The sequence below is a fragment of the Hylobates moloch genome, unplaced genomic scaffold (genome assembly GCF_009828535.3).
Source record: "Hylobates moloch isolate HMO894 unplaced genomic scaffold, HMol_V3 SCAFFOLD_15, whole genome shotgun sequence".
Classification (NCBI taxonomy): domain Eukaryota; kingdom Metazoa; phylum Chordata; class Mammalia; order Primates; family Hylobatidae; genus Hylobates; species Hylobates moloch.
This window is the reverse complement of record NW_026652290.1, coordinates 91380874-91511634: the sequence shown is the minus strand read 5'-3', so window position 1 is coordinate 91511634 and position 130761 is coordinate 91380874. Positions and strand designations below refer to the sequence as shown.

The 130761-nt window shown below is 44.2% G+C and overlaps 5 protein-coding genes across 11 annotated transcripts in view; 4 read left to right on the top strand and 1 right to left on the bottom strand.

The window, feature by feature from the left end:
- Nucleotides 1-25558: 25558 nt before the first annotated feature.
- LOC116484275 (carcinoembryonic antigen-related cell adhesion molecule 5-like) lies at nt 25559-33254 on the top strand. The gene is made up of 5 exons (XM_032179144.1): nt 25559-25793; nt 27220-27474; nt 30155-30433; nt 31068-31322; nt 32875-33254. Exons 1-5 carry the CDS (start codon nt 25559-25561, stop codon nt 33252-33254), a joined length of 1404 nt encoding a protein of 467 aa, XP_032035035.1.
- Nucleotides 33255-39208: 5954 nt separating this feature from the next.
- CEACAM20 (CEA cell adhesion molecule 20) lies at nt 39209-62431 on the top strand. Of its 4 annotated transcripts, XM_032177167.1 has the most exons (12): nt 39209-39424; nt 43593-43736; nt 44578-44853; nt 45652-45930; nt 47806-48084; nt 51288-51566; nt 55227-55344; nt 55561-55646; nt 56440-56501; nt 56845-56880; nt 57362-57487; nt 62378-62431. In XM_032177167.1, the coding sequence occupies exons 1-12, from the start codon at nt 39373-39375 to the stop codon at nt 62429-62431; spliced, it is 1791 nt and encodes a 596-aa protein (XP_032033058.1). In that variant the 5' UTR covers nt 39209-39372. The 4 variants fall into 4 exon arrangements, with proteins under 4 accessions (XP_032033058.1, XP_032033061.1, XP_032033060.1 ...); XM_032177170.1 differs by lacking the exon at nt 51288-51566; XM_032177169.1 differs by lacking the exon at nt 56845-56880.
- A 6176-nt stretch (nt 62432-68607) lies between these two features.
- On the top strand, nt 68608-95051 carry ZNF180 (zinc finger protein 180). Of its 3 annotated transcripts, none has more exons than XM_032177163.2 (5): nt 68608-68854; nt 71720-71813; nt 85127-85201; nt 90078-90204; nt 91345-95051. In XM_032177163.2, the coding sequence occupies exons 1-5, from the start codon at nt 68694-68696 to the stop codon at nt 93087-93089; spliced, it is 2202 nt and encodes a 733-aa protein (XP_032033054.1). In that variant the 5' UTR covers nt 68608-68693; the 3' UTR covers nt 93090-95051. The 3 variants fall into 3 exon arrangements, with proteins under 3 accessions (XP_032033054.1, XP_032033056.1, XP_058284875.1); XM_032177165.2 differs by having other exon boundaries at nt 68608-68931; XM_058428892.1 differs by lacking the exon at nt 85127-85201 and having other exon boundaries at nt 68611-68854.
- A 1205-nt stretch (nt 95052-96256) lies between these two features.
- ZNF285 (zinc finger protein 285) lies at nt 96257-110444 on the bottom strand. Its single transcript, XM_058428122.1, is given in 7 exon segments — nt 96257-96605; nt 96607-96753; nt 96755-97412; nt 97415-97699; nt 97702-97889; nt 102643-102836; nt 110298-110444. Coding segments are annotated over 7 exon segments (1968 nt in total).
- Nucleotides 110445-120193: 9749 nt separating this feature from the next.
- Nucleotides 120194-130761, top strand: part of ZNF229 (zinc finger protein 229) — a 21403-nt gene continuing 10835 nt past the window's right edge. Inside the window, exons 1-4 of one of the 2 annotated variants that reach the window (XM_032177568.2) lie at nt 120194-120356; nt 121062-121149; nt 125708-125918; nt 126111-126169. In XM_032177568.2, coding sequence (XP_032033459.1) covers nt 120343-120356; nt 121062-121149; nt 125708-125918; nt 126111-126169 — 372 coding nt within the window. In that variant the 5' untranslated portion in view covers nt 120194-120342. Of the gene's footprint in view, nt 120357-121061; nt 121150-125707; nt 125919-126110; nt 126170-130761 lie in introns of those variants that run through there. The other variant, XM_058428933.1, reaches the window with a different exon arrangement.

Sequence of the window (130761 nt, the reverse complement as noted above, 5' to 3'; positions counted from 1 at the left end):
TTCTCCTGCCTCAGCCTCTCAGAGTAGCTGGGTGGGACTACAGGCGCCCGCCACCACGCCCGGCTAATTTTTTGTATTTTTAGTAGAGACGGGGTTTCACTGTGGTCTCGATCTCCTGACCTCGTGATCCGCCCGCCTCGGCCTCCCAAAGTGCTGGAATTACAAGCGTGAGCCACCGCGCCCGGCCTTCGTTTTCTAACTCTTATAACAACACTTTGTCATTGGATTTAGTGCATATCTGGACAATCCAGGATGACTTCATCTCAAGATCTTTAACTTAATTACATCACAAGGATCCGTTTCCAAATAAGGCCATATTCTCAGGTCCTGCATGGACATTTATTTTTAGGGGACCACCATTCAACCCCCTAAACCATCATGATCATCTTTTTTTTTTTTTTTGAGACGGAATCTCGCTCTGTCACCCAGGCTGGAGTGCAGTGGCACGATCTCGGCTCACCGCAACCTACACCTCCCGGATTCAAGTGATTCTCCTGCCTCAGCCTCCTGAGTAGCTAGGATTACAGGCATGCACCACCACGCCTGGCTAATTTTTGTATTTTTAGTAGAGATGGGGTTTCACCATGTTGGTCAGATTGGTCTCGAACTCCTGACCTTGTGATCTGCCCACCTCAGCCTCCCAAAGTGCTGCGATTACAGGCATGAGCCACCATGCCTGGCCGGAAATTCTTTTTTTTTTTTTTTCGAGACAGAGTCTTGCTCTGTTGCCCAGGCTAGAGTGCAGTGGCACAACCTTGGTTTCACTGCAACCTCCACCTACTGGGTTCAAACAATTCTCCTGCCTCAGCCTCCTGAGTAGCTGGGACTACAGATGCGTGCCGTGCCACCACACCCGGCTAATTTTTGTATTTTTAGTATAGACAGGGTTTCGCCACGTTAGCCAGGACGGTCTCAACCTCCTGACCTCATGATCCGCCCGCCTCCACCTCCGCCTCCCAAAGTGCTGGGATTACAGGCATGAGCCACCACACCTGGCCACGAAATTCTTAACACTTGGGACCCTGCCTTCATCCTTAACACCTGCATCATTAGATCCACCACCCATCACATATTTAATAAATGCAGGCTGAACCAGATCCTGCTCCAGGAGTTACAGTGTGATTATGTAGCAGCACAATCTGGTTCAACTTTTATGTAACAAAGTCGTAAGCTGTTTTTAGGTTGCCATGGGCCCTCAGGTCACATAAACTGAGCATGCCCAGATGAACCAAGTATACAACCACAGGGGAACCTAAGCGTTTGGACCAAGGAGCAAGGACAGAATTAAGAAGTAGACATAACATGGCAGGATCCAGGAGCCAATCAGATCAAGCCCTGGCATCACCCCATCATGGCAGGATCCAGTCAGATCATGCCTCCTGGCATCACCTCATTGCAAGATCCAATCAGATCATGCCTCCTTACCCTATGCTTATAAAAATCCTGACCCAGCCCCCAGTGTTGGGAGCTGAAAAGGCCAAAGGGATCGTGACCAACTCAGCATTCCACTGGAGGCTATATGATCAAATAGCAAACTGTTTATCACGAATGCAGGATGTGGGCAGACTCACACTGCCCTGCCACCAAAAGGTTTGCTGAGGGACATCACTGCCTGGCGCCGGGCTCCTTGAAGGTATCTACTGAGAATATTACTGCCTATTGCTCAAAGGATGCAGTCTCGAAAGCCTGCTGTGAACCAAACGCCCGACTGACAATTACGTGACGATCACCCCCACTTTCTTGCTGTCTCTTTTTCCTAATAAATACGGAGGGCTGTGTAAAGCTCAGGGCCCTTGTCCACTAGAGGCAAGGTGCCCCCTGATCCCTTCTTCCAAATATACTCCTTTGTCTCTTGTCTTTTATTCCCATGTTTGCCCCCCTTTGTTCAGTCCAATAGGTCCGCGGCACCCCAGCTCAGAGAGGTTACTGCTTTGGGAACTATCCCTAGTGTGCTCTTTACTTGTTGCAAGTAATAAAATCCCCATGCTAAATCCTCTTTGGTTGCGGTCATGGGGTTGATACCTGCCAAGTGACTGAACCCACCTGATGCGTGGGTAACAACTGTTGTCAAATGTGTGAGTCTCTTGGGAAGAGCAGGGAACACTGAGCTGGTGGGCAGTGGTTGCCTGACTTTATCTTCTCACCCCTGAAATCCACCCCGTCACTTATTTCAGTGATTTGAAGTGTCATGAGCCTCCCACCACTGGGCCTTTGCTTACACCCTTCTCTCCATCTGCAACACTCTTTATGTCAGGTGGGGATTTGGTTCAGCTGCATAAAATAGAAACTCAGATAACAGTGGTTTAGTTAATAAAGGAGTGTAGTTCTCTCTCATGTAAAATAAGTTGTGGTTGGTTGATCACAGACATGGCTCCGATTCTCTGCTCTCTGTATCCAAGCGCCTTGTAATGTGACTTTACAGCTTCTCCCACAAACAGGTGGAGCCTGTTTTCCTGTACCCTTGAATCTTGGTTAACCTCATGACTTGCTTTGACCAAAACAATGAGGTAGAAATGATAAAGTGGTAGTCCTGAGCCCAGGCCCCAACAAGTCTTGTGCATTTTTGTCTGTCTCTCGAAGTTCCTAGGTTTTAGAGAGGTTTGTTACATGGTGATAGGTAACTGATACAGACATCTCAGTGTGGTCTGGTGTGGTCACCGGGTACCCATGCTGTGGGATAATTAAGGAATCAGACTAAGGGGTTGAGGGGGAGTTATTTATTTATGTGCACCAACCCAGTCGGATTAACATCCAAAGGAGTGAGCCCTGAACAAAGAGTCAAGCTACCTTTTAAGCATTTCGTGAGGTGGGGGGAGTTCCGTGCAGGGGGAAGCATATTACAGAAGTGAGAAACAAAGACAGTTATTCAATTAAGACATGCATTACATTATTTCTTACTTTTCAAGGAACAACATGTTTTACGACTTGAGATTATCTGTCTAATGACCTTGCAGCTGCACAGCTAGAGAAACAAGAGTCTTCACAATGCCTGGGAAAGGGAGAGATAAGGCTCACTAGCCACAGACAGAAAAACAGGCAGTTAATTTTAAAGGACTCCAGCTGTTTCTCTTCCTCAAGGGGAATCAGGTTTTCTTACATACAACTGAGTTTTTGCTTACACAGTCTTTAATTTCTTTTTATTCCTGTTCCACCTAAGCTCCTTCTATGTTTCTGTTCCATTGTACCACACCTAGCTTCCTTCCTTAAGTCAGTTCGTCCTTCAGAATGGCTGCTGGAGCTCCAGTCATTACACTCTTCCTCACTCTGTCTACTCAATTCTGACCCATCCTTTAGGTCACAGATGAAACATCAGATCTTTGGAAGAACATCTCTAATTCTCATAGCATGATGTATTTTTCCTACATACCACTTATCCTTGAAACCAGGGTAACTTGCAGGGTGACTGGCTCTGTCATTTACTAACTGTATGACTTGAACAAATGACTCTCCTTCTCTGAGGGTCAGTGTTTCTATCTATAAAATGGGGATAGCAAGAGATCCTGCATCATGGAGTGAGAATTAACTGAGATAATTCAGTATATGCGCGGCAACAGTAAGTGCTAAACAACTGGCAGGTAGAATAATGTTTCCAAATTTGAGAGGTAAAACAGTGGAATGGGGAGGAGCATGAACAGTGGATCCAGCCTGCAAAGGTTCAAATCCTGATTCTGCGTCTGTACCAGCCATGTGGCTCTAGGCCAGTGATTCTGTGTCTCAACTTCTCCATATGATAAATGGAGATGATGATAGTTGTATCTAACTTCTAGGACCGTGGGAAAGATAAAATGCATTCACCATGTAACAGAGCAACACCTGGTCATTGGTGAGCAGTTCTGTTGTTGTATTATATATATATATACCCCCCGCCCCACACACACACGTATATACACACACACAGAGAGAATAGATGCTTCTGTTTCTCTGTAGAACAGAATATATGTTGTTTCCACTTTATTTCCTGCTATAAACAATGCTGTCATGATTATCCCAGAAGTAAATGTGTTCACATATCTATAATGATTGTCTTAAGATAAATGTAAGAGGAACGGTGGGGTCAAAGAGAGTGTACATGTGTATGTTTTTTGATGCATCTTGCAAAACTGTTCTCCAGAAATCGCTAGCACTGGGCGTCGTCATTTAAAAATTCTAGGTCGGTGGTTTTCAAACTTCTGTTTTCTTTGTTTCTTCCATATTCATCGAGCAGTACATATTTGTCAACTCTCTCTGCCCCGTACCTTGCTTTCCAAGCGGACTGCAGACTTTGAAAACCAAGGATCAAGGTGATTACCAAGTGTCCCTTCAGGAGGTTGCTTTCCTTGTTCATTTTGGGCCTTTGGACCCTGCTGGTGGAAATTGCTGCCATGCAGAATCTGAGGCAAAGAGGCTACTTTGATCTTTTATCTTGCTGTCACTTGTTCTGATAAGCTCATGTCCACGTCCTTCAAGGCTGTGCAATATCAACCCCTCCACACTGGGCTGCAGGCCCTTAACAAAAATTAACCTGGAGACCAGGCTGGTGTCAATACCTCTGTAACCCCACCTAGGACCAGCACTGCATGCCTGGCGCCTCAGGTGGCAGAGGGAACCTCTGGAACCAGCGGAGGCTGCCTCACCCACCTCTGGGATAAACACAGGCCACGCTCCTTGTCAGCAAATGCATTGCCAAGCATTCTTTCTGGCCAAAGCGGCACTGGGGCTGGACCTCCTGTGATGGCAGAGCTGGAGGAATCTGTAGGATTGGTTAAGATCCAAACTGGTGCCAGTGGACCCTGCCCCAAACTCTCAGTGTGGAATCAGGGGTGAATGGGAGTGGGATCCAGGGAGCAGTACTGATGGGCTGTCTTCAGGGAGGAGGTAGAACCAAAGACCCTACAGAGGGCGGGGCTTCTCAGACACTGTTGAACTTCCCCTAGGCCTGGCCTCCAGCTGGGAGGAGGCAGAAGGACAGCTAGACTGGTGAGGCATCAAAGAACCATGGCTGGCCCCTTGGAAGGTCCCTGCAGAGGTGGTGGGCTTTGGACATGGCTTTGTCTTGCAGGTAACAATTACAGATCATAATTTCTGATTTTCTTCCCCACTGATATCTCTCACCTGGATTGTTGCAGTCACCTCCTAAATGGTGTCTCCTGCTTCTGCCTTGCCTGGGGTCACCACGTATAGCTGCAATGTGAATGGCCGCTCACTTCGTGGAGCCGAGCAATGTTCCAACTCTACGCTTGAGCTCCAAAATCAATGAAATCTGCCGCCAGAATGATCAGAATATGAGGTACATCGTGTTAATCTTTAACTCGAAACTCTCCAGTGGTTCTCTGGCTCCCTCAGAATACAATGAAAAGTCCCTTACAGGCCGGTGCGGTGGCTCATGCCTATAATCCCAGCACTTTGGGAAGCTGAGGCAGAAGGATCACTTGAGCCCAAGAGTTCAAGACCAGCCTGGTCAACATGGCGAAACCCTGCCTCTACAAAAAAATATAAACATTAGCTGGGCATGGTGGCGCATGCCTGTGGTCCCAGCTACTCGGGAGGCTGAGGCACTACAATCACTTGAACCCGGGAAGCGGAGGTTGCAGTGAACCATGATCGTGCTGGCACACTCCAGCCTGAGTGACAGAGTGAGACTACGTGGCAAAAAAAAAAAAAAAAAAAAAGCTCGCGTAATCATTTACAAGAGCCTGCATGACGTTCCAAACCAGAGCTAATACTGCCCCCTAGCGGGTATTTGGCAATGTGTGGGAATGTTCTCTGGTTGTCTCAACGCCTGGAGGGAGCTGCTGCTGTTGTAGTAGGGAGAGCAAGTGGTGTTAAACTCCTTGCAATGCACAGGACGGATCCACAAGATGAATAATTGTCTTGCCAAAAATGTCAGTGCCAGTTGTAAGTGTGATCTGTCTCTCTTACCTCTCTGACTTTATCTCTTACCTCTTTCATTTTCACTGACTCAACTCCAACCACACTGGCTTCCCTGCTTTCCCCTCAAAAACAATGATCTTCCTCCTGCCTCGGGGCCTTTGCACATGCTCTTCCCACTCCCACGGTTTAACTCCGATGAGTGAGACTCTAGCAGTGGCTGAGTCTACTGTTGAATGCTGCTAAGTGGCCTCTGTGATAGTGCTCTTTGCTTCCTCCCTTAGCCTTCTTCCTGAGCCTCTGCAAGAAGCAGGTGTCTGCTCAGCTGATGATCACATCCATCCCTCCCTGGGCCATCGAGGGGGGCAATGCCACCCTGTCTGTCCAGGGGATCTCTCAGAATTTCATCTCCTATTGGCTCCGAGGAGCAACCACCAATCAGGTTACCCGGATCCTCAATTTTAACTTCTTCAGCCGTGGCTACACCCCAGGACCAGCCCGCACTGGCAGGGAAACAGGCAGTGCTGATGGTTCCCTGACCATTATTGATGTGCGTGCATCTGACAGTGGCATCTACACCCTGCATCTCATCTCTTCTGGTGAAAACAGTTGCCAGCATGCTATGCTACTTGTCTCTGGTAAGGGTCACCCTTGGGAGGCAGTGGGGAGGCTCTCTGGTAGCAAAATTAATAATAGCATTTAGAAAGTGCTTTCTGTGTACCAAGTATTGTATATCCTTTGCAGATAGAATGTCATGGGCTCTTCACTACAACTTTTAGATAAGATTTATGAGTAGGGGAGCTGAGGCTCAGAGAGCGTAACAACATGGCCAGTGGCACCTATGGAGCTGGGATTTGAACCCAGTCTCTGCTTAACCCTAAAGCCCATGTTCTTGAGTACTACATTAGAGTGTTACTACATTTAAGTATTTAAATATTACCACCTCCACTTCATTATTAAAGTGACAATGCTCAAAGCATCCTTCTTCTGAGTAATTATTCTGTTTCCTTCCCTGTACTAATCCTTTTATTTAATTATCATGTGAAATCCTTGTATAATATATACAATATATAAAGAGTTTTTACAAATCAATAAGAAAAAATACTTCAGTAGAAAAAAACAGGAGAAAGATTTGGAAATCAGTTTGCAGAGGAAGAAATATAAATGGTCAATAATGATATGAAAAGAAGTTCAATCTCACTAGTAATAAAGGCAATCCCTTACTCATAAGCCTGTTAAAACTTTTCAAGTGTGATTCTAATCAGTGTTGCCAAGGGTGTGGGAAGTGAGCACTCCCAAGTGGTTGATGGGAGTGTAGGGGAAAAACATTTTCTGAGGGCTACTTTGTCTTTTCTGTAATAACATTTTGAAACAGTTTATTTGGAAATAATTTCAAATTTTAAAAAAGTTGCAAAAATAAAGAGTACAAAGAACACCCATATGCCCTTTATTCAGATTCATCTAGTGTTAATATTTGTTCTCATTTACTTTATCATTTGTGCTCTCTCTCCCCCTTCTGTCTCCCCCTCCCTCTCTCCTTCCTTCCCTCCATTTGATAGTACATTACAAACTTCATGGCTCTTTACCCCTAAATACATCAGTGTGTATTTCCTAAGAACAGAGATATTCTCTTACATACCCACAGTTATCACCTTCATAAATGTCCAGGGATAAAATACTTTTATGTACTCTATCATCCATATTCCAACTTTGTCAATTGGCACAATAAAATCCTTCATAGCCTATTCCCCCATCCAGTACAGGATCCAGTCTCTAGTCAGATACTGGATTTTGTGTCCTCTTTACCCTCTTTTCATCTGAAACTTTCCCACAGTTTTTCTTGTTTAAAATTAATCTTTTTAATTTTTTGTTTTGTTTAGAGATAGGGTCTTGTTCTGTCAGCTGGGCTGGAGTGCAGTGGTACGATCACAGCACATTACGGCCTCCAACTTCTGAGCTCAAGAGATCCTCCTGCCTCAGCCTCCTGAGTAGCTGGGACCACAGGCATGCACCACCACACTCATCTAATTTTTAAAAGTTTTCTTTTTTCAAATAATTTTTATGTTTGAGACGGAGTCTTGCTCTGTCACCCAGGCTGGAGTGTAGTGGTGCTATCTTGGCTCACTGCAACCTCCACCTCCTGGGTTCAAGAGATTCTCCTGCCTAAGCCTCCTGAGTAGCTGGGATTGCAGGTGCCCACCACCACATCCAGCTAATTTTTGTATTTTTAGTAGAGACGGGGTTTTGCCACGTTGGCCAGGCTGGTCTTGAACTCCCGACCTCAGGTGATCCACCTGCCTCAGCCTCCTAAAGTGTTGAGATTACAGGCATGAGCCACCGTGCCCAGCCAAAATTTTATTTTTCATTGACATGTGGTCTCGCTATATTTCCCAGGTTGGTTTCAATCTACTGGTCTCAAGTGATCCTCCTGCCTCAGCCTCCCAAAGTGCTGGGATTACAGGCGTGAGCCACCATGCCTTTACGGCCTCTATGGCCTTTCTTTATCTTTAATGGTGTTGCCATTTTTAAAGAATATAACTCCCCATTTAGAAATTAAAACTATCTATCATCATCTACCTATTATCTATCTATCATCTACCTATTAATTTATCTATTATCAGTAAGGACTCATTACTTTCTATTTTCTAATGGTTTATAACTTGTTACTGTACTTAATATTTGGGTGCTTAAATTATTCTGAAGTTGACTAGTGGGAGCCCTTTTCATCTCCCTTAGGACATTCTCATTTTTTAAAAGCACTCCGTGCCTGGCATAATAAGATATTCAGGGCTCATGTTGTACATATTCTGCTCCTCTCCTGGAATTAGTCATTTCTCTGGAGAGCACTGCTTCCTTTTAGCATGAAATGGTATTACAGACCAAACATCTAGGAGCTAGGTGCTACTTGCATGTCTTTGCTTTTAGGCTCTTTCAGTGGATAGAACTAGAAAAATGTGTGCATGTGTACACACAGACATACACATATGCACATAGTTATGCATATTTTAGAAATCATGCATTTACACCACCACTCCTAATTCCAGGTTCTTTTTTGCTTTTCCCATTTGCATGTCCCTTCTTCCACAGTGAGAATCCTGGCTCCCAACATTAACACATTTACTCATTTGCTTAATATAATAATTTGATATATCTATATACATTATAACAATATAATACATTTAACATAGTCTTACAATTGCATCACCCATACCGCTACAAAAAACAGTTCTACTAAAATGAATTCAGGATTTGTTTGCAGTTCCCATCCTCCAACCCTGTTAAAGACTGTGGGTATATAGTAAAATATACACAAATTACTAGAGTTAGTCCTTTTATTACCCTCTCCTTCCGTTTCCCTCCCTCTCACATTTCCTTCCTTCCTTCCTTCCTCCCTCCCTCCCTCCCTTCCTTCCTTCCTTCCCCTTCAGTATAATTATAATATTCATTTGAAATACAATTAGGTTAATTTGCTTTAGTTTGTTTTTCTGTTTAATTTTATTTTTTGAACATTTAGAATATTAACGTGCTTTCAAAAGTCAAACCTCGTTATAAAGACATTTCAGAGAAGGGTCACTCCCTCCCATATTCCTTCCACCTTATTTTCCTCTCACCTCTTACGGGTAACCAACTTCATTTCTTCCTGGTTTATCCTTCGTGTGTCTGTGTAAAGATAAATAGATATGTGTATGTTTCATTGTTCCTTCTTACACAACAGATAGCATACTGTATATGCTCTTTTGCAATTTGCTTTTTTCACTTGACAGAATGTCCTGCAAAGCACTTCTTATCAGGCCATGGAGATCTTCCTCATTCTTTTGTTACAGCAGCATTCCATTGTGTAGAGGTACCATAATTCATTCAGCTACTCTCCTATGCTGGGCATGTAGGTGGCTTCCAATATTCTGCAGTGACAAACAGTGTTGTAATGAATAACTTCGTGGACATGTGTTTTCATATTGCCAGAGGTGTTTCTTCAGGTGAACTTCCTAGAAATAGGGTAACTGGTTTGAAAAGCAGATCTATACATAAATTGTTAGATAGTCCCCATCCCCGCTGCATTGTGATGATACCATTTTGCATTCCTACCAGCATTGTGAATAAGTGTCTGTTTCTCATGTTTTTTTTTTTTTTATTGTTGTTGTTGCAAATGGTTGATGCTTGCTGCATGACTCAGAAGTCCCTAGCTAGGAGATACTCTGCTCTCCCCACTTCCTTCACCTGTGAGGCCATCCTTCTAGGGCTGTCTTAGGAGAGGCCATCCCCTGTGCCATCACTGGAGGGGAACATGTAAGCAGCTGAGTAGACCTCTCATGACCATGGTTTGAGGAAGATTTTTTTTTTTAATTACTGTGATAAAAACAAAGTAACATATATGTTCATTGTAGAAAATACTTGCATGCAAAACAGAAAAATCTCATGTACTTCCACCTCCCAAAGAGGCAATTATTAACACTTAGTTTATTTCCTTTCAGATTTAATTTGTAAAATCTTTAATTTTGCTTTTCTTTTTAAAATTTGAAATAATTATAGATTCACAGGAAGTTGCAAAGAAATTGTATCATGGAGAGATCCCATGTGCCCTTCATCCAGTTTCCCCCAATGAATACATCTTTTATAACTATAGTTCAACATCACAGTCAGGAATGATACTGGTACAATGTGTGTGTGTGTAGTTCCAATTGATCACATGATCATGTAAACGCCACTGCAGTCAAGTTACAAAACTATTTTATTGCCACAAAATTCTCCCTGGTGCCACCTTTTCATAGTCACACCCACTTCCCTCTTTTCCCCCATCCTTAACCCCTGTCAGCCACCAATTTGTTTTCCATCTCTATAATTTTGTCATTTCAAGGATGTTATATAGATGGAATTGTACAGTGTGTGACCTTTTGAGAGCGACTTTAATATTTTTCTCATGCATAATGCCCTTGAAATCCATTCAAATACAGTTGATGCTTGCACAATGTGGGGATTAGTAGTGCTGAACTCTGCCCAGTTGAAATTAATTTTTGAGCCCCCCAAAATTTAATTACTAATAGCTTATTGTTGAATGGAAGCCATATTTTGCATGTTCTATGTATTATATACTGTATTCTTACAATAAAGTAAGCTGAAAAATGTATTAAAATCATAAAAAAGAGAAAATATGTTTACTATTCATTAGGTGGAAGTGGATCATTATGAAGGTCTTCATCCCCGTTGTTTTCATGCAGAGGAGAAGGAGGAAGAGGAGGGGTTAGTTTGGTTGTCTCAAGGGTGGTAGAGACAGAAGAAAATCTGCTTATAAGTGGACCTGCACAGTTAAAGCCCATGTTGTTCAAGGGTCAAATGTAGTTACATATCAGTAGTTTGCTCCTTTTTATTATTGAGCACTTTTCCATGTACTATAGATTGTTTAATCATTCAGTTATTGAAAGACAACTTGGTTGCTTTTGTTTTTTAGGTATTACAAATAAAGCTACTATAAACATTCACCTATAGGATTTTGTGTGGACCTGGTTTTTTTTTTTTTTTTGTTTGAGACAGAGTCTCACTCAGTCACCCAAGCTGGAGTGCAGTGGTGCGATCTCTACTCACTGCAACCTCCGCCTGCCGAGTTCAAGCGATTCTCCTGCCTCAGTCTCCTGAGTAGCTGAGATTACAGGCACCTGCCACTATGCCTGGCTAATTTTTTGTATTTTCAGTAGAGATAGGGTTTTGTCATATTGGCCAGGCTGGTCTTGAACTCCTGAGCTCAGGTGATCCACTGCCTTGGCCTCCCAAAGTGCTGGGATTTCAGGCGTGAGCCATCGTGCCTGGCTTGAGTTTCTATTTCTTTGAGATAATGCTCCGGGGTGCAATGGTGCAATATGCTAAGTGCCTGTTTAGTGTTTTAAAGAAATTGCCAAACTGTTTTCCCTAGTGGCTGCACCATTTTACATCTCCATCAGCAAGGTGTGGGAGATGAGGTGTCCCTGCATCCTCGGCAGTGTTTCGTATTGTCGCTGTGATTGTTTTCAAGTTTAGTCATTCTAATAGGTATGTAGCTAGTATTTTATCGTGATCTTACTTTGCTTTTCCCTAATGGCTAATGATGTCGATTAAATATCTCTTCCTGTGCCTATTTGCCATTTGTGTATCTTTTTCAGTGAAATCTCTCTTTGATGAAGAGAGATTGTGTGCAAAGGAAAAGAACTGAGTAACTAAAACAATTTTGAAAAAAAAGAATAAAGTAGAAGGTAGCACTCTCCCTGATTTCAAAATTTATTATATAGCTACAGTAATCATGACTGTGTGGTACCGTGAAGAGAGATTTCACTGAAAAATATGGATTGTTGTTGTCGTTTGGTTTTGTTTTTGCTGTTGAGTTTTGAGAGTTATTTGCATATTCTAGATAGGTGTCCTTTATCAGATTTATGATTTGCAAATATTTTCTCCTAGTCTGTAGCTTATATTTTCACATTTAATTTTTTTCTTTTCTTAATTTTTTTGTTTCCATAGGTTTTTGGGGAACAGGTAGTATAAGTTCTTTAGTGGTGATTTGTGAGATTTTGGTGGACTCATTACCGGAGCAGTATATACTGAACCCACTTTGTAGTATTTTATCCTTCATCCCCTTCCCACCTTTCCCCCATCCGAGTCCCCAAAGTCCATTGTATCATTCTTATGCCTTTGCATCCTCATAGCTTAGCCCCCATATATCAGTGAGAACATACGATGTTTGGTTTTCCATTCCTGAGTTATTTCACTTAGAATAATAGTCTTCAATCCCATCCAGGTTGCTGCAAATGCATTAATTCATTTTTTGTGGCTCAGTAGTATTCCGTCACATATATATATATATATCACAGTTTCCTTATCTACTCGTTGATTGATGAGTATTTGGGTTGGTTCCACATTTGTGCAGTTGGGAATTGTGCTGCTATAAACATGTGTGTGCAAGTGTCTTCTTTGTATAATGACTTCTTTTCCTCTTGGTAGATACCCAGTAGTGGGATTGCTGGATCAAGTGGTAGTTCTCATATGAAACTATTGAGGCCTGGAGATTTCCTTTTCAGGAATTTTAAAATTTAAAAACCAGTTTCCTTAATAGTTGTAGAGTTATTCAAATTCTCTATTTCATATTGGGTTAGTGGTGGTAGTTTTTGCTTTTTTGAGGAATTAGTTCTTTTTACGTAAATTATCAAATTTATGTTTGTAGAGCTGTTTGTCGCAATCCCTTATTATCATTTTGTTGTCAGCAAGGCTTGTAATGATATCCACTGTTTCTTTCCTGACATTGGCGGTTGATTAATTTTCTGATAAATTGGTGATAAGTAATTTCATTATTTTCTTTCTCAATAATGCTAGAGGTTCATCAATTTTGATTGTTTGTAAGAACCTTCTTTTTTAGGGGGAGGGGATCTTACTCTGTTACCCAGGCTGGAGTTCAGTGGTGCAATCACTGCTCACTGCAGCCTCAGCTTCCCAGGCTCAAGTGATCCTCCCACCTCGGCCTCCCGACTAGCTGGGACTACAGGTGTGAGCCACCGTGACTGGCCAGAACCAACTTTTTGTTTCATTGGTTTTCTCTATTCAAATTTATTGATTTTTGCCATTTATGATTTTATTTCTTTTGTTTGATTTGGGTTTCTTTTGCTTTTTTTCTAATATCTTGAGTTGGGAGCTTAGATGATCAATTTGATACTTTCCCTCTTGTCTACCGTAAGCATTTTTGTGCTGTAAACTTCTCTCTAAGCACTGCTTTAGTTCCATCCTACAAAATTTGATGTGTTGTCTTTTCTTTTTCATTCAGTTCAATGTATTTTTGTTTTCCCCCAAGACTTTTTCTTTGACCTGTGGCTTAGTTAAAAGTGTGGTGTTCAGCTTCCAAGTATCTGGAGATTTTGTTCTTATCTTCCTGTTAGTTATTTCTAGTTGGATTCCACTGTGGTCAGAGAACACACTGTATGGTTTCAATTCCTTTAAGTTTGTTGAGGTTTTCTAGCCCAGGACATGGCTTATTTAGTCTATGTTCTGTGAATGTTTGGAAAGAATGTGTATTTCGCTGTTGTTGGGTGAAATGTCCTGTCAATGTAAATTAGATCTTGATTGCTGGTGGTGCTGAGTTCTTCTATCCTTGCTGATTTGTTTTTTGTCTAGTTGTTCTATCAACAGTTGAGAGTAGTGCTGATGTCCCAAACCGTAATTGTCAATTTATGCATTTCTCACTTCAGTTCTGTCCATTTTTCCTTCCCATATTCTGTAGTTCCGTTGTTTGGTGTGTACACATTTGGGATTGCCACGTCTTCTTGGTGGAGCGATTCTTCTACCATTATGTTCCTTTCCGTCCCTGCTAATTATCTTTGCTCTGTTCTTTATCTGATGCTAATATAACCATTCTTGCTTTCCTTTTATTAATATTGACATAGCATATCTTTTTTTATCCTTTTCAACCTATGTGTATGATTATATTTGAAGTAATTTTGTTGCAGCTATCATTTAACCGGCTCATTTAAAAAATACAGTCTGTAAATATAAATCCTTTAATTGGTATATTTAGGCTATTAAATTTAATGTAATTATTGTTATGTTAGGACTTAGGTCTGCCAATTCATTTTTTTTTGTCTTCTATTTGTTTTTTGGTTTTTTGCTTTTCTGTTTCCTTTTTCCTGCCTACTTATGGGTCACATCAACATTTTTTTGGAATCTCATTTTATTTATCTGTAATGTTTTTGAGTGTGTCTCTTTGTATAGACTTTTTAGCAATGGCTGTAGGTATTACGTATAGAGTTTATCACAGCCTATTGGTTTTGACATTTTACCAGTTCAAACAAAGTATAGAAGCCTTACCTCATGGCCGGGCCCAGCACAGTGGCTCACACGTGTAATCCCAGCACGTTGGGAGATCGAGGCAGGCGGACCACTTGAGGCCAGGAGTTCCAGACCAGCCTGGCCAACATGGTGAAACCCCGTCTCTACTAAAAATACAAAAATTAGCCAGACATAGTGGCGCGTGCCTGTAGTCCCAGCTACTCAGGAGGCTGAGGCACGAGAATCTCTTGAACCCGGGAAGCAGAGGTTGTAGTGAGCCGAGATCGTGCCACTGCACTCCAGCCTGGGCAACAGAACAAGACTCAGTTAAAAAAAATAAATAAATAAACCTTACCTCCCTTTAATACCATTATCTTCTCCCACTTATAATCATTTATAATATTATTGTCTTAATATTTTCTTTACATACATTGAGAATTACATCAGACAGTGTTACAATTTTTCCTTTAACTATTAAATGTAATTTAGAAAATTCAGTTAGAGGCGTGAAGATCCCCTGGAAAAAAAGGGAAAGAAAACTGAAGAAGTAAAAGAAAACCCCTTCCTCTCTCCTCTCCTCTTTTTCTGTCCTCTCCTCCCTCCCCCTCTTTCTCCTTTTCTTCTTTTCTTCCTTCTCTTTCTTTTCTCCTAATGTTCCAGATTCCTTCTTTTACCATTCTTTTCTGTTTTAATAACTCCCTTTCTCTATTCTTTTAGGGTAGGTCTGCTGGCAACAAATTCTCTTAGTTTTCCTTCATCTGAGAATGTGTTAGTTTCTCCTGAATTATTTTATTTTATTTTTAAAAATTTGTTTATTTTAATTTTTATGGGTACATAGTAGGTGTATATATTTATGGGGTGCATGAGATGTTTTGATACAGGCGTGCAATGTGGAATAATCACATCATGGAGAATGGGGTGCTCATTCCCTAGAGCATTTAGCATTTGTATAACAAACAATCCAGTTACTCTTGGATCCAATTTACAATTAGATCCAATTTCCAATCCAAATGCAATTACAATTCAATAACTCTTTTAGTTATTTTATTTTATTTTATTTATTTTTCGAGATGGAGTCTTGCTCTGTTACCCAGGCTGGAGTGCAGTGGCTCGATCTTGGCTCACTGCACCTCCGCCTCCCAGGTTCAGGCAATTCTCCTGCCTCAGCCTCCATGCCTGCCTAATTTTTGTATTTTTAGTAGAGACAGGGTTTTGCCATTTTGGCCAGGCCAGTCTCGAACTCCTGACTGCAAGTGATCTGCCCGCCTCAGCCTCTCAAAGTGCTAGGATTATAGGAGTGAGTCACCTGACCCAGCCACTTTTAATTATTTTAAAATGTACATCTCTCTCATTCTTGAATGGTTATATACATAATATACACATATAATTGTGTATACATTTATATACATATATACATATTTTATATGTATACATATAAATGTACATCTTTTTCATTCGCTGGTTATAGAATCCTGGGTTGACAGTTCTTTAGCACTCATAAAATGTTGTGCTTCTTTCTTCTGGCTTTCATAGTTTCTGATGAGAAATCTACTTTCATTAAAATTGTTTTCTTCCTGTGGGTAAGGTATCATGCGTCTTTCACTGCTTTCAAGATTTTAAATTCATCTTTAGCTTTCAACAGTTTGATTATGATATGTCCTGGAATAGATTCATTTGGGTTTATTCTGTTTGGGTGTATTAGTTTTTTTTTTTTTATTTATTGCTGCCTAACAAAATTATCACAAATTTGGAGGCTTAAAATAACATTTATTTTACTATTATTTATTAATATATCAACTATTTTCAATCATAAAGGTATATCACAAAATCAGTTATTACATCAAACATGTATTTTCCATCTATACTCTGTCCTGTAGATGAGGGCCCAAATGAGATTTTCACTGAGACATTTATTTTTTGTTTTTTTTTTTGTTATTTTTTCTTGTCGGTCTTTAATGAAGGCTAGGCATAAACTGAATTGACTTTCATGCAGTTGATTTTCATTTTTCATTTATCATTTTTTTTTTGAGACGGAGTCTCAATCTATTGCCCAGGCTGGAGTGCAGTGGCACGATCTCGGCTCACTGCAGCCTCTGCCTCCTGGGTTCAGGTGACTCTCCTGCCTCAGCCTCCCCTGTAGCTGGGATTACAGGCATGCACCACTGTGCCTGGCTAATTTTTGTGCTTTTTAGTAGAGATGGGATTTCGCCATGTTGGCCAGCTTGGTCTCGAACTCCTGACCTCAGATGATCCGCCCACCTCTGCCTCTCAATGTGCTGGGATTACAGGCATGAACCATTGCGCCTTGCCATGATTTTTATTTTTCGTTAGTGCTCATGGTATATGCTGCCCACTGAGTTGTACCAACTGCATTATTGTAACATCTGAATCAACTGTGGGCTACATTGTTTGATCAAGATTGATAGATTGCTTTATTTATTTATTCTTCTTTTACAACTACAGCCTACAGATAAACAACCATTATTATAGAGATTAAACTTGATTATGCTACATGTCAGATTACATGAATCACTCTGTGTCTACAAAGGCAAACTGATTGGATAAAATTCATTAAGGTGTAATGCCAAATAATTGCTTTATTATGATACAATACAATACTCATGTCTCACTTCCTTTTTTTTTTTTTTTTTGAGATAGAGTCTTGCTCTGTCACTCAGGCTGGAGTGCAGTGGCAGGATCTCGGCTCACCACAAGGTCCGCCTCCTGGGTTCAAGCAATTTTCCTGCCTCAGCCTACTGAGTAGCTGGGATTACAGGCACACGCCACCACGCTTGACTGATTTTTGTATTTTTAGTAGAGACGGGGTTTCACCATATTGACCAGGCTGGTCTCGAACTCCTGACCTTGTGATCCACCCACCTTGACCTCCCAAAGTGCTGGGATTACAGGTGTGAGCCACCGTGCCTGGCGTTTTTTTTGAGACAGAGTCTCCCTTTGTCCCCTAGGCTGGAGCGCAGTGGTGCAATCTCAGCTCACTGCAACCTCTGCCTCCAGGCTCAAATAATTTTCATGCTTCAGCCTTCTGAGGAGCTGAAATTACAGGCATGCACCACCCCACCCAGCTAATTTTTGTATTTTTAGTAGAGACGGGGTTTGGCCATGTCAGCCAGGCTGGTCTCAAACTCCTAGCCTCAAGCAATCCACCTGTCTCACCCTCCCAAAGTGATGGGATTACAGGTGTAAGCCACCGTGCCTCGCCAGGTCTTACTTCTAAATTGGTTAAAATAATTCATTTATAGTATGTAATATACTATAAATGGGAAAATCATGCTTCTGCATTTTTGGGTTTTATTGAACACTAAATTAGCTGCTTAGGAGTTGATCTTTGACAACTCAATTATCATATTTTGTCCTGTCCTTTTTTTTTTTCCTATAATTTTTCTACTAAAATTATACCAGACTAATCATTCAATTATAATTTGGTGAGGGTTTACCTTGAGAAAATATATTTCTTGAGATTCTATTTTTTCTTTGATCTTACTTTGATATGCTCTGACTGCTACAAAACAAGTAAGTGCTGTTGCTATACCGATAACAGAGATTTATTTGGTCCCTCAAGCTGATCAACTGAGGGATTTAGGTCTGTAACCGTGTCTAGAAAAAATGCAAATGTGGGTATTTGACAATTTTTTCTTATTGTCAGTATGCATTTGGAAAGCATTCAGCATTACTTCTTTGAGTTAATTGTTGTATAGAACTAATTATTAAGGTTTTAAGACCTCTTTGCGTAGACGTTGTTTTATTTTTTAGAATAAATTTATTCCTACACCTATTTTCCAGAAAGACACTGGTAGAATCATTCTAATAATAAGATGGAGTGGAATGAAGGGGACAGTAATAGAAAATGAAAGGCCATGAAATGGAAATGTACGCCTTCCTTTCAGTGGGTGTAATTTAATATTGACACACAGGACTTTTAGGATGACTGAATGAGGAAAGAAGATAAATTCTCAAAATGACTGAAAGAGAGCGGTGAGTACTTCCCCAACCCCTTCCGTGAGTGTCTGTGCTTCTCTGATTTCTCTGAGTACAAGAGGATGCAAGCCCCAACTGAGGGCAGGCCGAAAATGTCAGAGAAATTAACATCCTGGGAGTGACCATTAACTAACACCAAGAAGGAATTGGTAGATATATTCCCCTGAACTTAGGGAGAACAACTCAGAGGTGGTTTTTTGTTGTTGTTGTTTTGTTTCGAGATGGAGTTTCACTCTTGTTGCCCAAGTTGGAATGCAATGGCACGATCTTGGCTCACTGCAACCTCCGCCTCCCAGGTTCAAGTGATTCTCCTGCCTCAGCCTCCTGATTAGCTGGGATTACAGGCATCTGCCACCACGCCGGGCTAGTTTTGTATTTTTAGTAGAGAGAGGGTTTCTCCATGTTGGTCAGGCTGGTCTCAAACTCCCGACCTCAGGTGATCTGCCTGCCTCGGCCTCCTAAAGTGCTGAGATTACAGGCGTGAGCCACTGCGCCCGGCCCTCAGAGGTGTGTTTTATACCAGTTTTCAGAGGTGAGCTCCAGTTTTCTATAGAGCTAATTTTTCTATATGGCTTCCTTCTTTTCCCTTACTTACTTTCCCACACCTCTGCCAATGCTTTCTCCAAAATAAACTAATTGCACTCAGGCACGGTGGCTCACGCCTGTAATCCCAGCACTTTGGGAGGTCAAGGTGGGTGGATCACGAGGTCACTAGATCAAGACCATCCTGGCTAACACGGTAAACCCCGTCTCTACTAAAAATACAAAAAATTAGCCAGGCGTGGTGGTGGGCGCCTGTAGTCCCAGCTACTCGGGAGGCTGAGGCAGGAGAATGGCGTGAACCCAGGAGGTCGGGGTTACAGTGAGCGGAGATCACACCACTGCACTCCAGCCTGGGCGACAGAGCGAGACTCTGTCTCCAAAAAAGTAAATAAATAAATACATAAATAATAAACGAATTGCACTTACATTCTAGTGCAGAGTCTGGGTGAACTAAGACAGTGAATAACATTTACTATTTCAGTTTCTGTACCTCAGATGTCCAAGTGTCCTCAACTGGGTTCTCTCACCAGGCCAAAATCAAGGTGTGATGTGAGTTGGCTGGGGTTTACCTGTAGGCTTCGGGAAAGAACCCATGTCCAAGCTCATTCAGATGGTGGCAGAATCCTGGTTCTTTTTTTTTTGAGACAGAGTCTCGCTCTGTCACCCAGGCTGGAGTGCAGTGGGGCGATCTCAGCTCACTGCAAGCTCCGGCACCCGCCAGCATGCCTGGCTAATTTTTTGTATTTTTAGTAGAGACGGGGTTTCACCATGTTAGCCAGAATGATCTCAATCTTCTGACCTCATGATCCACTGCCTCAGCCTCCCAAAGTGCTGGAATTACAGGCGTGAGCCACCATGCCTGGCCAGAATCCAGGTTCTTACAGTTGTAGGACTGAGGTCCGTTTCCTTGCTGGCTGTCATCTGCGGGTGCTCTAAGCTCTTGCAGGCCACTCTACCCCGCTCACACATTGACCCTCTGCATCTTCAAAGACAGCAAGGAGGCATTGAATCCTCCTTGTGTTTTGATTCTCTGATTTTCTCATCTGCTCTGCTTTTAAAAGACTCACCTGATCAGGTCAGGCCCACCCAGATGATCTGTATTTTAAGATCAGCTGACTTTGGGCTTTAATTACAAAATCCCTTCAAAGCAATACCTAGATTAGCATTTGATTGAACAATCAGGAACAGAAATCTGGAAGGACTATATTTAGAATCCCGATTACCACATTGGCATTGGGGTTTACTCAGTTTCTTGATTCCATAGATGTATGTCTTTTACCAGATTTGGGAAATCAACCATTATACCCGCTTCCTCCATTCCTTCTGGGTCTCCGATGACATGAATGTTGGCTCTTTTGTTAAAGTCCCACAGGTCCCAAAGTTCTGTTCTTCATTTCTTATCAGTCTATTTTCTTTCTGTTGTTCAGATTTGGTAACTTTTATCTGCACCCATTTTTCTCTCTGTCATCTCCATTCTGCAGCTGGGCTCAAACATTAAATTTTTTAAAAATTTCTGTTATTGTGCTTTTCCATTCTAAAATTTCCGTCTGGTTCTTTTTCATATCTTCTATTTCTTTGCTGAGACTTTCTGGTTTTACACTTATTTCAAGTGTTTGTAATTGTTCATTGAAGCATTTTTATGTTGGCTGCTCTAAGATTCTTTTAAGACAATTCTAACATCAGTGTAGTGAATTCTTATAATTTTATAGAAAATCAGTATCCATTTTTGAAATTTTATTGTTTTGAGACAGGGTCACACTCTGTCACTGAGGCTGGAGCGCAGTGGTGCAATCACGGCTCACTGCAGCCTCGAACTCCTGGGCTCAGGTGAACCTCTCATCTCAGTCCCCCGAGTAGCTGGGACTATAGGCACGTGGAACCACACCCAGCTAATTTTTTGAAATTTTATTTGTAGAGACGGAGGTCTCACTATGTTGCCCAGGCTGATCTCAAACTCCTGAGCCCAAGCAATCCTCTTGTCTCAGCCTCCCAAAGTATTGGGATTACAGGTGTGAGCCACTGTGCCTGGCTCAGTATCTATTTTGAATATAAGCTGGAAAAGCTTAGTCACCCTTGACACAGTTTCCAGGTCTCCACCTCCCCCCAGATCCTTAATGTGGCAGATCCAGATATCTGCCTTACACTACCACTTCCTGTTAACCACCTCCTTATGCAACAGCTAGATACAACTCACCTGACTGTCCCCCGACCCCCAGACCCTGCATAGGCTGTGCGGATATGCCACAGTGATCACCTCCCAGTCAGTGTGACTCCATGCAACTTGTGCCTGCTGGCTCTAAACCCAGTTAGAATTCTCTGTGGAAAACTGCCTGAGCAGTTTCCTTAGACCCCAATAAAAGCATCAGCCCACAGGTCTCTCACTTTCTATTTGTTGCTCCCTACCCGTTGGTTGAGTGTGGGTGTCCCAGACAACTCCCTTCTTCCTGTTGGCTCTGTGAGATGTGCTGCTCTGTCTTCTCTGGAATCTGTGAGTAATAAACTGCCCCTGTTATTTCATGTGTTTTGTTGTGCTGCCTCCTGTGTGTCTCCCCTGACTGACACATCCAAACCTAACGTCTTTCCTGGTCAGGGCTGTCCTAAAGCATGGCTCTCTTTGTAGAAATAAACTGGTCACAGGTCAGACAAAAGCCTTAAGAATGTCTGCCATTATAAACAAGTGTACTGTGGGCCAGGCGTGATGGCTTATGCCTGTAATCCCAGCACTATGGGAGGTTGGGGTGGGAGGATCCCATGAGGCTAGGAGTTCAAGATCAGCCTGGCCAACATGGTGAAACCCCATCCGTACTAAAAAAAAAAAAAAAATTAGTTGGGTGTAGTGGCACACGTCTGTAATCCCAGCTACTCAGGAGGCTGAGGCATGAGAATTGCTTGAACCTGGGAGGTGGAGGTTGCAGTGAGCCAAGACCATACCACTGCACTCCAACCTGGGTGACAGAGTGAGACTCTGTCTCAAAAACAAACAAACACACAAAAAATAAACAAGTGTACTGTGAGAGGGACACCTGGTCACAGGTCAGACATGTAGGCATTAGGCCGACTACCAAGATAAAGAAGTAACCAGTGAAAATTACACTTTAAACATCTACAACTAAATCCCCCAGAAAACTCAAGACCAAGTTAGAAAACATCAACAACAGTCCGTGTCATCTCTATTAATTGTCTTTCCTCATTTAATTTCAGGAATGTCTTTCTCATTCAGTCAATTTTTTTTTTTTTTTTTTTTTTGTAGAGATGGAGTCTCACTATGTTGCCCAGGCTGGTCTCGAACTTCTGAGCTCAAGCAATCCTCCCGCCTCGGCCTCCCAAAGTATTGGGATTACGTGTAGGTGTATGACAAGTGATTTTCAACGACACCCTGGACATTTTGGATATTATGAGACACTGGATCTCATTTAAATCGTCTGTTATAGCAGGTCTCTTCTGACATCTTGCTGCAAAAGGGGTACCACCTTGTTACAGCCAGTGGGGGTGGAGGTCCAGGTTCCCCATTTGGCCTCTGTTGACATTCCAGGTGGGGTGGGGCAACTGTTACTCTGCGCAGTTAGGAGAGTTCAGGCTTCCCACTGAGACATCCTCTCGTACCATCTTGCCCAGAGGGGGCAGAGACGCCTCGTTACTGCTCCCTAGTGGCCTCAATGGACACTGCAGGGTCGGTGCTCATTAATGCTGGGCAAGGATGACAGTTCCAGCTGCTTATTCAGCCTGGTGGAGGGGGTAGGTGTCTCCGTACAGCTGGCAAGGGTAAATGTCCAGGCTTTTCTGTGGGGTATTACAGCAGCAAAGTGATTATCTTCTAAAGATTTGCTGTCTTTAGCAAATCTTGTCAGGCTGCCTCTTCCTGTCCTTTGGCTAGAGCAGGCTTTGCTTGAGCCTTTTTTGGATCTACACTCATTGGCATTTCTAGATTGCCAGGTTCTCCAGCTCCCAGTCTGGCATCTGTGAGGCGCAAAGAAAGTCTAGAAAACTCACCACCATGTCCTTTCTCCGGTCTTGAGATCCGCAGCCAGTCTGCCGTATTCTCTCCTCCTTTCCGAGTCATCTATTTGTTTGTATTTATGTATTTATTTATGTATTTATGTATTTATTTATTCTTTATCTACACCTGTGATAGACTGCTTGATATTAATCCCATAGAACAATGATGTTCTGTGCATATTTTTGAGACTTTTTCTCTATTGCTTTATTTTATTTTATTTATTTTTCCATAGGTTATTGGGGTACAGGTCGTGTTTGGTTACATAAGTTCTTTGGGGGTGATTTGTGAGATTTTGGTGCACCCATCACCTGAGCGGTATACACTGCACCCTATTTGTAGTATTTCATCCCTCGCTCCCCTCCCACTCTTCACCCCAAGCCCCCAAAGTCCATTGTATCGTTCTTATGCCTTTGTGTCCTCACAGTTTAGCTCCCACATATCAGTGAGAACATACGATGTTTGGTTTTCCATTCCTGAGTTACTTCACTTAGAATAATAGTCCCCAGTCTCATCCAGGTCATTGCAAATGTTATTAATTCATTCCTTTTTATGACTGAGTAGTATTCCATCATTCATATATATATATATATATATATATATATATACATACATATATATCACAGTTTCGTTATCCACTCATTGATTGATGGGCATTTGGGTTGGTGCCACGATTTTGCAATTGTGAATTGTGCTGCTATAAACATGCGTGTGCAAGTATCTTTTTTGTATAATGACTTCTTTTTCTCTGGGTAGATACCCAGTAGTGAGATTGCTGGATCAAATGGTAAAGAACTTCTAGTTCTTTAAGGAGTCTCCACACTGTTTTCCATAACGGCTGTACTAGTTTACATTCCCACCAGCAGTGTAGAAGTGACAATATCCAAGGTTTTTAACTCTGCTCAGGGAATGGAATAGGGAAAACTGTGCCTGCTTCGTTTCCTGAGATTTTCTAAAAATAGATTTTTCTACATAATATTTATTTCACAGTGGTTATGAAGTTTGGAGTCATATAGCCCTGAGTTTAAAAATGATTCACCCACTTACAACTTGGTTTTTCACAACTCACTTACCCAACATAAACCTCAGTTTACCTATTGTAAATGGGATATTAATAGTCTTTACAGCACAGGGTGGTATCAGTAGTACATGAGATAAAGCTTGCAGTGCAAGCAATGCAAGCAGGCATCCAGCAGTTTTTTTTCCTTTCTTCCTTTTTTTTTTTTGAGATGGAGTCTCACTCTGTTGTCCATGCAGGAGTGTAGTGGTATGATCTCGGCCCACTGCAACCCCCACCACCCAGGTTCGAGAGATCCTCCCACCTCAGCCTCCCAAGTAGCTGGAATTACAAGCGTGTTCCACCACCCCTGGCTAATTTTTGTATTTTTTAGTAAAGACGGGGTTTCACCATGTTGGCCAGGCTGGTCTCAAACTCCTGACCTCAGGTGATCCACCTTCCTCAGCCTCCCAAAGAGCTGGGATTACAGGCATGAGCCACCACACCCAGCCTGTGATGGATATATTAATTACCTTGATTGTAGAGATCAACTATCAAAACATCAAGTTGTACACTTTGAACATATGACATTTTTATTTGCTTATTATACCTCAATAAAACTTTTAAAAAGTGTACCGTTGGGTCAAAAGTTATATAAACATGTGTAACTTTCAACCTGTATTTCTAAGTTGACTTCAAGAAAGATATTTACTGCCTGTCATCCCAGCACTTTGGGAGGTCAAGACAGGAGGATCACTTGAGCCCAGGAGTTTGAGACCAGCCTGGGCAGCACAGCAAGACCCCACTCTACAAAAGTTTTTCAAAAGTAGCTGAGCATGGTGACATGCATCGATCTCAGCTACTCAGGAAGCTGAGGCGGGAGGATCGCTTGAGCCTGGGAGGTCGAGACTACAGTGAGCCGTGTTAGTGCCACTGCACTGAAGCCTGGGCAACAACAGAGCAAGACCCTGTCTCAAAAAAGAAAGATATTTACTAATTTGTAATCTAGGTAAAAGATTCCTCACTTGAAATCTAAAGTTAGTCTTTAGAGTGACCCATAACCCCTTGAAATTATATACCAATGTGTAGGTGTTTGTGTGGTGTGTGTGTTATTGGGTGTGTTTCTGGGGAGAGGATCTGGGATCTCTAGACACTTAAGAACTTCTGGAAGTAGAGCTGTTGGCTATGTGTGCGTGTGTGTGTGTGTGTGTGTGTGTGCGCGCTCTAATTGGTCATCTTGGAAACAGCAAAGCCAACAATGGTGTTTCCAAGGTCCCCAGCCTATTCCTGCTGCTGATGACTCCTAGGGTTCCAGATGTTGCCCTGTCCTATAACCCATTCTTTCTCTTTCCTTCTCACCAGAGAAGCTGCACCAGCCCCCGGTGGAAGCCTAGAACTTGGCCCCTATGGAGCATACGGACTCCTTGAATTTGACATGCATTTCTCCAAACAATGACGGGACATTCCAGTGGTTTCTGAACCTTGATGTGATTCAGGAAGGGGATGGACCAGTAATCTCCAGAGATGGCAGGGTCCTCACCATCCCCATAGTCACATGCAATGACTCCGGCACTTACCACTGTGAGATCAGGAACCACCTGGGATCCAGGCTCAGTGAAGCCCTCGTGGTTGGCATGGCTTGTAAGTCTGGGTTTCTCTGCTCCGACTCACCTCTGATCCACACAGAACCTCCAGTCCAACCATCTACTGGTTCATCCATGATTTATAGCTTAGCGTTTAAATCAGGGACTCTGCAGACTGCCTTGGTTCAAATCCTAGTGCTGCTATTTCTTTTATTTATTTATTTATTGAGTCATGGTCTCACTCTGTTGTCCAGGCTGGAGTGCAGTGGCTGGATCATAGCTCATTGCAGCCTTGCCCCTCTGGGCTCAAGCAATCCTCCTGCCTCAGCCACCCGAGTAGCTGGGATCGCAGGCACATGCCTCTATGCCTGGCTAATTTTTAAAAGTTTTGGTAGAGACAAAGTCTCACTGTGTTGCTCAGCCTAGTCTCGAACTCCTGAGCTCAAGCAATCCTCCTGCCTCAGCCTTCCAAAGTGCCAGAATTATAGGCGTGAGCCACTGCACCCAGCCGTCCCTGCTGTTTCTTAGCTAGGTGTCCTTGGGCAAGTCACTTCACTTTTCTACGTCCTCAGTTTTCTCATCTGCAAAGTGAGAATCATAATATTATCTATCTCATTGGGCGATTATGAGGATTAAGTGAGTTAGTTCATTTAAGGAACTTAGAATAGTGCCTGGAACATAGCAAGGACTTCTTTTTTTTCTCTTTTTTCTTTATTCTTTTCCACTACTCTGCACACTAAGTGCTTAATAGACGTGTACAATGACTATTCTCTCAAAAGTTCATCATCATTTATTTATTTAAGGGGCGTTTATTGAGTTTCTACTATGTACCCAATTAAGGACTTTCAGACCCATTCAATCTCAGGTACAAAGGTAGATGGAGATTGTAGGAAGCCAAGATCCCAGAAATTCCAGACTGGACAACATAAATATTTGCAGGACTGGAAGGACTTTCAGAGACACCACATTTTACAAACAAGAAAACTGAGATTAAGAAAGGGGAAGGGCTCACCCAAGATCTCACCGTGGTCGAGAAGAAAGATAAGAACTTGAACCCACGTGTTTTTCTCTCTCTGCCCCTCTGTCTCTCTACTTTTGGGAAAGCATCTACTGAGCATCCACTGTGTGCTGTGCGTGTTGGGTGTTATTTCTAGTCAAAGCAGTTAACATAACTGACAAGCATATCCCTGTCCTCATGGAGCTGACAGTCTTCAAAGATCAAGGAGGGTAGTAGACACAAGAGGGAGGCTACCGCCAGCCATGGTTCATTCCTTCCTTCCTTCCCTCCCTCCCCTCTCCCTCCCTCCTCCCTCCTCCCTTCCTCCCCTCCCTGCCTTTCTTCCTTCCACAAACTTTTACATTGTGGTGCTGTGTGCTTCCCTCAACGTGTCAGGCTTCCAACACTGAGCTGAAATGCACAATCTAGGGCGGTGGTCCTTACTTCTCATGCTCTTCCTAATTAGGAAGTCTTTCTCCTTGTCCAGACGGCCCAGATACCCCCATTGTGACCGCACTGGACCCAGACTTTGTGATTGGTTCCAACCTCACTCTGGTCGGCTTAGCCTACTCCCACCCCCTTGCCCAGTACACATGGAGCTTCAGTGGGGTCGCCATGTGGGAGGGCCAGACCCTCTTCATGCCCAGTCTCTCCAGGGCACACTCAGGGGTCTACACCTGCAAGGCCTCCAACTCCATTTCCGGCTTGCACAGCAGTGTGGACACCATCATCACTGTCTCAGGTATGAAGCCAGGGTTGAGGGTTATTGGTTAATGGTAAAATCCTCAAAATCAAAAAAAAAAGAAAAAAAAAAAGAAAGAAAAAGAAAAAAATAAGAGAAAAATTCTTCTCTGCCCCAGGACTTCATTGGTGAATTTGGGTTTGGTTTTGTTTTTTAGAATTCTTTTCTTTGCTCTTTCACTTCTTTATATATTCAGCAAGATTTTTCTAACCTGTGTTATGCAGAATAAATTTTTACATTCTTTAACCAACAAAATGACTTTTCATTGATAGGATTGCTTTAAAAATATTATATGCCACCTTTTTCGTATTTTAAATAAATTTCACAATAATTGTAGAAAAAGTAAATCATATAGATGGGCAAGAAGGCAAAAAATGTTGTCCACAGTGAGCCTCCCAGAAAAAGTTACAGGGCTTCTATAATTCCTCTGTTTTTGTATATACATTCAAATATATGTGTGTGGTCTTTTTTTTTTTTTTTTTCTGAGACAGGCTCTCACTCTGTCTTCCAGGCTGGAGTGCAGTGGTTTGATCTTTGCTCACTGCAGCCTCAACCTCCTGGGATCAATTGATCCTCCCACCTCAGCCTCCCAAGTAGCTGGCACTACAGGCACATGCCACCACGCTGGGCTAATTTTTGTCCTTTTTGTAGAGCCAGGGTCTTGCTGTGCTGCCCAGTCTGGTCTCAAACTCCTGGGCTTAAGTGAGCCGTCCACCTCGGCCTCCAAAAGTGCTAGGATTACAGGTGTCAGCCGTTGTGGCCGGCCAAATATTTGTATTTTTAAACAACAAATAGTATTAGACTATACTTATTATTGTTTAAACTGTTTAAATTTCATCTTTTAATCTTTAATATCTTTCTGTTAATTAATATAGAGCCATATTACATCCTACATTCTGATTATTTCTTTATTGAACACATACTGTATATCCAGTGTAAGAGAAATTACCAATACAAATATTTTTAAAAAGGAAAAGGGTAAAAACTCTACATTCAAATGACCACTGCTAATATTTTATCATACCCTCTTACAGGTTCATTTCTAGTACCTATTTCTTTTTTTTTTTTCTTCTCCTCTCTTTTTTTTTTTTTTTTTTAAGACAAAGTCTCACTCTGCCACCCAGGCTGGAGTGCAATGGCACGATCTTGGCTCACCGCAACCTCCGCCTCCTGGGTTCAAGTGATTCTTCTGCCTCAGCCGCCTGGGATAACAGGCATGCACCAGCACATCTGGCTAATTTTTGTGTTTTTAGTAGAGACAGGGTTTTGCCATGTTGGCCAGGCTGGTCTCGAACTCCTGACCTCAGGTAATCCACCCGCCTTGGCTTCCCAAAGTGCTGGGATTACAGGCACGAGCCACTGTGCCTGGCCCCCAGTATCTATTTCTTATAAATTACTGCATACGTATTTTCCTTTATAAGGAAGAGTTGTGCTATCTTGCTCCAAATTTTTTTTTTTTTTGAGACAGTGTCTCGCTCTGTCGCCCAGGCTGGAGTGCAGTGGCGCAATCTCGGCTCACTGCAAGCTCCGTCTCCCGGGTTCACGCCATTCTCCTGCCTCAGCCTCTCCGAGTAGTATCTTGCTCCAAATTTTTAAAAATATTGGTATAAAAGTTATTTAGGGATGAAAATTTTTGCTTTCAATGGTTACCCTTCTGAGATCCTTTTCTTATTTGTGTGGTGTGATTATGACTTAGGAGAATAAAAGGATGTTATAGCACAGTGCATCTCAACACCAAGGTGATTCATAGGAGCTACAGAGGGTACAACTCAGCTGTGCGGGAGATCACCCTGGGTGTAATGCAGGTCAGGGAGAAAGGAAAGAGGCAGGCACATGGGCAGCGTGAATCCCATTTGCCCCCATTGATCAATGTCCTCATCTTGGGTTAGTCATGGATCGTCCCTGAGCCTCAGGTTATTCATTTTCCAAATGGGGATTTACAGGGTTGTTGTGAAATCTAATGAATCACACACATAAAACATCTACTACAAAGTAAGTGCTCAATTGATGAAGGTTCTTCTTATTGTTTGCTCAGTTTTATCACCTGTGAAACGGGTTAAAATCCACTCTTCTCTTGAAATATAAGCATGAGAATATAAGATTGTGTCTGTAAAGCATTTAGCACAAAGCCTGGAGCATATTTGGTGCTCCAGAAGTGTTAATTTATTAAGTAAACAAACAGAAGGGAAGATCAATGGATGGATTGGTGGATGAATGAATAGGCGATTGGGTAAATGAAGGGATAGATGGATGAGTGAATTTAGGTGGGTGGTAAGTGATTGGAAAAGATGATTGGGTGGATGAATGAGTGAAAAAAATGCGAATGATTGAGAAGATGGGTGCATGTATGCACCCTGGGCGGGTAGGTAGATGGGAAGGTAGATTTATGGATAGGATGGATGGATGGATGGATGATGGATGGATAGATGGGTGGATTGAGGGACAAATGCGTGGTTGGATCAATAGAAGGGTGACTGGAAGAGTGAACAATTGGGTGAATGAATGTAGGAAAGGCTGAGTTGGTGGAGAGTAGATGGACTTATGGACAGGTGCATGGATGGGTGATTAGCAAGTGTGCTGAATTCCTTAAGCCCTAAGGGTGTTCCCTAAGGGTGTTCTTCTCCAAGCCCATGATCTGGGCAGGACTCAGCATTTCTACCTCTTTCTAACTTTCCTGCAGAGACACTTCCTCAGCCTAATGTCACAGCCAGTAACTTAGCCCCAGTGGAGCATGTGGCTTCCATCAGTCTGCATTGCCTCTCTCTAAGGAGCACTGTGACCATCCACCGGTACATCAATGGCCAGAAGCTCTTCGTTGGTGGCCACAGGGAGGTGTCCCTGGACTGCAGAACACTGACTCTGTGGAACATCACCAGGAATGACACGGGGGTCTATCAATGTGAGAGCTGGAACTCAGCCACCAGCAGCATCAGCAACCCCACTCTCGTCAAAGTTATATGTGAGTCCAGGGCCTGATAAAGGATGGGTGGAGATGTGCACAGGAATGTGGTTGAGGGGTGAAGCAGGGGCTGAAGTTTAGCTGGTTCTGTTGGCAAAGCTGGAAGTGTCTGCCCTGGACAAAGTGAGAGAGGGCACCAAGGGGAGATTTTGTGGAAGGGAGACTGCAAATGCCAAGCCTGGGGTGGGAGTGTGCTTTTCAGAGAGGAGGTCATAGTGGCTGAAGTAAAGGGAAGGAGAGTGAGGAAGAAGAGGACTGTCTTGCCCCAAGAGAGGTAATGGGACAGGTTGTGCAGGGCCTGTGGGCCACGGTGAGGGCTTTGGCTTTTACTCTGCTGAGACAGCAGCCAAAAAAGGGTTTGTGTAGAGAAGGGACATGATGTGATGCAGGTTTGAATGAGCTTTGAAAAGGATACCTCTAGCTGCACAGTAGAAGTAGAGAATATGGTATGGGGAGGTGGTGGTGGTGGTAGAGGACAAGAAAGCAACTAGAAGGGAGATGGCCAACAGCGTCGAATGCAGTTATGCACTGGAGGGGGATGGAAGAGTGTCATCCGAGACAATGGCCAATGCGTTGTGATATGGACAAAGGCCTTTCCTCTTGCCTCTGGCCTGACCTTCTCAATTCTCTGCAGATGGCTCAGACCCTCACATGGTCAACCCTCCAGACCCAGAGGTCACAGCTGGGGCAGCCCTCACCCTGTCCTGCTTTGCTGACTCAAACCGCCCTGCCCAGTACCACTGGGAGATGGACAGAAGGCCAGGCCCTGCCACCCAGCACCTGGTCATTTCTGAGGTCACTCTGGACCAGGAGGGCAGGTACACGTGTGAGGCCTCCAACAGCCTCACTCACCTCCGCGGCTCAGTCAATGGGAAGATCTGGATCTCAGGTGGGTGTCGAGATGCCATGGTGACAATGGCTCAGAGTCTCTTGCCTGATATAAGTGGGTTCTGGGGCTTGGGTCAATCATATAATACCTCAACAAAGTCGAATAAAATGACCCCCCCAGACCAAGTGGCTGAAGACAATAAGAATTTGTTACAGCTTGTAAGTCTGCAGGTCAGTTGGGTGGTCCTTCTGAACTTGGCTGTATGTTTTTTATTAGAGACGGGGGTTTTGCCATGTTGGCCATCTGGTCTTGAACTCCTGACCTCAGGTGATCCACTGGCCTTGGCCTCCCAAAATGCTGGGATTACAGGTGTGAGCCACCATGCCAGGCCCTAATTATTATATTGAATATTCATCATCAATCTCTCCATCTAGGGGGCCAGATCTATGAGGGTTGAGACCTTGTCTGTTTTGTTGACTGCTGTGTCATCAGTGCTTAGAACAGTTTGCTGAGTGAATAAATGAATGAATGAATGCTGGCCACTTTGCTCAGGAGACTCACCCCTCTACTAGCTGATCCTGGACTTGTCTTCTGGATCTCAGTCTGGTCTTCCTGTGAGATCCTCGAATAGCATCTTATTCTACTCCTTTATAATGCTTGTCATCACTTTATATATTTGCTCCATTGCGTGTGTGTGTGTGTGTGTGTGTGTGTGTGTGTGTGTGTTTTGACAGAGTCTCGCTCTGTTGCCCATGCTGGAGTGCAGTGGTGCGATCTTGGCCCACTGCAACCTCTGCTTCCTGGGTTCAAACGATTTTATTGCCTCAGTCTCCCAAGCAGCTGGGACAACAGGCGCGTGCCATCACGCCTGACTAATTTTTTGTATTTTTAGTAAAGACAGGGTTTCACTGTGTTAGCCAGGATGGTCTCGATCTCCTGACCTCGTGATCTGCCTGCCTCGGCCTCCCAAAGTGCTGGGATTACAGGCATGCGCCACCACACCTGGCCCTTGTGTGTTTTATGTCTCAGTTCCCTCCTAAAGTGTAAGCTCTAGGACATCAGGAATTTTGTCTGTTCTGTTTTCTGCAATATCCCTCGAGTGCCTAAAAAGGTGTCTGGCACACACAGTATGTGCTAAATAAATGTTTGTTGAATGAGGAATGGATGAATATGATCCTCAGAGGCCACATTGTGCGGAGGTTCAGAGTGTAAGCTCTGGCATCAACATGTTTCAAATTCTAACTCTACCCCATGTGTGATGGTGGATGGGTAGTTTAACCTCTCAGTGCCTGTTTCTTTAATGGGGATATTAACAATGCCTACCTCATAGGGTTGTCTTGAGGAATAAATGAGATAATATAGTTTACCAGACATTATTCCTGTCATCTGTGAGTGTTATATTTATTATCTGGTCCAGACTCTTCCTTTCCCTGGGCCTCAGTTTCCCAATCTGTAAAATGGGGGGAGAGGAGGGTTCGAATTGAGCACATGGAGGGAACAGCTCTGAGGGCCTGAAACCCAGAGCCCCAGCACTGACACCTCTCTCTTCCTCTCCCTCCCTCTGTCTCTCTTTCTAGCTCTCTCTTTCTCCCTCTCTCTCTCTTTCCTGCAGAGGTTCCTGGGGATGACCTGCAGCCGGCCTTACTCAGGACCACCGTTCCTGCTGGAGGCATCGCAGGGATTGCTTTGGGCGTCCTGATCAGCGTGGTGCTCACAGGGACTGCCGGCTACTTTGTTGGGGTCATAAGGTCCCAGGTACCAGCTCTGGGCCCCTCAGAGGTCATGGAGCCAGGACTGAGTGTCTGGGGATCCCAGAGGGAGCCACTTATCTGGGAGCTGCAAGCTTCACTGGCAGGGACCAGGGGCACTGAGGACCAGTGGGTGGGTCTGCAGGGGAAGAACCTGCTCAGGAACTGGTGGTCAGCACTGGCTCTGGGGCACCACCCATTTGTCCTGAGTTCGATCCTGGGCTCTCGAGTCAGATGGAAGTGAGTTCAAACCCCTCTGTCACCAGCTCCTCGCAGTGGCAACCTTGGAAGGGTGTGACTTGCTCCTCCTTGCCTTCTGCCATGATTGTGAGGCCTCCCCCGTCACGTGGAACTGTAAGTCCATTAAATCTCTTCCTTTTGTAAGCTGCCCAGTTTATCAGCAGTGTGAAAACGGACTAATACAGTTACAAACTTCAAAATAAGGAGATTATCCTGGATTATCCAGGTGGGTCCAGCCTAGTCACTCAAGCCCTTCAAAGCAGATAACTTTCCCCAGCTGGAAGCAGAAGAGAGACGCCGCAGACAGAGGGCCTGGTGCAGTGGCTCATGCCTGTAATCCCAGTGCTTTGGGAGGCCAAGGCAGGAGGATTTCTTCAGCCCAGGAGTTCAAGGCTGCAGTGAGCTATGATTGCACCACTGCCTGGGCGACAGAGGGAGACCCTGTCTCTAAAAAGAAAAAAAAAATTGTGAAGAGATGTAGCAGACAGGGAGTCCAGAGAGATTCCAAGCCCGAGAAGGATTTGTTGTGGCGTTGCTGGCTCTGACATGTACAGGCTCAAAGGCAAGGACAGGAGAGAGGCCTCCGGAGCTAAGGGCAGCTGGCAACCATTGCGGAAACAGGTTTCCAGCCTCATAATACCGAGGACTTGGATTCTGCCAACCACAGCCTGAATGACAGCTTGGAGCAGATTCTTCCCAAAGCCCCCCCATTAAGAGCTCAGCTGCCAACACCTTGATTTTAGCTTCATAAAGCCCAGAGCAGAGAAGTCATTTAGCCATCCTGGACTTCTATCTACAGAACTGCAAGAGGATAAACTTATGTTGTTTTAAGCTGCCAAGTCTGGAGGAATTTATTGTGGCAGCAAATAGGAAACTCAGTTATTTAAATGCAGGAAGCAGGGAATGGCTCCTTGGGACGCTGCGTGCATTTTTTTTTTTTCAGAAGTGAATTAATTTTTAGAAACCTCCAAATGTATGTATATTTTGCCTTCTCACCTCCTTCAAGTCATTGCTTAAAACTCCATGGGGCTACCCAGACTGCCTGCTTTAGCATTGAATCCTGTGTGCCCCTGACGCTGCCTGCCCTCATCCCCCATGGCACCCATCACTTTCCAACATCATAGATAGTTTAGTAATTTGCCACTTGTTTATTCATTTATTTATATTAGAGACAAAGTCCCAGCTACTCTGTCACCCAGGCTGGAGTGCAGTGGCATGATCATAGCTCACCGCAGCCTCAAACTCCTGGGCTCAAGTGATCCTCCTGCCTCATCCTCCCTAGTAGCTGGGAGTACAGGCACACATCACCATACCCAGCTAACTTTTTGATCTTGTGTTGAAATGGGATCTCCCTATGTTGCCCAGGCTGGTCTTGAACTCCTGGGTTCAAGCAATTCTCCCGCCTCAACCTCCCAAAGTGCTGGAATTACAGTCATGAGCCACTGTGCCTGGCCACATTTCCTAATTATTATTATTATTATTTTTAATGTTTTTGTATTCTTAAATTTTTTAAAAGCATTTATTTATTTACTTTGAGGTGGGATCCTGCTATGTTGCCCAGGCTGGTCTTAAACTCCAGGCAGTGATCCTCCTGCCTCAGCCTCCTGAGTAGCTGGGAGTACAGGCACCACCATACCCAGCTAACTTTTTGATCTTATGTAGAGATGGGGGTCTCCCTATGTTGTCCAGGCTGGTCTTGAGCTCCTGGGCTCAAGTGATTCTTCCACCTCAGCCTCCCAAAGTGCTGGGATTACAGGCATGAGCCACTGTGGCTGCCTACGTTTTCTAATTTTTTTTAAATTATTTTTAATATTTTCGCATTTTAAAATGTTTCAAAAAGCACATTTATTTATTTACTTTGAGATGGGATCTTGCTATGTTGCCCAGGCTGGTCTTAAACTCCTGGGTTCAAGTGATCTTCCTGCCTCAGCCTCCCAAAATGTGAGATTACAGGCTTGAGCCACTGAGCCCAGCCAGTTATTTTCCACATATGTCAATTATTATCTGTCTCCCTCTTCCCCTCCCAGCACTCATAACATGTCCTTCCTATAAAGGCAGAGATCTCTATTTGTTTCATTTGCTGGCATGCCCTGATACCTGAAACAGTGCCTGGCACATAGTAGGGCCATACAAATCTTTGCTGAGTGAATGGACTCAGTGAGGGCACAGTCACAGGGTAGCAGCCTGGGCTGGGAGGTCAGTCCCACCTGAGAAGACACCATTTTGAGCCAGCCTGCATGGCTGAGACCTGGTAGGTGAGGGTGGGAAGTGGAGAGGAACTGGTTTATTTTCACCTGTTGGAAATAATTGGAAGTTGTGCTACAGGGAGGGGCCCAGAAAGTCCCTTTCTTTCCTTGGGGCAGCAAAAGACAGAATCTGCCCTGGTGGCTGAGTGGGTGAGTTGGTGGGAATTTCAGGGAGGAAACCCTGCCTTTGCATGAAGGGGCAGATTTGGGAAGTCCATTCCAGCAGCAGCTCTATTGTCTTGGGTGGGGAGGAGGGGAAGAGGGGAGAGTGCCTCAGGGTGGAGGTGGTGGGGAGGGAAGCTGGCTTAGGAGAAGGTGGGTGGTCAGAAGGTTCAGACATTCTGGGAAGAACGAGGTGGGTGGCAGAGGCCTTGAATGCTGGGTTGGTCTGGGTCAGGCGCCTTCAGTACAGGGACCTATAGAGTCTGAAGGCGTGGCGGGGTGATGTGGCCACATTGGTGTTCACTGATCTGGGTGTACAGAAAGGTGGGGCTGGGGGCAGTGAAGGGTCCTTGGAAAAAGGCACACGCACATGGAGGTTGAGGGCCAGGGCCTGAGATGCCCTGTGATTTTATCCAAGTCATCTCACCTCTGTGAGCTTCCGTGCTTTTAACTATGGGATGGAATAATCATATTCCTTACCCCACTCTTTTTTTTTTTTTTTCCTTCCTTCCTTCCTTCCTTCCTTCCTTCCTTCCTTCCTTCCTTCCTTCCTTCCTTCCTTCCTTCCCGTCCTCCCTCCCTCCTTTCTCTCTCTTCTTTCTTTCTTTCTTTCTTTCTTTCTTTCTTTCTTTCTTTCTTTCTTTCTTTCTTTCTTTCTCTCCCTCTCTCTTTCTTTCCTTTCTTTCCCTCTCTTTCTTTCTCTCTCTTTCTTTCTTTCTTTTCTTTCTTCTTTCTTTCTCTCTCTCTCTTTCTCTCTTTCTTTTTTTTTTTTCAGAGTCTTGCTCCATCACCCAGGCTGGACTGCAGTGGTGCGATCAGGGCTCACTGTAGCCTTGAACTCCCAGACCCAAGCAATCCTCCCTCTTCAGCCTTCTGAGTAGCTGCAACTACAGATACGTACCACTATGCCTGCTATTTTTTTATTTTAATTTTTTTGTAGAGATGGGGGCCCAGGCTGGTCTCAAACTCCTGGGCTCAAGCAATCATCCCACCTTGGCCTCCCAAAGTGTTGGATTTACGGGCGTGAGCCACTGCACCCAGCCTCATCTGATGGTCTTGTTACCTGCTATGTCCCCAGCACCTAGAACAGGCACAGTAGGCACTCAGGAAATATATGTTGAGTGGCTCTCAGTCAGTTCGGGCTGCTAGAACAGACCACAGAGTCGGTGATTTGTAAAGAACAGAAAGCTAGTTCATGCAGTTCTGGAGGCTGGAAGGCCTATATGAGGGTGCTAGCTTTGTCAGGTTCTGGTGGGGGCTCTCTTCTCGGGTGATAGACTGCCGTCTTCTTGTTGCATTCCCCACATGGTGGAAAGTGAACAAGAGATCTCTCTGAGGTCCCTTTTATAAGGGCACTAATCCCGTTGGGAGGGACCTGATTACCTCCCAAAGTTTCTGCTTCCTAAAACCATCACAGGAAGGGTCAGGATTTCTTCAACGTCTGAATGGCAGAGGGACAAACATTCAGTCCACAGCAGTGACAGAGTGAGTGGATGCGTACCCCCTCACAGGGCTGCAGTGAGATTACGATGCAGGGCAGTCATGATATCCAGTGGGAATTCGCATTTGTTGATGGCTTATGCTGTGCCAGGCATTGCTCTGAGCACTTTCCTGACACTGACTCATTCGATCCTCACAACCGTCTTGTGCAGGGAGACTGTGATTTCTCCCAGTCTGCAGATGGAGCACACGGAAGCATGCAAGGGTGACAAATTTTTCCCAATGAACCACGGCTGGGATGTAAAGGACTGTCCTGCCAGCACAGGCAGTCAGCCTTGTGTTTGTAACTGGTGCTACAAGCCAGGATGACAGATGCCCTGGCACACTGAAGTCAGGTGCTCATAACCACAGAGCTTCCTAGGAGGCAAAAGCATCATCATCTACTTTGCTGTATTATTTTATTTTAATTGAGATGGAGTCTCACTGTGTTGCCCAGGCTGGTCTTGAACTCCTGGGCTCAAGTGATCCTCCCACCTTAGCCTTCCAAAGTGCTGGGATTACAGGTGTGAGCCACTGTGCCTGGGCATCATCTCCATTTTAGAGCTCAGGAAAGTGGTCCCTAGAGAGGCGAGCTGACCTGCTGACCAGTTAGCAAGATGGGGAGTCAGGATTTGAACCCATGCACTCTGGCTCCAGAGCCAGCTGGCTCAGCCTTATGCTTTATCAGGGCAGATACTCTGTGACTGCCCGTAGCAGGAGTAAGACGCAAGCAGGGCAGCAAAACGAGGCAGCTGAGTGAGTCACGATCTCTTTCTTGCAATGTCAAGCTGCCCCTCATACCCTAAGTAACAGTTCCAGAGTTTTCTAAGCCTCCTGTTGAATCACCCATCCTCTCTCACTTCCTCTATTCTAGACCCATCTGACCTTCCTTCTGTGCCCCAATTTCAAAAACTTTTCACATGCTGCTCCCCCTGGCTCACCCCTATGCCGTTCAGGTCTCAGCTACCATGTCCCCTCCTGCAGGAAGCTCTCCCTGATCCTGAAGCTGAGCCAGGTGAACCCTTTGAATTCCTCCATCCCAGCCCTGCCCACTCTGGGTTGTCACTGTCTGGGGACAGGTCTGTCTCCCCCACTGGACTGTGAGCCTCTGTGAGAACAGGGTTGGGGCTGTCTTAGTCAGTGCGGTATCCCCAGTACCACCAGGAGCAGGGGTCAGCACACAAGAGAATTCAGGACTGGGCGTGATGGCTCACGCCTATAATCCCAGCACTTTGGGAGGCTGAGGCGGGCAGATCGCTTGAGCTCATGAGTTCAAGACTAGCCTGGGCTACATGGTGAAATTCTGTCTCTACTAAAAATACAAAAATTAGCTGGGTGTGGAGGCGCACGCCTGTAGTCACAGCTACTAGGCAGGCTGAGGCAGGAGAATTACTTGAGCCTGGGAGGTGGAGGTTGCAGGGGGTGGGAAATCATGCCACTGCACTCCAGCCTGGGCAACAGAGCAAGACTCCATCTCAAAAAAAAAAAAAAAAAAAAGGAAGAGAATTCAGGAAGTATTTGTTAAATAAATTAATGGATGGATACATGGATTAGTTTCTGTAAAATCTTCTAGGTCTGGGTCTATATACTCTCAAAGACCAATAGCTTGTCTTGCTCATAGAGATTTTTTTAAAAGTAACTTTTATATATGGAACCTTCTCCAAGTTTCAGCTCAGATGTCCACTCCTCCAGGAAGCCCTCCCTGCCCCTTCTTCCAAGGCCACCCTCAGGCTTCTCCTGGAGTTCTCCCAGTCCTGCTCAGTCTGTGATTCCTGCCGGTCTGACTCCAGAGCTTTTGTTTATGACCAGGATCTATATCACAAGCATGATTCCAGCTCATTTAATATTTATTGGCTGCTTATAATGAACTTGGCACTGGGCCTGGTTATTAAGCTCTTGGGGCCAAGGAACTGTTGTTTTTTATTATCATTGCTATTGACCATCGTAATCTCAGTTCCCGGTCTCCAGGGTTCCTGGACTTCCCGCTCTCTGTGCTGGGCAGGGAAGGAAAGTGAGCCCTGGGGGTGGAGGGCAGAGGTGGGGTCAAAGTTACTTCCCTGCCACCACCGCTGTCTGTCCTGGAAGCCGCAGTTACTGCAGTGTGTGTGAGTTTGTAGCAGGGTGGGAGAGGAGAGAAGGGAGGTGGAGGGGCTGCAGCTGGAGTGAGGACTGTATCTGTGTGTGCAAGCCGGGGTGACAGACGGCCTGGCACACTGAAGTCAGGTGCCAGGACCCATGGGGCCTGCTGACTTATGGGGACACCACTGGATGGGAATCCTGCTCTCAGGTGAGTGCCCTGCTTCCTTCAGATGGGGGAGGAGGGAGGTTGTATGCATCTATTTGTCAGTGGTGTGTGTGTGTGTGTGTGTGTGTGTGTTTGTGCACTCGAGGAAAGAGATGGAGGCAGAGAAAAAAAATAGAGACACAGAGACAGAGACAGAAATAAAGACAGATACAGATATAAAGATAGGGCCGGGTGTGGTGGCTCACATCTGTAATCCCAGCACTTTGGGAGGCCGAGGTGGGCGGATCACTTGGGGCCAGGAGTTCGAGACCAGCCTGGCCAGCATGGCAAACCCCGTCTCTACTAAAAATACAAAAATTAGCTGGGTGTGGTGGCACACTCCTATAGTCCCAACTATTTGGGAGGCTGAGGTAGGAGAATAACTTGAACCTTGAACTCGGAGGTGGAGGCTGCAGTGAGCTGAGATCACACCATAGCACTCTAGTTTGAGTGACACAGCAAGACCCTGTCTCAAAAAAAAAAAAAAAGAAAGAAAGAAAAAGAAATAAAGAGAAATACAGAAATAAAGATACAAAAGAGATTGACAGAAGGAGACATAAACAGAGACCAGAGACAAAGAGAGACAAAGATGTATGTATATTTGTCAGTGGTGTGTGTGTGTGTGTGTGTGTGTGTGTGTACACTTGAGGAAAGAGAGACAGAGGCAGAGAGAGAAACAGACACAGAGAGACAGAGACAGAAAAAAATACAAATGCAAGAGACTGACAGAAGGAGACATAAACAGAGACCACAGACAAGAGAAAAAGACAAAGACGTGTGTTTATGTGTCTGTGTACACAGAGAAAGAGAGAGAGAGAGAAAGATGGAGTCACAGCCACAGAACCAGAGACCCAGGGAGAAAGAGAGAGAGAGAAATACAGGGAGAAGAGATACACAGAGAGGCAGAGACAAAAGGTGAAAAAATAACCTTAGAAATGATACCAGTGGGGGCCAGGCACAGTGGCTCACGCCTGTAATCCCAGCACTTTGGGGGACCGAGGCGGGTAGATCACACAGTCAGGAGTTCAAGACCAGCCTGGCCAAGATGGTGAAACCCCATCTCTTCTAAAAATACAAAAATTAGCTGGGTATGGTGGGTGGGTACCTGTAATCCCAGCTACTCGGGAGGCTGAGGCAGATAATTGCTTGAACCTGAGAGGCAGAAGTTGCAGTGAGCCGAGATTGTGCCATTACACTCCAGCCTGGGTGACAGAGTAAGACTCTGTCAAAAAAAAAAGAAAAAAAAAGAAAAAAGAAAGAAATAAGAAAGAAAGAAGAAAGAAAGAAAAAAGAAAGAAAGGATACCAGTGGGAAAAACAGGGAGGGGCAGAAAGAGAGGGAGACAGAGGACAAAGAGACAGGGAGAGAACTGTGTAAAGACACATCCAGAAATAGATTCAGAGACACGGGGAGAGAGTTGGAGATTCAGACAAGCAGATGAGAGACAGGTGGAGGGAGGCTGTGCCAGCCCTGAGCAGCCAGGTCCACGGATCAGGATGGGGATGGATGTGAAATTTCTGCCTAAAAGGCATCTGAGACAAAAGGCAGAAACTAGAATATTTTCGTGAAAAAAGTATTTTGGAAGTGAGGACATGATTTTGCAACAGGTCATGTGCAGAGGTGAGGGCTCAGCCCAGCCTTGCTGTGTGTCTCTGAGACCAGCTTCTCATTCTCTGGGATGGAGCTTCCTGGCTAACCCTGGAAGGGTGCAGGGGCTCTGTAGTCCTGGGAGGCTGAGAGTTATCAGCCGCATCCACAGTGAGTCTATAAGCGTTGCCTCTTCCTGGTGGGACAAAGGCAGGACCCTGTGAGAAGAAAGCCAGAGGGAAGGGGCCGCTGCAGGCTTTCCACAGAGGTTTCCTGTCTCGGGTGGGTATGATGAGGCCCCCATCAATGCTTTTGCTCACATCATTTCATTTATCCTTATGACAGTTAAGTGAGGCTGGAACTGTTACTACTGCCATTTTTCAAATGGGGAAACTGAGGCTCAGATAGGGAACATCACTTGCCCAAATAAATGGCAAAGATGAGATTCAAACCCAGGTGGTCAGGCTCTGAGGCTGTGAGCCTAACCTCTAACAGCATTTGAGGCAGAGAAACCACAGACACAAGAACTCGTCATCAAGACCACCATCATCATCATCATCGTTGCCATCATGGTGGCTGAATATTTGCTCTGAACTGTGTTAAGCATGTCACATTTGATATCTCACTCAGACTTCACAACCACCAGATGAGCTGAGTTCTACTATTATCTCCATTTTTCAGTTGAAGAAACTGAGGCTCACAAAGAGAAAGTCCCTTACCCATGATAGTAGGGCTAGTAAATGACAGAGTTCATATTTGTTCCTAAGAGCTCGTGCCCTTATTCACTCACTGGGCAGGGAATTGGGCAGTGTTTGGGCCACATTGGGGCCCTTTTGAGAGGTGCAGAGGGACTGTGTTAATTGAGCTCATGGGAGAGATGAGGTCAGTTGCGTGTGAGCACAGCTGCTGGCGTTGGGCCCCAGCAAAGTCTTGTTTTTTTTTTTTTTTTTGAGACAAGGTCTAGCTCTGTCACCCAGGCTGGAGTGCAGTGGCACAATCTCGGCTCACGACAACCTCTGCCTCCTGGGTTCAAGAGATTCTTGTGCCTCAGCCTCCCAAGTAGCTGAGGTTACAGGTGCACGTCACCACACCCGGCTAATTTTTGTATTTTTTTTGTAGAGACGGGGTTTCACCATGTTGACTAGGCTGGTCTCGAACTCTCGGCCTCAAGTGATCCACCCACCTCGGCCTTCCAAAGTGGTGGGATTACAAGCATGAGCCACCGCGTCAGGTCCCGTAGTCTCCTGCAGCCCCCGTAGTGGTGTGCAGAATGATCAAATGGAAAACTGGGAACTCATTTTTTTGTGTGTTTGTATTTTTTTTAAAAGACAGGATCTTGCTCTGTCACCCAGGCTGGAGTGCAATAGTGCAATCATAGCTCACCGCAGCCTCAAACTCCCAGGCTCAAGTGATCCTCCCATTTCAGACTGTAGCTGGGACTACAGATGTGGGCCAACACCCCCAGCTAATTTTAAAAATTTTTAGTAGAGACAGAGCTTCACTATGTTGCCCAGGCTGGTCTCAAATTCCTTAGCTCAAGTGATCCTCCCACTTCAGCCTCCCAAAGTCCTGAGATTACAGGCATGAGCCTCCACACCCCGCTGAAAACTGGAAACTTCTGCTATCTTGTTCTCCTTTCCTCCCCATGCAAGTGAAATCTTGCCTAAGGGCACATCAGAGGAAGTACCAAAAGTCAATATTTTTCACCAAGATCACAGTAGAAGTACCTGTTAATCAAGGGTTGGCTCTGTGGCCATCTCTGGTCTGACAGGAGGAATTACAGTGTTGAGAGCACAGTCTTCAGGGCCTGGCAGGCCAGGTTCAAGTTCAGCTTCTGCCATTGCTAATACCATCTTGGTGAGTGACATCACCTCTCTGAGCATCGGTTTTTCCTCTATGTGGAATACAGGGACCATCATGTGTCTCCAGTAGAGGGCGCATCACTGGAGAGAACACAGTGACTATCAGAGGGCCCAGTCAAAGTTTGCCAATATTCATTAGCACCCCCACAACAACCCTAGGAAGCAGGTGATAGTATGCCCATTTTACAGTTGAGGAGATTGAGGCTCAGAGAGGACAAAAACACGCTGCAGCTGGGCACAGTGGCTCACGCCTGTAATTCCAGCACTTTGGGAGGCCGAGGAGGGCCAATCACTTGAGGTCAGGAGTTTGAGACCAGCCTGGCCAACACGGCGAAATCTGGCCTCTACTAAAAATACAAAAATTAGCCAGGCATGGTGGCCTGTGCCTGTAATCCCAGCTACTTGGGAGGCTGAGGTTGGAGAATCTCTTGAACCTGGGAAGCAGTGATTGCAGTGAGCTGAGATTGTGCCACTGCATGCCACCCTGGGTGACAGAGCCAGACTCTGCCTCAAAAAAACAAAAGCACATACACAAACAAAAACCAAACAAACAAGAAAACATGCTGCAGGTCACATAGCTGTAAGTAACGAGTAGGACTCGGGTCTCTATGGGTGGAATGCCAGCCCTATGGCCTCAGAGCTCCCTGTGCTTCTGAAGACCCTAGCCAGGCACCCCCCAACACACCTCTCCCTCCATGAATGCCTCCTCTCTCCCCTTCTAGCCTCGCTTTGGACCATATGGAGTCCTCCAGCTGCAGCCCAGCTCACCCTCAATGCCAACCCACTTGACGCCACCCAAAGTGAGGATGTTGTTCTGCCTGTGTTTGGGACCCCCAGGACACCCCAGATTCATGGCATATCCAGAGGTGGGGGCCAGAAAACAAGACGGTCATTCTGATCTCTGCCTCCATGGAGATCCTCTATCCGAGCCTCACGCCCAAAGTCCCCAGAGGACGAATCTGATTGGCTCAGCCAGGGTCCGGCAACAACTGGTCCAGTCAGCTGTGCCAGGGGTCAGGGGTAAAGAGGGAGGGCTGTGGCTGTCATGGCTGGGGTGGGCAAAGTTGGCTAAAAGGTGGGTAGGGGGGCTGGGTGCAGTTCCTTACACCTGTCATTCGAGCACTTTGGGAGGTTGAGGTGGGTGGATTACTTGAGCCCAGGAGTTTGAGACCCACCTGGGCAACATAGGGGGACCCCATGTCTACAAAAAAAAAAAAAAAATTCTCCCAGGTATGGTGGTGCACACTTGTAGTCCCAGCTATTTGGGAGGCTGAGGTGGGAGGATCACTTGAGCCCATGAGGTCAAGGTTGCAGTGAGCCGTGATTGCACCACTGCACTCCAGCCTGGGTGACAGAATGAAACCCTGTTTCAATAAAGAAAAAGAGTGGGTAGGGGGCCCTTGCTGGCACTCATGTCATAAGCTTGATTGTCATTGCAGCTGACATTGATTGACTCCTTGTCAGGTCGCAGACCCTCTGCTTCACTTGCGCAATCACTTTCAATGGGGCTTGGAGAGGGGAAGTAACTTGCCCAAGATGACACCTAGAGTGAGCAGTAGATCCAGCATCCAAGCCCCAGTATCCAACTCCAGAGTGTCTTCTGGCAATTCCAATCCAGTCCTGTTTCTCTGGGTCCCTCTGTGACTATGTCTTGTTTGTTCTTCCTCTCCCTGTGTCTCTGCCTCTGTCTCCCTTGCTTGCTTTCAGAGCTGGCCAAGCCCTCCATTGCAGTCAGCCCAGGCACTGCCATAGAGCAGAAGGACATGGTGACTTTCTACTGCAACACCAAGGACGTCAACATTACCATCCACTGGGTTTCCAACAACCTCTCCGTCGTGTTCCATGAGCGCATGCAGCTGTCCAAGGATGGCAAGATCCTCACCATCCTCATTGTCCAGCGGGAGGACTCGGGGACTTACCAATGTGAAGCCCAAGATGCCCTTCTGAGCCAGAGCAGCGACCCCATCTTCCTGGACGTGAACTGTGAGTCCCTTTCCATTCTCTCCAACCCCTCACCGACACTCACTTCCTTAGTGCCTCGTTCAGTCTCACAGCTTGAAATACCATCCAGATGTGGACTTGTCTACCTTTGAACTTCAGACATATAACTGTTTGACATCTCTACTTGGATTCTACTGGAAACCTCCAACTTAATGTGTCTAAAATTGAGCTCCCAAACCTCAGACATTTGATCCAAAACCTTGCCTGGATAGGGGTGAGCAAAGAGCATTAGCTGGCTCACTTTATTCATTCATTCATTCATTCATTAATTCATTCATTCATTTGAGACAAGATTTCACTCTACTGTCCAGGCTGGAGTGCAGTGGTGCAATCATAGCTCAATGCAGCCTCGACTTCCTGGGCTCAAGCTATCCTCCTGCCTCAGCCTCCCGAGTAGCTGGGACTACAGGCATGAGCCATTGCACCTGGCTAATTTTTAAATTTTTTGTGGAGATGGGATCTTGGTGTGTTGCCCTGACTGGTTTTAAACTCCTTGCTCCAAGCAATCCTCTTGCCTCCGCCTCCCAAAGTGCTGGGATTACAGGTGTGAGCTACAATAACCATTCAGCTGGCATACTTTAGACGTGTCTTTCAATCTTGCTTTACCCAGGGATGAGGCTGAAGTTTCATCTCCATCTGACTACTGTACCTCGTTTGCAATTGATCTAGCCTTTGAGTGGGGAGGAGGGAAATAAAGTATTTATTGATCTGTTAAAGACCTCCGTAAGAGACCTGTTGCTGATGCTATTGTTACTGCTGTAATTGTTCCTGTCCTCTCAGATGGTCCTGATCCTGTTGAAATCAAACTGGAGTCTGGTGTTGCCAGTGGGGAGGTGGTTGAGGTGATGGAGGGCTCCAACGTGACGTTCTTGGCGGAAACAAAATCTCACCCACCCTCTGCCTATACCTGGTTTCTCCTTGACTCCATTCTGTCTCACACCACGAGGACATTCACCATCCATGCTGTGTCCAGAGAACATGAGGGCCTGTACAGGTGCTTGGTGTCCAACAGTGCCACCCACCTGTCCCGCCTGGGTACTCTGAAGGTCCAAGTCCTTGGTGAGTCTCCTTTCCCGGTTCCTCTCCTTCGTTCTTCTGAGAGTCAGATGCTGGCCATGTCAGAAGGAACCAGGAGTTCTTAATCCGGGGCCTTTGGATACTGTGTGAGGGAGAAATCCCTGCATGACATTGAGTTGCATGCAAAATGTTTGTGCTGTGTTCTGGAGGAAGGGTCTAGGGTTATCATCAGAGTTTTGAAGGGATCTTGGAAAAAAACCTTAAGAGGCCAGGCGCGGTGGCTCACGCCTGTAATCCCAGCACTTTGGGAGGCCGAGGTGCGCAGATCACAAGGTCAGGAGATTGAGACCACCCTGGCTAACACGGAGAAACCCCGTCTCTACTAAAAATACAAAAAATTAGCCAGGCGTGGTGGTGGGCGCCTGTAGTCCTAGCTACTCAGGAGGCTGAGGCAGGAGAATGGGGTGAACCCCGGAGGCGGAGCTTGCAGTGAGCCGAGATCAAGCCACTGCACTCCAGCCTGGGCAACAGAGCAAGACTCCATCTGAAAAAAAAAAAAATCATAAGAGCCAGTGAGCTACACCAATACCCCAGAGTTTGAGGAGGACCCAGGGGGATTTCCAATGCAGCAGGGCTCCGACTGCAGGGAAGGCTGGGCACACTGGCTCCTTTGCCCGGCTTGGCACATCCTGCATGAGACCCTGGTGGCTCTCTAGGGGTTGCCCATGATTTGATTATCTGGAGGTGGGGGGTTTAACTGTCTACATTTAAAAACACTAACACAACATTCACACACTCCATACACACACAGATAATATCCCCACATGCACAGCACACTCACGCACATGTACAATACACACAGTAAACACAACTCATATATAACATGTACACAACTGTGCAACACCACAGACATACAACACACACTCACACAAAACATACACACATATAGCATGCACACAACAGAGGTGTACAACTCACTCATCACAAAGTACACAACACATCAGACATACAAGACATACACACAAACCCACAACACATACAAACCCATAGCACATACATACAAACCCACAGCACATACACACATACACACAGCATATACATACAAACCCACAACACATGTACACAAACTCACAACACACACACAAAATACTCACACATACAACACGTATACAACACACATGACATACAAAACACAGACATACATATCTCACATACATCTACACAACAAACAAGATCACATATACATGACACACTCACATAAAATAGATATACACCTAATATGCACTAATAGACACACACAACACATATCATTGACATTCAGCACCCACTAAACATTACAACCATTCAACATCACAGACACTCAAGATGGACAACATGGAAAACACACCACATACCATACAGTCAACACCCTCAACACATATATACAACAGACACACAATGCACACACAAAATGCATACACATACCACATGCAGCACATACTCAGAGCATATGCACACATCACACAACACAAACACATAACACAATACCACAGACACAGAACACACACTCATACACAACAAATATATACACATAGCATATACTCACATACAAAGTGCATATGAGTACCACACACATACTTCATATTCAACACATACACCCAACACACACAAGAGATGCAAAACACACACACATCACACACTCTCCATACACACAAAACTCATTGCATATTCACATAATAATCACACAACACACATTCATCCACAAAAGACATACACGTACCCCACACACCAGCATTATGCAAATCATATACACATATACACCACCCACAACACACACACACACACACACACACTGCTGGAAAAACTTGTGGGCCCCACAAGGGCAGGAGATGGGGGAAATCTCCCTGAACCTGACTGTGTATCTCTACGTGTTTCCAGAAACACTGACCACGCCTCAAGTCGTGCCTTCAAGCCTGAACCTTGTGGAGAATGCTAGGTCCGTGGACCTGACCTGCCAAACCATCAATCAGAGTGTGAATGTCCAGTGGTTCCTGAGTGGCCAGCCCCTCCTGCCCAGTGAGCACCTGCAGCTGTCAGCTGACAACAGGACCCTAATCATCCACGGCCTCCAGCGGAATGACACGGGGCCCTATGCCTGTGAGGTCTGGAACTGGGGCAGCCGGGCCCGGAGTGAGCCCCTTGAGCTGACCATCAACTGTGAGTCACCTGGGGCCTGGACCTTCCCCTTCTCCCTGCTTCCCTCCTTCTCTTTAAATTCTTCCTTCTGGTCATTCATGCTATGATTATTGAGCTCCTGCTCTGTGTCAGGCATGAATCTGGGCACTGGACAAGGCCAAGTGCCTGCCCTCAGGGGGCTTATGTTCTAGGGGAGAAGCCAGACCATAAACAGAGAAGCAGGTGATAAGGCTTAGGGACACCGCCAGATTTAGGCTTTCACAGGGTCTCACTGGCCTTTGTCTACAGGGAGGCAAACATAGAAGCGGGGGAGGGGGGAGTGAGAGAAGGAGCTGTATTTGTCCGAATACTTGGAGAAGCAGACCCCAAGGTGGGATTAACGGGATTATTCATGCAAGGGTTTTATTAGGGGAAATGCTTCTGTGAGGATAACTAGGGAGGCAGCTGCAGGGAGGCTGGGAGAGCCATTAGACTGAGAGACTGAGATGCAAGTGTGACCCCCAGTGACAGGGAGAGGGACAGAGACTTGAATGGAAGCACCTGGATAACGACGCACTTGAAGGAACACCCATCAAGGCTGTTGGGACCTTCCATGTCTCCCAGGAAGAACCCTGCCTTGGTTTCCTGGATGCACTCAGGGACTGGCAGGGTGCAGCCTGTGGAAGGGCTGGGAGTAGATTTGGGGGCACAGCAATTGGGCCCTTGGTCAATTACATTTCTGCCATTGGAGGTCTTTGAAGAGCTTCTCCTGGTGACCACAATTGCACAGCAAGAGATGATAGGGCTGGACCAGAATGGCAACTGTCGGGTGTTGAGAAATGGTTGCACTGTGGATATATTTTGAATATGCTGCTGACTGATATTAGGTGAAAGAGAAAGAAAGGAGTCACGAATTACTCTAGGGTTTATTGCCTGAGCCACTGAAAGGATGTAGGAGTCATGAACCAAGATGGAGAAGCTTGGGGGAGAAGAGGTTTCTACAGGGAGAGAAAGGAGGGGTGCACTTTTGTACACGCAAAGTAGCAGGGAACACAGAGGTAGGGGTTAAGTACATGTCTTTGCTCCTCTTTACACTTCTCTGTTGCTCTCTCCTCTTTCCTTCTCAATTCAGTCATTAAACCAAAAAATATATACTTTGTGCTCTCTCTGTGCTAAGCAATATGTTGGGCATTTGATACTTGCCATGATTTTCAGCGTTCACAGCTGCTGGGGATGGGGAGGTCACTGAGCGGGGAAATAAAACACAGCATGATAAATGGGACCTCGGGGGACAAAGGGAGGGTATGGGGAGCCCAAAGGAAGCCTCCATCGGGCGATGTTGCGAAGGGTCATCATGAATGGGGATGTCCGCCCTAAGAGCTGAAGGAGGAGTAGGAGTAGGCTGCTTAGAGCAGAGTCAGGGAAGAGCATTCCAGGCAGAGGGAAGAGAGCGTGTGATGGCTTTGAGGCAAGAGATAGTGTAACAAGGATAGAATCTCCGAGTGGGATTTAATTCCTGAGTGAGAGCAAGAGGTGTGGAAAGGTGGGGCTGGAGGAGGTCTCTAAGAATCAAATTGTAAATGGCCTCATCAGCCATAGGCTTTGTCCCAAGGGCACTGGGGAGCCACAGAGGGTTCTGAACACAGGAGGGACAGTGACAGTTTAGTACTTAGGAAGACTTCTCTGGCTGCTGTGTGGAGGATGAGACTGGGATGGGGAGACGAGGAGGGGCTGGGATGCAGGTGAGGGATCCAAGTGGCCATGGGGTCAGGATGGGGAGAAATGAACAGGTTCAAATGATGCTTAGGAGGGAGCAGAGTCGGAGTATTCCTCCCCTCCTAGAATGTCTCGATTAGCAACCTTTTGCATCCTTTCCAGTATTTTACATTAATTTAAATAAAGTATGATTCTTAAACTCTTTTAGGTTTTCTTAAAAATAGAGACAAGGTCTTACTATGTTGCCTAGGCTGGTCTTGAACCCCTGAGCTCAAGTGATCTCCCTGTCTCAGCCTCCCAAAGTGCTGGGATTACAGGCATGAGCCTTGGCCCCAGGCCTAAACTCTTTTAATTTATATGAGAAATCCAACAACTACTTTCATTTATTTCCTTCTTATATGTGGTGGAAGAGAAAAGTGACAATGATCCCCTCTGACATTACAAAGAAAATTTGCACGTGTTTATACCATTGAGAATACACAGTGCTAGAAGTTAGGGATTATATACACAGGACACAGCCACAATTTCCTTCCTTTCCTTTCTTTCTTTCCTTCCTTCCTTCCTTCCTTCCTTCCTTCCTTCCTTCCTTCCTTCTTCCTTCCTTCCTTCCTTCCTTCCTTCCTTCCTTCCTTCCTTCCTTCCTTCCTTCCTTCCTTCCTTCTCTTTCTCTCTCTCTCTCTTTCTTTCTTTCTTTCGCCTCACTCTGTCACTGAGGCCGGAGTGCAGTGGCGCAATCTTGGCCCACTGCTACTTCTGCCTCCCAGGTTCAAGTGATTCTTAGCCACTTGAGTAGCTGCAATTACAGGCATGTGCTACCACATCCAGCTAGTTTTTGTTTTTATTTTTATTTTTCAGTAGAGACGTGATTCGCCACATTGGTCAGGCTGGTTTTGAACTCCTGGTCTCGAGAGTTCCACTCACATCCACCTACCTCAGCTTCCCAGAGTGCTGGGATTACAGGTGTGAGCCACTGCACTTGGCCTAGCAACAATTTCTGATGCCTGGGTGACCTAAAACACTTCTTTGAATTAACTTTTGCAAAGGCAGTTTTTTTTTTTCTTTTTTTCTTTTTTTTTGAGATGGAATCTTGCTCTGTCGCCCAGGCTGGAGTGCAGTGGCACGATCTTGGCTCACTGCAACTTCCACCACCCAGGTTCAAGCAATTCTGCAGCCTCAGCCTCCCGAGTAGCTGGGACTACAGGTGCGTGCCACCACGCCCGGGTGATTTTTTGTATTTTTAGTAGATACGGGGTTTCACCGTGTTAGCCAGGATGGTCTGGATCTCCTGACCTCGTGATCTGCCCACCCCGGCCTCCCAAAGTGCTGGGATTACAGGCGTGAGCCACCGCGCCCAGCCCTTGTTTTTGTTTTGATCTCCCCCACCCCCAGTGTTGTGGACCACACTCTAAGGAGGAAAAGGGAGCATGTTCTGTTTATTTTACTGAAATTCCAGGGTGAAAGTGAATGGGGCAGAATGGGATAACTCGCTGACGGGGGCCAGGGTGCATCATGTTTGGCTTTACACACAGATGGTCCTGACCAAGTGAGCATCACCAGGGAGTTGGCATCTGAGATGATCAGCACCATCGAGGCAGAGCTCAACTCCAGCCTGACCCTGCAGTGCTGGGCCGAGTCCAAGCCAGGTGCTGAGTATCGCTGGACCCTTGAACACTCCACTGCGGAGCACCTGGGTGAGCAGCTGATCATCAGGGCTCTGACCTGGGAACACGACGGGATCTACAACTGCACAGCCTCCAACTCTCTCACCGGCCTGGCCCGCTCTGCTTCAGTCCTGGTCAAGGTGGTAGGTGAGTCTCTCAGGGTTGCCTTCTCCTAGGACCTGAGGGGCCTTTCCTGGTGCTGGTCCCAGCTACCTAGTCTACCCCTACCGAGGGCTGGAGTGTGGCAGTCTCCACACTGCCTGAGCAGGTTCTCAGTCCACAGCTGTTGAATCCCAACCCCTAATGCTCAGGGGAATGTAGAACCTGTACTTCCTGCTGTGTTCCCTGGAAAACTCTCCAAGCTGTTCTGAGTCTCGGTTTGTTTGCCTGTAAATTGGGCTTGTGATGTGTATTAGTCTGTTTTCACGCTGCTGATAGAGACATGCCCAAGACTGGGTCATTTATAAAGAAAAAGAGGTTTAATGGACTCACAGTTCCACGTGGCTAGGGAGGCCTCACAATCATGGTGGAAGGCGAAAGGCATGTCTTACATGGTGGCAGACAAGAGAGAATGAAAACCAAGCAAAAGGGGAAACCCTTTGTAAAACCGTCAGATCTCGTGAGACTTATTCACTACCATGCGAACAGTATGAGGGAAACCGTCCCCATGATTCAATTATCTCCCACCAGGTCCCTCCCACAACACTTGGGAATTATGGGAGCTATAATTCAAGATGAGATTTGGGTGGGGACGTGATGCCTATTCTTCCAGAGTTGTTTAGGAGGACAATGAGTCAGAGACATACTCAGTGAGGGAAGGAATGAGCTATATGGGGAATCAGAAATGATGTTAATAACAACTGGACTTGACTGGCAGGGAGTCCCCATATCTCTGTCTTTAATTCTTGAGAAGGCAACAGTGTCACTGTTCACTAGGATTCACATCCTTCTCCAATGCTTGTTAGCTGTGTGACCTTGGGCAAGTTACTTACCCTCTCTGGGCCTCTGATTTATTAGCTGTAAAACATAATAATTCTGCCTATTTCTTAGTCTTGTTGAAGATTGTTAACATTTGTAAAGTTCTTAGGGCAGTGCTTGGCATATTGTGTTTGTTAAACAAATAAAATTATTCCTTTTTTTTGTGTGTGGCATGATCATGGGTCACTGAAGCCTCAACCTCCCAGGCTCAAGCCATCCTCTCACCTCAGCCTCCTGAGAAGCTGGGACTACAGGTGTGCACCACCACACCTAGCTAATTTTTTGTTTATTTTTTTTGTAGAGACGGGGCCTCCCTATGTTGCATAAGGCTGGTCTCAAACTCCTGGGCTCAAGTGATTGTCCTGCTTTGGCCTCCCAAAGTGCTGAGATTACAGGCTTGAGCCACCAAGCTCAGCCTAAAATTATTATTTATTGAGCCTGTACCACATGTCTGAATCCAACTTTCCCATATATAATATCAGCAAACACTTCGTGGGTACTCTCTGTCAGCCAGTTTTGAGGTGAGCCTGTTGGTTTCTTCATTGTACTGGAAGGGAAACTGAGACCTATAGACTCAAATCCTGTCATTGGGGTTTGAAACCAGGCTGGCCTCCTCAAGTTGTTCACTAAGCCTAGGACACCATTTATATCAACTTCAAAATTACCTCATTTAATCTTTGGAACAATCTTGTGGTCTTGTTAAGACCATTGACGGATGGAGCAACAGGCTCAGGGAAGGAAGCAGTGAGTTCAGTTGATGCTCACGGGGATATTGTAGGATTTGAATGAGATCATGTATGGAGGTCTCTTGGTGCTTAGAGCTTGCTAGCTAGCAGCTTCTATCATCATCATCATCATCATCATCATCACCATTTGTCAAGCATCTGGTATGTATCAGGCACTGTGCTGGTAGTTTTATACATGATCTCATTAATCCCTTCAAAAGTCTATAGAGGCCGGGCACAGTGGCTCAAGTCTGTAATCCCAGCACTTTGGGAGGTTGAGGCAGGTGGATCACATATGGTCAGGAGTTGAAGACCAGCCGGGGCAACATGGTGAAACCCAATCTCTACTAAAAATACAAAAATTAGCCAGGCGTGGTGGTGGGTACCTGTAATCACACTACTTGGGAGGCTGAGACAGGAGAATCACTTGGGAGGCAGTGAGATTGCAGTAGTTGCAGAGGAGGGAGAGGTTGCAGTGAGCCAAGATCATGCCACTGCACTCCAGCCTGGGTGATAGAGTGAGACTCCATCCCCAAAAATTTTTTAAAAAGTCTATAGAGTTTGGAATTCTTATCCTTGCTTGACATATAAAGAAATGGAGATGCGGCCAGGTGTGGTGGCTCACGCCTGTAATCTGACCAGTTTGGGAGGTCGAGGCGGGTGGATAACCTGAGGTCAGGAGTTTGAGACCAGCCTGGCCGACATGGTGAAACCCCATCTCTGCTAAAAATACACACACACACACACACACACACACACACACACACACAAATTAGCCAGGCATGGCAGTGCACACCTGTAATTCCAGCTACTTGGGAGGGTGAAGCAGAAGAATTGCTTGAACCCGGGAGGTGGAGGTTGCAGTGAGCTGAGATCGCACCATTGCACTCCAGGCTGGGCAACAGAGCGAGACTCCATCTCAAAAAAAAAAAAAATGGACAGGCAGAGAATGAAACTAAGAATCCCTGAAGCACCCCAGGAAGTTCCCTCGCACCCCTCTGAAGCAGAGCTCCTTCCTCAGCCTCCTGATCCTTGTAGCTGTGTTCTTAACTCAGAGGCTCAATTTCACCCTTTTGAGAAAGGTTCAGCCAGAAGTGAGATGGGCAATCGGCAGGCCAATATTAATGAAAACAATTGCTGTTTATTAATCACCTAGTATGTACCAGGTGTTAACATTCATGATTTCATCTCATCTTTGCAAACATCCTGTGCTATTTACGGATGAAGAAATGAGACTCAGAAATGAATTCACTTGTCCAGGGTCACACGGCCCCAGCGAGTCAAGTGGCTGTAAGTGAAAGCCGGGTTTCTGGTGGCCAAAGCTCTTTTCTCTGGTCTGTGCCTCTTTTCTGGGAGGAATAAAAGGCAAAGCCGTATTTGATCCATTATCCTAATTGGCGTTGTCATCATGGCCAACATTTACTGATCACTTTCCATGGTTCCAAAGAAACACTATATATACGCAAAATGAATACGTATATGTTTAATCTTTCCAGAAGCCCTGTAAAACCTATTGTTCCCATTTTACAAAAGAGACAACTGAAGCCTAGAGAGGTTAAGTAGCATGCCGAAAGTCACGCTGCTGAAATTTGGACCCAGAAACTGGGTATTTTAGTTTACAAATGGTGCTGTTAATGCCACAGACTGAGGTCAGGTGCGGTGGCTCACACCTGTAATCCCAGCACTTTGGGAGGCTGAGGCGGGCGGATCACTTGAGGTCAGGAGTTCGAGACCAGCCTGGCCAACATGGTGAAACTCCCCCTCTCTACCAAAGAATACAAAAAATTAGCCTGCATGGTGGCTGGTACCTGTAGTCCCAGCTACTAGGGGAGGCTGAGTTGGGCGGATCACTTGAACCTGGAGGTTGCAGTGAGTTGAGGTCACGCCACTTCACTCCAGTCTGGGTGACAGAGCAAGACCCTGTCTGAAAAAAAAAAAAAAAAGCAAAACCAAAAACCAAAAACCACAATCTGATGCCTCCCAACGACTGGAAAACAAGTGCTCACAAAATATCATTAGAGAAAAAGCTGCAAGCTTGGGAATGGGCTGGGGACAGGGATGAGGGTGTGTCAAGCCTGGGTCTTGATTCTCTCTCCTTGTCCAGGTCCCCAGTCCTCCTCCCTGTCCTCAAGGGCCATCGCTGGTATTGTCATCGGGATCCTGGCTGTCATTGCTGTGGCCTCAGAACTGGGCTATTTTCTCTACCTCAGAAATGCCAGGCGGTAATACAGGGATACAGGGAGGGGGGGAAATGGGAGTGTAGCCAGCAGGGGGCGCTTGCCGGCTGTGTTGCTGACCATGGCGCTGAGTCTTGTCTGGCACCTGGGGAATTCAGTGGGTTGTGGGCATTGTTCAAGAATGGACATGGGATATGGACAGAACCTGTGGAGATGGGCAAGGACTAGAGGCACAGAAGAATGAGAGCTTTGGGGTTTCAGGCCCTCAAGGAAAACAACAGAGGACCCCAGTCATGAGACCTCACAACCCACCCCGGAGGAGGAGCACCCCACAGAGCCCAGTTCCGGTAAGTGACCCTATGGTGGCTGATGCCTGGGGCAGGGGTGAGGGCTGGGGAAGAGGCTGGTGCTGGGGGCTCCCAGCTTCGCCACCAGGTCACTGTATGATCAGGGCAAGCCCTGTCCACTCTGAGCCTCTGTGTTTCCATCTGGAATATGGATGAGATTGGAGTCAAGCCCTCTGACGGGTTCTGCCTGTTCCAACAGTCACGGCAAAAGCAGGACAACATGCTGGAATTCTCTCCTTTCTCAGTCTCAGAAAACTTTGTTAACTAATTGTTGTAGACAGAATGAATCAATCACAACACTCCTTCCTGCTGAATCCAAATCTAGCCTCATAACATATCTCAATAGAGTGCCTCGAGTGCCCTCTACTGATGGGTTAGAGTTAACCAAAGACAAAATGAAACATACTTGCCATCTCTGGGTCTGGGATTCTGGAAGGATAGGCCTTTTGATATGGAAGGCTTTCTAGAAACTGTCCAATCCAGGCCCATTTTACAGAGAGGAAAACCAAGGCCATTAGGGATAAAGGGCTAAACCCAGGCTACAGAGGATCCAGTGTCAAAACTGGGGCTAGAATTTAGATTTCTCACCTCTTCTGTGTCACCAAACAGCCTTACCTCACCCAGAACTTGATTTCCAGGACATTCCTGGTCAAGCTCACTGGAAATATGACAGGGAGTCCTGGGAAGGGAGATTTCTGCACTTCCTTCCTGGGGCCAGGGGTCCTGGAAAAACAGCCCCTTGCCCCATATCTCTTTCGAACTCCAGCTCCTGACTGAGATTCACTTTTTCTAGAAAGCCTGAGTCCTGAGTATTGCAATATATCCCAGCTTCACGGACGGATCAGAGTGGAAATGGTGAGTGATGCTGCAGAGGGACCCTCCTTGATCCTCTGACCAGGCCGCTATAGGCTTACTTCTTAGGGTGGGGGCTAGCATAATCTTTTGAGAAAACCCAGTGCCAGATTAAGTCTCTCCGCATGTCCTCCTCTGACTTCTCTGAGGATCTCAAGACTCTCCCGGGTTTTTTCATCTCTTCTCCTCGTCTTCTTACTCTTTGGCATGACGATTCCTAGCTTGGAGCCCTCTGGGAATCAGAAGCGCTATAACTGCCTCTGAGGCCAAAGCTATTTCTGAGAATCTCTTGCGGTAGCCCCTGTTCCAAGCCCTATGACCTCTCTGCAACTTTGTTTTTCCCCAGATGCGACCACCAGACCTTCCAGAGGAGACCTATGAGGTACATTGGCCCTGCTGGGTTTGGTTAAATAATCTATGGAGGAAAGATAATCTGAGAATTTTATATGTGATAAGCCTGAGAGATCATCTTGTCTAAACCTTTCATGGCACATCACAGGGCCAGGGATGGGAAGAGAGTAGCCTAAGGTCTCACAGGGAGCTGGGTCAGATGCCAAGACCCTGGATCCTCTTTTGTTCCTTCCACCTCCAGGGCTTGGAATTGGATTGCCAATGAGGTGGTACTGGACCAGCACATGCTGGGGTGAAAAGGAAGCTGGGAGTAAAGGTTGCAGATCCAGCAGGAAAAAGGAGAGTTCTGGGTCAGGGCAAGGGCCTGGGTTCTAACCCTGCTTCCACCTCTGATTCTCTGCAAGAACCTGAACAGATTCCTTCCACTCTCTGGGTCCCTGAAGAGTATAAGTTGGTACATTCCTGGCAATCTGTGTCTGTGGGCCCTGCCTAATTTCTCTGCTTACTTGCAGACAAAGCTGCCTTCAGCAAGCCCTGGAGGCAATTCTTTCAGCCCCTGGAAGCCACCACCCAAACCTCTGATGCCCCCACTCAGATTGCTCTCCACTGTGCCAAAAAACATGGAGTCAATCTATGAGGTATGTTTATGCCACATTGAGTCTTTGGACAGGTGGAAATCTGTCACCAATCTGCTTTTTCTTCCCTACTAAAGAGTCTGTAGGATGAACTATGAAGAAAATTTCCCTTTAAAAATCTTCTTAATTCCATCCTATCCATTTCCATCGTGTCATTTTCTGGTTAGTTTTACTTCATTCCTTTCCAATGCATTCCGTTTTATTGCATTCCATGTTTCACTCCACCCATTTCCTTTCTATCCATTTAGCTTTATTCATTTTCTGTATTTCTATATCACTTCACTCTGCCATTTTCTTTCCATCCCATTGGGTTTTATTTCCTTCCACTCTATTTCCCCCCATCCCATCTCTTCCCATTCACTCTATTCCATGCCTTTTATTTTCTTTCTTCTTTCTTTCTCTCTTTCTTTCTTCTCTCTTTCTCTTTCTTTCCTTTCTTTCTTTCTTTCTTTCTTTCTTTCTTTCTTTCTTTCTTTCTTTCTTTCTTTCTTTCTTTCTTTCTTCTTTCCTTCTTCTTTTTTTTTTTTTGGATACACGGTCTTGCTCCATCACCCAGACTGGAGTGCAGTGACTCAATCTCTGATCACTGCAACCTCCGCCCCCCAGGTTCAAGGGATTCTCCCACTTCCGCTTCCCGAGTAGCTAAGACTGCAGGCACGAGCCATCACACCCAGCTAATTTTTGTATTTTTTGGTAGATACGGGATTTCACCATGTTGGCCAGGCTGATCTTGAACTGTTGACCTCAACTGATCTGCCCGCCTTGGCCTCCTGAAGTGCTGAGATTACAGGAATGAGCCACCCTGCCTGGCTCATTCTATGCCTTTTCATTCCATTCCACTCAGCTCTGTTTGATCCCTTTACATTCCTTTCCGTCGCTTTCTTATTTCATTCCTTTTCATTCTTTTCCTTTCTTTTTATTACATTTTATCCATTTTTATTTTTTCTTTTAATTCTTTTCAATTCATTTATTTTACATTCCGTTCACTCTATTTTATTTCAGCCCACTCAATTCCCATCCCATGACTTTATTTCATTTCCACTCTTATTCTTCCTATCCCATTTCAGTCCTCTTATTTCCATCCATATATTTAATCCATTTCATCCGTTCTATTTCCTACCTCTCCATTCCTTCCTGGTCAATGTCCCTATTTACATTCATTTCCATTTGATTGGTTTTCATTTCATTCCACTGCATTCCAGTTCTTATTCTTTATATTTCTTTTCAATTCACTTTTTCTTTTTTCTCATTCCGTTCTTTCTTTTCCGTTCACTTTCTCTTCTCCATCCCCTCCCCTTTCATTCAATTCTATTTCACTGTTTTCCATTTCTCTCCATCTGTTCTCTTCAATTCCTTTCCCTTTTCATTTCTCTCCAATCCACCCCACTCTATTCTATTCCATTCCATTCTACTCCATGTTTTCTCACTTCATCCTCTCCCTTCATGCCCTTTATGGCACTTCATTCCTTTGTCTTTATTACTTTCCTTTTCAAGCTTTCCATTTAATTTCTTCTTTTCAAGTCATTCCATTCCACTCCTTTTCATTTCATTTAAGTTCTTTCCATCTCTTTCCAGTGCTTTGCATTTCCTACTCTTCATACCATTGATTTCAGCTTCATTTCATTTCATCATTTTATATTCCATGGCATTCCATTTCACCTCTTTTCTGTTTTTTTAATTTTGTTGCTTTATTTTTATCCTTTAATGTTATACTTTCCTTCTACTATATTACTTTTCTCTCATTTCCTCTCCATTTCTGTCCCCTCATTACCTTATTTTATTACTCTCTTTTCTGCTTCATTTTATTTCTTTTCTGCTTTTTAAATTTTTTTAAAAATTGCCTTATTTTATTACTCTCTTTTCTGCTTCATTTTATTTCTTTCTCTCCATTACAATTTTCCTTTTCATTTAATTTCTTTCATTTGCCCTTCTTTGGACATCATGCCATTTTATTTCACTCCATTCTCTGCCTTTAATTTTTATTGTATTCCTTTCTGTCCTATTCAGTTTCCCTCCATTGCATTTATGCCTTTGCCATCTCTTTCAGTTACATTCCTAAAGTCTATTCCTTTTCATTCATTTCCTTTCCTTTCCAATCTTTCATTTCATTCATGATATTTACTTCCCCACATTTTTCTCATGGGAGATTTGAAGCAGTTTTTCTCATGGAAGATTTGAAGCAGTTTATATACAACACTACAAAATGGTGTTAAATTAGAAGTAGAAATTACAATCAGAAAAAATATTTTTAACAATAGCAAGAAGTCAATATATGGGTAAAAAGTAAAAATATATGCTGGACCTACATGATATCTGCCACTATATCTCTTATATGTCTCTAAGCTTCCGGGTAACAATAAAATAGAGAGGTATGATTAGTTACATCATTCAAAAAGAAGAAAACTGGGCCAGGCGCAGTGGCTTACCCCTGTAATCCCAACACTTTGGGAGGTGGAGGCAAGCAGATCACTTGAGGTCAGGAGTTCGAGCCCAGCCTGGCCAACATGGTGAAACCCTGTCTCTACTGAAAATACAAACATTAGCTGGGCATGGTAGCAGGCACCTGTAATCCCAGCTACTCGGGAGGCTGAGGCAGGAGAATCACTTGAATCTGGGAGGCAGAGGTTGCAGTGAGCTGAGGTTGAGCTACTGCACTCCAGCCTGGGCAACGGAACAAGACCTCGTCTCAGAAAGAAAAAAGTAAAAAAGAAGAAAACTATTAGTTCATCCAGGCATAAGCAAAATTCCAATAACAAGTTTAGAGCAGTCAAGTGATGGCTCCATAGTTCTAAGGACTAGTAGAATTACTTTAGAGAATGCAAGTGATCTCAACCCTGTCATCAGGACAGCCAGATTACTCCAATTCCAAGAATGGACTTCAGATTCTATATTCTGAACAAGGCAGTGACCAGTCAGAGTTTATCCAGACGAGGAATAAGAGAGAGGCCAGAACAGGGGCTCAAATCCATGTCCTACTGACAGGATTTTATTGGGTTTGGAAAAGAGAAAGTTTAGGGACAGAGAACTCCAATATTTTAGTGTCTGACAGGCTTCAAGTAGAGGGATAAATGTGTTCCTTGTTGTTCCAGAGGGCACATAAATTACCATGGAGGATAGGTAAAAGAGGGGTAGATTTTAGCCTAACAGACAGATGAACTATTCTTGAAAAATGTGAATATTCTATATACCTTTTTATTTTTTTGAGACAAGGTATTATTGCTCTTTCTCCCAGGTTGTGTGCAGTAGTGCGATCATGGCCAACTGCAGCCTCAGATTCCTGGGCTCAGGTGATCATCCTACCTTGGCCTCCCAGAGTGTTGGGATTACAGATGTGAGCAACTGCACCTGGCTGAATGTTTCATATATTAATATCTTAGTCAAGAAATTTTAATGTTAAGAAAGTTAAACCCTCTGAATGTAGTTCAAATGGGGATTAATTGAGAGAACACTGAGAAATATCAGATAACTCAATTTCAGAAATTACTCCTGGGCCTCTTGGCGACTCGAATGCTATCAAGAATCTGTTTCTCTCTTATTATACACTTTCTCGTTTTCACTAATCTATGAATTCATCTCATCCTTCTCAATCCAGATTGAATTTCTATGTAAGTCTCCTGGTCATTGCTTCTCTATAACTTCAGAGTATATATAACAACGTCTTCTGCTGCCCTTTAAGCGTTTCTAGGTTCAAATTCTCCACAGGAGAATCAGATTGGTTCAGGCCACGGTATGGATCATGTTTAGGTTTGTCAGCTCTCTAATCAGCTTTGAACTGGTAAAAACTTAGCCACCTAAGTCCTTCTCTTCACCAGTGTCTGCGTAGGGAAGCCATGTTTGTTTCCTATTATTAGTCGGGCAAAAGGTCTTCCCAGAAATCCCACCCAGTAAGCTTCCTCTTATATCTTATTAGCCAGAATAAAGTCATATGGTGCTCCTTGTAGCAACAGAGGCTGAGAAAGTGGTACATTAACATTCCCAGTCTCTTCAATAGAAGCAAGCAAGGGAGGTGGTGTGGGGAAGAAGGTTAGGTCAGTCATCTCAGTGTCTGCTACATTCTGGAGGGATTAGAAGGAGCAAACCATGCAAACAGTATGGAAGGAAACATTCCAACTTGAGAGGCATCAGTAAAAAAGGCCCTGAAGTTGGTGTAGAGTTATCAGTTGCTGTATAATGAATTACCACAAACTTTGCAGCTTAAAACAACATGAATTTATTATCTCACAGTTTGTGTGGGTCAGGAGTTCAGGCATTGCTTAGACAGCTCTTCTGCAAGGCTGTATAATCAAGGTGTCAGTCAAAGCCCAGGTCTCATCTGAGGCTTAACTGGGGATGGATCAACTTCCAAGCTCATGTGGTCATTAGCAACATTCAGTTCCTTGCAGGCTGTCATAATGAGGGCCTCAGTTTCTTACTGTCAGCTGGAGGTCATCCTCAGTTCTTTGCCATGTGGCCCTCTCCATAGGCAGCTCACGACATTGCATCTTGCTTCTTCAAAGCCAAGACAGAAGTCATAATCTTATGTAACAGGATCACATACATGCAATCATGTATATCCTTCCACCTTTGCCATATTCTATTGGTTAGATGCAAGTCACAGATCTTGCCCTCAAGGGGAGGAAATTACATAAAGGAAAGAATACCAGGAGGCAGGGATTATGGGGACCACTTTAGAGTCTGTTTACCACAGTGGGGAAGTACATGGGCCATTCCAGGAACAGAGATGTGCCAGTGTTACTAAAGTGTGATGAGAATGGAGGAAGATTTTTGGAATTTCCAAAGAAAGGAAATTTCCAAAGAAAGGAAAGTTCCAGGCTGTTTGGGCCCCAGACTACACTGAGTAGACTGGGGGGTCCACCTAGAAACTGAAGCTCACATTTTCTCTTTGTTTAACAGGAGCTTGTGAATCCAGAGCCCAACACTTACGTCCAAATCAACCCCTCGGTTTAACGGAAGCAGAGATCTTTTCTCCAGGAGTCCTAGAGAAACCATGCTTGATCATGTATTTAATGACATTTATTAAGTGTATATTATAAGCCAGTCATTCTCTGTCATCTCTGTAGACCTTGTGATGTTCTACTGCAATGGGTTGGTCAGGCCCTGGTTCCCATAGAATCTTAGATTTTTGACTCATATTTTTTTTCAAAGCAACAGTCACGGTAAAAATGACAGCCCGTGGATCTAGAGTTAGAGGACCAAGGTTTGAGACTGAACAGCTTAGGATATCATAGTTGCAGGCTGAGGATGAGCAAACACTGGACTCCAGAGAGAAGAGTGAGTCTGAGTCAGCCAGAGAGGAGCAGGGGACAAAGGCAGGGGTCAGAGAAGAAGTGGCTTTTCAAATCATGATAGAAGATAAGGAACAAGGAGCTCTTAAGAAATTAAGACCTCTTAATAAAAGGAGAAAACAGGTAGTGAAGTGAGGGATTGAGGCTCCTGAGGAGAGGTAGGCATGAAATGCTTAGAATCCTGAGAATTGCAGGGGTGGAGAGAGTCAGAATGAGATTTGCTGAAGGTAAAGAGAGTGAGGAGACAAGGATATCTCCATGGTTTCTTGCCAGGGCAACTGGATGATTGGCAGGTCACTTTCTGAGCAACTTTGGGATAAGGAGAGAAATAAAGAATTCGCTTCATGTCAAGAATTTAGACATGTCAAGAATCAGTTGGAGAATCAAGTAGGCAATTGTTCATAACAATCTAGACAGGTCATGGCTGGAGATACACATTTGAGAGTTGTCAGTGGGACTTAAAATTATGGGGCTGGATGAGCTCCTCTGTCAGGGGGGTCCCCAAGACCACCTCATGCTCAAAGATTTTCTAGAGGAATTCATAGGACCCAATTGTTATACTCATGGTTATAGTTTATTACAGCAAAAGTACGGAGAATAAAATTAGCAAAGGGAAAAGGTGCATGGGGTGAAGTCTGGAGGATACCCTGCACCAGCTTCCAGGTGTTCTCTTTCAGTGGAGTCACATGGTGTATTAGTCTGCTTTCTTTTGCCTATAACAGAGTATCTAAATCTGGGTAATTTGTTTTAAAAAGCAAATTTATTTCTTACAGTTATGGAGGCTTAGAAGTCTAAGGTCAAGGAGCTGCATCTGGTGAGAGCCTTCTTGCTGGTGGGGACTCTCTGTAGAGTCCTGAAGTGGTGCAGGGAATCACATGCCAAGGGGACTGAGTGTGGTAACATCTTAGCTCATGTTTCTCTTTCTCTTCTTATGAAGCTACCAGTTCCACTCCCGTGATAACCCGTTAATCCGTTAGTCCATGAATGGATTAATCCATTCATGAAGGCAAAGCCCTCATGAGCCAATCACCTCTTAATATTGCCCCACCTCTCAATATTGCCACACTGGGGATTAAGTTTCAACATGAGTTTTGGAGGAGACAAATATCCAAACCATAGCACATGGGAACCCCCCCAGCGATGATGTGTGACAACGTGTGTGAAGCATTGCCATCGAGGGAAGCTCACCTAAACCTGGGTGTCCATGGTTTTTATAAAGGGTCAGTCACTGAACCTCCAGACTCCTAGAAGGAAAGCAGATGTTCCTCCATAAATTACATTGTTAGTATAAACCATCTGGACAAACTGGTACAGTATGGCTCAAGGCCTCAGGCAAACAAAAGCATTCTTACCAGATAGAACATTATGAAGCTCAGTTCCCAGAGCTGCCCAAAGTCTAGTCAGGAAAACAGGACCTTCTGGGGAAATTACAAGGTTTGAGCAATAGGCCTGTTATGTCAACGCCAAGCAGAGTGGATGAAGACAAGGCAAGGGACAGGCTGACAGCTGATTCCTGGGTTCCTCCGATGTTTACAGGAGAGATCAAGCAAAGGAGACAAAAAAGGACTGTTAACACAGGGGGGAAACCAACACTGAAAACTCCTGGAAATGAAGACAGAGTTTTCAGAATGGGTTGTTGCTATCCTTGGAGCTGAATGGCTATCATAACGATGATAACGTTAATTCAGATTTTAAAAATTAATCATTAGATGTGATACAAGAGACCGGAATTAGGATCTTAAGGGTTGCACTCAGTAGTACCAGAAACACCACCCTATTTGAACCCTGGGAACTTTCCTTTTCCCTGCCAAGAAATGTCCCCCTCCAGATCATGCCCTTCTACCCTCTCATGACTCTTACTTTTGTTTTCTAGTATTTATAGTAAATGGATTCATAATCTTCTTGCTCTTCACTGTATCTTGAGCCCTTACCCAATTCATGGCCAATAAACAGAACCTTAATATAAACTTTGGTCTCAGCTCTTCCCGACAGTTGACAGATAAATCTCTAGATTAGATGGGCATCTTTCTAGAATGTTCCTGAGTGGTAACTCTTTTTTTAAATTTTTATTTATTTATTCATTCGTTTATTTATTTATTTTGAGACAGGGTCTGGCTCTGTCGCTGAGGCTGGAGTGTAGTAGCGTGATCTTGGTTCACTGCAACCTCCGCCTCCTGGGCTCAAGCAATCCTTCCTGCCTCAGCCTCCTGAGTAGCTGGGACTACAGGCTTGTGCCACCAGGCCCGGCTAATTTTTGTATTTTTTGTAGAGACGGAGTTTCACCATGTTGCCCAGGCTGGTCTCAAACTCCTGGGCTCAAGTGATCCTCCTGCTCCGGCTTCCCAAAGTGCGGGGATTACAGGCGTGAGCCACTGCGCCCAGCAGTGGTAACTCTAAAGTCCCTGTAATATTCAGGTTAAGTCAGGATTTATAGGTTCCTGGAAGTAAACATTACCACCTTGTTCATTCTGAAAGAAAATAAAAAAGACTAAACAAAAGACAGATAAACAAAGTCAGTTTTACATTATATAGTACTAATGCTTTATATTCTGAAAGTTGTTTTTTTTTTTTTTTTTGAGATGGAGTCTCACTCAGTTGCCCAGGATGGAGTGCAGCAGCATGATCTTGGCTCTTTGCAGCCTCCGCCTCCCAGGTTCAAGTGATTTTTCTGCCTCAGACTCCTGAGTAGCTGGGATTACAGGTGTGCATCACCATGCTTGTCTAATTTTTGTATTTTTTAAGTAGACACAGAGTTTTGCCATGTTGGCCAGACTGGTCTCGAACTCTTGACTTCGTGATTGGCCTGCCTTAGCCTCCCAAAGTACTGGGATTGCAGGTGTGAGCCACTGCACCTGGCCTATTTTCTGAATATCTTAAACAATTAGCAGAAAAATAAATGAAGTGAAAAAAGGAAGATGACCTAACACTCAAAGCATCCCATTCTGATTTTGTCATATATGTATTTGCAGATCAACCTGCAAGATTTTACATCTTTACAACACAGCTAGTAACATGGCATTTCTATTTGTCCATTTTCTCTCTCAGTAAGGTTTTGAGGGTTTCTTCAGATTACTTATATTTATCTTCCTAAATTTATTTATAAGGGTTTTTTTTTTGCTTTTTTGTGAATACATATGAACTTTTTCTGTTTTGTTTGCAAACTCAGTATTGCTTGCATGTAGAGGAAAGATATTGATGTGTAGACAAGGGGCAACATAATTTAAAAGTTAAGAGCATGGACTCTAGAGTTGAACTTCTTGGTCTCAAATTCCAACTCTATCCTAATAGAGTCTAGGGTAAGTTACTTATCTCTAGGCTTCAGTTTTATCTTCTGTAAAATGTAAATAACACTCTCATTTCACAAGAGTTGTGGTGAGGACTAAATGAGAAAAAAATATATGTTATATATATTAAATATATAATACGTATTATATATTATATATAAAATATATATATCTCACAAGACTGCTTAGCACAGAGTTTCACATAAAGGTTTATTATTATTAACATAGAGTGTTACGTAAATGTTTATTATTACTTGTTTCACATTTAATTACTTTTAAACTCTCCTTGATGTTAATTGCTTTTAGTTAACTCTCTTGAGTCTTCTGCTAATAATATCTGGAAATAATTTTGTATTCTTTGTATCCAATAGTTATAACATATATCTATTTTGTATTGAAGTTTTCTTTTTAAAACCAGTTCTTGTTAGACATACGCTGAAATGTAGCATTTCATAGACAAAATAATATGTAGAATTTGCTTCAAAATCAGTGGGAGATGAAGAGAGTGGAAAGCACAACATAAGTGGAAATACAGATGAAACAAGACTGAGTGAAAATATTTAAGTTGGATGACATAGGTCATGGGGGATCATTGAGTCCCTACTTTTGTTTTGAAATTTACAAAATAAAAGGTTAAAAAATAAGCTACTTACTTCAATTTAGAAACCAATGTCACATTTAACCCTCAAACTTCAGAGATATGCCCATTAAAAGAAAACAAACAAGAATGCCTCTTAGTAATACTCTTTTGGAAATGGTAGCCAATATAATCCAACATGAAAGAGAACGTCTAATTTAAAATACTGGTATGGAGAAGATGAAATTGTAGATAACTGTCTCAACAGAAAAGCCAAGAGAGTCAACTGGAATATTATAAGAATTAATAACATTGCAGTAGGTTAACCAGATACAAAATAAGTATTTTTTAAAAGATCAACCACAATAACCAATAAAAGAAACTTTGGGGATAGAGATTACATTTCAAATAGTAATAATTCGTTGTTGTTAAAGGTCAGAATTTACGTGAAGAAAACTACAGGAGTGCTTTCACAAGCATTTTTAGAAACTAAAAAAGTATGTATTTTCATACAGCAGGGCTCCAATTTTCAGCTACCTCCCTGGTAGGATGAAAATTAACACAACTACCTCATAGGGTTATTGGGCTGGGTAATGAGATATTAAAGTGTTTAATACAGAGACAGGAACCTTTATTTAGTCAACGAATATTTATTGAGCATCTATTATGTGCCAGGTCTCTCTTTTTTTTTTTTTTTTAGGTGTTGGGCATGCAGCAGTGATCAACATTGATACAAATGCTTTTCCTTGTGGAATTGACATTGTAGTGGTGAAGGCAGACAGTAGACCAAATAAATACTTAAAATATATAGTGTGCTAGATAGTGAAAAGTTATTTTGAGAAAAAAAATAAAAGATGAAGCGGGAGGCACGGAGCATGAGGGGAGGGAAGGGTTTGCTTGCAAGTTCACAACGGATGGTGGGGCAATGCCTCATGAGAAGATGATATTCCCCTAATGACCACACGGTGAGAGCCAAATGAATCCCTCAGGAGTGGCTGCCAGGGAGTGCAAACAGCACATGCAAACGCCCGGGGGCTGGAGTCTGCTGGATCTGTTGGAGAATGGGGAAAATGTGCCAAGCGTGTGCCAAGCAAATGGGCAAGAAATGAGGGCAAAGAGAAAAGGGGGCTGGGCGCGGTGGCTCACGCCTGTAATCCCAGCACTTTGGGAGGCCGAGGAGGGCGGATCACCTGAGGTCAGGAGTTGGAGACCAACCTGGCCAACGTGGTGAACCCCGTCTCTACTAAAAATACAAAAATTAGCTGGGCGTGGTGGCGGGCGCCTGTAATCCCAGCTACTCAGGAGGCTGAGGCAGGAGAATCGCTTGAATCCGGGAGGTGGAGGTTGCAGTGAGCCGAGATCGCGCTATTGCCCTCCAGCCTGGGCGACAAGAGCGAAATTCCGTCTCAACAACAACAACAACAACAAAAACAGAAAAGGGGAGAGGTAGGGGGAACAGATCCTTCAGGCCTTATAGGCAGAGAAAGAACTCAAAATTTAAAAATAAAATGATTCTTTATATTTATTATTAAATGTAAAAACATAGATTCCTGAAGGGTTCGGTAGACGCTCCCTCCACCGTAAAATGGGGATGTCGCAACTGTCTCACAGGTTTCCCCCAGGACTAGAGGAGACAAGGGGTCGCGCGCAGCGTCTGACAGGCAGCGGGCACCCAGGAAGGGTCCCCGCCATTTCTGTTGGACTCTGACGTCACGCCAGAGCGACTCCCCACGCGTCGCTGCACGGCCTTGGTCTCCCGGTCCCGCGGCTGGTCTCAGTGCTTCCCCTAGACCTGCACATGCACAGGTGCGGCGCCCCGCCAGGCCCCGGACCGAACGCCCACTTAGCTTCTGCCGGATCCTCCGCCCCGCTTCCTCGGAGGAGCCGGAACCCTGCCCACTCACCGCCCGCGCCGCGGAGCCTTCTGGGAATTGTAGTTCTGGCTCTCCGAGCCCAAGTGCACTTCCGGGTTCGGCCACAAGCGCAGCCATTGTCCCGCGCGCGAACGCTTGCTGTCTCCGAGCAGCTCGGCCCTTTAGAGTTAACCCCCAGCAGCCTTGCGAATGCTGACTAGGAGAGGGGACCGAACTAGCTTAACCCGAGTCGGCCGTGTTGCAGAATCGGGCAGTGGGTTGCTTAACCCGAGTTCGTCCTGCCGCAGAGCCGTGCCAGGCACTGAGGCGGTAACAGGCCCAGCCTGGGCTGCGGGCCAGCGGACGCCCAGGTTGGTAGGGGCGTGGGGCAGTGCTTGGTGTCCGAAGCGCGCATGCGCAGGGTCTACGCGGGAAGCTGGAAGCGGTGGTGAGTGTAGTGGGGAGACCTGGTATCTGTGCGGGTGGCGCTTTAGCCTCGGGTCATCGGGGTTGATGGAGTTACTGGTACAGCTGTATATTTCGCGACTGTCCTCTGCGTGCATGCGCGGGTGCTTGGTCAGGTGGTGCTCTTGTCTGGGGCCTGAGGATGCCCAGGTTGCTGGAACACAGGGCACATGCATTGATGTAAGGGGACATCTTGAGAACTCCCCTCCTCCAATGCCAGGCTTATTTAGTGGAGGCCTGAGGATGGCCGGTTTGATGGAGTGCTCCATTGCAGATTGTGGTTTCTGGAGAAGAGGGGCTGTGCCACTGTCCCTTTGCTCTTCATCAGGTATTTGGGTAGGAAGCAAAAGATTGTAGGTGAGATTCCGAGCAGGTGGCTCTGGGCTCCTGGAGCAGACTACGCGCTTCTCCAAGGTCTGGGGACGCTGTGGTTGGTGGAGAGACCAGATTGGAGTTGTAGATTCTTGTCCCAGAAGAGGCAGTGTTGCTAGTGAACCCTTGGTGGGAATCACCCATGGGCAGCAAACTCCCAGGCTGAAGGAGGGTATCAGGGCCTAGAAACAGGTCCTGGGGGTGTCTGAATGGAAAACAGAAACTTGAACTGATAGTAGGGACCTATGTAGGATAGTGTAGAGCTCTAGGGCATTCAAGATGGGCAGAGACTCCGGGTTGGAGATACAGAATTTGAGTCCAGGAAGGACAGAGCTGCAACAGCTGCCATCAAATTGGTAGCTGGGGAGGAAGCAGTATGTTGCCAGCATCGTTATGAAGCAGGTGTTGCTGAGACCTTTACTTGGGTACGCTATTTGCAGGCGTGAGAATGTGCAGGTTAGTAGAGGGACAGAGTCTGTGCTGCAGATTTAGTCCTGGGAAGAGCTAACTGCACGACACCCAGGCCCTCATGTTTGGGCAAGAGAAGGCCAAAGGGCCGAGTTCCCATTGAGCTGCTGTATCATGGGCTTGAGAACCGCCACGCTGGCGAGTGCCCAGGTCCTGGGGCTGATTGTGGAGCTGTATGCTCAAGCTACTGTTTAGTTGTTGTAGTGTCCTGGCTGCAGGCAAATAGTGGGGCAGTTAACCCCAGAATCCACACAGAGGCTGTGGGTGCCTGAGATGTACCGGGCAGGTTGAGACACAGGGTGAGGGATGTAGATTCTTGTCTCAGGAGCAGGGTGTGCCCCCAGACTGGCAGAGGAGCCAGGTCCTGGATGCAGATTGTGAGCACGAACTTGCTCTGTGGCTGTGTCCGTAGGAGGAGGGAGCCTAGGTGGGTGGCCCATGTGCAGTGGCTGTGGAATAGAGGCCTGGGGGCTCCAGTTGGGATCTGGTCTTAGGAGGCACGGGGCCGCTCCAGCAGCACTCTGCACATGTGCTGGCATTTGGGCATGGGCAGTCCTAGGACCCTGGTTCTGCCTGAGGATGCCCAGGTGTGTGGAGGGAGCAGTTGCACGGGGGCGGGACTGTGTCAGGCACCTCTTATGCACACACCGGTGTTTGGTTGGGAAACAGGAGGCCGGAGATGAGTTTTAGACAGAGGGTGCTGGGGCCTTTGTGTGATTGGAACCCTGATCACAGCCTGATGGTGCCCAGGTTGGTGGAGAGACAGGATTTCCTGAGCCACAGGTGCCCTGAAAGATGTTTGGTCAGAATCTGGGCAGGTGTGCCTCAAGCAGGGGGCTGTGGAGTAAGGTGGAGGAAACAGTTTGGGTGCAATTTCAGGAAACAGCTGCATTGTGAACCTACACTATGCTGCGTGAGAATATGGTGGGAGCAGGGGAGAGAGTAAGTAGGAGAGATGGGGTGCAGGGAGTGGGGTGCCTAGGGTAGGATTTGCCAGGGGCCGCTCTAGCCTTGGATCCCAAAACACCTAGTTGGTACAGAGGCACCTGAGCTTCTGAGACATGTATTTAGAACCTAGGTAGGGCTGCTTTTGTCTGGCTTGTGCTGTTGTCTGTTGGAGGCCCCCAGTCCTGTGCGGGCCTTGTTGTAGTTTCAGGCCTGAGTAAACCCAAGTTGGTGGAGGGACTGGATTAGAGCTACAAATTCAGGGCCTAGGAAGGTGTTAGGGTGGGAATCTGGCTGGCGCTGTTCAAGTAGGAGCCAGTGGACCCCAGAAGTGTGGAGGGAACAGGATGTGGGTACAGCTGAGCTCTGTGCATATGTGCTTGGCTACTTGAGCAGGAAGTAGGTGGCCCTCTGCGCTGGGTTGCTGGAGGGACAGGCCTGGCTGATGGAAGGGTAGGATCAGTCTTAGTTGTTGAATCAGTTCCTGGGAGCAGTGGAGCTGTGTCACCAGCTTCATGCAGTTAGGCAGTGAGTGTGATTCTGGCCCTAGGAAGAAGTGCTGGTTTGGGGCTGTAGATTGAGGTTGGTAGGGGTAGGATGGGGTGAACACCAGGGGGTCCTCGATATGCCTGGTATTTGTGGGGATCCCAGGGCCCAGTGGAATAGGAGAGGGATGGACTGGTGCGGCAGACTTTGGTGGTGGGCAGAAGGCCATGTTGGGCATAAGCTGGGCTTGCAGGTAGATAGTCCATGGGCCCAAGATAGTGGAGGAACCAGGTTGGAGCTGCAGAAACTTGGCCTGGGAGAGGGACTGAGGGACTCTCAGTACATACACAGGTATTTGGGCAGGAAGCTGGCAGGAACCTCCAGAAGTGCATTTGCTATGGGAATGCATCCTGCATCCTGGGAGCAGGGGCTAATGGGGGTGGCGGCCCAGCAGTTCCAGCAGACCTGCGTCTTCATGCTGTACTTGGGGCTTCTCTCAGTGCAGCTCAGGACCTCAGCACCCTGCTGTGCCTGGAGGAGAGCATGGAAGAGCAGGATGAGAAGCCCCCAGAGCCCCCGAAGGCCTGTGCACAGGTGAGTGGAGCCACCTTTCCCAGAGAGACCCAGAGCTTGGGTCTGTCTGCAGCCTGACCCTCTGGGCTTGGGAGGCTGTGGCTCCTCCCTGACTCTCTTTGCAGCCTTTTAGGGGGTTTGGGGCCCTCATGGCCATCAGGCTTCTAACACTTACTATATATTTTATGAATCTCCCTGCTAGTTGCCTCACCTTTTTAGCCCAGATAACTCTTTCTGGAAGGAATTTGGCATCCTGAATCAAAAGCCCTTAAAATACTGATTCCGTTTTGGCCAGCAATTCACAGCTTTTTTTGAGAATGAACAATTGGAAATATACTAAATGTGCGATGCAAGAGGATAGCTGAATGAATTATGATAAGACCATGAAATAGAATACACTGTAGCCATTGAAACTGATATGATAATGCAAATTTAATGACAGAAAAACTTATTTATTACCTATGTTAAGTAAATCGCACTTAGAAATCATCACCTTTTAAAAAGGGATACAGTTTTTGGGTATATAGAAAATATGTTAGAAGACTGTAAATATAGAAATCAGTTAACAAACATCTGTAGTTACTTTATAAGTGACTTTGTTTTATCATTTATTTATCTGTATTTTCTTTTTCTTTTCTTTCTTCTTTTTTTTTTTTTTTTTTTTTGAGGCAGGGTCTTGCTCTCTCGTCCAGGTTGGAGTGCAATGACACGATCCTAGCTCACTGCAGCCTCAAACTCCTGGGCTCAAGCCATCCTCCTGCTTCAGCCTCCTGAATAGCTGGGACTACAGGTGGGCACCACCAAGCCTGGCTAATATTTTTTTTGTGTGTATTTTAAAAATTTTTTGTAGAAACGATATCTCACTATGTTTTCCAGGCTGGTCTCGAACTCCTGGCTTCAAGCCATCCTCCCACCTCAACCTCCCAAAGTGCTAGGATTACAGATATAAGCTACCACACCTGGCTTGTGTTTTCATATTTTTGTACAGGGCACTTTAAGGTAAAAATATTAACAATTCGCCAAGCACAGTGGTTCACACCTATAATCCCTTTTGGAGGCTGAGGTGGGAGGATTGCTTGAGGCCGGGAGTACAGGACCAGCCTGGGCAACATAGTGAGACCCTGTCTCTATAAAAATTTTTAAAAATTAGCCAGGATAGTGGTGCCCACCTATAGTCCCAGATACTTGGGTGGGTGAGGTGGGAGGATCGCCTGAGCCCAGGAGGCCTAGGATGTAGTAAGCTATGATTGTGTCACTGCACTCCAGCCTGGACAACAGAGTGAGACTCAGTCTCTAAAAAAGAAGTTAACAATTTAGAACATTTCCTACCGCAAATATTCTTTGAAAACTCTTAATTTCTTAAAACTGTTAAATTAGAGCTTCTCCTTTCTCTTCCTGAACAAGTCAGCCCTGAAGCCATGAGGTGGGGCAGTGCTAGTGGGCACCTACAGTTGTCGGGGCTGCCTGCTGTGAAGAGAGTGTCCATGTGCAGGGTGTCAGTGACCAAGCAGGGCGAGGAGTGCATCTGCACAGGATGACATCCCAGCATAGTCAGAGCCCGAGTGGAATGAAGAAGTCGCTTGTGCACGTGGGGCAGCCCAGTGTGGGTGTCAGAGCCCAAGTGAGTGAGGCCAGTGTCCATATATGGAGATCTGGTGTGGGGTGACGGGGTCAGAGCAGGTGAGCAAGGCATCCAGAGAGGGGGTGCTTCACTGGGGGCAGTTGGAGCCCAAGTGCAGTGAGTAGGTGTCCATGGTAGATGGGGTGTTGGAGCCAGAGTGGGGTGAGATGTGCACCTCTGTTGGGGGTCAGGTGCAGCCTGGTGTGGCATGACAGCATGAGCATGTTGAGGGCATCATGCATGAGGGTAGCCTGCAGGGGTGTCAGAGCCCAGCAGCATGTGGAGGGTACGGACACAGTGGGGTGGCCTGACGTGGGCTGTCCGAGTCCAAGTGGCAGAGGAGTGAGTCTGAGAGATGGGGCAGCCTAGCCTGGGGAGTCAAAGCCTAAGCAGGGTGAGGAGGTCCCCTTGGCAGAGCCCAGGGCAGAGCATCCATAGGGAGAGGGCGTCATTGTGGAAATGGGAGAGGAACTACCTACGGGGGCTAAATCATAAGTAAGTGTATGTAATAAGGGACTGGAGCCAGGCACCTTGCCATCAACTCAGGGAGGTACAGATATGGCAAGAAAGAACATTTGAGTGGACTCTGGTGTGCAGTGGGAACTGGAGGTTTTATTTTGGGCTCATGGTTTTCAGTACACATTAATCTAGAAATATATAGAGATATGTGCCTGTATCTGTGTGGGTATGTGTGCACACAGATTCCCTGTCTGTCCATGGAGGGCTGGGAGCAGTGACATCTTAATACCACTACACATACCTAGTGCCCACATTTCACCTTCTAAATATGTTACAGGTTTTATGGGTTTATTGTTAATGGCTCTTTAGTGTTAAATTTTTTTGCTGTTACAAATAGCATTGATATAAATGTTTTGTATGGGATTCCATGGATACATGTGCAATTGTTTTAGAAAGAGTTAAGCAAATATAAGTTTACATTTATATCTTAATCAAAACTACAGGTAAAATGTGTGGGTTTTTGTTATTTTGTTGTTGTTTTTTAAGAGACAGGGTCTCACTCTGTCACCCAGTCTGGAGTACATGGCACACCAGCATAGATCACTGCAGCCTGGAATTTCTGCGCTCAAGTGATCCTCCCACCTCAACCTCCTGAGTATTTGGGACTACAGGTGCACACCACCATGCCCAGCTAATTTTCTTATTTTTTTTGTAGAGACAGGGTCTCACTGTGTTGCTCAGGCTGGTCTCGAACTCCTGGGATCACGCCATCCTCCCACCTTGGCCTCCCAAAGTGCCGGGATTACAGGGCGAGCCGCAGTGCCTGGCTGGTAGAACGTGTTTTGATGTGGCCATTGGTGTTCTAATTTAAGCGAGGCACTAGGTGTTTGCTGGGACTCTTAATGGTCCTTTTACCATTTTCTTTTTTGTGAGCTGAATTAGAAGTCTGTTCATTATATGACTTTGGTCACATATTTATTGACTGCCTAACCAGTGTAAGGCCCTGTGCAAAGCACTGTGGGGAAAGATGAGGCAGACAGCACTGCCCTGCACGACTTAGTTCTCACAAACCAGAAATGCGCTTCTTATACTTTCCAAGGCTACACAGGGAAAGCAAAAACGTCCTCTTTGTTGTATTAGTTATCTGTTATTACATACCCCAAAATTTTGCATCTTAAAATAGCCAGTGTTTATTTTGTCACACAATTTCTGAGGGTCAGGAATCCAGGTCAGCTTAGCTGGTTGTTTCTGGTGCTCAGGGTCCCTGAGGAGGTTGCAGGCAAGTTGTTGTCTGGGCTGCTGACTTCTGAAGGCTTGACCAGGTGGGAGGATATTGTTGCAAACTCACTCAGATGGCTGTTGGCAAGAGGTGCTGTACACCAGAGAGGCCTCTTTCCAGGGCTCTTCACAGCATAGCAGTGGGTTTCTGCCAGAGCAGATGATCCCAGTGAGAGAGAGAGAGAGAGAGCAAGAGCACTTAGCCGCACACAGTCAAGATGAAGCCACAATGTCTTTTATCATCTGATTTCAGAAGTGACACACCATCACTTCTTCCATATTGTGTTGGTCACACAGACCCACCTTGGTACCATTGGGCAAGGACTACACAAAGGCATGAATACTAGGTAGTAAGGGTCTTTGGGCGCCATCTCAGAGTCTGGCTACCACGTTTCTCAACTCTGAATGTCCTCTAGTTAATTTTAATTATTATCAGAAGATGAACAAGTACTTGATTTGGACCTGAAGGATATTAGAACCCTGGAAGGGAGAGAAAAATCAAGGGAGCCAAAGTCTTTGCTTTGAACGAAGGCCATGAGTCCAGTGAGCCGATCTAGGAAGAAACCATCTGGGTATTGGGGCATCACCTTAGAGATTTTAGTGGCTCATACACAGGGAAGTAGCAGCTGATCCAGCGAAGGCCTTGAGCCAACTCTGAACCCTACCTGCCTTCAGGGACTGAGACCAAAACTGCTGCCAAGTAGGTGGTAGAATCTCACCCATCCACTATCATTCTCAACATTCGAAGTTGTGCGGGTTGTTGGTGGCCCTATGTGGATGGTCTATTCTGTATATTTCAGGACAGTGAGAATTATTCATGGATGATAAGGTGGGGCCAGAGAGGGAATTTTCTTGTGCATGAGGACTAAAGGGATCCTCTTGTCGGATGATTTCTGAGAAAATCAGGGAAGGGAACCTTCTTTCCAGTGCCGTAGTTTGTGAAGATTGGTTTTATGCCTTCTAGATTTGGTGATTAAGAAACCTCAGGGCCTCCCACATGGGCCCTGTGGACGCCATATCCCTTGAGCTGAAATGTGAGCTCCACCTTCCAGCTCCCAGGGCAGGAAGAGATGGAAACACACCAAGAAGTCTGCCTGTGTGACGCCTGTGTTTTCTAAATGTCCTCACAGATATAGAGGGTTTCCTGCCAGTAGACCCCCAAAGCAAAGCTCTGAGAATTGAGTCCAGTAATACTTCTGTGATTTGATTAGAAACTTCATTTTATTGCCCCAAGAATGCCTCAGATTGGGAAAGGAATATTTGGTCATCTCTATTTATAGGTGAGCAAATAGCCCTAGCCCCAGGTCTGATTTGACCACTGTCTCACTATGAAGTGGACAGGTCACTCTGTGATAGCTCTGCTTGTCTTTTTCCCCCTGCTTTGGGTCCCATGGGGTCCCACCTGTGTTACAGAAGGAACAGTTATTATCTCCTGCCCACAACCCTTTTCTCTGTGCAAGTCAACAGTCTAATTCCTGTTCCCGTTTTGTAAAGTCTGCAAAGAAAAAGGGAAATTCTCCTTTATGACCTAGAGAGGTGACTGTTGAACAAGAGGGTAATTTAAAGATGCTCCAGAGCATACAGAAAGTAGAGTAAAGGTTTTTAATTCTATTCCTATGTCCCAAACTCTGCACGTGTCTCTAGCCTTGTCAAATGCAGAGAACTTTTATTGTGCTCCTCCTCAATACTGAGAATACAAAGATAAAAAATATACAGTGCTTTCTAATATAGAACCCAGGACCCAGGGGAGAGGTACATAGAAATAGTAGTAATATGAAGAGAATAATTTTACTGTTATAGTAAAGGGCCAGCAAAGCTAAGAAGTCCTGAGAGAAGAAGAGTTGAAGCTTTCTGCTATCTGGGAATGCTTCACGGAGGAGGTGGCATTTGATCTGGGCCTTGGGTGATTAGACAGACTTTGGTAAGACAATGGAAAGCAGAAGAGTTTGTGTCAGGCCATCAGTGGACTTAAATGAGCTTACTAAACCTTATTACCGTTAATTTCTGCACTGGTGAAATAGACATATTACTCTTTTCTTCAAAAAAAAGTTGAGGCCAGGTAAAGTGGCTCACACCTGTAATCCCAGCACTTTGGGGGGCCAGCATGGGAGGATCACTTGAGGCCAGGAGTTCAAGACCAGCCTGAGCAACATAGTGAGACTCCCACCTCTACAAAAAATAAAAACAAAAAAATTAGCCAGCTGTGGTGGCGTGCCTCTGTAGTCCCAGCTTCTTGGGAGGCTGAGGCAGTAGGATAGCTTGAGCCCAGGAGTTCAAGACTATAGTAGGCTATGATGGTGCCACTGCACTCCAGCTTAGGCAACAAAATGAGACCCTAGCTCTTAAAAAAAAAAAAAAAAAGTTTAGATGATTTTGTGAGATGGAAATTCTGTGTTGAAGTACTCTATGTATTACTAAAAATACTAGGCAAATGATAGATTACATTGACATTATCTGAAGGAAACTGAGGAAGCTAAGATGTAAATTCAGGAGATAGTCCTAAAATGGTCAGTAATCCAAAGTGAGTAGGACCTAGGGAAGAAGTCAGGGTGTGTGGGTGTGCATGCATGCACGGGCTCACATGCATTTGTTGCAAGCTTGTTTCTGAGCATTTAGTTTGTAAGAGTAAGTTGGGAGCAGGTTCTGGATACTGACGCTTTGAATTTTCTGCGAAGAAAAGGCACCTAACAAAGGTTTCCTCTAACCAAGGGAGGGGCTTGAGCTCAGCTTTGCTTTAGTGCCTCTAGGAACCCCAGGGACAAATGCAAAGTTACAGGTAGCACATTCCATGTCCCTTCTCCTAGTGGCTGTTTATAGTCAGCATACATTTATGAAGAGCCTACTATGTGTCAGTAGTGACCTAAGCACGGTGGAGCCACGGTAAACAGGACAGACAAGATCTCAGCTCTTATGAAACTCACTCTAGTGGAAGAGTTAAATAAAAAGCCAAAGGTAGAAGAATATATGTGATGTGAAGATATGAAAGCAGGGTAAAGTGATAGAGTTGACTGCTGGGGTCAGGGCAAGGAAGGACATTTCATCCAGAGTCTACCTTGAGGAAAGAGGAGCTTTCTTTTGTTTTCTTGTGGAAACTTTTAAACAAAAAGGTGCTAAGAACAGTTTTCATTCAAGAGGAGGTGCAACCATATTCTCCAAATAAAATAGTTTCAGCAGTTATGGCAGATAGTAACATTTTGGAATTTTGTTTCTGCCAAGTACCTGCTGAGAAAAACATGAAGTTGTCCATTTCTTGGTATTATTTCTTAACTGATATTAGCTTTTTCTTTAAAAAAAAATTAACTGACAGAGTGTGATATTAGCTGAAGGAGTCTGTAATAACTTAAAATACAGGTTAGTGTTTACGAGTTTTCCTTTCTTGAGTAACTTTTCTCATTTCCCAGGCATTTTTTAAGAAAAGATGTGTTTGTCATGGCTGTGTATCAGGAATGGAATTTTTCTTTCAGGCCAGATAAGATTGAATCTATTAACAGTTTGGGGTCAAAACTTGTGGCTCCCTTGTACCATCTGTAGTTTGGTTGTGGCTATTTTTTGGCATTGTGAGTTTTATTTTTGTTTTCTGGTATTTTGGGCTATTTTGTAATGTTTATGCAGCAATTTCAAGGCAGTTTAGGCCAGTTGTGGTGGCTCACGCCTGTAATCCCACTTTGGGAGGGTGAGGCGAGAGGATCGCTTAAGACCAGTAGTTTTTTTTGTATTGTCTTTTCTTTTCTCTTTTTCTGTCCTTCCTTCCTTCCTTCCTCCCTCCCTCCCTTCCTTCCTTCCTTCCTTCCTTCCTCCCTCCCTTCCTTCCTTCTCCTATTTCTTTCCTTTTTCCCTTCCCTTTCCTACCCTTTCTTTCCCTTCCCTTCCCTCTTTCTTTCCCTTCCCTTCCCTCTTTCTTTCCTGTCTTTCTTTCTTTCTTTCTCTTTCTTTTCTTTTTTCTTTCTTTCTTTTCCCTCTTTCTTTCCTCTTTCTTTCTTTTCTTTTCTTTCTTTCTTTTCTTTTTTCTTTCTTTCTTTTCCCTCTTTCTTTCCTGTCTTTCTCTCTCTCTTTCTTTCTTTTCTTTTCCTCTTTCTTTCTTTCTCTCTTTCCCTCTCTCTCTTTCTTTCTTGTTCTCTTCTCTTCTTTTCTCTTCTTTCTTTTCTTTCAGGCAAGTTTATTTTAAAAAGTAGGCTGGGCATGGTGGCTCACGCCTGTAATCCCAGCACTTTGGGAGGCCAAGGTGGGCAGATCACAAGGTCAAGAGATCAAGACCATCCTGGCCAACATGGTGAAACCCCATTTCTACTAAAAATACAAAAATTAGCTGGGCGTGGTGATGTGCGCCTGTAGTCCCAGCTACTCAGGAGGCTGAGGCAGGAGAGTCACTTGAACCTAGGAGGCGGAGGTTGCAGTGAGCTGAGATCGCGCCACTGCACTCTAGCCTGGGGACAGCGCGAGACTCTGTCTCAAAACAAAAACAAAAACAAACACACAAAGAAGTAAAGGAATAAGGAATGGCTACTCCATAGGCAGAGCAGCCCCAGGGGCTTCTGGTTGCCCATTTTTATGGTTATTTCTTGATTTTCTGCTAAACAAGGGGTGGATTATTCATGAGTTTTCCAGGAATGGGGTGGGCAATTCCCAGAACTGAGGGTTCCTCTCCTTTTTAGACCATATAGGGTGACTTCCTGACAAAACTGTCAAGGTGCTGAGACCAGCAGTTTGAGACCAGTCTGGGCAACATGACAAGACCCTGTCTTCTACAAAAAATAAAAGGGTAGTGTAACTGTTGTAGTATGTGTGGTAGTAATGCAAGCAACACAACTTCTTGGCATTCACATTGGGCCTTCTTTACATTGCAGCAGCTCTGGCTCTTTGATACTTATTGTGAACCTCACAACCTACCCAGTAAATATACAGTGGTATTTTCAGGTTTGGAGAATCCTTTCCTACCTTTAAATACATTAATGCTACCCATTTTTAATAACTGTTCCTACTGTAATAGTAAAATATTTTCAGATAGATAAGGAGAAAAAATTGACATACTTATACCTTGGCCTCTCAGCATCAAGTGATCCTCCCACCTTTGCCTCCCAAGTAGCTGGGACTGTAGGCACGTACCACCATGCCTGGCTTATTTATTTATTTATTTATTATTTTTTGAGATGGAGTCTCACTCTGTCACCCAGGCTGGAGTGAAGTGGCATGGTCTCAGCTCACTGCAAACTCTGACTCCTGAGTTCAGATGATTCTTATGCCTTAGCCTCCCAAGTAGCTGGGACTACAGGTATACCATACCTAGCTAATTTGTTTTTTTTTTTGTATTTTTAGTAGAGATGGGGTTTTGCCATGTTGACCAGGCTGGTCTCGAACTCCTGAACTCAGGCAATCTGCCCACCTTGGCCTCCCAAAGTGCTAGAATTACAGGTGTGAGCCACCATGCCCAGCCTATTTTATATATTTTGTATAGACAGGGGAGCCTCACTGTGTTGCAGAGGCTGGTCTCGAACTCCTGGGCTCAAGTGATCCTCCCACCTCAGCCTCCCAAAGCACTGTGATTACAGGTGTGAGCTGCTACACCTGGCCACTTTTATTTTCTTTTAGTTTTTGATCCAATGGCTTCTGAAGAAATGAGTTATCAAAAATTAGCAGTAGTTGCTTTTCAATGTTTGATTTGAGGAGGAGCAAAGTATCCTTGAATGGGCTGTCATTTAACAGACTGAATTATTATATCCTGTAGGAAAAAACCTGAGGACACTACAAAGGATTGTGTTGTTTCAAGGTGATTTTTAAAGAGAGAAGCGCCTTTCCTGGTTTCCAAATATTTAATTAAAATAAGTGCTTTTGAAAAACATGGATGCAGCATTAAAAGAGAGACAGTGAACCTGCTCCTCAGTTCTACCCCTTCAAAGAATAACTCCTTTTAACGCTTTTGAGAACACCTTTCCAGATTTTTCCGTGCATATTTATATTTTATAGAAATTTATTCATCTTCTGTATAATGTTCTTAATTTTTTCACTCAGCAATATATTATAGACATCTTTCTATTATTTATATGTATCAGCACATGCAAATTTATTTCTTCTTCTCTTGGCTGCTAAATAGTATTCAGTCATCTGAATAAAGCATAATTTATTTAACCAGGCACTTCCTAGTGGACATTTAATCTCCCTTCCCATCTTGCTATGATAATGTAACTTGCTAATGAGATTTCTTGTACATGCATCCTGATGTACTTTATGTTATTTCCTAAGGATAAGTGCTTACAAGTAGACTTAATGGATGTTACATTACACTTTCAAAAATATTGCCTTTAAAAAAACAAAAATAAAAGAATGTACATAAAAATGGAATAAACTCTGTACATGAATTAATAATATTGTAGCAAAATTTCAGTGTCCTGGTTTTGACAATGTACTGTGGTTATATATGATATTACCAGGGAAAGCTGAGTGTGGCTCTATTTTTGCTACTTCTTGTGAATCTTTAAGGATTTAAAAATAAAGCATTATTTGTAAATACAGATATTTAATATATAGCCAATACAGGAGGGTTGTATCAATTTATATTTCTTCTAAGAATATATGAAGCTCTTGGCCAGTGGGCTGCCAGAGCTGGAGTCATTAGCAACAGACTAATGACTGTGACTGTCACAAAAACACCCGATATGGTCAGGATGTTGGTTATGCACAGGGCTGGAGCAAATAAGTAAATATAAAGAGGAAAATGGGAGTCAGAGAAAGAAAGTATACATAAAGAAAGGAGAAAAGCTAGATAGAATAAAATGTGTTGTTGAATTGTAATTGGAGGTATCCATGTGAACTTATGGTCTCTAATATCTACAGATAAGGATTCCCTATTTCATAAATGGTGCTGGGAAAACTGGCTAGCCATATGTAGAAAGCTGAAACTGGATCCCTTCCTTACACCTTATACAAAAATTAATTCAAGATGGATTAAAGACTTAAATGTTAGACCTAAAACCATTAAAATCCTACAAGAAAACCTAGGCAATACCATTCAGGACATAGGCGTGGGCAAGGACTTCATGTCTAAAACACCAAAAGCAATGGCAACAAAAGCCAAAATTGACAAATGGGATCTCATTAAACTAAAGAGCTTCTGCACAGCAAAAGAAACTACCATCAGAGTGAACAGGCAACCTACAGAATGGGAGAAAATTTTTGCAACCTACTCATCTGACAAAGGGCTAATATCCAGAATCTACAATGAACTCAAACAAATTTACAAGAAAAAAACAAACAACCCCATCAAAAAGTGGGCAAAGGACATGAACAGACACTTCTCAAAAGAAGACATTTATGCAGCCAAAAAACACATGAAAAAATGCTCATCATCACTGGCCATCAGAGAAATGCAAATCAAAACCACAGTGAGATACCATCTCACACCAGTTAGAATGGCCATCATTAAAAAGTCAGGAAACAACAGGTGCTGGAGAGGATGTGGAGAAATAGGAACACTTTTACACTGTTGGTGGGACTGTAAATTCAACCATTGTGGAAGTCAGTGTGGTGATTCCTCAGGGATCTAGAACTAGAAATACCATTTGACCCAGCCATCCCATTACTGGGTATATACCCAAAGGACTATAAATCATGCTGCTATAAAGACACATGCATACATATGTTTATTGTGGCACTATTCACAATAGCAAAGACTTGGAACCAAACCAAATGTCCAACAACGATAGACTGGATTAAGAAAATGTGGCACATATACACCATGGAATACTATGCAGCCATAAAAAATGATGAGTTCATGTCCTTTGTAGGGACATGGATGAAACTGGAAAATATCATTCTCAGTAAACTATCGCAAGGACAAAAAACCAAACACTGCATGTTCTCACTCATAGGTGGGAATTGAACGATGAGAACTCATGGACACAGGAAGGGGAACATCACACTCCGGGGACTGTTGTGGGGTGGGGGAGGGACAGCATTAGGAGATATACCTAATGCTAAATGACGAGTTAATGGGTGCAGCACACCAACATGGCACATGGATACATATGTAACAAACCTGCACATTGTGCACATGTACCCTAAAACCTAAAGTATAATAAAAAAAAAAGAAATAGATGTTTGATTTTGACGTAAAGAGGTGAGCATCTGTTTGTATATTCACAGCAGTTTTTTCATAGTTGCATGTGCATTTTTCTTTGTTTTTCTGTTGAGGCTACCTTTTACTGATTTGGAAGAAGTCTTAGTAGTATAGATTCTTATTGATCATGTGGCACCTTTTGCTAAACTTTTTTTTTTTTTTTTGAGATGGAGTCTTGCTCTGTTGCCTAGGCCGGAGTACAGTGGCATGATCTTGGCTCACTGCAACCTCTGCCTCCTGTATTCAAGTGATTCTCCTGCCTCAGCCTACCAAGTAGCTGGGACTGCAAGTGTGCATCACCATGCCCGGCTAGTTTTTGTATATTTAGTAGAGACGGGTTTCACCATGTTGGCCAGGCTGGTCTCAAACTCCTGACCTCAAGTGAACTCCCTGCCTCAGCCTTCCAAAGTGTTGGGATTACAGGTGTGAGCCACCACACCCGGCCTGCTAAACATCTTATGAAATTCATCTGTTGATCTTTTTCTTTATGATGCTGGCATTGGTCATTGTAGGGACCAGCTCCACAGGGTCGGTGGGTCTCTCCCCGTGTGTGGAGATGAGAGAGTGTAGAAATAAAGACACAAGACAAAGAGATAAAAGAAAAGGCAGCTGGGCGTGGGGGACCACTACCACCAAGTCATGGAGACTGGTAGTGGCCCCAAATGCCAGGCTGCACTGATATTTATTGGATACAAGACAAAGGGGCAGGATAAGGAGAGTGAGTCATCTCCAATGATAGGTAAGGCCACATGGGTCACCTGTCCACTGGACAGGGGGCCCTTCCGTGCCTGGCAGCTGAGGCAGAGAGAGAGAGAGGAGACAAAGAGAGAAACAACTTACACCATTATTAGAGACTTTTAGCTCTTTCACTAATTTGCTACTGCTATCTAATAGAAGGCAGAGCCAGGTGTACAGGATGGAACATGAAGGCAGACTAGGAGCATGACCACTGAAGCACAGCATCACAGGGAGACAGTTAGGCCTCCGGATAACTGCAGGCGAGCCTGACTAATGTCAGGCCCTCCACAAAAGGTGGAGTAGAGTCTTCTCTAAACTCCCCCAGGGAAAGGGAGACTAGTAGTGGGTGTTTTTCCTTGACACTTACGCTACCGCTAGACCACAGTCCGCCTGGCAATGGGCGTCTTCCCAGACGCTGGCGTTACCGCTAAACCAAGGAGCCCTCTGGTGGCCCTGTCTGGGCATAACAGAAGGCTCACACTCCTGTCTTCTGGTCACACCTCACTATGTCCCCTCAGCTCCTATCTCTGTATGGCCTGGTTTTTCCTATGTTATGATTATAGAGTGAGGATTATTATAATATTGGAATAAAGAGTAATTGCTATAAACTAATGATTAATGATATTCATATATAATCATATCTAAGATCTATATCTGGTATAACTATTCTTGTTTTATATTTTATTATACTGGAACAGCTCGTGTCCTCAGTCTCTTGCCTTGGCACTTGGGTGGCTTGCTGCCCACAGGTCATGCTGTATTCCATTTTATTTGCTTATAATTTTGTGACCCAGGAATTTTGGCAGGTCCCACTGGACAGTTCTTAGTGTCTTAGTGCTCCTTAGTGTCTTGGATCACTCAGTCAGCTGCATTTAGCTGCAACTGGGCTGGCCCAGAAGACCCACAAGGCCCAGGTCTCTGTGGGCCTTGGTGCTCCTCCAGGTATCTCCTCTCTCTCTCCACATGGTTAGCTGAGCTTACTACTGGGAGAAAAGAGGAGAAGTATGTTAGGAGGGATGCATTAAAACAGGTGGTATGTCAAATCTTAGCCTACTGACAGGAGGAGATTTGAGCTGCCACTTAGCTCCCTGATTATTTTCCTTTTTCTCATCTGTTTTGCCATTTCAGGATTCTTTCCTTCCTCAAGAGATTATCATCAAAGTTGAGGGAGAAGACACTGGGTCTCTGACCATCCCATCTAAGGTAGGTTGGGCAAGGCCTCTGTCTTTACACTAAGAAATGTGCGTGGCTGGGAAGTGAGTAGAAAGTGAGGAAATAGGCTGGGCGTGGTGGCTCATGCCTGTAATCCCAGCACTTTGGGAGGCTGAGGCAGGTGGATCATGAGGTGAGGAGATCGAGACCATCCTGGCTAACATGGTGAAACCCTGTCTCTACTAAAAAAATACAAAAAAAATTAGCCAGGCATGGTGGCGGGTGCCTATAGTCCCAGCTACTCAGGAGGCTGAGGCAGGAGAATGGTGTGAACCTGGGAGGTGGAGCTTGCAGTGAGCTGTGTTTGCGCCACTGCACTCCAGCCTGGGCGACAGAGCGAGACTCCATTTCAAAAAAAAAGAAAGTGAGGAAATGGAGATAAGAGTGGACAACTTTTTCAAGAAGTTTGGTTATTGTGTGAAAGGTAGAAGAAAGTGAAAACTTCAAGGACTCTTGAGATTGAGGGTTTTTTTTAAAGGGATTTAAAAGATTCAATGTAGTTTAAATGATTATAGGAAGGAGTTAGTAGAGGAAAAAAAGTTATTCATCAGGTGACAAGAGAGAAACTATAAAGCAGAGTCCTTGGTTAGCACCAGAGAAATTAATTCAGAGGAGAAGGATTTATATAGGAACAGTGAGGTTGAGGGAATTATTTGAAAGGTTGATTTTTCACTGTGAAAAATCAGATGAGCATGATCTATCACAAGGGTAGAGAAGGCTTAAAATAGCAATTTTGGATTATGAGAGGAAACAGGCTGCTCCAGTAAATGTAATAGGATTGCTGGTCAATCTGAAAGGTTCATTCAGAGATAGTGGCCATTAATTTATAATACTCTATCCTGCTGCTTTTGTGGATTTTTCCCTGCAGTGGCAATTTGTAGCCCACTTTCCACAGATAGCAGATTGACATTCAAATTCATTTAGTTTTTGTAATTTGCCAGGTCCACTTCCTATGGAGTGGACTCTCCAAAGGTCAAGGGAATACTTGAAAGAGAATTAAAAAATATGTCAAGTAGAAAGATTGAAAAGAATGATCCATGGACCTTAAATTGAGTAATTAATACAGAAGGGATAAAGAGCCCACTAAGTAGAAATGAAAAATAATATAAGCTGGTAGTGGTAATTGTAGACATTTCAGTAGCATAATGGCCCTGAACTTTCAAGGAACAAGAGTAAAGGGAGAAAATTGAGCCAGTACAGTGGAGCAATCTGACATTGTAGTGAAACGTGGGCAGTTTTGTATTTGTGAGTCAAAAGGTGGAGTGTTTTATGACAATTTCAAGGTCTGGGGTGTCCCCCGAAGAGTGAGCTGATGAAGAGCAGCTTCAGGATATGAGACTTGGGTTAGCCATATGAATTGATGACTGAGAACACAGTCATCAATGTGCAAGCTTGAGGTTGTATCCCTCTACTACTAACCTTAGGCATATGTCTTAATTTCTCTGGCTCCCTTGGTCTTCATAAGAAAAAAATAGTACTGCTAATAGTGTTTTCTCACAGGAGCCCTGTGAGAATTAAATGAATAATCCATGTGACATGTTAGCACAATGCCTGACACCATGGTGGTGCTTCATGCAAGCTCATAAGTGCTTCATTAAAGCCAGTTATTTTTATATTCTCATCAGCTGACTATACAAGTCGTTGCTATAGACAATATGAGACAAGACAGTACAAGTTTTTTATTAGAGGATAAATCCCAAGTATGAATCTTCAGTGAATGGGAGTGGGGGTGGTGTTCAGGAGGTGGGTAGGACAGAGCTCCAAGAAGTGAGGTAAATGGCATGAGTTTCAGAGTAACTGGGAGGACATGCACTCCTTCTTTGATGCTGAGATCTAGGATGGGAGAGTATGAGCCTTCTTAGCCTCGGAGGACTGAGGAGGAGGGAAGTTGTCAGCAGGAAGTATAAGTCTCTATTAACACAGGGATGTATAGGGAATGTTTGGTGAGGGATATTGGAACTGCAGTATTTTATTATTATTATTATTTTGAGACAGGGTCTCACTCCAGTCATCCAGGCTGGAGTGCAGTGGTGTGATCACGGCTCACTGCAGCCTTGACTTCCCAGGCTCAGGTGATTCTCCAAACCTCAGCCTCTGAGTAGCTGGGACTATAGGCATGCACCAGCACGCCTGGCTAACTTTTTGTGTTTTTAGTAGAGACAGGGTTTCACCATGTTGCCCAGGCTGGTCTTGAACTCCTGGGCTGAAATGATCCATCCACCTTGGTCTCCCAAAGTGCTGGGATTATAGGCATGAGTCACCACACCTGTCCTATTTTATTGTTACAAAAGATGAGTTTCAAGGGCAGTTGAAGATTTTGGGAAGGAGTTTTCAGGCATGAGGAATTTGGCAGAAGTGAGAAGAATAGAATAAGTGGAATAGAAGTCCAGAAAAGCTAGTATCTACACATTGAGGGGCCTTTTCAAATGGGTATGTGGTACAGCTTGTGAGATTCAGGTGAGGGGAGATGACTTAAATCAATTTGGGTGAGGGTTATTTTGATATCTTAGAATGTTTATTGATACTGTACATTCACTTACTGAAATAATTTGTTAAATATAAATGTAATATCTACTATATATAAACACTATGCTAAGCATTGGAGTTACATTTGCAAACTGTAAATACTTTGTCCCTGCCTTCATGGATCATGGCCTAGTGACAGAGATGACCATTATGCAAATAATGGAACTTTGAGACTATATAGTTGGGAGTGGAGTGGGGGTGCTAATCTAGTTTAGTATTATCTGTTTGACAGGTGAACAAGCTTTATACTAAAGAGACCTATATTAAACAGAAAGGAAGAGTGTTTATTAAAAAGAAGCATGCATTACAGATTGAAAGACAATACCTTAAAGATTAATGTTAAATATAGGTGGCAGTTGGCAAGTTATTTTTTGAATTTCGTGTTGGGCTAATCATGAAAACATTTGAGGTTTCAGTGAAATTTTTAGGCTCAAACTTAGAGGCATATACAGCAGTATTTTGCATGTGTTTTCATGGCATTCAGGACCCTGTACCCTATTCATGAACTGCAGCTCAAGAATGCCTGGTCTATTTAAAGAGCCTTTAGTGGCAAGAGGCATTTGACTTCCCCTTGTCTTTGCTGTGCCTGGGTAAGGACAGATCACCTTTAGCACTTCTTTTTTGGATTAAAATTCCTGCCCAGTTATCTTAAGCACAGGCCCTTTCCTGCTTAGAGGAGGCAGCCCAAGAGACCCCATTTATATGGCAGTAATAACAGTGAATGTCTCCTAAAAGGCTCTGCTATGCAGCTGGATATGGATAGAAACAGAACTGTTATTTGAAGACTGAGTGTTCAGAATAAAGGTCACTTTGGCTCTCAGTTAATCTTTCAGTATCCTGAGACCTACTAATCATAACAGTACAGGCTAAGCACACCTAATCCAAAAATCTGAAATTGTCCAAAATTTGAAGGTTTTGGAGCCCCAACATAATGCCACAAGTAGAAAATTCTACACTTGACCTCATGTGACCAGTCACAGTCAAAACAGTCAAAACTGTTTCATACACAAAATTTTTTTTTAAATTGCATAAAATCACCATTAGGCTATATGTTTCAGGTGTATATGAAACATAAATGAATTTGTGTTTAGACTTGGATCCCATCTTCAAGGCATCTCATCATGTAAATGCAAATATTTCAAAATCTGAAATCCAAAATTCTTCCAGTCCAAAGTGTTTTGTCTATGGGATACTCAGCCTGTAATTGCTGGCCTTTGTTGTTTCGTCAGTAAACTCTGCTAGTGGCTTTTCATAGATCATCGTAATTATTCATTCAACCCAATGATTTAGGTATTATTAGGCCTAATAAATAGAAATGGAGTAAACTCACCACTAAAAGACAATTGGGTCCGGTGTGGTGGCTCATCCCTGTAATTCCAGCACTGTGGGAGTCTGAGATGGGAAGATTTCTTCAATACAGGAGTCTGAGACCAGCCTAAGCAATATAATGAGGGCCTGTCTCTACAAAATTTTAAAAATTAGCCAGGCACGGTGATGCACACCTGTAGTCCCAGCTACTTGGGAGACTAGGTGGGAGGATCACTTGAGCCCAGAAGATGGAGGCTGCAGTGGGCCATGATTGTGCCACTGTACTCCAGCCTGGGCAACAGAGTGAGGCCCTGTCTCAAAAGAAAAAAAAAGGATAGATTGTCAGATTAGATGTATTTCTTAAGGAGATATATGCCCTTTATAGGTGAAAAAGCCGTCTTTTTATCTTCTACATCCAGTGTTCTTCACCTATACATACTGCTTTTCATTGAGGTCCACATTTCATTTTCTGTCTCATGCATTAGCAAAGTACAGCCTGTGGCTGTTTTTGTAAATAAAGATCTATTGCAATGTAGCCACACTCATTTGTTTATATATTTTCTGTGGCTAATTTCTTGCTATAGCAGCAGAGTTGAGTAGTGTGATAGAGAGTGTATGGCTGGCAAAGTGTAAAATATTTACTGTCTGGCCTTTGACAGAAAAAAAATCAACCACCCCTGTTTCATTAGTTTCTTGGGAATTTGGAGGGAATTCCTAAGTGGGAATTCTATATTCACCAGTGCAAAAGTCAGAATAAGCACCCTTTTTAAGGCAGACAAGATAAAATAGTTTATATCAGTCCTTATCTGGTGTTCTTCTTTGGAGTTGTAAAAACAGGTCTAGCATCCAAAACCCAAAGAGCTCACCCAGAGGGCACCTGTACATCTTGACTGGAATCTTTTGGGCACTGACAATTTCAGGACAACTCCCAGGTCACCAGATTTTCCTTTTTCCATCTGTCAGACTTTTCCTCCTCCATGAACTTTGGAAGGAAATGATGCCCAGCTGAGCAGGAATGTGTGTCCTTTTTTAGGAAGGAGTGAACTTCAAGATTGTGACTGTGGACTTCACACAGGAGGAACAGGGTACTTGGAACCCTGCTCAGAGGACCCTGGACAGAGATGTGATCCTGGAGAACGACAGGGACCTAGTCTCCTGGGGTAAGAATACACTTCTTTTTAATGTAGATCCATCTACTGAAATGATTTCACATTCCGATTGATTAAGAACTGTGAAATTCAGCAGCCAGAATGATTTTGGCTGCATATAGATTGTGTTTGTGCTCTTTATTCCCCAGTGAAGATTAATTTTAGTTTGTAGAGTAGAAACAGTGCAGATTCTTGGGCTTGAGATTTTCAGTCTTCATGTTCCTAAAGACCAAAGGCTGGGACCAGATTCTGCAGTAATTTTCTTTTGTCCCCAGCTTTGGACACTCAAATTCCTATATCTTTCCTTATCAGCTTTTTGAACCAGATACAATCTCCTAGTTGGAGCAAGGGAAAGAATATAAAAAGAATTTTCCAATACATGTGTTCAAGTGAGAACCAGACACATAGGGGTCATTACAGGTGTAGAAGGTTCATTTGAAAAAGTCCCCATAGAAGATGCCACATTTTTCTTCATTTCCCACCTCCTGGTGGACTGTATATATGACCACTTTTTCCATATATACTGTCTATTGCTTGACTTAGTAGCCACCCAGGCTACTAGGAGCACACTTCTAGTCTGTCTCAGTTGGAATCACAGAAATTCGTGGGGCTCTATTAGCTCCTAAGGTATTTAGGGAACTGGATAATAATGCCTCATTCCTTTTCTTTTGTTCACAAACGTAGTTTCCTCATGTCTAACTGACACAGAGTACAGTATTTAGCAAGTTTTGTGCCTTCAGAAATTCCTAGATATGTAGACACTAATCTCTTAGTGAATACCTGTGTAGCACTAAAGAGTGGAAAAGACTCTCTATTCTTTACATATTGCAAAATTGGGTTGCAATTCTGTAGGTTCTATGTAGATGATCTTATTTTGGAATATGCAGGTATTTGACATCCAGAGTCTTATTTATTCAGGCTAAGATTAAACCAAGATTACAGTAGTTCCATTTTAATGCTCTGTTGTAATATTGGACTGTGCTAGTTCTGTACTTAATGCTTTATCTCACCCTTTTGCTTTTCCAACCTAGGTTATCGGTCAGTATTTGAAAACAAATCCATATATGTTTTTCATACTTTCTTGTTAGCTTTATTCCATTTTTCCGGCTCTTATATTTTTTGGCTAAGATGTCTTATATTGCTTTCTTTCAGACTTGGCAACTGCAGTTGGAAAAAAAGATTCAACTTCAAAGCAGAGGATTTTTGATGAAGAACCAGCTAATGGAGTGAAGATAGAAAGGTTTACAAGGGATGATCCTTGGTTATCTTCATGTGGAGAAGTTGGTGATTATAAAGACCAGTTGGAGAAGCAACAGGAAAAACAAGAGATACTTTTGCAGGAAGTGGCATTCACTCAAAGGAAAACGGTTATTCATGAGAGAATCTGCAAAAGTGATGAACCTGGGGAGAAGAGTGGTCTGAATTCCAGTCTATTTTCATCCCCAATTATACCCATAAGAAACCATTTTCATAAACGTGTATCACATGCTAAAAAATGGCATCTTAATTCTGCTGTAAACAGTCATCAGAAGATTAATGAGAATGAGACACTATATGAAAATAATGAATGTGGAAAACCCCCTCAGAGCATTCACCTTATTCAGTTTACAAGAACTCAAACAAAAGATAAATCCTATGGATTTAGTGACAGTATTCAGTCTTTTTGCCATGGTACACCCCTACATATACATGAGAAAACCCATGGAGGAGGAAAAACCTTTGATTTTAAAGAATATGGGCAAGTTTTGAACCCCAACATATCCTATAATGAACAACAGAGAATTCCTTTTGAAGAGAGTCAATATAAATGTAGTAAAACCTCTCAGAGTTCCTCCCTTACTCAAAACACGAGAAATAATTCTGAAGAGAAACCTTTTGAATGTAATCAGTGTGGGAAATCCTTCAGCTGGAGCTCTCATCTTGTTGCACATCAGAGAACTCATACAGGGGAGAAACCTTATGAATGTAGTGAATGTGGAAAATCCTTCAGCCGGAGCTCGCACCTTGTTTCTCATCAGAGAACTCATACTGGAGAGAAGCCTTACAGGTGTAATCAATGTGGGAAATCCTTCAGCCAGAGTTATGTCCTTGTTGTGCATCAAAGAACTCATACTGGAGAGAAACCTTATGAATGCAATCAATGTGGAAAATCATTCAGGCAGAGCTATAAACTTATTGCACATCAAAGAACACATACCGGAGAGAAGCCCTATGAATGTAATCAATGTGGGAAATCATTTATCCAGAGCTATAAACTTATTGCACATCAAAGAATTCATACTGGAGAAAAACCCTATGAATGCAATCAGTGTGGGAAGTCCTTTAGTCAAAGTTATAAACTTGTTGCTCATCAGAGAACTCACACAGGAGAAAAACCCTTTGAATGTAATCAGTGTGGGAAATCCTTCAGCTGGAGCTCTCAGCTTGTCGCACATCAAAGAACTCACACTGGAGAGAAACCGTATGAATGTAGCGAATGTGGAAAATCTTTTAACCGCAGTTCTCACCTTGTTATGCATCAGAGAATTCACACTGGGGAAAAACCGTATGAATGTAATCAGTGTGGGAAATCCTTCAGCCAGAGTTATGTTCTTGTTGTACATCAGAGAACTCATACTGGAGAAAAGCCCTATGAATGCAGTCAATGTGGGAAGTCCTTCAGACAGAGTTCATGCCTTACCCAACATCAGAGAACTCATACTGGAGAGAAACCGTTTGAATGTAATCAGTGTGGAAAAACATTTAGTTTGAGTGCTCGACTTATTGTGCATCAAAGAACTCATACTGGAGAGAAACCCTTTACATGTATTCAGTGTGGAAAAGCTTTCATTAATAGCTATAAACTTATTAGGCATCAGGCAACTCATACTGAAGAGAAACTCTATGAATGTAACTAGTTTGTAAATCCCCTGGGATTTATTCCTTTTTATTTCATTCTTTTAAAAAATGTATTTTAAGGTAGTACATGTAGTGGGAAGAACTACTATAAAAACAATATATGCAGGAAAACTTCCAGTCCTCTGTTAATTATGTGTCTGAAATTTGTTCTGGAAAAAAAAGGGGGAAAATCTATGAATGACTTCTCAACCTAGCAATTCCATATACAACATTAAGATTCTTAGGACATATTCCTATGAAAATAATAAATACTGGCACTTTTCCTTGCAGAAAGCACTCAGACCTGAATCAGAGAATATCATATGCCAAAGCCAACTGCCAGTGTGTCAGACCTCTTTTTCAATAAAGAGTAAATGGAATGCTAACACTAGTGGGCTTATTGAGAAAATTGAAAGGCTGCTGTAGTGTTTAGAACGTAGGCTGGAAAACCATATTTTAGTGCATCATTTTACTACATGATCTTCCAATTAGATAGCTTGTAATCTGTTCCTTACAGTACTGGCTGTTGTTACATGTGAAGATTTTGTAAATTTTAGGAAAGTGTCTATGATATATAGTGAAAAATATGGGAAAAGAATATAGAAGTAATATTCACTTCTATAACCATTCTGATAAAATATTTGTGTATGGATTAGAATAGAAAGGGATTATGGATGTATCTATTCAATTTCTCAGTTTATGTTGGGCCTTCATTTTTGGAATGTATGCTGTTATGCTATGATAAATTATATAATGAGTAAAAATTATTCAAAAACAAAAACGAAATACAAAGATTTCCTTCTTTGACTATTTAGGAAAGACTAAGCAACCAAATAGCAAAGATCCCTCAGGATAATGAGGTTTATGTTTCGAATAGCATGAGCAGATTACTACTTAGGACATAGATTCCTAGGAACGTTCCTCATTGAAAATAAAATAGATTCCTGGAAATAGGTAACTAGAAATTTTGGCCAGAAATGGTTTCATATGAAGAACTGAGAATGCGTGGGAAGTATAGAGGGCAAGTGGGCTTATTTTCGTTTAGGCAAAGCTATATTAATGAACTCTATTTTCATGTTTTCGTTCTTCCTCTCATATAGTATTGTCTCTTTCCTCTGGGATATGTTCCCTGATGTCAGAGTCCTCTGAATAGAAGGGTGCTTCCCTGGCTCAGTGCTGACCATCTAAATTATGCTTGCAAGAATGCTTTCATGAGTTTTAGTTACTCTTTGATATTTAAGATTTGATTAACTTGTCTTTCTTACCTTTCCCTTGAATCATGAATTTGAATCCTGTGGATTACCATATATTGAAGCCTCTGATCCCAGAAAGGCAGTAAGCTGAAAGTTGAACTGAGAGACCAGATAATAGAGGTTGATCTTGGGAAAGGAAAGAAAACTTAAAGGGTAACTGATGGGGTTATCCTTAGCAAAATTCTATCCCTATGAGATGGCCCTAAGTGGAGCCATCTCTGTGAGGATTAATCCAGAGATTGTTGCACACCTGGCAGTGTCATGTGTGGGAAAACAGTTGCTGATGTTTTCATGGAGTGTGAAATACTGAAAGCTGCAGGCGTCCCTTGGGGACCACTGACCCACACTTTGAAGAACCCTCAATGAGTCTGAAAGAGGTTAAGTATCTTCTTGGGAAGGATGTATTCCAGGCTCCAGGCCTAGTCTTACATGGCCCAGTAGGGTTGAAAGACTGTGCCCATGCAATGGTCTTTTCCTAAGACAGTTGAACAAAGTTCCAAGTCTGTCTGTCTTATTTTACCCATCTTTAAGAAGCACAAAGGGGATATGAGAAAAACAAATGCTGAAATGAAAATTTTAACTGATATCTTACTTATCTCACAAGTCGTGTAAAGAAAGAAATGATATGGTTGAATATTAGATTAGATGGTTTAATGATGTTTTGAGTGTTATATATGAGCCATGATGAGACCTAGAAATTAAAGTAAAAATAAAAAATATATAAGCCATGAACATTCTTCATATTCAGTGACAGCCTGCCTGCCACACCCAGGAATTACAGAGACACTCATAGACCTCACGGGATGCTCCCCTATGTCTCCCATCTCATCACCACCAGCCCTCAGGGAGTCTCATGTCTCCCAATTACTCTCCAATCATCCCTAGATTTCTGTAACAGTCAGGCCCTGACACCCATGTAACAACCAGAAACTCAGGGACCTCACATGGCTCTGGCCCCATGTCTCCCAACTCTTTACTCCAGGCCCTCAGGTACTCTCCTGTGTCTCCCAGATTGTCTCTCATAATCCCCAGCTTACTGCAACATTCAGCTCCCCAAACCCAAGTATCACCTATAGACACAAATCTCAGGGCCCTCTTCTATCATGTCTCCCATCTCTTCACCTGCAACCCTCAGGGACTTTCCTGTGTCTCCCAGCTCCTCTCCAGCCATCCCCAGATTTCTCCTTGGGTAAGCCCCTAACACACAGGAGTCACCCAGAAACTCATAGACCTCACTGTGCTCCTCCCTTATCTCTGTCACCTCTATACCACCATTCCTTAAGGCCTCATCTGTGTCTCCCAGCTATTCTCCAAGCATCCTCAGTTTTCTGCAAGAGTCACCCCTCAGCATTCAGGAGAACCCTAGAGATTCACAGAGCTCACCAGATTATTCCCCAACTACCTCCATCTACACAGCAGTGGCTCCCACATATTCCCTGGGGGCCCCACACCTATCTTCCTTTACACTCAGAGACTCCCAGGGCCTCACAGTCACTCCCCATTATCATCATTCAGCTGTAAGTCCTTGCAAATCTCCTGGCCAACGTGATGCATTTACCTGCCCATTTCTCCACATTCCTGCTCAGGGTCCCACACCTAGCCACAGAAGAGCCCCTTCTGCATTCCAGCATCAAATACAGGCTTGTCCTTCTACTTGCTACTGCCACACACTTGCCAGCAGAAGAGGCGTGTCTAATGGCCAACATCACCACCCAGGCAATCATCACCCCTCAGCTGTGCAGGGGGACCCTCCTGCCTGCCAATGTGGCTGCTGGCGCCTGTGCCAGTGCGAACCCCCACCTGTCATGCTGACATCATCGATGGCGGCATCCCTGTCTTTTGCTCCCCCAGCCCTCCCAAAGGCTGAGTTAGCCTCTATCATCTGGAATACAGTGTGGCTTCTGTTTTCCTAATTGAACCCTGACTTACTACTTTTATAATGTTTCTCTCTGCTCATGTAGTCTTTGATGAGTCAGAAGGTCCTTGCCACGCTCACAATGTGTGTACTGTGTCTCATCTACATGCAGTCTCTGATGGGCAAGGAGGTACGAATTACGACTGAAGCCCTTACCACATGCCTTACACTTATAGGGCCTCTGTCCTGTGTGGACTCTGAGATGAACATGAAGATCTGAATTCCGACTGAAGCCTTTACCACACTCATCACATTTATATGGTCTCTCTCTGGTGTGATCTCTTTGATGTAAGTGAAAATATGAACTGTAACTAAAGCACTTTCCACACACTTCGCATTTATATGGTTTTTCTCGAGTGTGAACTCTGATGAATGTGAAGAATACAGCTATATGCAAAATCCTTTCCACACACATTGCATTTGTATGGTTTCTCCCCTGTGCGGACTCTCTGGTGAATGTGAAGGTGTGTACTTTGGCTGAAGCCCTTTCTACACTCACCACACCTATAAGGTTTCTCCCGTGTGAAACCTCCAGTGGACTTGAAGAACAGAGCTTGAACTAAAGCACTTGCCACACTCACTGCATTTGTAGGGCTTCTCTCCAGCGTGGACTCTCTGATGGACAAGAAATTTCGAGCTCCGATCAAAGCCCTTCCCACACTATTCACTTTTATAGGGCTTTTTCCCTGTGTGTACTCCCTGATGAATACAAAGAAGTGACCTAAATCCAAACCCTTTCCCACATGCATTGCATTTGTAGGGCATCTCCCCTGTGTGGACTCCGTGATGGTTGTGAAGGAAGGAGTTGCACCTGAAGCCCTTGCCACATTCTTTACATTTGTAGGGTTTGTCTCCTGAGGGGACTTTCTGATATCTGGGAAGGTCTGAGCTCTGTTTGCAGCCCATAGGCCATTCATGGAATTTATAGGGAGTCTCGCCAGAGTGGGTTTTACAATGAACGATAAGATCTTGGCTCTGACTAAAGTTCTTTCCATACTGGTCACATTTATAAGATTTTTCTCCTACGTGAGTGCTGTGATGGACATGAGGATCTGTATCATCTGCAAAGGCTACCTCACAGTTATTACATGTGAAAGGCTGTGGTAATACATGGGCCACATTATGTTGTTCAACTGTTGATTTCATACCAAAGTTTTTCCTGCAGGTGGGATGTCTCCTTTACATTCTTGGGACTCATGATGATCACGTGAGGTCCAGTTGAGGCTGTCATGCTGAGCACATCTGTACAATTTCTCTTCCATGTAAATTCCCTTATATCTTCCCTGAGAGTTCTGGGGCTCGGTCATTATGTTGGCTTTCCTCCACGATTCTGGGGTAAGAACCTGTGTCAGGCCTTGCTATACTGTGATATCCTGATTTTTGATAATGGCATTTACTACATAGTTTTCATTTTCAGAAATCTGAAGAGACATGCCTGCCCACTCTTCACAGAGGGAAACATTTCTAAATGTGGGGAACACTCTTCTTGAAGGTTCATGATGTAATCCTGACTCCCAGTTAAATCCTGGATCCTTTGTTTCCAAATCTGCCAGCAATGAAGCACTTCTTGTGAAAGGTAACTTAACCCCTTTGCCTGAAGATTCAAAATGTTGTTTTTAATCCCATCTCTTATGAGAAGAAAGAGAACTTGGCTAAGAGAACAAGTCAATCATCTGTCCAGAGGTTTTGAGAAAACGAAATATGATGGGGTGGGAAGTTGTTCCTGCCTTCTATTGACATGTGAAACAATTAGAGCCACAGTAATTCTAACCAGTGAGCTGCCAATTGGAAATCAAGTGTTGTAGGGAAATTAAGAGAAATCTTGGCCAGGTGCAGTGGCTCATGCCTGTAATAGCAACACTTTGATAGGCTGAGGTGGGGGGAATCACTCAAGCCCAGGAGATCAAGACCAGGCTGGGCAATATGATGAGATCCCATCTCTACAAAAAAATTAAAAACTGGCTCAGTTTTGCCTATGATCCCAGCCACTGGAAATCTGAGGTTGGAGGATTGCTTAATCCTGGGAGACAGAGGCTGCAGTGAGCCAAGATTGTGCCACTGCATTCCAGCCTGGGTGACAGAGCAAGACCTTTCCACCCCCACTTCGCAAAAAAGAAAAAAAGGAAATCTGAGGAAAAATTTTTGAAGGACGAAATTCACCTCCCTGCTATAAGAGTAGTCGATAAAAAGCCTTTAATAATCTTGCTACAAAAGGTATGGGAAAGGCTCCCATTTTATGTAGTGTATGTGTGTATATAAATAATACATATTGATGGAGTGTTTTTTATATGTTGGGCAGAGTAAGGGACACAAAGGGTCACAAGAGGTTTCAGAAACAAGCAACAAGTCCTATCTCCTGACAACTTCTCTTCCTTCACATCACTGTCATATGGAGGACTATCACATATGTTTGTGTACAACCTGCACAACTGTATGTGGTGAGCCTAAAGGGGATGGGGATAAAAAGGCAATGGTGATTGAAATGGGGATAAACACCGTGAAATATGGTCCTGGCGTTGTGCGGGGATGCATATGTAAACCTCTGAGACAAGCTTTAAGAGACATCCTTTTTATTTTCCCCAAGGTTCTTTGTCTTCATGAAAAGATAGAGACCACTCAGACCCTACAATCCATTTCCTGAAGTTCTGCTCTTTTAAGTTATCGCAGAATCTCAGACAGCCATGACTATGAGAACGGGGAACAGATACTGTGGCACTGTCAATGGCCTGGCACCCAGGGAAGCAAGACTATGGTATGTAACAAACAGGGGGCTGAGGCAGAAGAGGATGATCATATTCTTGGGACCCTAAGATGGGTTTCAAAATGGCATGATTATCAAGCTCAAGTCCCACTCGATACTGCTTCTGGTTCAAGGTCCTTTCTGGGTTGTTTTATTGAAAGTGACTTTAGTTTATAAGATAGTATCAGGGAAAGGGAGACCATGAGCTGCCCTGAATAGGGTTTAAGCAATGGTTTCCCAATTGTTTTCATTGTAACCCACAGTAAGATCAGCATTGTGACTCAGTAGGAATAGGCAGAAACATCAACACAGACTGCTTACTAAAACTTGCTCAGCTGATAGTTACATACTATGTGCAGTGTACTCTGATGAATTCTTTTGTTTTCTGTTCTATTAATCTATTTTGCTTTTTAAAAATTGCTAGTTATGACACAGTAATTTGATTTCAGGACTCACCAAGAGGGTTTTATCCTGCAGTTTGAGAAACAACTGCAGGGATATGCAGACTTATGCGAAAGGTCGTGTGTCTACAGTTTACACTTTGGTTTCACGAGGTTATTTATTAAAAACACAGGACTTAGGACCAGATTAGGAGGGTTCAAATCCTAGTTCTTCTTATAAGCTGTGTGATTGTGGGCAAGTTATTAATTATGTGACTCAGTTGTTTCATCCATTGATATGGCTTGGCTGTGTCCCTACCCAAATCTCTTCTTGAATTGTAACTCCCATAATTCCCATATGTCATGTCCCGTGATTCCCACATGTCAGAGCCCCCACACAGAGTGCCTACCAGGGAACTGCCTAGTAGAGCTGTGAGAAGAGGGCCACTGTCCTTCAGACCCCAGAATGCTAGATCCACTGACAGCTTGTACCGTGTGCCTGGAAAAGCCACAAACACTCAACATCAGCCCGTGAAAGCAGCCAGAAGGGAGGCTATACTCTGCAGAACCACAGGGGTAGAGCTGCCCAAGACCATGGAAACCCACCTCTTGCATCAGTGTGACCAGGATGCAAGACATGGAGTCAAAGGAGATCATTTTTGAGCTTTAAGATTTGACTGCCCTGCTGGATTTCAGACTTGCATGGGGCCTGTAGCCCCTTTGTTTTGGCCAATTTCTCCCATTTGGAACAGCCTCTGGCCTTTGTGGTGAAACTTACTGTATAAAATTGCCACTTTAGGCACTGTGGAAACTCCGAAGATTAAAAAAGAAAAGCCCAAAACCAGGTTCTGCCTTCTCAGATAGTGCTTCTCACACTAACTGTGATAAAGGACTAGTTTTTAAATTATTATTACGGTTACTTTCAGTCTGTCACAGACTGATATTTCAGTAAGATACAGTAAAAAGAAATTACTGGAAAAAGGAAATTAAGAAGGTATGCAATTTAAATTTAAATTACTGGAAAAAGGAAATTAAGAAGGTAAGCAAATTAAAGCCCAATTGTTATTATTATGTTAATCAATAAGACAAAATTTTAGACATCTACACTCAGGTTCTCAAATTATCTGGTCACAGACCAATATCATTTATTGGCACTGGTCTTTGGGCTACCCTTTGAATTGCAGCTCACAGGGTTATAGAATCAGGTTAATAGAATATGAAATGTCTTTTTGGTAAATCCTTGGACTCTTTTTCTCTCCTTTCCTACCTTTAAGAGACATCATTAATCACTTCTTATTTTGGGCTCCAACAAAGGCCAAAATAAGGAGTGTTCAGCTCATTAGTACAGCATGAATTACATCATTTTACAATAGTTAAAACCTACCAAGAAAACACTCCTCCTTCCCCCTGTCAAAAAACTACAAATCCTAAAAAAAAAACAAAAAACCAAGCTGTAGTCTTTTATCCACTGTACTTGGTAAGGATCTTATCATTTAACAAGCACTCAATCAGTGTTTCTCAATATTAACAAATGCACAAATAGAATTGGCTTGGATATTATACATTAGACTCATGTGCAAAGACGTAAACTCACCCTCTACTTCCAGTACCTGTTCTCACTTAAGAGCCAATAATGGGACAGGTTTATTTTCAAGCACACATCTACACACATGAACTCACGCATGTATGGTTGGGGGTTTGGTTTCCTGAATTTCTGGCTTCAAACACTACCTGCCTGTATCAAGTCAGGGCCGTGGCAGGAACCAGATGGCACATTCAAATTTGAGGGGAGTTTAATAAACAGGCAGCTTACAATGGTGTTGGCTGGGGGTAAGGAGGTCACAGTGGATAAGGCTCTATCCTGGGAAGTGGCAGGGAGGTGCCATTATAATACCTGGACCTTAAGAGGTAAGGGGAGGGAGCAGTCCCTGGAGCCTGGAACTGAGAGGACTGTGTGGCCAGGGCCACCCAAACCATCACCTGCTGTTTAGAAGGGCAGCTAATCTGTGACAATCCTGAAGAGAGAGAACTGGGGGACAAGATACTCCAACTCACACTTCTTCCTCTCTCCAAACTTTCCTGTTGAGACTTCCCATTGGCCAAAGACAAGCAAGGCCAGAAGGCAATGGCGGCCTTTCAGGGCAGACAGCAGGGTGGAAAAGGTGGAGAGCCAAAGGCATGGGACACATGGCACCTCAAGACTCTTGTTTTTTCCCTATCTGCCAAAGTCCACACAGCTCTCTCACACAAATGCCTTTCTCATCCCTCACCCTAACAACTACTCTGATCTGAGGAATGCATCAGGAATGAGACCAGATGTCCATATCAACCTCTTCAGGGAATGAAGACCTAGAGGAAAAGTGCAACTAAATCTGGAACTGCAATTGCCCAGGAACACGATCAGAAATGTAATAAATGCTGCTATTACACCTAAAATAATTAACACTAAATCTCTAACTTATCTAATATACAGAGAGCATTCAAACTTCAAATTTGTTGAGTGTAATTTAACAATTTACATTTGCTCATGTGCTTTATAATCCTCAAAGTCCCTCCTCCCTGGCTCACAGCATGTGAGGTGAGAATGGAGTTAACAATTTCGGGCAGTTCTTTTCTTTTTCTTTTTTTTTTTTTGAGACGGAGTCTCGCTCTGTCGCCCAGGCTGGAGTGCAGTGGCATGATCTCGGCTCACTGCAACCCCCATCTTCCGGGTTCACACCATTCTCTGCCTCAGCTCCCCAGTAGCTGGGACTACAGGCGCCTGCCACCATGCCCGGCTAATTTTTTGTAGTTTTTCTTTTAGTGGAGACAGGGTTTCACCATGTTAGCCAGGATGGTCTCGATCTCCGACCTCGTGATCCACCCACCTCGGCCTCCCAAAGTGCTGGGATTACAGGCGTGAGCCACCGCGCCCGGCCTGGGGCAGTTCTTTTCAAAATGTATTCGGTGACATTAAACTCCAGAGTTATTATAGTCTGAGTTGTTTCTTTATTGCCAGAAGACTGAACCTCTGCCCTGAAGTCAGAAATGCGCCGCTGGAGTCAGAGCTGCCAAAATCCAGAGTTCAGACCCAGGACAACTCCCCATCCAATAACCTAGGGGTGCTGAGCCAGAATCGCCCCCACCAAACAGCGAGAACAGCCCCAGCCATCCTCTATTCCCAGAGACAAGCTGGTTAGGCAAATCCCTCATCCCATTCAGGGACGCACAGCCCCAGGCATTACTCCCAAACCCTGAGCCAGCGCCCCCCTGCCCTCATCCAGAGATGCACATCCCAAGACTGACCCCAAGCTTCGACCCGAGGAGGCACAGCGCAAGTCGCTGTCACGAAACGTGAAGATGCACTGTTTTGTCAAACCCAGGGCTGCTCCCCAAACTGAGCCCAAGCTTTCTGCATCCCATCCCGGGTAGGTTGGGCCGCCGAACTTCCCCACCCATGAGGCGTTATCATTGATCACCAGTCCCCTCTTCCAGTCCTCCTACTTCAGTCCACAGGGACGGGTCACAGCTGCACATCCTACACCGTTACTCCTGGCTACGCCTCCCAGGGAGGCGCGGTCCAGGCGGGACTCACCCCAGCATCCCAAACAACACCGCCCGCAGCGTGCGTCCGGTACCACGGCGCATGCGCAAGGAGGCCTAAGGACTACAATCCCCCGAAAGCCCCACGCGCAGCAGTGGCCATTCGCAAGGCTACCCGGGTGAAGTCAGGGGTTGCGCGGAAGTCCTTTGACTTCCGTGCATTCGTCTAAAATAATGACAATCATAATAACGATAAAATAATGAAATGTTAAATCACTATCAAAGATGAAAAGAAGAAGTTTCAATATTTTACTACTTGGAAATGAGCACTTTACCATTTTAGTGAAGACTTTTATAGGTTCTTATTTTATAGGCATGTCTTTTAATGTTAAAACAACGGAAGTTTTCAATTAAAATTCACCTAAATATTTCCCTTCCCGCCCCCCCACCATGTTTTGTTTCTGTTGATGAAGACTCTGGATAATCTACACTTGCGATATAACATAGCCCTGTAATTTGTTTGCTAGTCTCAGAAGAAGCAGAAGGAATTAACAACCATTGTCTGAATCCTTAATAGGGGAATTGCAGGAGTACTGAGAGTCTCCTAAAAGAGACACATTACAACATAACAAGAAAACATGGGAAGTTTTCAGATTCTTTTTGAAAATTTCCTCTTGTTAGGACTTAGGCTTTATTTTACTTTATGTTATTGCATTTAAGATTTAAGATTTCTATTAAAGAAAAATTTGGGTTCCCTAATGGGGTAAGAAAATTGAATAAGAATTCCATCAGAGGCCCTCAGTTTTAGCCTGGAGGAAAGCCCTGATAACGGGTGAGAACAATCTGTCTCCTAGGAATGGTCGCCTGGTCCTGCTGGCAGACGCTCTGTTTGGAATATCTGGCTGGCATTCCCTTTTTCATGCACCCTCGAGCTGTAGGGGTCGTGAGGCATTTCCAGTCCTAGACTGGACAGCGAAGTGAAGACTCTCACCTCTAGGCAACGGGCAGGAAATGGTTGAATACTATCCAACTATAGCTTGACATCGCAACTTAGGGCACATAAAGGGACAGTGAAATTCTTTTGGCTTATCTCTGTCTTTTGATGTTTACATGTTTGATGTTTTTATATATTGCTCTAAGTTGAAGGATTACTTGATTAATTTGACATACTTGAATTTTAAAAAACGAGTTCAGGAACATTTTTATTTTTGGCCTAACACAAGGTTAATTTTTGTGACATCTGTGTCTATTGGAAAACAATGTGTGTTCTCTATCAGATGGATATACATACATTTATATTTTCACCAGACTTGCTAACTGTGCTGTTTAAATTTCCTACATGCTTATTTGTGCTTACTTAGATTTTTTCATTATGCCTCTGTTAATGATTGAAAACTGCAAGTCAAAAAGGCTCCCAGGCTGGGCGTGGTGGCTCAAGCCTGTAATCCCAGCACTTTGGGAGGCCGAGGTGGGCAGATCACGCGGTGAGGAGTTTGAGACCAGCCTGGCCAATGTGGTGAAACCCTGTCTCTATTAAAAATACAAAAATTAGCTAGGCATGGTGGCAAGCACATGTAGTCCCAGCTACTTGGGAGGCTGAGGCAAGAGAATCGCTTGAACCCGGGAGGCGGAGGTTGCAGTGAGCCGAGATCGTGCCACTGCACTCCAGCCTGGGCGACAGAGCGAGACTGTCTCAAAAAAAGGAAAAAAAAAGGAAAAGAAAAAAAGAAAGCCTATAATGGTAAATTTGTCATTTTCCTCTGTATTTTTTTTTTTGAGACTGAGTCTCTCTCTGTCGCCCAGGCTGGAGTGCAGTGGCGCCATCTCAACTCACTGCAAGCTCCACCTCCCAGGTTCACGCCATTCTCCTGTCTCAGCCTTCCGAGTAGCTGGGACTACAGGAGCCCGCCACCACGCCCGGCTAATTCTTTTGTATTTTTAGTAGAGAGGGGGTTTCACCGTGTTAGCTAGGATGGTCTCCATCTCCTGACCTCGTGATCTGCCCGCCTTGGCCTCCCAAAGTGCTGCGATTACAGGCGTGAGCCACCGTGCCTAGTCTGCTTCACTTTTCACAAGTCGTGTTATTAGGTATACAAGTGGCTTTACTTTTTAAAAGTCGTGTTATTAGATATAGAAGTGGTGTATTCCTTTTCTGAAATACTTGGGACCAGAAGTGTTTCAGATTTTTTTTTCAGATTTTGCAATATTTGCATATACATAATGAGGTATCTTGAGGATGAGACCCAAGTCTAAACGCAAAATTCATTTTGTTTCATATACACCTTATACATGCAGCCTGAAAGTAATTTTATACAATTATTTTGAATAATTTTGTTCACAAAGTTTGTATACAATGTTTGTGTGCATTGAACCATCAGAAGCAAAGATTGCCTTCATCAGATGACCAAAGAAAAATCAATGAATGAAAAGAACAGAAAGAAAGCAAATATTTCAGGGGTGGAATTTTCCACTTGTGTCATGTTCACATTCCAAAAGTTTCAGATTGTGGAACATTTTGGATTTTAAAATTTAGTGATGCTGACCCTGTGTAAGTTTCATAATGGTCATATCTTCTTGATGGACCAAAAATTTCATTAACATTTTAAGTATTTTGCGTTTTCACCTTGAGTTTACTTTTCAGTGAAGACTGTACCTGCTTTCTTTTCATTAGATTTCATCTATTATTTATTTTTCACTTTGTCCTAAATTTAGTATATTTCTTTACCTTATTATTTATATACTCTTTATTATTATAGTTATTTTTAAATGTTACTTTTACCTAATCTAAGAGCTTGTCTTTAGTCTGAAAATACACACTTAAATGGGTGTGTTAAGAACAAAGGAGAAAGTTCTTGTATAATTGATCTAGGAGCTGCTCTTGCTTCCCAACTATAGAACAGTGACTCTGGCCTGTAATCCTAGTTGCTCAAGCACTGAGGTGGGAGGATGGCTTGAGCCTGGAAAGTTCAGGGTGCAGTGGGCTATGATGGTGCCACTGTACTCCAGCTTGGGTGACAGCATGAAATCTTATGTCTAAAAAAAAAAAAAGAAAATGAAAAAAATAGAACAGTGATCCTCAAACAGGAATGAAATAGCGTCCCTAAGAGTTTTTTGAATTGTGTAAGTGATCTTTGCTTGCCCCAGTGACTGGGGTATGCATTTAGTATGCAGAAGTAAGGAATGCTAAACATATTGCATCTGTAAATTAATTCTCTCACCAAAGAAGTCATCCATTCAAAATACCCAACAGTAGCTCCTTGAAAATCACAGCTTTAAAGGGAAGAAAATGAGTAACAACCTCAATAAAATAAAAGGAGGGAAAGAAACAATCAAATCAGTAAAGACAATGTCAAACTGCTGCTGTTTGCTGATGATATGATCATATACCTAGAAAACCCTAAAGACTCCTTCAGAGTGCTTCTAGAACTCATAAATGAATTCAGCAAAGTTTCAGGATACAAAATTAATGTACACAAATCATAGCTCTGCTGTACACCAACAGCAACCCAGCTGAGAATGAAATCAAGAACTCAACCCCTTTTACAATAGCTGCAACAAAAAATACCTAGGAATATTTCTAACCAAGGAGGTGAAAGACCTCTACAAGGAAAACTACAAAACACTGTTGAAAGAAATCATAGATGACACAAACAAATGGAAACACATCCCATGTTCATGGATGGGTAAATCAATATTGCAAAAGTGACCATACTGCCAAAAGTTGTTTACAAATTCAATGCAAGTTCCATCAAAATACCACCATCATTCTTCCCAGAACTAGAAAAGACAATTCTAAAATTCATATGGAACCAAAGAAGAGCCCGCAGAGCCAAAGCAAGACTAAGCAAAAAGAACAAATATGGAGGCATCACACTACCTGACTTCAAACTATACTATAAGGCTGTAGTCACCCTAATAGCATGGTACTGGTATAAAAATAGGAACAAAGACCAATGGAACAGAATAGAGAACCCAGAAATAAATCCAAATATTTACAGCCAACTGATATTTGACAAAACAAACAAAAACATAAAGTGAGGAAAAGACCCCCTATTCAACAAATGGTGCTGGGATAATTGGCAAGCCACATGTAGAAGAATGTGACTGGATCCTCATCTCTCGCCTTATACGAAAATCAACTCAAGATGGATCAAAAACTTAAAACCTGAAACCATAAAAATTCTAGCAGATAACTTCGGAAAAACCCTTCAAAACATTAGCTTAGGCAAAGACTTGATGACCAAGAACCTAAAAGCAAATTCAATAGAAAAAAATGAACAATCCCACTACTGGGTATCTACCCAGAGGAAAAGAAGTCATTATATGAAAAAGATAGTTGCACACACATGTTTATAGCAACATAATAAGATGTTTTATAAATACAAGTGATGAAATTCCTCTATTAAAAGTTTATTAGAGTTCATCAGTATTGATATAATCTCTGCAAATTAAAAAAAATTTTTCTGTTGTTTTGGTTTTTGTTTGCTTCAATGCATGGTCTTGCTCTGATTCATATATATATGAATATATATATATGATTCATATATATGATTCATATATATGAATATATATAATATGATTCATATATATATATATATGAATGCTATTCAGCCATAAAAAGGAACAAATTAATGCCATTCATAGCAACCTGGATGGAACTGGAGACCATTATTCTAAGTGAAATAACTCAGGAATAGAAAACCAAATATTGTATGCTCTCACTCATAAGTGGGAGCTAAGCTATGAGGATGCAAAGGCATAAGAATGATACAATGGACTTTGGGGATGGACGTGAGGGAAGGATGGGAGGGGGGTGAAGGATGAAAGACTACAAACTGGGTACAGTGTATACTGCTCAGGTGATGGGTGCACCAAAATCTCACACATCACCGCTAAAGAACTTACTCGTGTAACCAAATGCCACCTGTTTCTCAAAATCCTATTAAAATGAAAACAAATAAAAAATTAAAAGCCATTGTAAAAAAGGCAAAATAAGATGTTTTATAAATATAAGTGATAAAATTCCTCTATTAAAAGTTTATTAGAGTTCATCAGTGTTGATATCATCTTTCCAAATTAAAAAAAGTTTTCTGTTTGTTGTTTGTTTTGGTCTTTGTTTGTTTGTTTTGATGCATGGTCTCTGTTGCTTACTGCAGCCTCAACTTCCTGGGCATGAGTGATCCTCCCACCTCAGTGTCCCAAGTAACTGGAACTACAGGTGTGCACCACCATGCCTAATTGATTTTTAAAAATTTTCTGATAGAGTCTCACTGTGTTGCCTAGGCTAGTCTGAAATATGTGTGTTCAAACAATCCTCCGAGCTTGGACTGAAAAATGTTGAGATTACAGGCACAAGCCATCATGCCTGGCCAGAAATTTTTTTTTTTTTTTTTTTTTTTTTTGAGACGGAGTCTCTTGCTCTTTCGCCCAGGCTGGAGTGCAATGGCGCGATCTTGGCTCACTGCAAGCTCCGCCGCCTGGGTTCACACTATTCTCCTGCCACAGCCTCCTGAGTAGCTGGGACTACAGGTGCCAACCACCATGCCTGGCTAATGTTTTTGTATTTTTAGTAGAGACAGGGTTTCACCATGTTAGCCAGGATGGGCTCAATCTCCTCACCTCGTGATCCGACTGCCTTGGCCTCCAAAAGTGCCGGCATTACAGGCGTGAGCCACTGCGCCCGGTGTAAAAAATTTTTTTAATTAAAAATTAAATAATTAAAGAGTGGGTGAAAGACATAATAAGGCAGTGAAAAGAAAAATGACGGAAAGGCATCAACTATGACCACCTTGATTGTTATCAATAAAATGAAAACCGACATCCTTTTTATATATAAAGTTGACAAAGATTAAACAATTTTGTTATAAATCACGTGATCCTCAATAGCGTGAGAAAATGGACACGTTTATATTTTAGGCTGAGTGGAAAAAACAAAAACTGTTTTTCCTCCCCTTTCACATCACAACAATCAACACAGAAGATTTCTGTGAGGACATGTCTGGGGATTTCTTTCAGTCAGTCAAGCAAACAATCCATTCTACTTTGGAACCCAGCTAGGTGTCTTCTAATTCCATTATGTCACTATCTACATGGACATAGTGTTAGATTCCAAAGGGCTCAGTCCCGCAAGACTGGCCTCCCACTCTAATCACAATGGGAAGCCCTACATTGTTTTACCTGTGCTTCTTAGCAACTGGCTATAAATCAGGTTTCCACCACTCCCTGATTTAGTTGTATGAATTTGCTCCAAGAGCTCACAGGATGCAAGGAAACACTGACAATTACCATTTGATCATAGCGGATATTACAAAAAATTCAGAAGAAAGATTTTGGGCCGGGCATGTGGGGAGGGGCGCACTGCCTTCCGGGAAGTTTTATCCAGAAGCTCTCTAAAGCCAGTCCTTTTGGGTTTTGATGGAGACTTCATTCTATAGGCATGAGGGGTTCAACCATAGGCTACTGGTGACGAACTCAGCCTGAGGCTCTCAACACTCCCTGGAGATCGGGGTTGAGGCATTGATTGCCATTCTCAGTCTGACTAAAAGAATTGAAACAAACGGAACTTTTTAACAGATTAGCATAACTGAAAACCTAATTAGATGATTGAATTATCTGGAGCCACGCTTTGATATTCCTAGCCCAAGCACCCTCATCCAATGAATGCTCCACCCAACTGGCTCCGAAGTCTCTACGTGGTTCCAGAGCAAAAGAATGTTTATACAACGCATATCTTCACTTTTTCTGAAAGGTCTTTTCGCTTCCACGGGTAATTCTGAAACTGCCACGCGTCAGGGTCAGGGGGAGGGCTTGTTACAACACAGATCTGTGAATCTGCGGGGTTTGAGGGTTGCGAGGTTGCTGCTGGTCTCAAAACCACAAGGTGAGAACCACAGAACCACTAGATGGTTTTCAGTGTTGAAGCGCATGTAATTCGTCCTATATTTGGCCATGAAAATTTCTAAGTTCTTAGATTGTCCCAAATGTGGCACATGAAATCACACAGGAGAGCAGTCTCCTAGGAGGCGCAGCCTGGGAAAGGTGGGGGTGACCGACGGAAAGGAGGAGTGAAGCTCCGCCCTTTCCACTGCTAGGCTGCGCCCGGGGCTATTTAAACCCACCCTGGCGGGCCTGTACTCAGATCTTCGCACAGCAGAGCAGCGGCCGGAGCGTTTTGCGGGCTCTGCGTGGACTTGGAGCTTACAGCGTCTTGCGACTTGGAAGCGCATACAGAGGACAGGACAGAACACTTGGGCAAGTGAATCTCTGTCTGTCTGTCTCACTGATTTGTTTATTTCCATTTTCTTTAGGAGCACATACCTCACACCACACACACACACACACACACACACACACACACACACACACACACACCACACACACACACACACACACACACACACACACACACACACACAAACCCGCACTCCTTCATTCTGCGGGATAGCAAATTGGTAGGGCTCCTTGGGTGCTGCAGGTTTCCTAATCATGTCTGCATCTAAGAACAGCAGGGTCTTGTCTGGCTCTTCTTGTGAACGGTCCCCCAACCCGGACTCCCCAAGATCCATGCTAGCCTCACCCAGCTTCTCCCTCTCCCCTCTCAGAAACTCACACTTAAGAGAAAGCTCCTCTCCAGGGATGGGGTGCTACCATTCACCATCATCTAGGGCTTCACCACACTCACCTCTGTCATCACCAGGATCCCATAGGCTCCCATTTCCCTTTCCTCACCGTGATGGGGAATCAATGAAGCCATTGCGCTCTCCCGGGTCTTCCTCTGGGGATTCTTTAGAGTCAGCAAGTTCATCCATAATATACCACATGTTCTGCCTGCCATCATCCAGCAGCTCATCCCCAGCTCTCGGGGAGTCTCCCGTGTCTCCCAGCTACTCTCCAAACAACCCCAGATTTCAGCTGCAGTCAGCCCCCCACACCCGGCAATCACCTGCACACTCACGAGCCTCACGGTGCTCCTCCCCTATGTCTTTCATCTCTTCAACCCCAGGCCTCAGGGACTCTCCCGTGTCTCCCAGTTACTCTCCAACCGTCCCCAGGTTTCTGCGGGAGTCAGCCCCATGCACCCAGAACTCCCCCAGAAACTCACAGGTCTCAGGAGATTATGAGCGCTCCCCCGGCCCTGACTCCTCCAGGTTCGTGCCTGCCTCACCCAGCTTCGGCCTCTCCCCTCCCAGAAACTCAGACCCAACGGGCAGCTCCTCACCAAGGATGTGGAGGTACTCTACACCCTCCCGCAGGGCTTCACCCCTCTCACATCCATCATCCACAGCATTTCACAACTCGACGTTTCCCTTTCCTAACCACGCAGGACAATCACTGATGTCATTGTGCTCTCCCGTGTCCTCCTCTGGGGATTCTTCACAGTCACCTCATTCGTCAATAATATACCATATGTTCTCACTGCCATCATCCAGCAGCTCACCCCCAGCCATCAGTGACTCTCCTGTCTGTCCCAGCTACTCTCCAACCACGCCCACATTTCTGCGGGAGTCAGTTCCAGGAACCCAGGGATCACCACCAAGCTCACCACTTTCACTGAGTTACTCCCCAGTCTCTAGCACGTCTTTATCCCCAACACTCAGGGACTCTCCTGTCTGTCCCAGCTCCTCTCCAACCACACCCACATTTCAGCGGGAGTCAGTTCCAGGCACCCCGGAATCACCACCAAACTCACGAATTTCACTCAATTACTCCCCAGTCTCTCTCATGTCTTCACCAGCCCTCAGGGACTCTCCTGTCTGTCGCAGCTACTCTCCAACTACGCCCAGATTTCAGCTGCAGTCAGTTCCAGGCACCCCGGAATCACCACCACACTCACCAATTTCTCTCACTTACTCCCCGGTCTCTCTCATGTCTTCACCAGCCCTCAGGGACTCTCCTGTCTGTCGCAGCTACTCTCCAACTACGCCCAGATTTCAGCTGGAGTCAGTTCCAGGCACCCCGGGGTCACCACAAAACTCACCACCAAACTCACCAACTTCACTGAGTTACTCCCCAGTCTCTCTCATATCTTCACACCCAGCCCTCAGGGACTCTCCTGTCTGTCCCAGCTACTCTCCGACCACGCCCAGATGTCAGCAGGAGTCACTTCCCGGCACCCAGGAATCACCTACGAACTCAGCAGTTTCACTGAGTTGCTCTCCATTCTCTCTCACGTCTTCACCCCTAGCCCCCGGGGACTCTCCTGTGTGTCCCCGCTACTCTCCAGCCACGCTCAGATTTCAGCGGGAGTCAGCCTCCTACACTCAGGAATCACCTACACACCCGCAGACCTCACTGAGATCCTCCCTGGTCTCTCTCAGGTCTTTGCCCTCAGCCCACAGGGACTCTTGTGTCCCTTTCAGCTACCCTCAAAACTTCTCTCGATTCCAGCTGGAGTCACTTCCAGGCACCCAGGACACACCACCAAACTCACCAATTTCACTGAGTTACTCCCCAGTCTCGCTCATGTTTTCACCCCCAGCCCTCAGGGACTCTTCTGTCTCTCTCAGCTACCCTCCCACCATCTCCACATTTCAGCCGGAGTCAGCTTCCCACACCCAGGGATCACCCACAGACTCACGGACCTTACTGCAACCCTCCCCCATTTCTTTCACCTCTTCACCCCCAGCCTTCAGGGTCTCTCCTGTGTCTCCCAGCTTCTCTCCAGCCTTCCCCAGATTTCTGCCCCAGTCAGCCCCAGGCACCCAGGAGAACCCTAGGCACTCACAGGCCTCACGAGACTATTTCCCTTTGACCTGTATCTATACAGGGATGGCTCCCACGTATCAATCAGTGACCCCAAACCCATCTCCACTTACACTCAGACACTCCCATTGCCTAACAGCTACTCCCCGTTATTGTCCTTCAGTTCCAAGCCCTGGCCAATCTAATGGCCGACATCACGCAGTTACCCGGCCATTTCTCCACATTTCTGCGGAGGGCCCCACACCCAGCCGCACAAGGGGCCCTCCTGCCTTCCATCCTCACACACAGGCCTGTCCATCTACTTGCTACTGTCACACTCTTGCCAGGAGAAGAGGCCCCTCTCATGGCCGATATCACCCCCCAGGCTTTCGTCAGCCCACAGCTGTGCAGCGGGACCCTCCTGCTTGCCCACGTGGCTGCCAGAGCCCATGCTGACACGAACCTCCAGCACCTCGGCGTCCCTGCGGGCGACACTAGCCGTGACACGGATAGCATGACCCTCCTCCCTGGCAGTGACACTGTTGATGTGAGCCCCAATTTCACATCTGTGATTTCAAAATAGGACCATTTTCCCTTTTCTCTCTTTCTTCCCTTCACAGGGCTTTTCATTCTCTCTCTTTCTGCCTCCATTTCAGATACTGACCCACCTTTTTCTCTTCTTCACTGTCTGCCGTGGTGTCGATGAGAGTGCGCCACATAAGATTTCCCCATTAAAAGTCATGAATTGAGTGGCTTTTTCTTTATTTCTAGTTGTGCTCCTTCAATTTTCATTCGCAATCCACTTTAGAACATTTTATCACCCCCTACCGGAGAAAAATCCCGTAAACATTCATCGCTCATTCTGTCTCAAACCCTCTCCCCGACCCTCAGCCCTAGGTAACAGCTGCATGGAGCGCTCAAGCCTATATCCATAGATTTGCATATTCTGGACATTTCCTACCAAAGGAATTATACAATATGGGAGCGTCTATGACTGACTTTACACTTAGCACAGTATTTTCAAGGTTCATGCACATTGTAGCATCACCCACAGTGGGAAAACATTTTTTTTTTGGTTTTGGTAACACCAGGTGTTTTCTTCTTCCTTCCTTCCTTCCTTCCTTCCTTCCTTCCTTCCTTCCTTCCTTCCTTCCTTCCTTCCTTCCCTCCTCCTATTTCTCCCTTACTCCTTCTGCCCTCTCTCTTTTTTTATTTTTTTATTTTATTTATTTTTTTATTAATTTTTTTGCACACAAAACAATAAACATTTTCTAAAAATACATACAAAGAAAAAGATGCATATCAAACATATTAGGAAGGTGGCACATGGGAAGACGGGGAATAGAAATGGGGAGTGGGAATTAAAGAAAATAAATGAGAGAGGGACTTTGTATGGATCAATGATAATAACTCAATCCTCTATTTGACAAGAAGAAGGAGAAGGAAGAGGAAGAAAAAGAAAGTGGGAGAAAGGATCAGAAAGGGAGGAAAATGGAAAAAATTAGAGTGTGACTCCAGGGTAGACCTGTTTTGTTGTCGCTGGGTTGGTTGGTTTGTCTGTTGTATTTTTCAAATGTTTTGCCATGTTGGCCAGGCTGGTCTCCAACTCCTAGCCCCAAGTGATCAACCCGCCTCAGCCTCCCAGAGTGCTGGGACTACAGGCGTGAGCCACCACGTCCAGCCCCCACATTGCTTCTGGCCTCCGTGGTAGACCTCCCAGACGGGGCGGCCGGGCAAAGGCGGTCCTCACTTCCCAGACGATGGGTGGCCGGGGAGAGGCGCTCCTCACTTCCCAGACGATGGGTGGCCGGGCAGAGGCGCTCCTCATTTCCCAGACGGGACGGCCGGGCAGAGGCGCTCCTCACTTCTTCCCAGACGGTGCAGCCGGGCAGAGGAGCTCCTCTGCCCTCTCTCTTTTATATGCCTTGGCTGCATCCTACTTTCTGTGTTTCTTTCGGAAATCCTCGACAGTTGCAGGAAAATTGTGTTATTGTTTTTATTTACTGGTATCTCTGTTTCATGGTTCTCCATCATTTGTATACATCTATTGGTTTCTCCCAAGTCACTAAGTATATTTCAATTACCTATACCTGTTTCTCTTTATACAGCTATTTCTGGAGTATAGGGTCACATACTGATAAACCCAGTGTAACTCAAACCGCATCTAATATCCCAATAAACCCATCCTAAAGTTGAAAAATCCTAAATCAAACCATCATAAGTCTCGGTTTGTCTGTGGATATGGGCTTCATCAGTTCCATTGTATTCAATAATGCTGCACACCATTAACAATAGCAGACTGATAGGGAGTGGATATTGATAGCATTTTAAAAATCAGTTATTAGAGGGGTACTTTAGCCTGACTGAATAACTGATATAATTGTATTAGTCTTGTGAATAATTATGTGAAATATTTTGAGACAGAGTACTATATTTGTGAATGTAATTTTGTGGCTTTTTTCAATTAGTAAGAACCTTTGTGTGTGGAAAACTCAGAAAATTGCCATCTGCTGTACAATCTGGCATGCATTGTAGATTAAAGCTTATTTTTCTGTGAATAAATCCTATTCAGTAAAATACTATTCTTTAAAATAAAAAAAAAAACACTGGTGATGTGAAGTCGTTGTCCTCAGCACACTAATCTGGGAACAGAAAACCAAACACCACATTCTCACTTCTCATGGGAGCTGAAAAATGAGAACATATGGACACAGGAAGGGGAACAACACACATTGGGGCCTGTCGGGAGGGAGAGCATTAAGAGAAACAGCTAATGCATGCTGGGCTTAATACCTAGATGATGGGTTCACAGGTGGAGCAAACCACCGTGGTACACGTTTACCTTTGTAAGACATCTCCTGTGTGTCCCGGCTACTCTCCAACTACGCCCAGATTTCAGCTGGAGTCAGTTCCAGGCTCCCCGGAATCACCACCAAACTCACCAATTTCACTCCATTACTCCCCAGTCTCTCTCATGTCTTCACGAGCCCTGAGGGACTCTCCTGTGTGTCCCAGCTACTCTCAAGCCACGCCCAGATTTCAGTGGGAGTGAGTTCCAGGCTCCGATAAATCACTACCAAACTCACGAATTTCACTCATGTACTCCCGAGTCTCTCTGATGTCTTCACCAGCCCTCAGGGACTCTCCTTTGATTCCCACCTACTCTCTAACCACGCCCAGATTTCAGTGGGATTCAGTTCCAGGCACCCAGGAATCACCCCCAAACTCACCAGTTTCACTGAGTTTCTCCCCAGTCTCTCTCATGTCTTCACCAGCCCTCAGGGACTCTCCTGTCTGTCCCAGCTACTCTCCCATTATCCCAAAATATCTGCAACACACAGCCCCCCACACCTGGGAGTCACTGACAAACTCACAAATGTCGGTGCCCTCCTTAATCATATCTCCCATTTCCTCACCTGCAGCCCTCAGGGACTCTCCTGTGTCTCCCAGCTCCCCTCCAGCCATCTGCAGATTTCTCTTGGAGTCAGCCTCTCATGCTCAGAAATCACCTATCAACCCACAGACCTCCCTGTGCTCCTCGCCTGTGTCTCCCATCTCTGCATCCCCATCCCTCAGAGACTCTCCAGTGTCTCCCCCTGCTCCTCTCCAACCATCCCCAGATTTCTCCTGGGGCCAGCCCCTAACACAGAGGACTCACCTGGGAACTCAAAGACCTCACTGTGCTCCTCCCCCTCCTCTCTGACTTTTGTACGGCTGTTCCTTAGGGTCTCTTCCATGCCTCCCAGCTACTCTGCAGCCATCCCCAGTTTTCTGCAAGAGTCAGCCCCCAGCACACAGGAGACCCCTGGAAATTCACAGAGCTCACCAGATTCTTCCCCAACGACTTCCATCTACACAGCAGTGTCTCCCACATATTCCCCTGGGGCTCCGCACCCATCTTCTTTTACACTCAGACCCTGGCAGGGCCTCACAGCCACTCCCCGTTATCATCATTCAGCTCGAAGTCCTTGCCAGCCTCCTGGCCAAAGTGATGCAGTTTCCTGGTCATTTATCCACATTCCTGCTCAGGACCCGACACTGAGCCGCAGAAGAGCCCTTCCCGCGTTCCGGCCTCACACACAGACCTGTCCTTCTACTTGCTACTGTCACACGCTTGCTGGCAGGAGAGGCCCCTCTGATGGCCGACATCATCCACCCGGGCTATCGTCACCTCTCCGCTGTGCAGTGGGACCCTCCTGCCTGCCGACGTGGCTACTGGCACCCGTGCCAGCGTGAAACTCCAGCCTGTCTGCCTTTCTGCGGGTGACGCCACCGGGGACATCCCTAGCTTGACCCCCTTTCCTGGCAGTGGCACTGTCGGTGTGATCCCCAGTTCTCAGATCTCTGATGTATACATATGACCGTCCTCCCGGCGCTTGGTTTCTTCCATTCACAGGCCTTCTCATTGTCTCTGTTTCGGCCTCCATTTCAGACATTTCCTCATCCTTTTCCCTGTGTCTGCTCCTGTCTCCACGTGGATGCCCTGGAGAAGATTCACCCGTTTAAGGTGATGAATTTCTACTTCTTTGAATAATGCTGCTATGAACACTCCTGTACAGTATTTAGTTTGGACAAATGTTTTCTCTTGGTGCGTACCTAGGTGTGGAATTGCTGCATCATTTGGAAACTTCTATGACATTTAACATGTTGAGGATCTTCCAGATTATTTTCCAATACGGCTGTAGATTTTGAAATTCCTACCAGCAGTGCAGGAATGTTACAGCTTCTTTACGTGATCATCAGCATTTTTTATTTTCTGCTTTTGTGTGTGTGTGTGTGTGTGTGTGTGTGTGTGATTTAGTTTCACTCTTGTTGCCCAAGCTGGAGTGCAATGGTGCAATCTTGGCTCACTGCAAACTCTGCCTCCCGAATAGCTGGGATTACAGGTGCATGCTACCACACCCGGCTAATTTTTTGTATTTTTAGTAGAAAAGGGGCTTTACCATGTTAGCCAGGCTGGTCTTGAACTCCAGACCTCAGGTGATCCGCCCACCTTAGCCTCCCAAAGTTCTGGGATGCAAGCGTGAGCCACTGTGCCCAGCCTATTTTCTGCTTTTCAATCCTGGCCATTCTAGTGACTGAGGAGGCACCATTGTTTTGACTTCCATTTCCCTAATGACTGAGGATGTGGAGAGTCATTTCATGTGTCTCCTGCCTATTTGTTTATTTTCGTTTAAGATATGTCTACTGAAATACCTTGCCTACTTAAAATTGGGTTACTTTTTCTTAACAATAACAAAACTGTTAGGGAGTCGGAAATTACAGCAGTTTCAAATTCATTTGACACACGGTTTCTACAGTGTTTTGCATTTTGTATGAGGTAGGATGAAGGCTGAATATTCATCTTGGGGCTTGGAATGGATTCATCTACCTACACTTTGTGCAGGTTGGCTCTTAGCTTCCAGGTCAAGACACCTTTTTAATTATTTTTATGTTTAAATTTTTGTTAATTTTTGAGACAGAGTCTTGCTCTGTCACCCAGGCTAGAGTGCAGTGGTTTGATCTCAGCTCACTGCAAGCTCCACCTCCCGAGTTCACACTATTCTCCTGCCTCAGCCTCCCGATTAGCTGTGACTACAGGCACCCGCCAAATTTTTTTTTTTTTTTTGTATTTTTAGTAGAGATGGGGTTTCAGCATGTTAGCCAGGATGGTCTCGATCTCCTGACCTTGTGATCTGCCGGCCTCGGCCTCCCAAAGTGCTGAGATTACAGGCAGGAGCCACCGCGCCTGGCTAAGACACTTGATTGAATTGCTGAAGTGCTTCCCATGTGCCAGAGCCGTGAAAGGTAAATAAAGAAAATAAAGAAAAAGAAGAGTCAATTATTTTGATGACTTAGAGATCTGACCATGGAGGCCGTGTGAAAGGTGGTAACCAGCAATTTAAACCATGGGTTGCTGGATCCCAGAGTAATATAATTTATTGATTTCTTGGGGAAATGAGAATGTTCTGAGAGTGGTATTTAACATCCACTACACTCACATGAAATTTTCCCAATCACAGACTGATCTGTTCATTGAATTATGATATAGAGTTAAAAACACTCGATAGAGGAAATGATACTCAAGTTGTGTCTTAAATATTGAGTAAGATTTTAATAGTACAGGAAAGGATGGACTTACAGAGGGAAGAACAATAGCAGCAAATTCAGACATTTGTAAAACTGGAGGACACGGGCTGGGAAGTAGGACTGTGTCTACCCAAGCAAAGAGGGGTGGGTTTGGAACCAAATGCCTGAAGGGCTTGGATGCTTTGGAGTCATTGGCAATTTTTTAGAATTTATCAAAACAATTTGATAATCTGTTTATAAGGGAGAGTTCTAGAACTTCTAGGATGAAATTATGAAACACAACAAGGAGGGAGAGATAAGGAAATGAGTTATCACTGTAACTGAAACCTTTCATCAGGGCACAGAAAAAGCAATCTTTATCTTCGGAACACACTTGTATCCCAGAAAATATTTCATTATATATATAATAATGTAGTAAGTGATTAGGATGCCATTTAAATCAGAAAGGAAAGAATTAACATTTATGTAAATTTTGTTAAGAAAAGTAGACAATCCTTTGGTGAAACAGGAAACTCCATCTTCCTTTCATATCATACACTTAAATGAATCACGCGGTGATTCAAAAGAACAATGAAAGCGCCTGAAATAAATATAGATATGCACTTATTGTGAATCAGGCTAAGGAATGTCTTTTTGGTCATACTGGAGAAAAAAAAGAAGCCACAAATGAAAAGCCTGATATACCTGGTCAGATGAAGGTTTTTTTTTTTTTTCTACATTACTTTATAAATGTTGAAACTGGGGGAACAATTCATCACTTATAACAGAAGCGACATCATTCATACACAGAAAGTGTATGACAATAAAAGATGACAATGAAATGCAATCGGTAATAAGACAGCATATTTAGTCTGTCAAATTGGGAAAATAAGACAGGATATTTAGTCCATCAAATCGGGAAAATATTAAAGAAAGTGATTGTGTCTAGTTTTGATATGATAAAATTAGAAGTGTAAGTTCAATGGAGGACACGGGGGTAACTTCCCTAAAAACTAAAGAATGCTAGGCAAGTATTGCAAATAATTTGTTTTTTTTTAATTATCTCTACGTATCTCTACGTGTTTTGTGACATAGAGAAATATCCATGATATATGACCTGTGGCAAGAAATGATTACAAAATATTATGATGCCATTTGGGAGAATGGGATTTTTAAGAATTCATATTTACTCACATAAACCAGGGATTAAGTAAGAATTTTTTTTTTTTTTTTTTTTTTTTTTTTTCTTTACATGTAATATGAGCTACTTTTGAAATAAACGTTTAGTTGGCATTTACACCAGAAAACCAATAATGCTTTATATCCCTGGTGATGGGATGATGGGCTTGTTTGAGAATATGGTCAGGTTGCTACAACGCGAATATGTTAGTACTGAGTAAAAACATTCTATTCAACTCAGGAACACCTTGCATGCCGCCTCCCGCCTCCTCGCAGTGGGCGGAACTCGAGGTGGACGCGCAGTTACGTCACCATCGCCCCTAGGCTCGGACTGCGCCGCGGAGGGTTCTGGGAAAGGTAGTCCCACACCTCGAGTCGACCACTTCCGCTTCCGGTGGGCGCGCCGCGTTAGTTGCTTCTTAGTAAGTGGTGAGGCGTTTTAGAGACGTGCGTCTCCAGGCGGTTGTACTGTCCCGCCACGGGAATTAGGATCGGCTCTATAGGACCAGCGTGAAGGAACAACGTGCGGCCGAGGGTCGAAGCCCACGGATTTCCATGAGCTCGGCCTGGTGAGGCAGGGGTGTGAGGAGGCGCGCGTATCGAACATTCTGAGCGCCTGTGCGGGCTGGGCCCGGGTCGGCAGCCCTCGCAGTACGGGCTTGGAAAAGCAGTTTGAGGCCAGCTCTGGCTTTGAGATGAGATCTGCAGTGCGTTAGACTCCACTGCGGCAGTCGCAGATCGATGACATGAATTTTCTCAGGGTAACCGCACACCCACTTGTGGAGTAATTTCAGAGTTTTCTGCAAAGTCATTTCTGTAAACAGAAAGTGGATTCGCTGTGTTCTGGTTTTCTCCTTTGAAATGTATTAAGCGCTGTGCAAGTCCTAAGAGTTGGTTTGCGGTATCGTTGCTGGCTCTGCTTTTTGTAGCCGCCTAAGCACACACAGGCAGAATTTCAGTTGTAAGTGTCCCACAGCATGTGACAGTCAGCTCTGGATTCAAATGTTGAGATTTGTCTTGATTCTTCTTGTCTCCTGAAAGGGGCAGTGAAAGTAGGCTTGTAGACGGTTGCTTTGGGCATCAGGAATGGCGTGTCCCTTGTACTCTGAGTCCTGTAGGAAGAGAGGTTCTTTTCCTCGACTCCTGAAGCGAGTAGCGAGGGTAGATTACAGGAAGGGGTAGTTACATCCAGCTGGCACTGAGAGATTCCCCCTGTGGCGTGGTGGGAATTGGGGTTAAATCATGTTATTCTGCTGCTCATTTTTCTTTCACAGGCTTCCTTCTTGGAATTGTTCGTTTCTCGGAGAGAATTGTATAAAAGAGGGAGAAATAAACCCACATCTCTTGACACTGGAGCTCCAGGTGAGTGACCTTTGGTTCTCTTTTGTGGCAATGCCAGGTCTCTTGGTGACCTCATTCTTCATCCCATTGATTTCACAAATGTTCAGTCAGACCCCTTAGCCACACCTGCCTTCCCCTAGAAATGGGCAAGGTTTGAGGAATTTCCCAGTGTCTTTGTTTAGTATATTCTCTTCTTGGCTCCTAGTAGTAGGTCACTGGGTCAGTAAAGGCTTACACCGTTTCAGCGCCACGCTAGGGAAGAAACGCAGGGTAGAAATAATTAGAGTAACTGTGATGGTGTATATTAACTGAGTGCTTACTATATGCCAGGTATTATGCTTTATCCATGGTGTCTAGGACAGTGCCAGGCTTGCCAATAAATATTTGAATAAATGAATGTATTTCTATTGAATTTTCTGAGCAAGTTTGTATGTTAGCTATTATCCGCATGTCACAGATGAGTTGCTAAGGTTTAAAAAGTTTAAAAAACTTAACAAGTAAGACCTGGCCAGGAGACCTTCTAACCAGAAACGAGGTCTTTGCACTTACACTTCCTTCTGGACTTGTCTCATCCCGGCTTTTTTCACAGCTGATTTATTTTTCAGGCAGCTCTTAGAGACTGTCCCTGACCACCTGATTTAGTGTTGCTCTTTCCACAGCTGCCACGTATGTTTCACCTGATAGCACCTACGTTCTTGTTGGAAAACAGGAATCTATCATGTTTGCTTTATTTTCTTCATAGCCCTTTTTGCAACCAAAGGTCACCTAATTTGTAGAGAGATTAACCCACCCGAATGTAAGCACCATGAGAACAATTACCTTTTCCATCTTAATTTACTGCTGTATGTCTAGCGTTTATTCTCCTAGGATGTTATTAGACACTGAATGTACATTTACTAAATGCATGAGTTCCTGTATTCCTAGGTTAATGCTGGGTTGGGTCAATGGTAATAGTTTATTGATGATTTTCTGTGTACCACGTACTGGGCTTTGAAGTTTATTCACATAGGCATGTGTGTGAAAGAGAGAAAAAATTATTTTAGTTTTGCAAGTAAGGATTATCTTTATTTGACAGAAGTACAGACTCATTCAAAAGGTTAAGTCTCTCCTGTGGTGTTAATATAACTACAAAGTGGCTGAACCAGAATTCGAACCTAAACCTTTTGACAACTCCAATATTGAGAAACTAGAGCTGCAATTTTCAAAACCCTGCTCTCCCTTTTGCTATCTTATTATCTTATCATAACTTCATGATTTACCTGTTTTCCTCAGACTTAAACCTCAGAATCATATTTATTTCTCCTCCTCTTCATCCCTACATGGAATTATTCTTTTAGTTTTGTTATTTCTACCTCTGCAATTATCTCTTATTCCCATTACTTCTTTGTCCCACTGCGTTTGTACCAACTCTTTCTGTCACCCTCTTTCTCCCCCAGTGTGAGCTCCATGCAGTCCAGAAATGTAGCTTTTACTGTATCCTAAGCACCTGGAACACAGTAACAGTTCATTATGGCTGCTGATTTCCACCTAGAATGTTAGCAGCTGCATGAGCACAGAGTTGTTGTCTGCCCTGTTCACTCTTGGATCCCAACACAGCCAGCATAGTCCTTAGCACCCAAATTACTAAATCCATGAACTGGAGAACAAAATCACTTCTGCTGTGAGTTTTTAGCACCCAAATTACTAAGTCCGTGAACTGGAGAACAAAATCACTTGTGCTGTGAAGATGACATCAAGAGGACCCAAGGATCCATATCAGCAAGCTGAGTTCAGGTTACTCCCGTTCTCCCATTTAAATATTTATTGAGCACCTGCTGTGTGCCAGGTACCAACTGAAATACTAGCCCTCATAGAGTTCACAGTCTTGTGGGTGGAGAAAGATGGTCAACAGGAAAAATAGACTGTAGGTAGGGTGTCAGTTTCATGGAGAAAAATGAAGCAGAGGAGGGTGTAGGAAGTGCTGGTTTGCCAATTTGAGAAGGATAATGAGGGATGAATTTCACTGAGAAAATGGTGCTTGAATAGGGACCCAAGGCAGGTGAGGGGCCTGAAGGCATCTGAGGAAAAGCAGTTCCAGGCAAAGAGAACAACACGAAGGCCCAGTGATGGGGGCATGTGAAGAACAGCAAGGAGGCCAGAGCTGAGCAGAATGAGAAAGAAGGAGGATAAGTGGGAAACTGAATATTGGGAAGGAAGATAGTGTAAGGTCTTTGGGCCATTGAAAGGACCTGGTGCAAGGTTTTGAGTAAAATGATGGTTTTGGCCAGAGAAGAATATGAGTTTATATTTTTAAAAGATCACTCCAGCTGCTGTGTAGGAAGTAGACTGAAACGAACAGGAGTAGGAACGCAGAGGCCATTTAGGGGGCTGTCACGTTAATTCAGGTGAGACCTCATGGTGGTGTTGATGGTGGCAGCAAGAATAATCTGATTCTGGTTCTGATTTGTAGGTTTTTGCTGATGGATGTAGAGTACAAGGAAGAAATCAAGGATAACTAGAATATTTCCTCTTCATTTCAAAGGAGAGAAGTACCTCTAGGGGCAAATCTGGAGTTTGCTTTTGAACATGTTTTTTGAGTTGCTGTTTAGACATAAGAGTGGAGATGGCAGGTTGCCATGGAGTCATCAGTGTGTAGATTATATTGAAGGCCTGAGGCTGGATATGTTCACCAAGGGAGTGAAAGAAGATAGAGAAGACCTTTATGTGCTGACTCTTGAGGCTTCCTGACCTGAAGAGTTCAGGGATAGGAGGAGGAAGCACAAGGCCAATTTTTACCCACTAGAAGTCTCTGGAAACCCTGAAAATCAGCCAGTCAGAGGAAGTGAGGGTAAGTTAGCAAGTTTGCTTCACATGTGGCCCCTGGACCCACTTTGTCAAGCATCCCCTGGAAACTTGTTTAAAACACAGACTCCTGGGGCTCTACTGCAGAGATATAGAATTAGAACCTTTGGAGCTGGAATCTAGCAGTCTGTTTTCATCATTGCTCATGGTGATTTTTAAACATACCGAAGTTTGCAAAGTGCAGTCCTAGAGGATCCTGAAGTTTGAGTTTAAGTGGCATTGCGGTGGAGGCCTTGTTTCAGATCTGGCCTCTACTCTTCCCCTTTGTCCTTTGTGTAGGAGGGTAGCGTGTTGCCTGGTTGTCCACACCTGGGTCAAAGGGCAATCCCCAGTTCAGGGCAGTGCATGAAGGGAGGGAGAGAGAAAGATGCTTGTCACTGTGGGCCATGCAAAGGGCTGGTACAGATGGTTAGAGGAAAGAAGGAGATTTGAGTTCCTGAAGCAGTAAAATCCAGCGAGTGTCCTAGAGTAGACAGCCCAAGTATGTGTAGCTGTTTGTCTGAACTTGACCTTGAGACTTGAATTTCAAGAGGAAAGAGGTCAGGCAAGGTGGGGAAGGGTGGAAACTCATGCCCACTGTCTTTGCACTACCTCCTGAGTAGCTCTGAGCAGATTGTAAGAGTTTTGTTCCATCTGTGTGCATCACCTCCTGCTGTTAGAATTGCTTAAGTGCTTCCCATGTGCCAGAGCCATGAAAGGTAAATAAAGAAAAAGAAGACTCAATTATTTTGATGACTTAGAGATCTGACCATGGAGGCCGTATGAAAGGTGGTAACCAGCAATTTAAACCATGTGTTGCTGGATCCTAGAGTAATTAATTCAGTCTGGGGGGTGGGGCAGGGCAGAAGGGGCTTAATTTCGAAAAGGAATTCTTGCCCTCGGCTCCATGAGCATAACTCAGGAGTTCCATGAATTTGGGAAAAAAATTTATACTAGTTTAAGTCACAAGTAGCATTTCATTGTGAACATAGGTGCTAAGTCACAATATCATTAGCAGTACTTGTGACTTTGTCATCCATATACATCATAGATATTTTCATGTCATATTCTGGTTTGTGCAAATATTTCAGAGTATTTATGCTCATTACTGTTTTGAAATTGTAGTTAAATTCATTGTTTATATTGAATGTATTAATAAAGTAGCACTATACTTGCACAGTGAGCCATGCAGAGTTTTAATAGTTTTGAAGGTTGTATTTCCATATAATTCTTTGCATTTCATTTTATGCATTTAAAACTTTATTCTGAGTAGGGATCTTTAGGTATCATCAGATTAGTGAAGGGAGGCCATGGCACAAAAAATGTTAAAAATGCTGACTTAAAGATGGCTCTAATCTTTATCCTGATTTCTATAATCCCTAAGTATGGGGATTTATTGTATTTTATTTTTTGCAAGTCAAACAGTATTGCCGTTAATAAAGCTTTTTCTCTCCAGGTGTTTCTTCACAGGTCACTGGTCCCATATATTTGTGGGGTCTCCCTGCCCTTCTGAGGGGCCCTGTGCCTCACTGAAAATTTAGCTGCAGGACCCTCCTCACAGACACTTCTGTGACTGTCCTTACCCATCTGCAACACTCTTGGCTTTCTGGACTAAGCCCCTTCAGAGTAGGGGACTAAACCTAACAAGTACTCAGTAAATGTCCTGTAAACTACTGAATGAATAGTATCCAGAGGATGTGAACCACAGCCTTGGGGCCCAGAAGAAAGGACTAAGTAAAGTTCCCTCCTGAACCTACAGGTCCCCCGACCATGGGAAGCAGTCACGCTCTGGACAGTAAAGGTGGAGACAGGAACTTGTCAGAGCTTGGAGTGTCTCTGGAATGAAGAAGGCCTGGATCTTCTGCGTCTCCAGCTTAGGAAAACCAGAGTATACATACAATTGCTGCTGCTCTCAGAAAACCTAGCAGAAGAGACCATGGAGACTTTGACCTCAAGGCATGAGAAAAGAGGTGACAGTTAATAGAGGGGGTGGGCGGAGGGAGAATCCAAACTGAGTGTGGAGGAGAAAAAGTTGGGTGTTGAGGAATTTCCTCAAGTGAGAAGAAACCAGTCTGTAAAGCTGGGCACCTTCCTACCAGGTAGATGATCTAGAGCTCCAGGCAGCACCAACTCCTCCTCATGGCCTCTTTCTCCTCCTACAGCTCTTCATTCTGAAGCCTCAGCTGTTTCCCAAGATAGGGAGGACAAGATCATGTCTCAGGTAGGTTGTTTTCTATTCTTTCCCGAAATACCACCTTAGGCATCAGAGAGAAAACATATGTCCCTTCTCGGTAAAAGGAAAAAGAGTGAAAAATATATTGGGTGAATACATTTCTCGTTGCATTTATCCACAAAATAGTGATGTGAGACAGATAGTATGATTCTGTTTTAGAGATGAAGAAATGAATGGAGGGTCCAGGATTTGAACTCAGGTCAATTGGATTCGATAATCTACCTTTCCACTCTGCCTTCCTGCCACCACAATAGCTTCATGCAGAGGCCCAAGCCTAGATTAGCAAAGAGATGACTCTCCAAATACTGAATCATTTCTGCCTGGGTTGTTCTCCTCTGTGGAACATTATTCATTTATAGATGTAGTATTCTCCATGTAGTAGACCCTACGAAAAAGTATACCATGCACAAAGTTTTAGAGGAGAAAAGTTTCATCTGTGACAAAATTTTAATATCCTTATTTTCAGAAGAGGGTTATGCCTAAAGACTTGAGCATTCTTGTTCAGGAAGGGAGCAGAGAAAAACTAATGCCCACTAATCGTATGAAAAGATGATGAGCCTCTATTAATCAAAATGATAACACATTGAAATAAGATTTATGATTCTTCTTCTAGCAGACAGCCAAAGATTTGAAAGGTCAACATTCACTGTTAGCTGGGATATGGAGAAATGGGTACATCCACACAGCTGCAGGAGTATTTCAGCCTTTCTAGAAGTTCTCCTTATTCTGGTCGAGCATTTCCCACTCTAAGAATTTTTTCTAAGTCAGGATAAATGTGCAAAGAATGATAATTGCAGCATCATTCATAACAGCCAAATGTATATATACACATATGTATACACACATATATACACACATATATATACACACATATATGTGCACGCACACGCATATATATATATACATACAAACATATAGTGATAAGGATTCCATGTTCATCTATTGAATTAGTGAATTGTTTCATTCATTCTTTTGTCTAGATTCTAAGCTGCTATCAAGTGAGATAAAGTAAATGAAAATATAGGGATATGGAAATAGGCTATCCTTTAGTATATACATATTTCTTAATTTTCTTTTAAATTGAAAAAAATCATAGCTATTGCAGAATTTTAAGTATGTTTTTTCAACACATGAAACATTATTTTCTAAACCTTTCTTTTTATGAAAAGAGATTGTGAAAGAATTTTGAAGATTTGATTCACTTCTTTTACTGTGTACCTTAATTTTAAATATTACTGATTACTTTCTGCCATGAAAGTTGAAGCAATTAGCACGTTTTTACTTCCCACCATCTTCTGATTGTTATTATATTGTTATTGTCATTGTTATCTTCTGATGCGTCACCATCAGTTCCCCCAGTTGAGACTCACTTCTGTGTATTTAAGTCATTGCTGACCACCTCTCCTTTTACCACAACTTTCTTACTTGAATTTATTTGTTGGTTGCCTCAATTTCATCTACAAAGACTTTGGATGCAGTCTTTTTGTTCCCCTATGCCAAAGACTTGGCTGTAGTATCCTCTGCATTTTTCCAAGTTTAAGAATGTTGTGGGCCAGGTGCAGTGGCTCGTAATCTTAGCACTTTGGGAGGCTGAGGCATGCGGATCACTTGAGCTCAGGAGTTCAAGACCAGCCTGGGCAACATGGTGAAATCTTGTCTCTACAAAAATACTAAAAAATTAGCTGGGTGTGGTGGCGCATGCCTGTAGTCCCAGCTACTTGGGGGTTGAAGTGGGAGGATCGCCTGAGCCCAGGGAAATCAAGGCTGCAGTGAGCCAAGATCATGCTACTCTACTCCAGCCTGGGTGAAAAAGCGAGACCCTGTCTCAAAAAAAAAAAAGAATGTTGGTTTTATGTTCAAATTGCAAGTTGCCAGGGCTTAAAATTCTTCATTCACACTTTCTGGACTCAGTACAGGTTGTGTCATTTTCTTCTTGTATTAGGTCTTGTGTAGGACTGTATCGTGGCTTCTCCATTCACCTTCTGGTGAGCTAAATTCATTCTTGTCATTTTTTTCCAGAAGCGTCTGTTGTGTTTATGCTTGGGTGTATGGCATTTTCATGGATCTCGCTTTATTTTCCTTGCTCTGTTCTCTCGGGCATTAATTCTGTTTGTGCCTGATGTCAATTATTACTATTATTTAATCCAGTTGGTCTTCCTGGAAGGCCTACTGGATAAATGGTGTAACTTCTGGATCTGTCCTTCCTATTCTTTCACTTTATTTTCTCTTTCTCTTTCTCTCCTTCCTTCTTCCTTTTCTTTTTCTTTTTCTTTTCTTTCTTCTTTCTTTTTGCCATTTTCCACTGCGTTCCAGAATCCTGTCCTGTTTTACAGTTTTTTCTTCTTGGATGTTCATTCATCTGTTTAGCTAATCTCTAAGTTGTTTTTTTCTTCCAATCCTAGCAGTGATTTTTTTTACACTTAAAAAGTTTCTGATTAATTCTTTTTCTAGCAAGTTCCCCCCTACACAAAACTTGAGTAGGTGTAGCTTTTTGAGTCCTGTGTGTTAAGATGGTCTGTGGGACTCCCATGGAGATGTTTTTGGGTTGTCTGCCATACTCACTCATAGTATTAAACCTCTGTAGCTCAGTCATGTTAATTATACTAGTTTATACATATTTCATTATAACTTTTAAAACAAAGATTTGGTAGAAGACAGACCATACCAAGGTGTATAATAAAATAAATTAGGTTTCCCCTAATTGAAATTCTGTCCTTGCTAATATGCCCAACATTAACAAAGAGGTGTGAATCCATGAATATCTTTGTCATGTGAAAATATGTTACCCTCTTTTTAAAAAGGAAATGGGGCTCGGCACGGTGGCTCACACCTCTAATCCCAGCACTTTGGGAGGCCGAGGCAGGCAGATCACCTGAGGCCAGAAGTTCAAGACCATCCTGGCCAACATGGTGAAACCCCGTCTCTACCAAAAATAAAAAAATTAGCCGGGCATGGTGGTGCATGCCTGTAATCCCAGGTACTCGGGAGGCTAAGGCAGAAGAATCGCTTGAACCTGGGAGGCGGAGGTTGCAGTGAGCTGAGATCATGCCACTGCACTCCAGCCTGGGCGACAGAGTGAGACTCCATCTCAAAAAAAAGGAAATGGAAACATGTATGCTTTCCCTGTAGTGTGTATTTTACTACTATAAGATATTCAATTCTGATTACTACCAGTTTTAGCACTACAAACCGTACAAACACATGATTTTTGCATCCTGTTCTTTAATCTTTAAATTCTATGATGTAAATGTCTAAATATTGCTGGCCCAAAGGGGTATACTTTGTGTGAAAAAAAACCACTCAAACTCTAAGTGCTTTTTGTATTCTGACACTCAGCAACAATAATCACAGGCAGAAGACTTCTGTGACCAAACGTGGGTGGGTTTCTCCTCAAACACCAAGTAAGCAATCAGTTTTGTGGCAGTTTTGCTGGGCGCCCTTCAGTTCAATTCTGACACTGTCTACCTGGAGGTGTGTCAGATCCCACAGGTTGAGGATTTGGTCCCACAAGAGACTGCTCCTCTCTCCCACCAGTTGCAAGTTTAGCCTTCCAGGACTTGTGACCAACCAGCTGCAAGTTGGGGTTCCCACAACCCACTCTTTGGGTTTGATTAATTTGCTAGAGCGGCTCACAGAACTCAGGGAAACACTTATGTTTACTGGTTTATTATAAAGGATATTACAGAAGGATACAGATGAAGAGATGCACGGGGCAAGGTATGGGGGAAGGGGCATGGAGCTTCATGCACTCTCTGGGCATGCCACCTTCCCAGAAGTTCTCAAGTAGGCCCCTGTGTCTGTTGTTCCCTCTGTGTGTCCAAGCGTTCTCATCATTTACCTCCCACTTATAGGTGAGAACATGCGGTATTTGATTTTCTCTTCCTGCATTACTTAGGATAATGGCTTCCAGCTCCTTCCATGTTGCTGCAGAGGACATGATCTCATTCTGTTTTATGGCTGTATAGTATTCCATGGTGTATATGTTCCACATTTTATTTAGCCTACTGTTGATGGGCATTTAGTTTGATTTCGTGTCTTTTCTATTGTCAGTAGTGCTGCGGTGAGCATGCATGTGCATGTGTCTTTATGGTAGAATAATTTATATTCCTTTGGGTGTATACCCAATAATGGGATTGCTGGGTTGAATGCTAGTTCTGCTTTAAGTTCTTTTAGGAATCACCACACTGCTTTGTATAATGTCTAAACTAATTGATATTTCCACCAGGAGTGTATAAGTGTTCTTTTTTCTCCACAACCTTGCCAGTGTTTGCTATTTTTGACTTCTTAATAATAGCCATTCTGACTGGGGTGAGGTGGTATCTTGTGGTTTTGATTTTCATTTCTGTAGTTGTGTTGAACATTTTTAAATATGCTTGTTGGCTGCATGTATGTCTTCTTAATTTTTACTTTCTTAATGGTGACTGTAAAGAAGTTTAAGGTTCTTATATAGTTAAATGATTTATTAGTTCCTTTTTGAAAATTTGGTTTCATGTAGTTTCAAAAGACCTTATCCATTCTCAGATTAATCAAAAAGTCATCTAAATGGCTCTTTAATATTTATATTAAAAATGTTTTTCTCA

What these genes read in the sequence shown, in the direction of transcription:
- LOC116484275 (XM_032179144.1), top strand. Translation starts at nt 25,559, where the DNA reads ATGGAGCATACGGACTCCTTGAATTTGACATGCATTTCTCCAAACAAT. An exon ending in CCTCGTGGTTGGCATGGCTT is followed by an intron (nt 25,794 to 27,219) that starts GTAAGTCTGGGT and finishes CTCCTTGTCCAG; the next exon opens with ACGGCCCAGATACCCCCATT. An exon ending in TGGGAAGATCTGGATCTCAG is followed by an intron (nt 31,323 to 32,874) that starts GTGGGTGTCGAG and finishes TCTTTCCTGCAG; the next exon opens with AGGTTCCTGGGGATGACCTG.
- CEACAM20 (XM_032177167.1), top strand. Translation starts at nt 39,373, where the DNA reads ATGGGGCCTGCTGACTTATGGGGACACCACTGGATGGGAATCCTGCTC. An exon ending in GATGGGAATCCTGCTCTCAG is followed by an intron (nt 39,425 to 43,592) that starts GTGAGTGCCCTG and finishes CTCCCCTTCTAG; the next exon opens with CCTCGCTTTGGACCATATGG. An exon ending in TTCCAGAGGAGACCTATGAG is followed by an intron (nt 56,881 to 57,361) that starts GTACATTGGCCC and finishes GCTTACTTGCAG; the next exon opens with ACAAAGCTGCCTTCAGCAAG.
- ZNF180 (XM_032177163.2), top strand. Translation starts at nt 68,694, where the DNA reads ATGCTGACTAGGAGAGGGGACCGAACTAGCTTAACCCGAGTCGGCCGT. An exon ending in GCGGGCCAGCGGACGCCCAG is followed by an intron (nt 68,855 to 71,719) that starts GTTGGTAGGGGC and finishes GGCTTCTCTCAG; the next exon opens with TGCAGCTCAGGACCTCAGCA. An exon ending in CCCCGAAGGCCTGTGCACAG is followed by an intron (nt 71,814 to 85,126) that starts GTGAGTGGAGCC and finishes TTGCCATTTCAG; the next exon opens with GATTCTTTCCTTCCTCAAGA.